This window comes from Dermochelys coriacea, chromosome 4 (assembly GCF_009764565.3).
Source record: "Dermochelys coriacea isolate rDerCor1 chromosome 4, rDerCor1.pri.v4, whole genome shotgun sequence".
Taxonomy (NCBI): domain Eukaryota; kingdom Metazoa; phylum Chordata; order Testudines; family Dermochelyidae; genus Dermochelys; species Dermochelys coriacea.
The window spans coordinates 13,810,583-13,936,002 of NC_050071.1; the positions used below are offsets into that span (position 1 = coordinate 13,810,583).

The following is a 125,420-nucleotide window of genomic DNA, read 5'->3' on the forward strand; positions in this document are numbered from 1 at the left end:
GAGTGGTATGCCCGTTCAGTCAGCGCTGGGGTGGTTGAGAACATCGGCGCATAGCTAGTGCACAGCTCCTGGATCTGCTGTCGCAGCATACGCCTGAGGGTCATGGAGAGAATCACCTCTTCCACGCCACCAGCACTTTTCCCTTCATAGTAGACACCTTCAGGCCACTCAGCGTCATCTCCTCCCTGAGCTGTAAACTGACAAACTTTTAATTCTCTGGAATAAAAGGGCTTTAGAGAATTAATATGGTACACCTTAGGCTTTCGGTTGGAGGCGGGGAATGCTATGAGGTAATTAACAGCTCCCAGGCGCTCCTGGACCATGAATGGCCGTTCCCACGACGCTTCCATTTTATGGGCCTGGAGTGCCTTTTAGGCCATAACCTGGTCTCCTACTTTGAAGGAACACTCTCTGGCATGTTTATCATACCAGGCTTTTTGCTCTTTTTGAGCATCCTGTAGGTTTTCTTTAGCAAGAGCTAGAGAGGTTCAGAATGTGTTTTGTAGGTTGGTTGCAAAGTCCAGAATGTTAGTTCCTGGAGAAGGTATAAATCCCTCCCATTGCTGCATCACCAACTGCAATGGCCCCTTACCTCACGGCCATATACAAGCTCAAATGGTGAAAACCCTAAACTGGGATGTGGTACAGCTCTGTAGGCAAAGAGCAATTGCTGCAACACTAGGTCCCAATCATTGGAGTGCTCATTTACGAATTTACGTATCATGGCCCCCAAAGTTCCATTAAACTTCTCCACCATGCCATTTGTTTGATGGTGGTGGTAAGGAGTCGCAACCAAGTGATTTACCCCATGAGCTTCCCAAAGATTTTCCATAGTTCCTGCCAGGAAATTAGTTCCTGCATCTGTGAGGATGTCAGAGGGCCAACCTACCCTGGCAAAAATGTCTGCTAGTGCCTGGCACACACTTTTAGCCCTGGTGTTGCTTAGAGCTACTGCTTCCGGCCATAGAGTGGCAAAATCCATGAAAGTCAGTATGTACTGCTTTCCTCTGGGTGTCTTTTTCGGAAAAGGACCCAGAATATCCCCAGCTACTCACTGAAATGGAACTTCAATGATGGGGAGTGGCTGGAGAGGGGCTTTGACCTGGTCTTGGGGTTTTCCCACTTTTTGGCATACCTCACAAGATCGGACACAGGTAGAAACATCCTTGCCCATTCCCTCCCAGTGGAATGACCTCCCCAACGGTCTTTGGTCCTGTTCACCCCAGTATGGCCACTAGGATGATCGAGGGCTAAGCTCAAGAGCTTGACCCGGTACTTAGTTGGAACTACCAACTGTCTCTGAGGATGCCAGTCTTCCTGGTGTCCACCAGAAACAGTTTCTTTGTATAAGAGTCCTCTTTCTACAACAAACCTGGATCGATTAGAAGAGCTGAGAGGCGGTGGATTGCTCCGTGCTGCCGTCCAAGCTCTCTGGAGGCTTTCATCTACTTCCCGTTCGGTCTGGAACTGTTCCCTTGATGCTGGAGACATCAGTTCCTCATTGGATTGTGGACCTATGCTTGGTCCCTCTGGAAGCGATGTAGGGGATGGGGCTGTTTCCGTTGACTGTGAACTGCTCTCTGCTGGTGCACTATGTTGGGGTTCAGGCTCCGGCTGAGCCTCTTGTGTACGGTTATCGGCTGCTGCCGGTTCAGGTTCGGTGGGGCCCTCTGGGGTTGGGGTTGCAAGTACTGGATTCAGTGCTGGCAATGGGTCTGGTGCTGGTTGCTCTGCCGGCTCCAGTTCTGGGACTGGCTCTGTCTGGGTCTCTGGGACTGGATCCACTACTGCTGTTGCAGACATTGGCTTGGGGTCCGGGTCCATCACCTCTGACCGGGTCCTGGTAGAAGTTTCCAGAACAGCCCTAGGCGTGACGGCTGGTTTAGTCTGGCTGCGGGTGACCATTCCCTCCCTCTTGGCTGACTTCACATGATTGGCCAAGTCTTCCCCCAACAGCATGGGGATGGGATAATCATCATAAACTGCAAAAGTCCATGTTCCTGACCAGCCCTTTTACTGGACAGGCAACTTGGCTGTAGGCAAATTGAAAGAGTTGGACTTGAAGGGTTGAATCATCACTTGGATCTCTGGGTTGATTAAATTGGGGTCCACTAAGGAAGCATGGATAGCCGACACCTGTGCTCCAGTGTCCCTCCACGTGGTGACCTTCTTCCCGCCCACACTCAGTTTCCCTCCGCTTCAAGGGTATCTGGGAGGTATCTGGGCCTGAGGACCTCTGATGTGATTCCGGTGCAATGAACTGTAATCTGTTGGGGTTCTTGGGGCAGTTTGCCTTCACATGCCCTGGCTCGTTGCATTTAAAACATCGTCCAGCTGTCGGGTCACTGGGGTGAGGTGGGGTGCTGGAGAATGGAGTGGCGGGATGATAAGGTGGCTGGAGGGTTCCTGGGTGGGTAGGTGGGGCCTTGGGCGGCCCCCGGTAGTAGGGGGTGGTCTGAGGTTGTCCCTTCTGGTATCCTCTCCAACTGCGACCAGTTTTTTTCCTCTCTGCCACCTCCACCCATTTGGCTCCAATCTCCCCCGCCTCGATTACAGTTTTGGGCTTCCCATCTAGGATGTATCTTTCTATTTCCTCAGGAACACCCTCTAAGAACTGCTCCATTTGCATTAGGAAGGGCAAATCTTCTGGAGATTTAACACTTGCTCCTGATATCCAGGCATCCCAATGTTTCACAATGTGGTAGGCATGTCGGGTAAATGACACGTCTGGTTTCCACCTTAGGGCTCTAAACCGCCGACGGGAATGCTCGGGGGTTAGCCCCATTCTGACTCTCGCCTTGGTTTTAAACAGTTCATATTGGTTCATGCGTTCCTTAGGCATGTCAGCCACCACCTCAGCTAAGGGTCTACTGAGCTGTAGCCTCAGCTCTACCATGTATTGGTCTGTAGAGATGCTGTACCCAAGGCAGGCCCTTTCGAAGTTTTCTAAGAAGGCCTCAGTATCATCGCCTGCCTTGTAGGTGGGGAACTTTCTGGAATGGGAAGTGGTCACTGGAGAAGGATTGCTAGGGTTTGTTGGTATATTCTGCTGAGCCTTTGCCTTCTCCATCTCCAGTGCATGCTTCCTCTCTTTTTCCTTCTCCTCCAGTTCTTTGGCCCTTGTCTCCATTTCTTTGTCCTTGGCCTCCATTGCTCTCCTGTGGGCAGCCGCTTGGTGTTGTTCTGCCTCTTTCGCTGCCTCCCTTTCTCTCCGCAGGAGTTCTACCTGTCTTTCATGTTCCTTTTGTTTTTCCTCAGCCTCAAATCTGGCTAATTCCAGCTTTTGTTGAACCATGGAGTCTGTCATCCTAACCTCTCTGTTTTTAACTAACTTTACACCCGAGAGTTAGACAAAAAAACCAAAACAAAAAAAACTTGGCTTGTAAAATTTTGCTGTGATGAATATAATACCTATATTCTCTGATAGTGACTGTCAACCTACAGAGAAATCCTAAAAAAAAAAAAACTAACACCTTTGGCTCCAGGCAAATAGGCAGAAAACCGCCCTAATTGCTCTTAGGGAAAAAAAAAAAACTTCAGGTCTGTGAAAACTTGTGAATTTCCCTGCAGGAGGTTAACTATCTTGCCGTTAGGTAGAGAAAACTCCAGCTCACAAAAGGCAATTCCCTTTCCTCTCTGCTCTGGCCCCAAAGCAGAGAAAAAAACCTCTAACTGTTTTCAGTTTAACCTGCTTTAAGGGTACAGATGTGGGGACCTGCATGAAAACCTCCTAAGCTTACTTTTACCAGCTTAGGTTAAAACTTCCCCAAGGTACAAACTATTTTACCCTTTGCCCTTGGACTTCTACTGCCACCACCAAACGTTCAACTGGGTTTACTGGGAAAATGTTGTCTGGAAAAGTCTTTCCCCCCCCAAAATCCTCACCAAAACCTTGCACCCCCCTGCCTGGGGAAGGCTTGATAAAAATCCTCACCAATTTGCATAGGTGACCACAGACCCAAACCCTTGGCTCTTAAGAACAATGAAAAAAGCATTCAGTTTCTTACAGGAAGAATTTTAATATAAGAAAAGGTAAAAAGAATCACCTCTGTAAAATCAGGATGGTAAATACCTTACAGGGTAAGTAGATTCAAAACATAGAGAATCCATCTAGGCAAAACCTTAAGTTACAAGAAAGACACCGAGACAGGAATATTCATTCTATTCAGCACAGTCTAATTTCTCAGCCATTTAAAGAAATCATAATCTAACGCATATCTAGCTAGATTATTACTAAATTCTAAGACTCCATTCCAGTTCTGTCCCTGGAAAAAGCATCAGACAGACCGACCCTTTGTTTCTCCCTCCCTCCAGCTTTGAAAGTATCTTGTCTCCTCATTGGTCATTGTGGTCAGATGCCAGCGAGGTTATCCTAGCTTCTTAACCCTTTACAGGTGAAAGGATTTTTCCTCTGGCCAGGAGGGATTTTAAAGGTGTTTACCCTTCCCTTTATATTTATGATGGAGGCCCTCAAGGCTCCTAGTAGTCATGCATTGGCAGAACAAGCTGATTCTAGAAATGGGAGAAAGTGTTTACAGTTTAAATCACCAAAATGTTTTGATTAGTTAATTTTAATGGGAGAGGTTGCCTCCCCTTCTTTGACATTGCTTTATCTGGGGTTGCACTTGAGAGGAGCAGTGGAGTGTGAGACTGAAAGGAGTGAGCTTCACCATCATGGCTGCCAATATCCCCACCATCTCCCGGAAGGCTGGGATCCACCATGACAGGGTGGGTTTTCACTGTTTCAGTTCTGAAAGAATCCTTACCGGAGCAGGTCAGAGAGATGGAAAACCAGAGAACATCACCAGCTTTGGCTAAATCCTGACAATCTTGCATGTGAGCCTTAGGCTCCTGCTGTCACATCCTCCCTCATGTGTCCTTTTCCTTTCCTACCTTTTTTCTTTTCAGCATTATTTCTTTTTGCCTCTGAATGATAAGAATTTGGCCAACATAACTCCACCTTTTTCAACACTGCTATGAGTCTATGACCAGAAAGGCCAGCTAACAGCAATGCCTTGAATAGCACAGTGCCAGGTCACAGAGTCAGAATCAGACAGCATGCCTGTATTACTCCAGCAGTGAGGATGTTAATGAAAGTCAGTACCAGAAACATTGTATGCTTGTCTTGTCTTAAAGGAACAGCAGCAGTTCTATGCCATCTAAAGTAACCCTCCTCCCCAGCACCCCAAAAAATCAGGACAGCTAGGACTGTCTTTAACGCCAATTAATACCCTGTAAAAGACTCTCAAGCATAGTGGTGGTGGTGGGTTTCCCTACGTATTCCTTTAAGGGAAAGGGCATAAGGAATAAATAAAATTAAAAAAAAACCTTAGTGCTTTACATTCCAAATACTTTAACTGTTTATCCTTCTTCTTCAGTGTCTTTTTTAATAAAAAGTTTAAAAGATTGTAATAGTGGTTATTACAATGGGAATAAGTCTACAATAACTCAACATGAAACCCTGAACCACACTTCACTGTTTAATGTTGTAACCAAACAAGCTTTTGTTTACATCTTAACCATAATGGGGCCTGAGATACCCATTTATCAACCCAACAGGACACGTGTCGTAGAGCTTGTTTACACTTTACTCCTAGGGGAATTCTGTGCCACTGCACATGCGCAAAATTTATGTCCCCTGCAGATTTCTTTGCTTCCTCACAGAAAACTTTTTAATGGGAAAGCAAAGGGAAGCCACAAGAGTGGTCATAAGACCCTCCCCAGCAGTATGTTTTGTGTACTCAGGGCAGCCAACAGAGAGGTAAATCACTGTGGGGCAGGGGGCAGGATTGGGGAAAACCCGGCTGGGCTGGGAAGGATCGGACTTCCTCTTCCCCTGCATGGCATCCGGGGCTGTGTCAGACCCACCCCCAGATTTCCTGCACCCATCGCTCCTCAGCTGCAAGGGATCACTATACAGGGAGCTGCTCCCCCATCTGCCCAACCCCCATGCATCCAGACCCTTCATAACCAGACCATCCCGCCAAGCCCCACTCCCTCTGCACCCAGAACCCCCCGGCAAGCCTTACTTCCCCTGCACCTGGACTACCCCAACAAGCCACCATACCTGGATCCCCACCCTACCAAGCCCCAAGCAGCTGCACCTGGATCCCCACCCCACTGAGCCCCACTCCCCCAGCATCTGGAACCCTCACTAAACTCCCCACACCCAGACCCCCCTGCCGAGCTCTATCCCCCCCACACCCAGACCTCCCCCACTGAACCGCAACCACCTTCATCTTGACCCCCCTGCAGAGTCCCATTACCATGGGACTCCCCAACAAGCCCCTATGCATCCAGATCCCCCCACACCCAGATCCCCTACTGAGCCACCCGCACCCAGATTGCCCCACACAGAACCCTCTGAAACCACACTTGGATTCCCCCATGCTAAGCTCCTCCACACTTGGATCCTGCATTACTGAGCCTGCCTGCCCACACCTGGTGCAGCTGGCATGAAGAGGCAAGGCGGTGGGTGTTTCTGGGGCAGGCCCAATCCTTGTGCTGCGTCAGGGTTGGGTGCAGCCTCACCATTGAGTCCATGTCCCACGGGGGAGCTGCACAATGATCTCGCACCTCTGAGCAGCCAGTGGCCTGTGCTCCCCAGTGCCATGTTGGAGCCTCCACATTTATATGACAAATAAAATGTGCAGAATTTTAAAATACTGTGGGCAGAATTTATAATTTTTTGGCACAGAATGCCCTAAGGAGTAACACTTATAATGCTACAGCACTGTAACTGCACCACTGTAACACTTGAGTGAAGACACTACCCGCACTGATGAAAGGGCTCTTCCCGCCAGCATAGCTATTCTACCTCCCTGAGAGGAGGAGAATTCTCCCGTCGACCTATTGCTGTCTACACCGGGGGTTCGGTCTGTTTAACCGCGTTGCCAGGAGTGTCGATTTTTCACACCCCTGACTGATGTAGTTATACTGACCTAATTTCCGCGTCAGGCCTTATTCATTTGAGACAATTCCTCTTTTTCCTGCTGCCTTCAGCCTGTTAGTTATACAATTTCTTTCTCCTTAGTGACCAAGCTTTTCAAAATGAGAAACACGTTTAGAAGGGAAAATGGGAGAGGCCAACATGGTGAAATGATGAAGGCAGGGACGTGGGAGTCCAGATTCATGGGTTCTTTTCCCACCTCCGCTAGACTCACTGTTTGAACCTAGGTTTCAGAGTAGCAGCCGTGTTAGTCTGTATTCGCAAAAAGAAAAGGAGCTGTAGCTCACGAAAGCTTATGCTCTAATAAATTTGTTAGTCTCTAAGGTGCCACCAGTACTCCTTTTCTTTTTGTTTGAACCTAGAAAAGCTACCCAAGCACACCATGCCTCAGTTTACTCACCCGCAAGATGGATATATTAGCTATTATACAACCACCTCGCTCTTACGTAGCACTTTTCATCACTAGACGTCAATGTGCTTTACAAAGGAGGGGACCCTTGTTACCCTGAGCCACGGGGAGGTGAAGCCCCTTGCGCAAGGTCACCCAGCAGGCCCGTGGATTATCCGGGGACAGCACCCAGGTGCCCTGAGTCTCGCCCGGTGCTCCAGCCACTAGGCAGCAGGGCCTCCCTCGATCAAAGCGCACGAAGCTAAAGGGCGACCAGGCTCCCTTATTCGGGGTGGAGCATCCACACAGTCACGGGGAGCCGCCGCTCCGGACGAGGTGCAGACAAGCCCCAACCCCTGCCTTGGTTCGGTCTAGCCGAGGTCTTTTCGCCAGGGGTTTCAGCGACCTGGCGGCGGGGGGGGGGGGGGGGCTCTCTTCTTCCAGGCTCGGAGCGTCCACACGGGGAGTCACGGGACACGACACTCCCGTAGCCCAGGCTCACGGCCCCCTAACCCCGGTACCACCGCAGGGGCTAAACCCAGCCCGCCCGCGGGAGGGCGCAGCCCGGGCCCCACTCGCCGTGGAAACCAGGCCGGGGCCTGCCCCACCGCGCCAGGGCCTCCTGGGAAGGGGAGGCGGAGCCGCCGCCGCCCGCCCCGGGCCACCTGGTGTCCCCGCCGCAGCGCATGTGCCGGGCCCGCTCCGCCCCCGCCGCCGCCTCGCCTCGCCTCGCCTCGCCGCCGCCCATGGCCGGGACGCGCTGGGTGCTGGGCGCGCTGCTCCGGGGCTGCGGCTGTAGCTGCAGCAGCTGCCAGCGCACCGGGGCCGCCTGCCTGACCCTGCCCCTGCGCCCCGCCGCCGCCGCCGCCCTGTCCGGCCGCCGCCGGCTCCTGCTGCTGCTGGGGGCGGCGGCCGCGCAGCGCCGGGGCCTGCAAGTGGCGGTGGCCGCCGGCAGCCTGCCCAGCCCGGCCGGGCCCGGGTTCGGGGCCTTGCGGGGCCCGCTGCTGCACCAGGCCCACCCGGGGCGGAGCTACGGCCAGGTACGACGCCCCCGCCGCCGCCGCCCTCGGCCCGCACCCCCTTCCCCGGGGAACCTCCCTCCACCTTAGGGGTCGCTGCTCCCCGTTTCTTGGGAGGGGGGTTCCCAAAGGGGCCGCTGCCCTCACCCCCCTTCAAGGTCCCCCCAGAAAGTTGAAGGCGGGACGTCAATCAGGGGGAAACTGACCCCTCGATCTCTGGGGGATCTTGTGGGTGTTGCTTCATCCTCCCCTGACTACTCACTGCCCCCAGATCTCTGCCCCAGTCCCCCGAAATCTGCTCCCATTCCTTCAGTCTGTGGGGGGGGGGGGCTCCCATCTCTAGCCTCTGGGTGGGGGTCCCTCCCTTTTCCATCAACTCCCCCTTCCCTAGGGTCACCAAGTGGGGTCACTCTCTCCTCCCTAGCACCCACTCTGAGTGATACAAGATTTTCCAGGGGGTGCGGGAGGCTGTGTTTTCCCCTCATGTGCCTGTTCCTGTGCGTAACACCCAAACTTTATTGGCCGCTACGTCTGTTTATACCTAGGAGGTCAGTGGAAAATCCATTTATTGGAGCCCTTATAGGGTTAAGAAGAAATTCTTGTCACCCTTGGGAGAACTCCCTTGCCCAGTGTTGAAGGTCACCTCTGTTGCCTTCTCTATCATGCCTAGGAGGGGAGGACAGGACATTATCTGAGATGTTAAATACCCAGTCTCTTGTCAAGATAGCAAATTAGAAGCCACAGACTTTTTTGTATAAGTAACCTCTCTAAGAAGTGAGCTGTAGCTCACCGAAGCTTATGCTCTAATAAATTTGTTAGTCTCTAAGGTGCCACAAGTCCTCCTTTTCTTTTTGCGAATACAGACTAACACGGCTGCTACTCTAAAACCTCTCTAAGAATGCTATCGTTCTGTAAAATGACTGAACTGTTGTGTATATAGGGTTTTTTTCCTGTATTGTGTCTAATTTCTTGAATACTGAGATTTGTGTCAGAAAGCTTTTTTTAAAATGATTAATTGCCCAAATCTGCTAGATTTGTAGCATAGCATAAAATGATTTTCAGAGGTCTTGTGTATCCTGTTGCCATTAGGCAACTGGCTCAGGATCACTAAAATTAAGTTTCTCATTACTTGCTCAGCTCATTTATTTCACTATTCCTTCCATGCTCTCAATGAGGAGTGCGTGGACTTTTCAATCCTAACAAAAAGTAAAACATGGTGAATTTTTCACAAAAACTGGGTCTGTGTTTGAGTTTATAACAAAATATGAATCATCTGAATAGCTTTCCCTTTTTTTCCAAAGATTTCAGGCACCTCTCAGTCATTAGGCATTATCTGTGGTGGAGACCCTGAAAAGCAGACTTTAAGAAATAGCTCTTTTTGTTTGTCATTTACTACTCTTGGGACTGAAAAAATCTGTATAAGAAGCAATCCTACAGTTTGATGGGGTAATCTAATAGACTGTTTTTATCTCTGTTTACTTTGAGCTGCTGGTGAGAGCCTGCACAATATTTATTTAATAGTTTTAACACTGAAGGAATGATCACTGAAACAAGTAGCTGAGCAGCTGTTGTTCTTAAAAATAATACTTTTTTTCCTTTTTCAAAGGATTCGAGTTCCTCATTTCAAGATGAGTATCCTCCACTCTCAGAGTATGAACCAATTCCATCCAAGACTGGAGAGGAAGATGATGTGTTTCTTATCCGAGCCCAAGGATTGCCATACTCTTGCACTGTTGAAGATGTGCTTAACTTTTTTGCTGGTATAATATCTGGTTTTATACAGAGATGTGATGTGGTTGAATGTTTTTAAATATTAATGATTGAACCTAAAACTTAAATACTGTGTTTACCGTTCCATTTTTATAAGTATTTGATATGGTGGAGCTATTTATTGTGTGTTCAGTCTCTCTCTGTCTCATAAGGGTACAAATTAGGGCTGTCAAGTGATTAAAATCATTAATTGTGATTAAAAAAATTAATCCTGATTAATCGTGCTGTTAATAGAATACCATTTATTTAAATATTTTTGATTTTTCAAATATTGATTTCAATTATAACAGAATAAAGTGTAGTGCTCACTTTTTTATTACAAATATTTGCACTGTAAAAAAACAAATAGTATTTTTCAATTCACCTAACAAGTACAGTAGTGCAATCTTTATCATGAAAGTTGAATTTACAAATGTAGAATTATGTACAAAAAAACCCTGCACTTATAAATAAAACAATGTAAAACTCTGCTTAATTGACAGCTCTTGTACAAATAAATCATTTAACTTTATTTTTGAAGTTATATTTTAAAATACACTCATTATTTGAATTACAAACTCAAAAAATAAAAATTTGCCAAGCAGGTAAGGCCTTGATGCTTAATCTGATCCAAGTAGGTAGATCCTTGCATCTGTGCAGACTCTCTCTGCTGATTTCCATGTGGGTATAAATGTCCACTTGTTTAGAACAGATTGTAGGATCAAGGCCTTAAATTTATAACCAGTCGAAATTAAGGCAATGTATGATCCAAGTTGTGTGTATGTGGAAATATCTCTATCTCTGTCTATAGATAGATAATGGCATCTGTATGGCATTTATTGTCCTGTATTTGATATACTGTAATGTGCTGCTTAGGTGAAATTTTTATACAAGATCAGAATGTTCAGTTTTGATTGGACAGCAGATTATGGTAAGGAAGAAACACAATAAATGAATACTGTGTTGTTTCCTTAACTGTGTCTTGTGTAACTTTCTAGACTGCAGGATTCGAAATGGAGAGAGTGGGATACATTTCCTTTTAAACAGGGATGGCAAACGCAGAGGAGATGCTTTGATTGAACTAGAGTCAGAACAGGATGTACAAAATGCCCTAGAAAAGCACCGGAAATATATGGGTCAGCGGTATGTGGAAGGTATGTGTAATCCATCTGTTTTGAAGATAACCTACATATATTAAAACAGGCACAGAATATTTCGGAACAAAACTAAAGTTATATATTGTGTGGGAAACAGAGGGAAAAGTGTTGTAGAAGTTAAAAGGACTGGAACGGTAAATACAAGAAATGTGATTGTGGTTGTGAAGATTGTTGTATATCACAGTGTCAACACACGCACCATTTTACTATTTAGTACCTATAAGCAAAAACCTTTAGACATTGTTCAGTGTTGTGTGGGGTTTTTTTTTTTTTTTTTAAATAACTTAATTCTAAAGAGAGCCTGGAGGGTAACTAGAGTTAAAGCTAGCTTCCTGTTTTGAACTTTATTTTCATATATGCTTTCCCTCTCTGCTCTCAAACTTCACCAAAACCAAATGAATCCCCTTAAAAGCTCAAATACCACATCTTATCCCATGATTCCATTTTATGAAGGTTAGGCAAATAATACCAAGAGTTCTGGAGAGAAGGGGATTGAAAAGTCATTGTTTACTCTCCAAGAATTCCCTTACCTTTTTTTGCTTGCCATTTCTCTGAAATGGATTTACATACTTCAACCTTTTCTCCTCCTGTCATTCTTCCAATAGAGCTGTTTAGAAAATGAATTCTTTTCCCATGGAAAACAATATTTTGTTTTTATCAAAATTGTCCACAAAAAATCAAAACCTGAGACACCTTGTCCAAAAATAAAAACATTTCATTTTTGAAATACCCAGGTTGTGGAGGCATCTCATGTTCCCATCTTCCTCTATAGGCTGGGATTCCTGGTTGGACTCCATCTTTCATGATGCATCACAGTCTCCCCTCTTGATGAGGGAGGCTGTGCATCGTAACATTCAGATGGCTGCAGGGCATTATATATTCCCAGGGAATTCTGCACCCAACAGTTCTGCGCACAATATTTTAAAATTCTGCAAAATTCTACATGTTTTATTTGTCAAAATAACACACTATAATCATGACAGTTTCAATTATTTTGAATTTCAAAATTTCAAATTTTTCAAATAATTTCAAAATACTTGTCAGCAAGCATGTCTGTAACAATAGACTACCAAAAAAAAAAACCGCAGGAAATGTTTTCTGACCAATAGATTTATTACTAGGCATATTAATACAGAACGCTGAGTAATTCATTTAAACTAGCATACAGAAACATATTTCCTGCACCCCTCAAACAATACAAAGGCTTGGGGGAGTCGGGAGCCAAAGGAGACGGAAGTAATTGCTGGGAAGAAGCTTGGGAGTGAACCTGGAGAGTTAAGTGTGGGTGGGAGAAGTATGGAACAGGGTTTTGGGTTTTTTGGAGCGGAGGAGGGATTGTTAGGGAGTTGGTGAACCTCCCCCATGCTGACCCTTAGCTTCTCCCATTCAGTCAGGCACATCTGCCCCCACCCCATGTGTCCCTGCACCACCACTCCCCATTCAACCAGGAATATCTGCCCCTTTCCCCTTGTGTTCCTGCACTGCCACTCCCCATTCAACCAGGCATATCTGCACCCGTTCTCATGTAGCCCTGCACCTTCACTCAGCCAAGCATAGCTGCTCCTGTCTTCATCTGTCCCTGTGCCCTGATTCAGCCACCCCCATTCCCACACTACCAGATCCGTCGGTTGCTGTGTGGCTTGCAGGTTTGAAGGTGATTCCTTTCCCTATCACATAAGTTGTAAATGTTTTTTAAACTTTTCGGGAAACCCATGTGAAAACTACAGTTAAAGTTGAAAGAATCCTATTGCTTCAGCCCAAAACCAAGAAGAGACTTTATTCAGGGTGACTTTGCAGGGGTTGGGGTGCAAAGGAAAATATACAGTCTAGTCTTGTCTTGTATTCTTTGCAGTTTTTGAAATACATAATGAAGATGTAGATGCCATATTGAAGAGTCTGCAGTCCAGTTCATCCCCTGCAGTTAATGATGGAGTTGTACGCCTCAGAGGCCTTCCTTACAGTTGTACTGAAGCAGACATTTCAGAGTTCTTTGCAGGTGACTTAAGACTCTTCTTTTCAGCTAATATCTTCTAAATAATATCTTCTGCTTAGCTGAGGTAAATTTGAGTTGTAGAAATTCTCAAGTGCAATATGGTGATGTCGTCTTCTCATGCTGTCTGCAAGACATGTTGATACTTATGGCTCTCACAATTACTGGGCTAACTGCACCTCTGACCCCTCCTGGTCTGACTGCACACCTTCTCAGGTGTGGTGGCATCACGCAGTTTTCCCACTCTCACACCAAGCCTTTGGCTGCAGTCCCCTTTTACTAACTGTGATTAACTGAGGTCTGATTTAAATTCAGAACCTGCTCCCTTTTCCCTCCAAGGGCTGTGACCAGTGGTATCCAGTGACTAGACAGCCTTCTTAAAGCAAACTGGTTCACAGAGTTTAAGGCCAGAGGAGACCATTAGATGATCTAATCTGATCTCCTGTATATCACAGGCCACCAGCATCCACATGCTAACCCAACCACCAAAATTAGACCAAAATGTTCTATCCCACAGGAGACTACACCACTGTGTGCCACAGGCAGAGAATAGGAAATCAGAAGCATTTCAGAGAAAGATCTTAACAATAAACAGACTATACACATGTCTTTCAGCCTTCTGCATGGGGACACTGGCAGGTCTAAGTTTCCTGCGGATACCCCTAAATGACACACTCTGCCCTTAACTCACAAACTAGTTCACCCCTTTACTTCAGGCAGTGTGTCATCCTGCTCAGTCTTTTGATCACTCTTCTTCACAGCCGCTAAGTCATTTAACAGTTTTTAACCCTTTGATCTTTGAGCACCCAGCTCTGGTAAAACAAGCCTTGCAGCTCTGTAGGAAACAAAATATAGCATTCTTGAAGCCAATCTCTTTGCTACTGTCTTTTCAGTGTCTGCTGGGATGTGCCCTCACTGAATTAAAGCAATATAGGTGTATAATAAACCTTTCACTAGCCCTACTATATTTACACAGTCTATCTTGGTCACTAGGTCACCTACAGTATTAACACACATGTACGCAGCAACTCCTCATCTGCTGCTTTGGCATCCTCATAAGGCAATAGTGCAGCAGTTACAAATTCTGCCGACGGCTTCTAGAAGAGGAAGGAGCAGCACCCATTAAGACTTAGGATGCATGCCCAGCATCAAAGCAGAACAGAATCCTGTTGCTAAAGGGTGGCCCACGCTGATTGGGGAGAGAGTTGGCTTCCCTTCTGGGCTCTGCAGGATTGGCTTCAACTTTGTAGAGCCAAGATTAGGATGAAAATAAAATACAAAAGTTAAGGCACCTAATAGATAAAATGGTGTCAAAATGAAATATCACTTACGGTATGTTGTGCACCTCTTCATAATATGATCACTCCTTTCCTATGTAGTTTGAGCATTGAAATAGTTAATGTTGATATTTAAATGATCCTCACTAGTTAACACATGATTGAGAGAAATGTGAACTGTCAAATTCATCAGAGCCACTGTTTCAGGTTGTCTGCAAACTCAGGCAGATGTTGCTGTGTCACCTTCAAAATGTGAACAGAATGTGTTTAAAGTCATAACAGCTAGATAGGTATTCATTAATGAATATAACGGAGAACAAGATGACAGCCCTCCAGAAAAAAAAAAAAACAGGTGAACAACTCAGCCCAACCTGGTCCATTTCAATCCTTGGTTTAGAGTTAGTATAGCGTTTTAGAAGCTCTACGCTATGACAAACATCATGATTATATATCTGGCTTCTCTAAAGTGTGGCAGAAAGGATTGCACAGTGGAAAAATAATCAATTTAAGTATGGTTGAATACTTCCCCTGACTTCTGCGTGGGCTGGTAGAAATTGAGAATGTCTGACAAAATGAGCACCTGCCAGCTGTAGAGTAGGGAGAACTTGTTCATGTGCTTTAGGTCCTATATCCTTAAAAAAACAACCCCCCCCCCCAACAGAAGAATGTAGAGAACTGAAATCTTGTAGTAATCCACTTTATTTTCCCTTTGAAAACTCAGGCAGACCAACATTTCAGAGAGTAAAGCTCATATAAAAGTAAACTTTATGTACAAATCAAGGAAAAGGTAGAAAAGGAGTAAGTTTTTAAAAAATCCAAAACGTTCAGTACTTGATCAGTTATATTCAGGGCAGCTTGTTAGTTCAGAAGTAGGTAAGTTTTCATCTATTTAAAACAAGAGAAGGAAAAATGCATATGCTACAGCTCACATAAAAAAAATGTTTTTCCCCCCCCAAAGGTTTGGATATAGTTGAGATGACTTTTGTAATGGATCAGAGAGGAAGAAGGAAAACAGGAGAAGCTTTTGTACAGTTTGCAGCACCAGAAATGGCAAATCAAGCCTTGTTAAAGCATAAGGAGGAAATTGGGAATCGGTATGTGTTTCAGTGTGGTTAACTAAGTGTTTGTTACATTAGGACTTTAATCTAAGGATACAGAATAATTTAACACTTGTGGATCTAAACAGTGAAAAAACATAACTGTGTTCACCTTTTTGTTCCAAATTGTTCATTGGACAGTATGCTCTTTCATTCCCCCTCCTTGCCTTGATCACCTTGCTTTTCACTGGGTGATGTGTAGATTACCCAGCCATACATGCTAGTATGAGTGTCGTTTGAAACATTTTGTGCAGAGTGGAGACTTGGTGAGATGTTTTGATGTAATATTTAGGATTCTTAAGGGAATTGGATGCCTTTCTTAGACAGTGAAGGTTAAAAAGTTTCTGGGAGATGTAGTCCATTACTGTGGCCTAATCCCAGGATTCTGGCTTTAACAGTGCCCATCTAATTTAAATGGGACCATTATGGAATAATTTGTAGGAGAAAGGGTAAAGCATCTGCTGGGCTGGGATAGTCTTTCCAAGGCAATTTTTTTTGATGCCTGCAATTGGATGGAATCTGGTGCATGCCAAATTTAAAAAAATTGTTCTTCTGAAACGTATTTTAAAGAGGTCTGAGTCATTCCTGTCAGAGGTATCCAGAGGGAGGAGTAACAAACTGGGTTGTGTCTGCTTTCCTTTTAATTAGAACATAGCTTGACAAGTATATTCCATCTATTAAAATTCTCTCAATGTTTAACATTTTTTTCCTTCTGTTTAGTATTTGTAGATGGTTGCCATAGCTACCTTTTTCTCTGGGTTTTATGTTAACCTATTTTGACCTGTAAATCATACTTGCTAAAACCTCTAGCATCTTTGGTCTCCTTTGCATTTCTTGCATTGTATTAGTGTTATCTGTAATGAAGAGATCTTAGGTTTCAGAGTAGCAGCCGTGTTAGAGCTCACAAAAGCTTATGCTCTAATAAATTTGTTAGTCTCTAAGGTGCCACAAGTACTCCTTTTCTTTTTGAAGAGATCTTAGTTATACACAATACTAAGCATGGCTTCACCAAAGTGAGATTGTTACCTCTGTCAATACATATAAAATCCTTATTAACACATCCCAGGAAAACTGCTTTTGCTTCTTGTAGTTTCAAGATACTGCGAGCCTCTAATCTGACATCCCTTCTTTCCCCTAGATTTTCTTTCACATTATTGCTTTCTATGTCCCCAGCTATAATTAGGAACAGACTGATTTAGCAATTGTGGTTTAAACACTATTGAGGCCAACTTTACTCTAACACTGTTTGCTCCAGCCTGTGTGAACAGGACCAAATCATGATGTCATTAGGTTCTTAATAAAAGGGTAACCTAGACGAAGGCCTAGGCTATTTTGTGATAACTTTCCCTCCTTTCATATGAATGGGGTCCTATTAGTATTCCTTGATATTGCAGTTCATCTTGTTCCGTTTTTCTGGAACCTTCTATATATCTAAATTGTGTGTTATCCCATTAATTTTCACTCCATTCTTTAAAGATTGGGCCCCTTGGCAATCATCTTCCATTCTGTTCTTGATTCCTGACTAATTTTGTATAATCTGTTTCAATAATTAACTGTGCTTCCTTATTAATATTTCCTTGTGTTACATCTAATAGCACCTTAAATTATTGAGAGAGAGGACATTCTAAGTGACTTTCCACTGTCCATGCAGCTTGCATCTCTCAGTTTAGCCACTGAAAATAGAATAGATGGTTTGTTTTCCAGCACTAGTACAGTGCTGATCCACCGGAATTCATACTGCTACAGGAGAAGTTCAAGTTTAAAATAGCTTTTTTTAAATGCAAATTATTCCTTATTTATGCAACAAAATGTAAATTTGGTTCTGAATTAAGTTGATAGCATCCTTTCAAACACTGAAGTAGACTCCATTTAAGAGGCCACATCTACACTACCTGCCGGATCGGCAGGTAGTGATCGATCCCCGATCGCTCTGCTGTCGACTCCGGAACTCCACCAGGGTGAGAGGCGGAAGCAGAGTCGACGGGGGAGCGGCGGCCATCAATCCCGCGCCGTGAGGACGCGAAGTAAGTGATTCTAAGTCGATCTAAGATAGGTCGACTTCAGCTACACTGTAGACTAAAATACCAAATTGATGTTCTATGTGGCTTTTTTATCATGACTGTTGCACAGAAATGTGGTTCGTCTCTTCTCTGGTGGCTCCTAATGTCCCTGGGCACCATCTCTGGGTTCCCCACCTTCCTGAATATTCTTTCCTGTCTTTTAGGAGCCCTTCTTGATAGCCGTTTTCATAATCTCAGCACTCCCAGTTAAGTGCTCTGGGATTTAGTACGGAGGATTGCATGATACCTAATAGCTTGTAAGATTTAAAGAACCAGAGTGGCTACAGGCTTGCTTCAGTCCTTTTGATGGTTTTATTCAGGTAGAAGTATGGAAGGAGGGACACAGAGGTGTTAGTGCATTTGTTCCTTGAAGGATGAGGGCTGTAATTTTACAGTGGATTTCAGTTAGGATAAGGCACTTGTCCCTCTTATGCTTGCATCTTTTACCCTGATTAACTTGATTCTTGATCCTTTGCAATTACACTGTTTATGGCCTAACCAGTTTTGTATCAAAACCTCAGTATTTCTAGCTAAACTTTAACTCTAGCCAGGACTGTACTGAAAGCTTTAATGAAATTTAACTGTATGAAGTCAGTGTATGCCATTAGAGCACCACACTTCCACTTTCTTCATCTGATACAATTGTTTCATCTCATGCTCTTTGGAACTCTGCTTATATATGGATCAGAACATTAATTTCTTCTACATGCTTTCCTAACTTATTCTGCTATTTTTAGTACTGAATTGGTCTGTAGGAGTGCTGAAAATGTAGCCACCATTCAAGAGGCTACATAGTCACATAAGTGGTGAAGAACAAACTGCAGGGTTTTAGAATCCCATTAACACTTGAAATCACTGTGACCATTTTGGATTTACTCTGGAGAAGCAGCAAGTAGTTTCTAAAGCTTTTAAAAGATTCATTTTAAATTGTAGAGGCAGGCTTACTTAGCTTTAAAACAACTGTCTGGAATTCTCTGCTTCTTAATGAATCTCATGCTAGCTGCAAGTTGTGATGCATGATTTCTAGCTTCCACAAAGCAGCATCCAGTAGGAACTCTGATAGCATGACACTTGAAAGTAATTGAACATTTTTGAAAATTCAGTATTCTTTCTCTGAGTGTGTAGGCATACCATGTAATCCTTTTTTCCTTTTAAATCTAGATATATAGAAATATTTCCAAGTAGGAGGAGTGAAGTTCGAACCCATAGCGGTTCATACAGGGGGAAGAAGATGATGAATACTTATCCAGCTGTTAAACTGATAAAAGAATCTGAATCAGTCTTTGAAGAAAATGAATTGAGTCAGACCCTACGACCAACAGCAGCTTGTGAAAGTGAAAAAGAAAACGGTGAGTTCTTGCTTGTTGTTTGTTCTTTGAAGCTCCTTTGCATATACTCTTGCTTTTGTCTGCACTGTGTACACATGCATACAAACCATTTTTATGGAAGAGTAATGTTGCAAGTACTAACGCTGCTTTTGTTCACCTGTGAAGAATCTTATAGAGAAGTGATTGAAAAGCCTCGGGATGCTTCAGAGTTCAGGAGTACCTCATCACCACTGCATTTTGTCCATCTGAGAGGTCTGCCTTTCCAAGCTAGTGCCCAAGACATTGTAAATGTACGTTACAGTATGATCACTTGAATATACAGCATTGGTGACAATTTAAACCCTGATTACACTTTGAAGAGTATCAATCTTTTGCACTATAAATATTTTAATGCTGCCTAATTTCCAGATGGATTGCAGGCGGAAACTCGGGATGTTTTAAAGAGTTGAAAGGACAAGATTCAGACACATTTGTGGGGGATGGTAGGTGGGAGCAGAAGTCAAGGGATGGGTGGGTAGAATAGGTTCAATAGCTAATTAAATCCTTATAGTTAAAATGGCCCACTTACTACTGTAAATTTAACTTTTGGTAGATGCACATACAATTTCTGCCCTGGAGTGTGAAATTCTCAGGCCTAAAAAATCCTCTAGCTCTGTTACAAATCACTTGGCTTGTAGTATCTGAGGTCATTATTCTATAGCTGAGTCCTCCCTCTTGGTTATTTTATTTAACATTTATGGTTTATAGAGCCTAGAGGCTTTAACTAGGTTGGTGCGCCATTGTGGTAGGCACTGTTCAAATGGTCTGTTCTAAAGTGCTGTCAGGCCTTGGTTTTGTGTTAAATTATTTGAGCTAGTACTGCTATTGGCAAAAGGCCAGAGCATGTGGAAAAGGTAAAACTAATTTGAATTCAAAGAGCACCAAGAACAGCAGAGCGTGAAGCTTCCTTAAGGGAATATTTTTGGTAAAGATGTTAAACAACATAGACTCATGCTTTCTTCTCCCCATTCTGTCTTGCATGTGTGTTTTGTTAAGAGAACTATAAGAACAGATTTTTACAATAGCTTAAGGCAAACCACTGTGGGTAACTGCTCTTGTGTACAAGTTCATGCCAGATCTTTTAAATAAACTTCTCCACAGATCAATCAAAAAAATGTTTGTTTTAAAACTGAATGGGTTTGATGAGATTTTTCCAATATAACCAGCATTTGTTGCCCCTGTTTAGCTGTAAGCATGGCTATGCAATCCATACAGCTGAGAGGGTTTTTTTTTTTTCTGGTGGGGGGAAAAAAAAGTTTATCTAAATAGAGGTAGGAGACATGGAGTTTATTCTGACAAGCAGGACACTTTTCCATGCAAGGTGGTGAATGTTGGGGCACATGAGCAAATTTAGTCAAAAGGGTTTTTCAAATAAAAAGGGTTCAGATAAATATGGTTGTACTTAGCTAAGCAGCAGCAAATTTAACTGACCATTTTACTTCAACTTGGGTATTCCCTTTATAGTGAGAAACCAAGTTGTAACAAAATGGTCAGCTAACTTTGATGCTGAAAGGAATCTTGTATACAAGTGGAAGAAAAAATGGTAACTGTAAAATATTTTAATTCCATCAAATAGGAGTTCAAGGTTTGTTGAAATATTAACAGTGCAATAAGCTTGTAGAATTAAACTGCATAGCTTACCTCCTCCCCATTGCTCCATCTTGCCTTTCAGTTTGACTCTTACCTGCTGGCCATATATACTTGATCTTCCACTTAGATTTTGTTTTCTTTAGTTTTTTGCTCCACTGAAACCTGCAAAAATCACCATGGAATATAATTCCAGTGGGAAAGCTACAGGAGAAGCAGATGTACATTTTGAGACTCATGAAGATGCAGTTGCTGCTATGGCTAAGGACAGGTCACATGTGCGTAAGTAGTGCTTACATGTTTTTCTGCTGTGCAGTCTTGCAGTTGAGCCCGGTAATGCCCGTCTTCTGGAACAGCTTGTCAGGCCTTGAGCTGTCTACTGATCATATAGTACAGAGTACCTTTCAATGTCTAGGCCTTGAATTGTTCAGGCCTGAAATGATAACTCTGCTCAGTGTGACTGTTACATGCACTATATAGGCGCTTTTTTTTTTTTGTTATTCAGAAACTTTAAACCATTTTGTAATTATTCCCCAGAGCATAGATATATTGAATTATTTCTGAATTCATCTCCAAAAAGAAAACAAGATTGCTAGTGACTGGCACAATCTCAAATTAGGTAAGTGTATTACTCCTTCCCCCACTTGAAATGCACGCTGTTTCCAAAGATGGACAATTTGACCCTTATTTCATAGGCACATTCATATAGCACACTGCCTGTATGGAGTACTTCAGCTATTTAAGACAAGTAGCTTAAAGTCAAAATCTAAGTCTAGACTGTTCAAACAACCATACCTAAAGTTAAGCATCTAAATTTATAATGAATTTCTCATAGATGTCTTATTTCAGGTACCCAACTTTGAACATTTTACCTAAGGACCCCATCCAACTCCTGTTTTAAAATATTCTTTTCATTAATGGAGTTGGATCAGGCCCTCATTTAGACAACACTCAGTAAAGCATGACAGAACTGAGCAGGATGCTGTGGTACATAAGACTCTTTATAGCTGGACAGAAATTGATAGGACTGAGTTAAGCAGTGAACTTGTGCTGGAATTCAGGTTTTGAAGTGTTGTCTCCCTCTCCTCCAACCCAAATCCACTGATTCTTTGATTACTGTGGAAGGTGAAATGAAAGCTTAGGCTCATGAGTTTCTCAGTTGTGGAACTAATTTTTGTGAGTTGCATGTACCTGAAAAATGTATTGACCATTTCTACAGCAGTGGAGTGCCATGAGAAGCAAAACTTGTAACCCTTGATTGCATTTGAAATAGCTGACTTGTTCAACATTCTTACTTGGTGACATGGGAGACACTTTGCCTACATCATGAGTGATGGAACTGGGCAAATGAGAGAATGTATATGAGGGAGCAATCTTGACTTTTTTTGATCCAGCCTCTGAATCAAGTGTGGTGTTGCCACTGGCCAGGATCAAAATTTGTTTACTTAAGCAAATGTCTTTTAAGGCTTTTCATGATAACAGCTGGCTTTGTCAGTCATCCTTAAAGCCCATGTTGTGGCTGTGCTTGGACTGTGAGCCTGCTACATAAAGTCCACCTGACAGAGAACCATCATGAGCTTTGTTCAAGCATTGAGGTGGAAGAAAGCAAGATGCTCCACAGAAGCATAATACTTGGATCAGCTGAGCCAAGAAAAAATGGTGGAGATTAAACACATGCAGTTGAAGTTGTTGCTGATTGAAGCCTATTTAACCTGATGAAATGTGGTTGCCTGTAGTGAACACCTGGAGTTGCTGTCCTACTGCAGGGAGATTGTCCTCAGGCTATAGGGTGCTGAGACACAATTGTTCATTCTTCCCTTAAGTGTCTTCTGCAAAATATAAATGGTGGCTTTATTTTTTTAAATTAACTTTGAGTAGAACTTTAGAATATATTCCTTGTGTAGAAGTGTGTTCCCATCTCTCTCCCTTCACTTTCCGAGTCTGATCTCTGTAGCAAATGCAGTGGAAGATGGAACCTGCTCAAGTGCTACATTGATTAGGTTAGAGGTAAGAGACTAGTTGAGTTTCAAGGCTTTGATCATCTTTGCCAGATGTAGCAGACACTTATCCATGCATAACTTGAAGACCATCTCCAGTACTGCTTCCTCAAGTAACAAAAAGCAGTAACTTTTCTACAGTCTGACAGGAGTATTTAGCACCATCTATGTATGACCTCTTTAATGGGCATGCTGGTGAGCAGTCTTATAGAAAATGGGTTAATTTGCAGAGCATGATTTGGTTTAGCTCTGGGCTTGGATCTCCTCCAGTTCAGCAGACTTGTCAGAGGACCTGCTTATACCATTTTAAAGAACTGCTCGTTTCAGTGGTGGCTTAATTTAGGTAAGCTTTGAGTGTTCCTGACAACTTAAAAGTTGTATTAATTCTTGTTGAGAGTAGAGAACTCTCAAACAACACTAGGGGAAGGGTGTTGGAGTGGAAGAAAAAGTTAGCAATTGCCAAATGAGAGCTTCTGATACCCAAATCTCTAACATTTTTTCCTTTCTTTTCAGAATGAAGAACTGTTTCGTTTGCTCATCCTTCTTGGAGCTAGAATACAGGTGCTCCTGTTCAGTAGCAAAGATAAACCATAAAGGACATCTTGTTTTTCTAAAGGCAATTCAATCTGTATCTCAAATTATTCAGTATGGGTTTGTGTAGTAAAGCGCACAATAAATGGTTTTCACGCTGCGGAATTTGTCTGTAAAAACAGAATAAGGTTGATTCCTTAAACTGTCCTTGTATTATAGTAGTTGTTACAGTACAGGCAGGGGTAAGTTCTGATCTAGGTTGTTGCTGTGACTGAAATATCACCTACTTGTTGCATTACTATTCAACAGCTTATTTTTGACATAAGCTGCTTAACAGTTCTTAGTAGGTAAGAACCCTATCTTTAGAGCACCCTCTGAACAATGCTGTCAACTTAACAAGGGCCCAACTACCTCATAGCTTTGTATAATTTAAATATCCTAGAAAATGCTTGGAAATGCAGAAGCATGCGGGGGGAAGGGGGGAAGAGTCTAAAACACAGTAAGAATGTGTTTAATATAGATTTTTGTAATGGTTCCACAACTCTTACCTATTGTTTAACAGGTGCTTTCCTTTGCCATTTAAAACACGCATCTCTCATCCCATTGTGCTTAAGGATGGAGTTAAACACTTTGAAATTGTCTGAGCTTATTAAACTTCTACAAATTTACATAGTCTGAGGTGAAAGGTAACTCTTCTCTGTACAGTGCTTAAAGATGTTTCATATTTGCTTTTACTGGATAGTTTCTAAACTGCATATTGTATAATAGCACTGCTTTTTTCCCCATGTACTTTGCTGAGAGACTGATGCAGTAGCTATATGAAGCTAGACTCAGTACACAGTTGGAAAAGGATTAAGGTATTTTACAATTACTCAAAACAACAAGTTTGTGATTGTGAAACTAATTTTTTTTCTTATGATGGTGGTGCAAGTTCCGTACTCTTCCCATATTCTGAGTAAGGTTTTCTCCACTTACCCTTGGTTAAGCTGTTACTGAATTTACAGTAGATAAGAGCATTAATGCCTCTTTAAAAAATTTTCAAAGCATCAATTTTTCCAAATGGACAAACTAAGGGTACTATATTCACTGTGTTTTAACATAGGGAAGCTCTATACTCGAAGGGCTGCATCAGCATAATTACTCCACCTCCATGACAGGTGGAAGCTATGTTGGTGGGAGAGTGTATCCTACTGACAGATGTGGACAGCACTTAAGTGGCTGTAATGCGTCTTGCTCAGTGGGGTGTCTTTGTCACACCCGAGGGATACAAGTTAGATGGACTTAAGCAGTAGTCTAGACCCCCATGCACTGGAAGTTACAGATGTAAATGGGCCTGGTCCTCAAATGTATTTTGGGGCAGAAGTATACTGGATTCTGACTTATCACTATATCTGTCTTTGAGGTAGGGTAACATGTTTTAAAATGGACATTGGCACTTGCAAATCAATGATCAGGGTACTGTAAAGCCGCATGAGATTTTAGTAATAGGGTTTAGGCCTGCTTATGGTACTAAATTTATCACCTACCAAGGCATACAGCATCACTTGAAGGTGCTGCTGCTTAGTTTAACAGGCTGCAAGGGTAAGGTTTGGCAGTTGTTCAGCCAGACCACAGCCTCTCTGAGTTCCATTTTATTGTCCCAGCTCCACATGCTCAGTGAGTGCATGCTGAAGTTCACAGGGAGGCATAGCCTGTGATATCAATAGGAAACACTATAGTTTAGATGTATCTAATGTGTACATCCTTATTTTGCCAGTCCCCCACAAGACAAAATCAAGCACAGCTTTTGACAGCTGGGAAAGAAAGGATTACATTATACCACCATAACCCACTCAGTCCCTAACCAAAGTGTTTGGGGAAATGGGAGGCTGTTTACATTTCAGTGTTTCCTGGCTCAACAGTGCTCTAATCTGACAAAGCTCTACCACCTCATCCTAGGTTTAAGAGCCAAGCTGAGTTCCCTCACCGATTACCTTTTGTAATAAGTGGTAGAGGCCAAAATAGCCTTACACTAACAGCTGTGTAATCCATATTGTCTTTAGTAACTTGGAGTTTAACACCTGTTTTTAGTGGTGCTGCAGCTGACTAAACTAAGGCCAGTGCACACAACCAGCAAAACTGATGACTAAATGGTAACATTCAGAGCTAGTAAACAGTGCTTTTTAACACAAGTGTCACCTTCCAGATAATAATGTATTTATAAGATTACAACTCAGCCTAGTGCATAAGAACAATACACAAGCAGAAATGAGAAGCAACTGAGGGAGAAAATTTTTTAAACCATTTTATTTTGCATAGAACAGTGCCAGAAAATACCTTCCCCTTCCCCCTCAGTTTTCAGTGCTATACCTGCAAACATGCTCGAAGAATTTCCCTTAAGAGTGGTATCCAACACTGCATTTACAAGTCTAATACTGAGGATGACATCAGAGGACATAGGTAGGAGCCATCTTGGAGCTCCCCTTGTAATTCTGACTTATTTAATTTTAGCTCTCTTCCTCAACCTAAGCTGTACAAAAATGATACTAACTCATCATGGCTGAAGTAAACTTGTTAAGTTGTTGAGCACAGTGGCTTTTATGCAACTTGGATAACATATAAAGAAGTGACTTTATGGTGCTTTTTAAAATGGAGACTTTAGAGTTGGAGCATTAATATCTAAGGGTAGTAGCAGCAGTCTTCCTTTTTGTGAAGATTTAAAGTAGGTATAAAGGCAACCAAGGAATTAGCTACTATCTCAGAACTTCTAATCACACTCACAAGGTAATTTACACAGCTTTTACACATTAAAATTAAGTATTGTTTCCAGTTTAATATCCAAATGCTATCAGAATTGCTTAAATTTGTTTCTATTCCATCTGACTAGCAGAAAAACAAAAACCAACTCAACTAGCAGATTTAAAATCATGGAGATTTGTACGGTATATGCATATGGAATATTTATCCTCCCTGCAAAAGCAATCAACCTCACGTTCAGGCAAAAGAGTAATAAATAAAGTATCTTTTCCAGTCACTCAAAGTGCTGTCCCTGACTTTGCACTGGTGACCCTAATTAAAAAAAAACAAACATCTCTTCCTGGAAAATAGAAAGTGAATGTATGAAAGCACGTTATATATTTCCACTTAGATTCCAAACACAAAGCTACTTCATTTTTTAATTCCTCCTGAAAAGTTGTTAGTCAATTGCAGGAAGATAACTACTATTCTAAAGGAGAAACAGAAGAAGAAACCATTTCAAGTTGATCTCCTAATGATTTCCTCTCTGTTCCCCCTACTTTCTTGAGTCCCATTCACTACCTCCTGTTGGCTCCTGTAAAAGAGACCCATCTAATTCCCATCACTGGCCTGAACTCTCCTCTACATGCATTCAATGTAGTTCAAACATTTAATTTGCAAATCACCTTTGGAGAAAAAACAGGTTTCCCTATAGATTTGTAGTAAAATTAATGCAACACCCCTGCATACACAAATATACATAAATCAGTTTTCTAAAGATTACAATACATTCTGTGGTCTTAATGGTTTAGTTCGATTTCCAGTACAAAGTAGGCCAAATAAACTAAACCCCTCTCTTTGGGGAGGGATGCATACCAGCATTTGTAATTTTGCAGTTTTGGCACAGGGGGAGGCTGGAGCCCTAAGAGGTACAAGTGGCTGTGTACTTCAGAAGGAAGGTGGTGCCTTTTGGTGGAGTACAGAAGCCTTAAAGACGACATTAAGTCAGGTTATCTTTGTATGAACCATAAAACCTATTTGAAAGTGAATTTCAGATTAGCACATTTGAGCCTCCTGCTAGCAGCCACCATTTCTTGTGGCTAAAAATTGATCAGTCTTACAACTATATTTAAATAAAGACCACCACATTTGCTGCTTGAACAGCTGATTAACGTGCACAACATTAGTAGGAGCAGTATGTTGGACAGAATGTACAAAAATGCCCCTAAATGGTCTGTTTAAAGGAAGACCAGGTTTTTTTCCCCCCCATTTACATATTCTGGAATCAAAATCCATCCTCTAATCATCCCATCAAAATAAAACAGATTTAGAGAGCCTAAAATTCACAGCTACTATAAGTCACAACGAGAACCTCCACTATGAAGTTCAAAGGTATCTGTTTTTACCAAAAAACAAACCTGTATTTAAATGTTTGAGGATTTTGCTACGAGAACTTTCAAGCGTACTGTGCTGAGCGAAATGGCTGCTATTCAGTTCTCATATCTCTCACACGCCTCAAAAAAATAACCCCAAAACCTTTTAAATCTTTCCTCTCCACTGTCGTTAACGCCACACAACCAAAGTGGAGCCCAGGAGAGGATTGAATTGAGTAACAATGTGCCACACACATGTTTAATTCCCTGTTCTTTTGTGGGATTTTTCCTCTTTGAACTGGAGCATCACAGTTCAATAGAACTGCCAAGGACAGAAGGGAAAGTGGTATTTCAAGCAGAGCCACACATGCTGGTGAACAATACCTCTTTGTTTCAGTTATCATCCATTTTGCCTTCAAACAAAGCACTTAAGTAAACCTTTGTATGTGTGTTTTTACCTCTTCTTGCAGTTGCCATGGTACATGTATTAAGGCTAATCTGATAAGTTCTTCACACAGCAGCTCATGCCTGAAGGGGGGGGGGTGTTTTCCTAAAGGAGGGCTCCGACCAGCATTTTAAATAGACAGTTGAGAGAGAATGTGAACACAAGAATGTACTTCCTCTCTCTGACCTTGCAAGAGGAGAGGGAAGAGAGATTCTTCTCTAGAAACTCGCCTGAACAGCTTCAGAGCCAAGCCTAAGCTACAAGATTTTATAGCTAGGCCAAGCCTTGATTGGTCATCACTGTCCCCCATGCAGAGTCCTACAATGGGCTTGTTGAATATTGCTGTATCAGCAGTTTGTGACATGTGTTGCAAACACGCTCTGGGTTAATGCTGGATGGAAGGGGCAGTTCATTAGCTGAACAGGCCTTGCAGAAGATTCCATTACAGTTCTTGCAAATGTTCTAAAAAAGGGAAAGAGGAACGAAAAGTGGAAACTACTGTTAATGAGATGAGAGAGACCGCGCCAGCCAATCACAAGGGGCTCAACACCACCACGTGAAGTAACCAGGTTTTCTCCCTAATGTTCAGTTGGCCAAAAGAATACTTTGTCCTTGCAAAGGGCACCTGAAGCTTCTGTCCCTCACCCATCACTAGAGACTACCTATTGGCCCCTCCTCCAACCTTTTAGGAACAGAAGGTTCTTTCCCAAAGGATGAGAACGTTACTTCGGCAGAGTTCCTAAACCCAGAGAGTAAAAATCAAAATCAGGACTTCAGATCACAAATCTCAAGAACAGGCTGGAGCAAATTTCCCAAACTGTACCCAGATGTGATTTGGCAAGAGTCAATTTAAGCAATCAATACTTTAAAATTCAAATGCTAGTTAATCAGAACACACAATTATATATGAAACCCTAGTAGTAAAAGTCTTATCCACCAGAGCTACATGTGTATTTTTAAGTTCATACACATTAGGGCTGTCAATCACAGTTAACTCAAGCGATTAACTCAATTTAAAAAATTAATCAGTTTTAATCACACTTAATAGCATTCAATTTAAATTACATTTTTAGATGTCTTCTACATTTTCAAATTAGGGTTGTCAATCGCAGTTAACTCACAATTAAAAATATGATTTAAAAAATCAATCACTATTAATTGCACTGTTAAAATACAATACCAATTGAAATTTATTAAATATTTTTGGATGTTTTTTACCTTTTCAAATATATTGATTTCAATTACAACACAGAATACAAAGTGTACAGTGCTCACTTTATATTTATTTTTATTACAAATATTTGCACTATAAAAAACAAAAGAAATAGTATTTTTCAAGTTTCAGAGTAGCAGCCGTGTTAGTCTGTATTCGCAAAAAGAAAAGGAGTACTTGTGGCACCTTAGAGACTAACATTTATTTGAGCATAAGCTTTCGTGAGCTACAGCTCACTTCATCGGATGCATTCCACCAAATGCATCCAATGAAGTGAGCTGTACCTCACGAAAGCTTATGCTCAAATAAATTTGTTAGTCTCTAAGGTGCCACAAGTATTTTTCAATTCACCCTAATACTAGTGCAATCTCTATCATGCAAGTTGAACTTGCAAATGTGAATTTTGTATAAAAAAAGAACTGTATGCAAAAATAAAACAATGTAAAACTTTAGAGCCTGCAAGTCCACTCAACCCTACTTCAGCCAATTGCTCAGACAAACAAGTTTGGTTACAATTTGCAGGAGATAATGCTGCTGCTTCTTGTTTACAATGTCACCTGAAAGTGACAACAGGTGTTCGGATGGCACTTTTATAGCCTGCGTTGCAAGGTATGGTATTATGTGTCAGATATGCTAAACATTTGTATGACCCTTTATTCTTGGGCCACCATTCCAGAGGACATGCTTCCATGCTGATGATACTCGTTAAAAAAATGCGTTAATTATATCCTTGGGGGGAGAATTGTAAGTCTCCTGTTCTGTTTTACCCGCATTCTGCCAGATATTTCACATCATAGCAGTCTCGGATGATGACCCAGCACATGTTTGTTTAAAAACACTTTCACTGCAGATTTGACAAAATGCAAAGAAGGTACCAATGTGAGATTTATAAAAATAGCTACAGCACTCGACCCAAGGTTTAAGAATCTGAAGTGCTCTCCAAAATCTGAGAGGGATGAGGTGTGAAGCATGCTTTCCGAAGTCTTAAAGAGCAACATTCAGATGCGGAAACTACAGAACCCGAACCACCAAAAAAGAAAATCAACCTTCTGCTGGTGGCTTCTGATTCAGATGATGAAAATGAACATGCGTCAGTCCACACTGCTTTGGATCGTTATCAAGCAGAACCCATCATCAGCATGGACGCATATCCTCTGGAATGGTGGTTGATGCATGAAGGGACATATGAATCCTTAACATATCTGGCACATAAATATCTTGACACACCCATTACAACAGTGCCATGTAAATGCCTGTTCTCACTTTCAGGTGACATTGTAAACAAGAAGTGGGCAGCATTATCTCCTGAAAATTGTAACCAAACTTGTTTGTCTGAATTGGCTGAAGTAGGACTGAGTGGACTCCAATTTTATATTGAATGCAGGTTTTTTTGTACATAATTCTACATTTGTAAGTTCAACTTTCATGATAAAGATATTGCACTACAGTACTTGTAATGGGGGAATTGAAAAATACTATTTTTTTTTACAGTGCAAATACTTGTAATAAAAATATAAAGTGAGCACTGTACACTTTGTATTCTGCGTTGTAATTGAAATCAATATATTTGAAAATGTAGAAAACATCAAAACTATTTAAATAAATGATATTCTATTGTTTAACAGTGCAATTAATCAGTAACTTTTTAAATCACTTGACAGCCCTATTTCAAATATATTTATTTCAGTTACAACACAGAATACAAAGTGTACAGTGGTCACTTTATATTTATTTTTATTACAAATATTTGCACTGTAAAAAAACAATTTTTCAGTTCACCCTATATAAGTACTGCAGTGCAATCTCTAACATGAAAGTGCAACTTACAAATGAAGAATTTTTTGTTACATAACTGCACTCAAACAAAATGTAAAACTTTAGAGCCTACAAGTCCATTCAATCCTATATCTTGTTTAGCCAATCGTTCAGACAAGTTTGTTTACATTTACGGGAGATACTGCTGCCTGTTTCTTATTTAGAATGTCTCCTGAAAGTGAGACCACGCATTCGCATGGCACTGTTGTAGTCTGTGTTGCAAAGTATTTACATGCTAAATATGCTAAACATTTGTATGCCCCTTCATGCTTCAACTTGTAAACTACACTCTTTTGTTTCGTCTTTGTTAAATTGCAAATATTTGTATTCAAAAATAATATAAAGTGAGCACTCTACACTTTATATTCGGTGTTGTAATTAAAATCAGTATATTTGAAAATGTAGAAAAAACATCCAAAATATTTATAATACATTTAATTTGGTATTCTATTACTAACAGTGCCATGAAAACTAATTAATGATAATTAATTTTTTTAATCGTTTGACAGCCCTAATATACATATATATGTAGGGTGTGTATAGATGCATGTGCATAAGTTATATTGATATATATCTACAACCAAACATGACTCTCATATTTGGAGATTTATAAAAAAGCTGATATAAGACATGCTGCAATTTGCAGTCCTTTCAACTGGTGTGCTTCCTAAAGGCAAGTTGAAAAGCTTCTATAGAAACCATATTTGAAACTCCACACTATCAGCAGCATGTATTCAAAAATAAAAAGGACATGGTTTACACCAAATGTTTAAGTCGCTGCTCTACCTACCTGCCAAGATGGGAGTTCAGGGATCTGTCTCTCTCTTGCCATAAGGGCTGGTGTCCTTGACACCTAACACTGTCAAGAAAGCAGCTCCTTGCTCAATTCCTTGCCTCAGTGACGCTGCCAATAGTTCCAGAGGGGAAAGAGAACCCCTCAGTTCAGGCCTTGGCAGATACACTAAAAAGGCTTTCAAGTTCTCCATGAAAGTATCCATAATGGAACGGTGACCCAGGCTGCTTTCTAATAGCAGTCATTTTTAGAGCCTTAAAGCTAGTGCCCTATATAACATGGGACAAATCTTTATGGAACACAAGCAAATCGCAGGAAAAAATGCCAATTATGCAGGAGGAATTAAGTGGGTCTCCCAGTGATGTTACCAGCTTGCCAGAGGAAGTGGGACACACCTCACATAGACAGGGGTTTTCCTGTGTAGCTCTCTCAATACTATTGGGAAGAGTTCAGTAGCTCCACATATGAGAGAGGACCTAGCAGCCTTAGCAGCAGGGAGGCTGGGGCACTGCGAAAAGGAAAGTTAATTTAATTAGGGCTTCATTTTCTCTGTCTGAGATGTGGCCTATTGTATGGCACCATTTCTGTGATTCTGGAAAAGAGGAAGGGCAAGGGAAGAAGAGTGACCTTTTGAAAAGGGAGCGAGAGGAGAGAAAAAAAGTTAAGATAAGGGGGAGGTGGCAGGAAAGAAAGTGGAAAAATAATGAAAACTGTGTGTTGACATGCTCACTACTGACTTTCTCGGGCAGACATTGGGGAGAGGGCTGATTGTGTTCCCAGGTGTGGATGGGGCATGAATTAAAGGCAGCTCTTCAGGAAAAGGTAGCATACCAGCATTTATCATTCACCAGTGTCAACAGCAGGTGGCATGGAGGATCCTGAAGCCCTCTCATTTAGCAGCTTTGTCCTAATGGGAGGGTGGACAAACATGTTTCCTGGTACACGAGGTAAAATTAAGCTGGTGCGCCATACTGGGGGTGGATCAGCTTCCCCAGCCACTATTTAAAGGGCCTGCGGCTCCCAGCAGCAGCTGAAACCCCCAGCCCTTTAAATTGCTGTCAGAGCCCCGCTGCCGGAGCCCTGGGGTAGCAGCAACAGGGCTGGGGCAGAGATTTAAAGGGCCTGGGGCGGTAGTGGTGGCCAGAGCCCCGTACCCGGAGCCCTGCTGCTGGAGCCCTGGGGAAGCGGTGGCAGAGCTCCGGGGACGATTTAAAGGGCCCAGGGCTCTGGCCACCGTTACCGCCCAGGGCCCTTTAAGCCACTGCCAGAGCCCTGGCTGCCGCAGTTACCCTGGGGAGGGGGAAGGAGGCACTTGCCAGTACAGGGTGGGCTGGGGCTGGCTCTGACACCCCCAGCCCCACCCCTTCCGCCTGAGGCCCCACCCCTTCTGGGGGCCAGAGCCAGCCTCAGTCCAGCCCTGTACTGGTAAATCCCTAGACTTACTTTCACTGCTGACTGGTACCCAGGTAATTAAAGGGAAATCTACTTGTATTTATCAGCTTTTAGAAAATGAACTTGGACAGAACATGTGCTACCAGGCTGGCCAAGGCACACAAGCCTCCCCTTAACTGAAGTTACCTTTGTTTCGGTGAGACTGCCTTCCTCTTGGCACAGCTGGCATAACTGTGATTTTCCAGGTCCAAGTGGCAGTTCCTAAATCATTAAGAAAAAACAAACAATTGCTCAGCATTACTCTTCCTGCACCCTCCATTTCAGCATTATTGCTAGTGTCTGCTACCCTCCACCCTCACAACGCAGCTTTCCCTTTTCCTAGTCAATTTGAGGCACAGTCAGATTGCTCAGAAAGCGGGCAGCCTGCAGGAAGCGTTGTTTGTGCACATACACAAACAGGACCTCAAACCATTCAGAAAATCACAGGACAAACTGCTCTTCTGGGAAGAAGTACTTAACTCTGGCCAATCAACTTCCAGAATCCACATCACTGAGTTTCAGAGTAGCAGCCGTGTTAGTCTGTATTCGCAAAAAGAAAAGGAGTACTTGTGGCACCTTAGAGACTAACAAATTTATTAGAGCATAAGCTTTCGTGAGCTACAGCTCACTTCAGCTCACGAAAGCTTATGCTCTAATAAATTTGTTAGTCTCTAAGGTGCCACAAGTACTCCTTTTCTTTTTACATCACTGAGTGTGACTGACTCCCTGAACATTGGCTTCATCCACTGAGTCCTGGAGTGCCCAAAGCCAAAGTAAAAGGGCTAAATTTATCAAGTCAACAAGGCTGCTTGGGGAAGACTGATCCTCCCTCATAACCTGAAGGCAGGTCCATTGAGCACCTGTGCAGATGGGTCAGGGAGACATACACACACACAGTCACACTCTCTGCACTTGCACCACACTCATTGCAAAGATGTCGGAGCGCTTTCCACAAATTAATGCAAAGTGTAAAGAAGCCATTCTTCTGTCTAGTCTAGTGTGCTGGTGTTCAGGGTGCAGCCTCTCTGCCCAACCTTTGCGCTGTTTCTCTGCACTCTGAGAATGCCAGGGTTGTGGGGTCGGCTCCCAACACAGAAATCCTTACCAGCTCAATTCAGTTGACAGTTACACATCCTAGTAGTAAAGCGTCCTGTGGCACCTATAGACTAACAGACCTATTGGAGCATAAGCTTTGCATCCTACTAAGTGGGTATGCACCCATGAAAGCTTATGCTCCAATATGTCTGTTAGTCTTAAGGTGCCACAGGACTCTCTGACGCTTTTACAGATCCAGACTAATACGGCTACCCCTCTGATACTTGACATCCTAGTTGTATTTGTTTTGCTTCACTTTCTCTTGCATTCCACTTATCCATATGCATATGACACACACACTTGTACTAGAACTCTATAACTGATGCTTATCCTACAACTGAGCTACCTTGTGGCATTTATTTCACATTTTTAATTAACTTTTTTTTCTGTCAATTCAAACGTTTTTAGAATTCCCTCTTCATAACACCTAAGGCTACCATTACAGGGCTGAAGTATTTGCAGTGACATTCTACTATTCTATTAGTTTTAAGGCACGTTTATGATCAGAAAAGTGACTATCTTATTCAATATTTCTGCTCCGAGTGTGTTAACAGATCATATTTTACTGTCCCAGCAGAAAATACTTTAACCCTGCAGAGTGGAAACTACATGGACGAGTGAGTTGGCTTCAGGCAACAATGCACAAACACCATTGCCAACTGAGTTCCAATTGTAGAATCTTTAGCCCTGACAACGATGCATGAACCAGGAAGAACACAGCTTGACATTCAGAGCCCAGAACGAACAAGTCTGCAAGCCTGGGAGCTGTCGGTGCGCGTGCATTTCAAACCAAACCATCTTTCTAATTGTAAACAGGACCTGACGGATGCTGAAGACACTGATGCAGACAGAATATGAAACTGTCATTTTTATAATCAATTTTCTGATCCTAACTGTGCTTTACCAGGCACACTATTTACATGAGTGTAGAAAAAGACTCAACTTTATACAGAATATCTTGACAAAGCCCTGGCTGGGATGATTTAGTTGGGGTTGGTCCTGCTTTGAGCAAGGGGTTGGCCTAGATGACCTCCTGAGGTTTCTTCCCACCCTAATCTATGATTCTATGATCTTAAGGATGCATGGATTAAAGAAGAAATTGTGACTACATAACACTTTTCAATCACATTTGTACTTTAATGTTTCAACATAAGCAGAAAAAATACTAACCTTCTCTTCTTGTATGACAGACTGTATCCTACAATAAAAAAAAAGAAAACGGTAAGTTAGCAGTATCATTTTATCCACATCTTCCAGAAGGAAATAGCTCGAGTCTCAGATCCATTCTCACTGAAGGCGTTTCTTGGGTTGTTTTTTTTTAAAATACACTACTACACATTTTTGTTATTTCTTGAGGTTTATAAAAAACACCTATTTTGAACTCCATATGCTTGTAAACTGTAAAACCATTCATAAACAAATACGTATTAGGGAATACATAATTACGTGCTGTGGTGTCAAAGCCTATCAGCATGAATATGGGATGTTCCCCTTACACATTAGTGGCAAAGTCATTAATTAATTACACTTTGCAACCTGAGCATCACGTGCTGTGATAAATGAAGGGGGGGGGGGGAATACCTCCCTTTTATGGACACCCAGTCAGACAGTTGGCTGAAAAATCCCTCTTGGTAGCTGTTCTCTGCTTGCTTTACCTGTAAAGGGATAAAAAGTCCCCCAGATAAAGAAAAGGAAGTGGGACCTGACCAAAAGAGCCAATGGGAAGGTAGAACTTTTTAAAATTGGGAAAGAAACTCTCCCTTTTTGTCTGTTGTGCTCTCTGGGCTGCAGGGACACAGAGCAGCAATGCTACAAGCAGGAATGGTGTAAGGTTTGAACCAGATATGAAAAATTATCTTCCATACCTAGAAAGAATTATTGGGACAGGGAACGTTTAGGTTCCCTGACGCGATCAGGTTTATTTCTTTATTTTGGCTTGTGGATCTCCTCTGTGCTAACCCCAGATGCTTTTGTTTACTTATAACCTTTAAGCTAAACCCCCAAGAAAGCTAGTTTGGGTGCTTACTTTTTGGAATTGCTCTTTTAGAATCTAGCAAAAGCCTAAGTTCCAGATGTATTTTCTTTCTTTTTGTTTTTAAATAAAATTTACCTTTTTTAAGAACAGGATTGGATTTTTGTGTTCCTAAGAGGTTTGTGCATATGTTGTTCAATTAGCTCAGAGATGGGCAAACTAGGGCTCACAGGCCACATCTGGCCCGCTGGACCATCCTGCCCAGCCCTTAAGCTCCTGGCCGGGGATGCTAGCCCCCGGCGCCTCCCCTGCTGTACCCCCTCCCCCGCAGCCATGCCACCATATGGGCAGCGTGGCTGGCTCCGGCAGGGCTACAAGCTCCTGCTGCTCCAAGTGGCATGGTAAGGGGGCAGGAAGCCAGGGGGAGGGGGAAAGGGGTGTGGATAAGGGGCAGGGGCTCCCGAGGGGCAGTCAGAGAACAGGGAACGGGGGGGCTGGGGTCCCGGGGGGCCGGTCAGGGGTGTGGATAGGGGTCAAGGCAGTCTGGGGACAGGGAGTGTTGGATAGGCTTGTTAGTCTATTCGCAAAAAGAAAACGAGTACTTGTGGCACCTTAGAGACTAACAAATTTATTAGAGCATAAGCTTTCGTGAGCTACAGCTCACTTCATCGGATGCATTTACATAGGCTTGGGAGTCCTGGGGGGCAGGGATGTGGATAAGGGTTGGGGGGGCAGTCACGGGACAGGGAGCGGGGGGGTTGGGTGGGGATGGGGCCCTGGGGGGGCGTCCCTGGAGGTGGCTGTCAGGGGACAAGGAGCAGGGGGTTGGATGGGTCAGGGGTTCTAAAGGGAGCAGCCAGGGGGCAGGAAGTGGAAGGGGGCGGGGGCCAGGCTGTTTGGGGAGGCACAGCCTTCCCTACCCAGCCCTCCATACAGTTTTGCAACCCTGATGTGGCCCTAAGGCCAAAAAGTTTGCCCACCACTGAATTAGCTGGTGGCAACAGCTGACTTCCTTTGTTTTTCTCTCTTTCTCTTTCTGGAGGGGGGCAGTGAAAGGGTTTGAGGGTACCCCACAGGAAGGAATTCCCAAGTGCGCATTTCTGGTTTCAAAGGGGTTTTGCATTTGGGTAGTGGCAGCATTTACCAAGCCAAGGTCAGAGAGAAGCTGTAACCTTAGGAGTTTAATACAAACCTGGAGTAGCACGTATTAATTTTTATAATCCTTGCGAGCCCCCACCTTCTGCACTCTAAGTGATAGAGTGGGGATTCAGCCTTGACAGATGCCCATCCCAAAATCATGCTAATATAACCTTTAACCACACCACCATTCATTTACTATACATTAATGATGATCTGCATAAGAAAAATACGCAATTAGGCTCATGCAGTTTCCCTCCTTTATGACATATGAAGACGACCCAAAAAGTTTTTTCCCCTCCCCAAAAATGTTTTCTTCTCTGCATTATTTTTACATAAGAAATGTAGATCATGTCTGTCTGGGAAGACTATGATAAGAACTAGTGAAATAACATCACAAGAGCCTAGAGCAAAAACAGAGAAATGAGAGGGGAAGAGATTTTTAGTTAGACTGTGTTAAATGGCTTTTGGTAATCTCTTTAGCTTCAAGAACTAATTAACATTTTGGAAAAAAGAAGCCTTTGTTAAAGGTTCAACATCCCCACAACTTCAACTAACATGAAAGCTTACAATATTCTTCCTCTTAGATTCTCCCCATAAATCCTCCTGCAAAGCCAGGGAACAGAGGAGTTCATATTTCTGATCTATTCCAAGTAAAAATAAGCAGGGGGAAAAAAAAAATCTTAAAACCTTCCAGGCCATTTTATATACTATAAAGCAGCTAAAAAGGGCACAAAAGCACAATTAATAAAAAAAAGATCCTTTTCAGGTCATTTGTAGTTTATAATAACCTGTCTCTCACACAGCATTTATTTTTATAATCCCTTCCCATTTGAAGGGATTATATAAAAGTGTCTTTTACTATGCTTTGAACAAAATCCAGATTATAGACCTGGTTCCCGACTACAGAAATACGAATTTAAAATGTCTACCCATTTGAACACAAGTCTTTACCTCATCTCCAGGTTTTTTTAAAAAATAATCTTCCCGATAAACAAAAACCCAGCCAAAACAACATAGGCTTATTTGCTGCTGTGATGTTCAATTCACTTTAGCATATTTAAAAAAAAAACTCAACTCTTACCTGAATGGGATTTTTACATTAGTATGTTTGTAAGTATTTTATTTTATTATAGAAGCCATTTCTCTCTAGAACCCGCACCCAGTCTCCCCCCTCTAAAAAACACAATATTTAGGCTCTAATACATCTTGTTCTTGGTCCTCAACATTATACTATATCAAAGTCAAATACAGGAACGGCTTTTTTCCTGAAGTACTAGTGCATGTCCTTGCAATTTCAGATTTGCAAATGGAGATCTCCTACCCTGCCAAGGCCTAAAAGTCAGCCTAAGGGATAATGTTCTCCAAATGAAGAAAAAGGAATTACAGCTTTAGATCAGGTGGCTCAGAGGTAGCTGGAAGAAGAACAGGAATCTCTTCATCACTTCCCCCATTCCAGAGCAAGAAAACCTGATGCCTGGCAATGGAATCTGTGTCCCGACTCAGCGCTGTGAAGTAGGCACAGTGGAAAACCTCAAACAGTGGGCACAAAGACAGTTGCAAACCTTTGTTTGGTAGAACTGCAGTACTTGACAAGTCCCTGAGTGTGTTACACACCCCTAACAAACCCCTGCACCCCACAAAAAGCACAGCGGGGAAGACAATGCTGGAGTCTTTTCCAACAGTTTGAGAAATAAACCATATCATGACCTCCTTGTATGAGGCAGACTACAATTGAAGAAGCCCAAAACAACCTCTAAAACAGGAAACTTCAAGTCCCTCCTGTGTGCACCAACCCCAGAACCACTCCTAAAATCTTGAAATGCCAACTTCTCACACTTATTACACTTAAAAGTGAATCCCTGTTTCTCTTCCAGGTTACTGTGTGATTGAGAAGAGCAGATCATACCATCCTGGAACTTGAAAAATCTCAAATTACAAGCGTCTTCACTTCAACCAGAAACGTTTAAACTTCACTTAGAAGATTTTAGCATATTGTTTTATTTAGGACAAGAGAAAATGACTAAGTTTCTCAGTGAGGGTTGAGATTTTTTTTGTTTTGTTTTTTTAAGTGAAAGAAAAGGGTAAGTCCACAACAAAACTAAATTCTCACCACACAGTAATTGATACCTTTAGCTGAGAGCATAACAAACTGCTTTTCACATTGCAGAGAAGAACAGACACAAGAGGAGGAACTGTAAAAGTGAGAAAAAGGGGATATCTTTCCATACTTGTTTGGAAGAACAGCATTTTCCCCTCTTCCAGGCTCTCTCAGTCTGGCATTTTCTTCCTGGATTTTCTGCTTCCCATCCTGTCAAAAGAAAACATATTTACGAGTCTGAGTATTTTACTAACTACACTCTATGCATTTAGACTGGGATTTCCAAGGCCGCTTAAATGACTTAGTGAACACAAGTCCCACTGACTCAATTGGATCTGTATCTAAACAACATGGGTGCTTTTGAAAATCTACCCTTTGACATCTCACACCAGTGTGGTATACAAGCACCAATCTAAGCACACTAGCTGTTTGCCTTCCTCTTGATGGACAGAAAAAAAAACCGAACGATGTCCAGGCTGGCTTCAGATTTTGAGAGAGGTAATCTAACCTCTTTTTTTTTTTTTTTTTTTTTAAACTGGGAAGGAGGAAGCATAACCCAGCCACCTGGACTGATATAGCAGAAGCAGGGAGGGTAAATATGACTTTATAGATTTATTTGACAAATATCAATGAGACAAAGGCAAATCCCCAAACAAACATAGCAATACTTTTCAACACAACTAAGAAAATAAATTGCTATCTGTATTAGTGAGGATAGGAGCGTGTTAGAACTTTCTCAGCACTATCCATGCCTATGATAGTTGCTAGAAATTTGAACTACAGCTTGGACAGGGCATTCAACTGCTGTTAAAATAATATACCTGTATAAAAGTAAACCGTCCATAGACCGTGAGACACAATTAAAGGAGCAGATCTGTTACATAAATAGATACTTCTGTAATTTAATCCCATTTATTCCTAAAACAAAGACATGAATGTCCCATCCTAGTGAGTGTTCCACAACAACACATAAATGGAGGAGGGTAATCCCATGAAGAAAAGGGCACATCAAAAAGCAAAATCAAACCCTGAAGCAATGAAACGTGTACAATGAGATAAAATAATTATTTTTGCCTTGCAGCTGAATAGCTTGCTTTTGTTTGGAAAGATCAAACAGCAGCAAGTTTTGAGAGCCAGCTGCCATAAATTTTTCATTCTGACACCTTTTGTTATTGTAATGTAAAGGCTGTTTATATACACCCTGCTTTTGACAATTAAGTTATGAAGACACATTGCTAGATTTTTTTTTAAAAAAGTGTTATCAATGCTACTGGTTAAAAAAAAAATTACTGAAGAACTAAAGAAGCCCTCCATGGAGAGGGCAGTACTACTGAAGTCTCCTGGGGAAACCCAGTGAAGATTAGCCACCTGAAAGAACAGGTGCTGCTATGTACATGCAGAGTACTGAAATACCCTGTACTATTTCACTGTCTTCATACTTGAGAGTTATGCTAGCGTCTCAGGAAGAGATGCTCTTTTCCTGACACTTCCCAGGAGACAGCCACGTCTAATGATGTACAACAAGACAGGGAGAGATCAGATTTTCAAAGTTGTTTTAAGACAAGTTTAGTTAACATGAAAACCAATTTTTTCTTCAAGAACCGAACTTACAACTTTGAAATACTGCTCTCTTATGCATTAAAAAGCCAGCTTCATTTCTTGAGTTGTACTCTATCTCAGACTGTCAGCATGGTAACTTCCTGCTTATGATAATTTTTTTTTAAATTATTTTAAAGTGATTTACTCTTAATGAGATGTAGTGATTAGAGTATCTTTTATACTGCACTTTTCTTTAGTAAACAGTGCTGATGAACACAATCAATTTCAAGATTCTGGGAGGGAGGGATACACTCTTATATTACAACTAAACTTGTTGCTTTTAAAAATACCTCTCTCAGGCTGAAAAATCAAGAAAAATTTCAATTTCATGGTGTGTGAATTAAATACAAATTTACATGAATTTTTCCTATCCTGACTTCTACCCTCATACCTTTACTACTGCAGTATAACAGCAACACATATGTGAAATCATACAAAGCTCAAGGTAAGACAGTAGCTAAAATTAAACCATATTTAAACGTGAACAGTGACATTACCATTTTTAATTGCATCTTCTGGCAGCCCTTGCCTTGGGCTACTGTGATTTTGTTTTCTTGGATGCCCTGGTGGATTGGTGACCATCTGTCTCTTTCCCGTTTCAGTTCTTGTTCAAGTTGGCCCCTACAGTATAACAAGAGGGAATTGTGGATAAATGATCTGATTTTACAGCACACAATATGCACAGCTATTAAAAAGGTGATTTATGTTTTTAGCAAAGAAATTGCCATTACCAGAATTTTCAGAACTGTATATCTCTGAACAAATCATCCCAATGCATGTTTAACAAGCCCACGATTCATAGAGTCTGAATCTAAATTCTGGATCTAATCCAGTCTAACTTAATTTTGTTTAGCTGTATGAAATATGCACCTGTTCACTAAGTCTGCAGGTCCTTAATTAAAATATAGTCATATTTTTAACATGCTACTGCCAACAACAATACACAAACTGCCACAGTAAAAATAGCATGAAATCAGAAGCAACATCTTCAACCAATTTCCAGGGACATCCTTAAAGAAGCTTCCCCTCCTGCCACTCACACAAAACCTGTGACTGGGGTGCTTTCCACCATGGCTGAAGATTAAAATTAGGTTGTGTTGGAGCAACTGAGTTCTCAAGCAGAGGGTTCTCTGCTGAGTACCCTGTCAGCAAATCCCGAGTGTCTGAGTCTAGGAACTGTTAAGCAAGAGCACGTCACCTGATCATAGTGCCATGGTACCAAATGGGGTGAGGTGTGAGCTCAGGTCGCTGAAGTAGAGATAATATACTGTTCCATAGATAGGTATCAGCACCTTGAAATCTAGCGTAATACACTCCTTCTAGCCCACTCAGCAGTCAGGCCACTGATTTGCACACCAGTTGCTGCAGAGGGTTTCAAGGTTAGCCCTCCAGCATTGCTGTAAAGCAAGGCAGAGCTGACAAAGACATGGGTGATAGCAGTGAGTTCATATTGGGGAGAAATAAATTGTAATCAGCAGCTGAAGCACAGGTGGAAAAGATCATTTTAGGTCACTGACACCAGCTGAGAAGTTAGACATGAACAACTGCAGACCCTCAAAAATGGGGATCCTCCCATATGCTCAAGTTGCCTCCTCGAGCAATCAGAATCAGGTTGGTCTTATCTCATCTTGCTCTCATTCCAATCTGTCTTGGCCCAGCACTAGAAAAGCCGTGACAGCATGGTGTCTAGGACCAATAAAAGGAGATGTAGAGCTGCATGTTGTCAGCATACTGATGGCAGCATAGCCCACCCACTTTCTTCCCCAGCAGCCTCACCACCTCATTGAGCAGGAGGAATGATAACTGAAGACTACAGAATGCTGCAAGAGAGCCCTCGGAATGGATTGGTAAGAACTCAATGCAAGTGACGGAAATCCCCGCTCTCAGGACTTTTAGAAATACACTGGGTAGAACAGGAGAATATACTGTAGCGAACAATCCTGGCTCCCAAAGTCAAGGTAAGTGAAGGGCAATAGGTAACGAAATTAATCAATGTCAAGGGATTATTTTTAGAGGAAGAGGCTAACAACCACTCTGAAGAGACACCAGCATCCTGCCCTCCTTAAAATAAAGCATGCCCTATTTCCACCAACAGTGTCCATACCTCTCCAATTGTTTTTACAAACATAAGCGTAGCTAGCACATAACAGCCCAAAGCTTCCAGACCACCCCCAGGACCTCAGGGAATAGAACTGAGTGAAAAAACACTGATGCACTCAATACCATACAAGTCAGAGCGGTCTTACTCGTAAAATTGTATGAAAACTCAGAGCAAAAAAGAGTTTCCTAATATGGCAATCCAATTCAAGGAAGCAGTTTACCACCAATATAGCCATCTCAAGGGCCTTGTCTACCAACAGAATTTGAACTTAATTAACTTAACTGACTTAGAAATCAAAACTAAATCAATATAAATACAGTGATAAAAGAGTGTCCACACAAGGTGCTTACACTGATTTAGCTGAATTAATTTCTAAACCAATTTAGTTAAAATCAGTGTGATGTGTGTGTAGACACGACCTAAAGCCCCTTTTACATCTGATAATATTGCTAGCAGCAAAGACATAAAGACTAGCATTTTCATCCTGTTGGATGCAAAATTATATATTATAATTATTATAATTATACTAATTATACTATTGGCAAAATTTTCAAATGTGGGCACATAAAATGATGTGCTTGTGGGAATAGCTATGTCCTTTGTGCGCACAAATGGGACCTTACATATTTCGTTAATAAAAGCCCTGTCAGTCACCACACCCTCCTCCACACTGTAAACATTTTGTTTTGTATCACTTCACTTTATTGAGGATCCTCACACTTTTTTGCCTTAAAGGTGTCTGCTAAAGGGAAAGAGGTCAAAGAAGGCAGTACGAGACAATATATTTTATCCAATGATGATTCATAGTGACCTTGTCATGGGACAGAGAATGCATCATGTATGCAAAATGAGAGGCCATCTTTTATTTCATGGTAAAAGGGTTTGTATTTTCCTGATGTTAGTAAATTGATAACTCTGGAAGAGGAATATGATAGTTTTTCATGCTGAGTTTTCTGTCCTGGACTTTCAGGTCTTTTGTTGGTTCCCAACAAAACTAAGGCTGTTGTGGATTTAAAAAAAAAATACAGCATTTATTTTTTAGGTTGGTGCCCAAGGATATTTATTGTCACAGTCTCCTAAAATAGTAGATTTACTTACTGGTGAAAAAGAGGAAACTGTAGGTGATATACTAGCTGTAGCATTCCTGATTATGAATAATCACATTGTTTGCTGTCTAGTCTCTCTCTAAAGTTTATATTCTATAATGCAAATGAATTATTAGAGCTGAACTGCATACTGCCAGCCTCTCTTTATGAGCTTTTAAACGCCTGGAGAACATATTTATATTTAATTTCCACCCATGGTGTTCCACAGACTGTTTTTGTAACAAGATTTTTCTTCTTTTAGTGTTCGATGGTGCACTGGACTTGTATTATTCATGTCATGTTTCCAGATTACATATTTTGTAATTTTCTTTAAAAAAAAGTGGTATGTTTAAAAAAAAATGCAGTTGCAATTCAGATATCCACATTTGAAAATTTGGTCCACAACATAATCAAAGCACTTCCCCATTCTAAGGTTACTCTGCTTGTGTCTAGAATAAACACACTCCCCCATTTACTATGGGTTTTCCCAGACATTTCTGACCTGGCAGAGAAAGCACACCCAATAAATACATTAGAAAACTGTCTCTTCACCGCTGCTTGGTGAGCTGTTCCACTTCCATCTGAAGACTGTTGATCTTGTCACCAAATTCCAGCTTGAAGAGCCGGTTGTCCTCCTTGGCAGACTGACGTTCTCTCTCTGCCTGTCGCAATCTGGATTTGAGCCACATGAACTTGTGATAAAAAACAAAAGCCATGGTGGGGAGGAAGACTGAATTTAAACAAACAAAAAAATAAACCCAAATAAAGGAAAACAAATTGTATGGTAAAACAATGGAAAGGATGAAAATATTCTAAAGAAAGACAAAATGTAGGTGAACCAGGCAGAAGAAACTCTGATTTTCAATGTTTTTTATTCTATTACTACAGTTTACAGCTATTAGATGATAAACATAAAACATTTTATCCATATTCAAAGCAAACCTCAAGTACACAGAATTTTAAGTCAAATTTTATTTTAATGTACGTTACATTTCAGCTTTACATATGTAACTGGAACTTGCAACATAGGTTATCTACTATATTAGAATTAGTGCATTTTCCTGGTCTCTTCCACAACTATCACATCAGATTAAGCACATAGGCATTTACATCACAGCAACCTATACTCTGGATCAAATATTAGACAAGTTGCCAGATATTTAAGTCTTCAATCCTACTATAGCATTACTGTGATAGGAGAAAGTTTATTGTCCACAAGAAGAATTTGGTGGAGGTGGGGATGGGGGGGGGGTGATTGTAACAATCCTAACTAGCCATTTGGACACCCTAATGAAAGCTTTTATTCTGCAGATGATTCAAATAAGTTCAGAATAAAAAGTCACAAGGTTAATTTTGTGTTTTCAGACGTGTGACTCAATAGCCACCCTCAAATACTTAGTTGTTATTTTCCAGGGAGTCTTATAAAGTCTGCCATTGTGCAGTCATCAATTTTACAAGCTAAGGGGGGATACCCACCTGTGTAGTGGAGGGGAAAATTGAGCCTCACAGATTTTTAAGTGTGTCCAGTGTGAATTAATAGTTTTTCCAGCTGCATGATAGTCATGTAAGTCTTCCACTATGTGTCAAGGAGTCCTATTCTACATGACAGAGTGGGAAATTTACATGAGACAGAATTTTTGCAGGCAATTCACAAGGACAAAAAATTATTAAACACAGAAAAAACCCAAACTTGATTTCTTGAAGTAAAGTATTTATAGAATTATTTACACCCTGAAGCCTGTATGGGACCAGCATGGTGACCTCTTGCAACCATAGGAAAGAGGATGCTAACTTACAATATTCCAATCTACAATTTTAAAAAATTTGAAGTGAGACGTTAAGCTTATGATTATTTTTCCTATTCAGAACCATTTCTAAGCTTTAGTTGGTCTTTCATTATTTTGCCAGAACTCTCAGCAAATTCCCTATTTGTATCAAGCAACAGAAACTTAGAAGTAAATGTAACAAGGGTAACAGTGAAAGGCAGCTATTTTGTTTTATTTGTTATAGGCTAGTTACTCTGAGACCAGGACTGGCCAGCAAAAAACTACTACTTGTTCCACTCCTTCCTCTCTCACATTTTTTTTAATTGTATGAAGAACAGAGTATTTTTGAAAAATGTGTAATTATTCCTTTTCTAGGAAGAGGCGAGACCAACAAAACAACGGTCTCTCCTCAGCTTCCCTCAGTTAGGAAGAACTGCAGTATATTTCTAGAGGGAATTATGGCAGAGGTAGAAGGCAATGAAAAGATAAGGAGGTTCTACTGTAACGTTACTCTAAGACATCTAGTTACTAATTTTGTCTTCATGAAGTTTAAAGGAATCTATGGTTGATTTACCTCCCCACCCCAAGTTACTAAGGCAAAATTGTTGCAAGCAGTATTGGTTAATGAGGACTGGATCTTCATAGAGATAAGATAGAAGATGTCTTTGAAAAATGTGTAATTATTCCTTTTCTAGGAAGACGAGAGACCAACAAAACAACGGTCTCTCCTCAGTTCTCAGTTAGGAAGAACTGCAGTATATTTCTAGAGGGAATTATGGCAGAGGTAGAAGGCAATGAAAAGATAAGAAGGTTCTACTGTAACGTTACTCTAAGACATCTAGTTACTAATTTTGTCTTCATGAAGTTTAAAGGAATCTATGGTTGATTTACCTCCCCACCCCAAGTTACTAAGGCAAAATTGTTGCAAGCAGTATTGGTTAATGAGGACTGGATCTTCATAGAGATAAGATATAAGATGTAATGCCCATTTGTTAAACCCAAAGAACAAAAGTGAAAGGGTAATGGTTGGGAATACACACGTAACTACTTTCGACTACTTCCAGGGACACATTTTCTTTGTCTACTTCATAACTAGAGAAAACTAGTTTGCCTTCCCCAGAACTGGCCAGTTGGATATTGGCACAGAACCACACATCTAGTACCCATTCACGTTGAAGACTTGTGTTGTATACAGTACGTATCAAAAAGTATGTACAGAACCACAAATCTCTCACTCCTGAAGCTTTCCTTGTGTATTTATTGGCCAACTCATCTGTAGTTTAACAAAATTTATGTGGCAAATTAGGGAGCTTCTACCAAATTTTCTATCTCTGAAAAAAAGCCCAAAGGTTTTAAAAATTCAGCAAATTCCAAATTAACTTTAAATGACAATTAACATTTTAACAGTTGCTTTTAACTATTCTTAAGGTTTTTCCCCTCATAACTAAGTTTCAATGTCAGAGTTGTGAGGTGACCATTTGCAAAAATGCCTAATGGTGCTTCTGGATCAGTTTGTTTGCTGCACTATTTAAGGTTTTTGCCTGTTTCACCAAATCCTTTTCACTATATGAAAAATGTCAGAATGATGTGTGGGAAATAGAAAAAAAATAAAAACAGTAAGAGAGAAGTTCAAATCAGTTAACTGAACAGATATTGTAGTATATTCAATATAATATGTCTGTATACATTATGAAAGGGCAAATGTTCCTCAGAGCCACTCAAAAGACTACAGAAACACAACACCTCAGAAGAGTTTGATGAAAGTTACACACACTACAATAATCATCCTTTAACTGAATAAGGTAATAATTATAAAAAAAACCCGTAACTATTCCCCTTACTTCTGACTTTATTTCCAAATGAAACAGCATTTATCTTTAGGAAATGCACCTCTTGTGCCCGCTCGTATCGTTTAGGATCATAACGAGGGAATGGATGCATAGGTGGAGACACTTTGGACTAAATAAGTACAGTTCCATTTGAAGTCAGTTCACACCAGCTGAACCCTCTGTGAAAGCAACTATAAGAAGCTCAGCTCCAAAGATGTTAAAGAAAAAGGATGCAACCCCCTGAGACCCTCCTCTGGGAGTGGTTTTATGTCTGACCTCAGAATCCATCCCAATTATGTGAGACTTGGCAGTAGGCTGTCAGCACTGTCTCACTAGGATAGGTGTTTGAGAATGTGTCCTCATGGAGCTAATGGATATGGTTCCCATCCGCCACCTCTGCCAGCTCCTACTGCCAGAAACAGTCCTCTCCACTCCCACCCACGAAGGTAGTTTCACTGTGCTTTCTTGCACTTCAGACCTCCCAGAAACAAACATGGGTCTCAGTTTTCATGGAGACAGAAGTTCCAATTTTAATATAGAATAGTTTTAAAAACAGAACTTGAGTCTTACGTAACCATAAGCATATTTCAGATTTGACTGTTGTAATCCTTGTCTTTCATGCCCCCACTAACGTATTGCCATCCCTACCATGTTGTGTGTAATATAGACCGTATGCTTCTGAGAGTCATCCATTTGTACAGCGTTAGTGGTGCTGTACAGGCCTATTTAAATTAGCAATAGGCAATTAATTACCCAGTGTTATATCTTCACAATCAACAATGCTGACAAGGACGTCCATAATTAGCTTTTATATATACACATTATATATGCTCGGTTTGTGTGTATAAAACAAGCATCTACAATAATTGATATTTTAGCAGGATGTTCTCATTTATGGAGGATTTTCCTGAGCACACAAAACATGTCCTTGCTACCAGTCTATCGCGGAATTACTGCTTTAGGGCCAAGTCCTGCTCTCCTTGTTCATCTGAATAGTTCCACTTACTTCTATGGGACTGTTCAGGTGAATAAGAGCAGTAGGATTTGACCCTTTGTTGTAATGCCCAGTTCTGCTCCCATGCTATTCAATGGGAATTTTGCCATGGACCTCACTAAAAGCAGGCCTAGGCCACTGAATGCAACTTGGGTAATATTAATGTTTCAAAAAAATATCTAAAAGGTCTCTTAGGAATAGCACTTAGCTTATCTGGCATATTTGTTTAGTTCTATGTAACAAGTTTATATAAAAAATATGCAATTTTAGCACCTGCAAAAGTATACCACACACCACAGGGACACATTTATATTTTGTAATAACAAAGTTTCATTTTTACCTTTGTTCAAGCTGTTTAATAGTAGCAGCCATCTGATTTGTCTTCTCCTCCAAACGGCTGTTTAATTCACTCTTCTGTTTCACTCCCAGGTCTGAACTCTGGAAAGGAAAGTTACTTAATGTCTTCAGTAAGCAGTGGTAAATATGAAAAATTACACTGGAAAATGAAATGGAATCGGTGATGCTAAAACAAGTAAGAAGGAGTGATCCAAAGGGCAAAGATTAATAGTGGGGACAAGCATTTCCCCATGTCCTGGTAAGTGAGTAAACAAACAAACACAACTTTATTTTATATATAAAGTATCATACCTGAACCACATGGTATGGATTGATGTAGTATCTATCAATATTACACCATCAATTGTGTGGCACAAGTTGCCTGAACTGTCTGGCACCTAATTCTGTTTATGGTTTTGAAATTAAGTTGAATACTTATTTCTCTGGACATTAGCTGTCTGGTTTTGTCTTAGTAGTCTATTCTAGTGGATTTCAGTGATAAGTGGAACTGTATACATTAAAATAATAGATTTTACTAGATAGACACTATCATGGTTTTGTTTTTATAAATAAATGGGTTTTACAGTGATACATTTACTTTTAGTTTTGGTCATTAAAGCTTTTCTTTAGAACTGACTTTGGTTATGCTGCAGGCGGTCTTCTAGAAGCAGAAGTTATAAGGCCTAGGATGTTGAAAGTCTCTGCCCATCGTAACCCATACAAATAATTTCATTTTATCATTATATACTATAGCAAGTGATACTCTGTGTGTTACAATAGAGAACACAAAAGGAAACCTCATATAGGATGTGACTGAGGGCAACCCAAGTCTAAATTGGCAAATGAAATTAGGAAGTAAAACCACAGGCTACAGATTCTGAAAATGTTGCTGTGACCTCCTTGTTTCTACAGTTACTTAAAACGTGCTCAAGTCTAGAGAAAGGAGATTACACACTGTTGTACACAGTTATTTGCACTAATAAAAGTGAAATGCAGCAGAAAAGGAGCTTGCCCACACACCATCTCCCATAAGTGTTGGAAAAGATCCATCTCCTCAGTTTCTAGCATGTTAAGAAGGGAACAGAAGTGGAACTACTGAACCCTGAGCAGCTATGCAAGCTGCTCCAAAAACAGTATCAGGTGATTGGTAGCATGCTGCTGAGACATCCTTACCCAACAACTCTCAAAACAGCCATGTATTAGGGGAAAATTTTGTCTTACTATTCAACAGATAAGTATTTAGATATCATGGGATGCTTTTTCCTCATAAAACCCTGCATCTGGTGAGCTTTTTTTTTTTTTTTTTTTTTTAAAAAAAGGTATGAGCCTTGTAGTGCTGGCAAACCACACAATGACATGAAGAATCCAAGAACAGACCGACTTTCTACAGACTCTACTGCTTCCAGACCAAGTCACGTTCAGCTTTCCTCAATTAGAAAGGTCAGTCTCAATGCAGGCTGAGCGTGGAAGGAATCAAACGGAATCCATAGTGAGATTAAGAGATGGGGAAGGATGAGGCAAGGACGAAAAGAAAAGGTATACAAGTGACCCTCTTCTTCCCTCATGAATGACTTTCTGATAAGAAAAAAAGTCTAGTTGGTTCCTACATGCCATATCTACAAAGGGACCATTTCATTTCATTAGCTTCCTTCCCTACCTGCAGCTTGAAGGAGAGTTCATGCTTTAGTGCCCTAAGATCATCTAGTTGCTGCCTGAGTGCCACTAGTGCATCCTGCTTCTCACAAACATCTTTTTCCAGCATCTTCATAGCCAGTTCCATCTCCTGTCTCATTCCAATCTGCACCTCTAGTTCTTTTTCCACATCCTGAAACACACACATCATGTTTTATAACCAGTCTTCTGACTAGAACGTGACTGAACTAATTTGTGATAATCCACCCTGCCCTTCACCCCATCAACACATACTATTAATCATGTTGCATTATGAATATCTTATTGCCATTATAAATAGAATTTAGAAATTAAATTAAGGAAAACAGATGCCATAACAGTTAAAGTATTACAGCTATGTATCTGACTTCACTGGCAACCAATCAGAAAGCTCAAGTTGGGCCAAATTTATATTTTTCATTAGGGAAATGTTTGCAGACCTCTTATTTCACAAGAATACCCCTTTCAACCATTTTCCCCACCCTTATCTCATGTGCTGAATAACAATAGCTGACAGGCGTCCATGTTGTAGGCCCAAGGATATAATTTACATTTCTTAAATACAAAAATAGAAGCTCAATGTACGTTTTGTGTGATGTTGACCCAAATCTGGTAAGTATTCTTCTGTGAAGCAGGAAAATTACTTCTGGTAGACTTTTGTTTTAAAACAAAATGAAGTTATTAGGCAAGGTTATTAATAGTTATTAAGCAAGGCATTTTGGAATACTATCACCTTTACTTGCATCTTGGACCATAACACATACCCTTTGCAAAAGGTAATTGTTAGACAACGAATGACTATATAAAATATTAATACTTTACCGAATTTTGAATTTAGACCAAGCTTACCAGCCGTAGCTGAGTCTCCTCCTTTAACTGTTTTCGTGCTTCATTTAGTGCAAGTCCATCTGCAGTTCTGTCTTGCTTAGTCACCTAGAGTTAACAAAGAGAACAAATCAGATGGAAATCAAACTATCAGAATCCTCATATCTGTCAATTTGCTTCTGCCGTTTTCAAACATTGATACTCTTCACTAAGTTAATGCAGCAAGTAACATCCTTGTGACATTACTATTTCCCTCCGGCAACACACGTTATTTAATGGAATCATGTATAATCAGTCTAGCCATTTGCAGGACGTAGATAATAAGATTTTAAGTAGGAACAATTTATAAAGTCAGATGAAATATCTTTATAATTTCCAAAAGGTAGAAATAGATTCCATAGTGGATACCAACATATTTTATCTGGTTAAGTAAAAACTTTGAAACAGTTCTATGGAGTGCCCCTTGATTTTAGAAAAAAAGATGGGATTGAGTAATGAGTGCGTCAATGGCATAAGTAAGTGAGATTCTCACTTAAAAAAAAAAGATTCATAACAGACACACACTGACCTTACGATTACTTTCCAAGAGGTAAGAACTTTCTTCTTTAACTCGTTCCATCTCTTCTTGCAGTGTTATAATCCTGTTGTTTGCAACTGCAAGCTGTAAACAAAACCAGAAAATTGTAACTTAGACACTGATGTTTCACTTGGCTGGATAGACAGCTATTTACATCACTTGGATACCAAGGTGCTCAGTTACTCAGATAAGACAGTGATGGGTGCGATATGAAAATTTTAACAGAAGAAAGATCTTCCCTGGCCTACTTGGGGCAGTGGTTCTTTGTCCTACTTCCTATTGGAATTCCTGGGAGAAAGACATCCATGACCAATAGATTACTTATTTTAATACAGAAACAAACCAAAGTAACTTGGAAAAGCTTTTCCACAGAGTGAATTACTTTGTAAATCATAACATATGTAACCTCCTCCACTCAACAAAAGCTCAATGACATTGCAAGATATTGGTTGAGTGGTTTCATTATATGACAAAACTGGATAAAGAGGATCCTGACAAGACCCATGATTCTTTTGTACAGTTCATGCAAAATGCATGAATTGATATGACATGCAACACAATTAATTAGCTATGTGCTGCAAATAGTTTTGGTGGGCAGAGCTGTTATAATGTCAGTTATTACTTTAATCAGTATGGAGACTCCACTGAGTGACCAGAAAATAAACTGTTTATCAACAAATACTTTGATAAGTATTAATTTGGTAGGAGATATAAATACGTTTGATTGGCAGAGCATGTGAATTTTGCAGGCTTTAAACAAAAGGCCATTTATTACTATAACCAAAAACAGCAGCATAATAATGCTGCCTTTTAAAGTACTCAGTTTTTAATTGTACAATATAACAACTTTTCTTCCTTCCCCACATGAGAAGATACAGTCATCTCCATTAGTGAAACTGGATGCCAGAGGAGAAGACTGCAAAACTTTTTACATTTGTAACAGGACCATCTGAATATGTATCTTTGGAACTGTTCACTAAATCAGATGTATAAAGCTATCTGGAGTAAGCAAAACATGAAAATGTAAGGCCATTATTGTCCTTTTCCAGAGATTATTTGTATTATCATACCACCTAGAGATCCTAACTGATATCAGACTCCCTTTGTGCTAAGAGAGGCTACATCCCAAAGAGCACACAATCTAAACAGACAAAAGACACGAGTCCAAACTCATTATTCCCCATTTTACATGGGAAATAGAGGGAAAGTGATTTACTGACTTGTCCAAAGTCATATAGGAGGCCTATAGAAGAATGGGGAAGATTAGAATGCATTTCTGGCTTTAAGGTGAACTACAAAGAAAAAATGGAAAAGGAAAGAAAAAAAAGTTATACCTAGATTTGTGTATTGACTGACCTAAGTGACCAGTCTGTGGGGGTTTTCTGCAGAGTGACACATTTTTATTTATATTCAGCAAATTTTGAGCAGATACAGGAAAAGTCATCCTTACATTTCAACATACACTATGACAACACCGAGTAAGAGCTGATTACAGAAGCAGATATTTACCAAAGAAATACATTTTTAAACAAACATCCTCTGAAAATTTCTTCATAAATTCCCACTTCACTGAAGATACTCATAGATTCACAGGTTCCAAAGCCAGAATGGACCACTGAGAGCATCTAGTCTGACTTCCTGTATAACACAGGCCATAGAACTTCCCCCAAATAATCCCTGTTCGAACGAGAGAGTATCTTTCAGAAAAAGATCGAATCTTGATTTATAAGTTGCTAGTGATGGAGAATCTACCACAATCTTTGATAAATTGATCCAGTGATTAAATTACCCTCACCTTAAAAAAATTATATCTTATTTCCAGTCTGAATGGGTCTAGTTTTGACTTCCAACCCTCGGATCTTGTCAAGCCTTTTTGTCTGTTAGACTGAATAGCCCATTATCCACAATTTGTACTTTACCAAGGTATTGAAAGACTGATCAAGTCACTCCTTAACCTTCTCTTCATTAAGCTAAATAAGGTGATAGTTTGAGCTCCTCAAGTCTAAGTCATGTTTTCTAATCCTTTAATCATTCTTGTGGCTCCTTTGAACTCTCACTCATTTAACAACATTCTTCTTTAATTGTGAACACCCGTACTGGACGTTTTATTCCAGTAGCGGTTACACCAGTACAAATACAGAGAAGTAAAATAGCTTCTCTACTCCTATTTGAGATTCCCCTGTTTACACATGCAAGGATCACATTAACCCTTTTGGCCACAGTGTCACACTGGCAGCTCATGTTTATCTGATTATCCACTATGACCCTCAACTTGTTCAGAGTCTCTGCTTCCAAAAATAGAGTCCTCTGACTTGTAAGCTTGGTCTACGTTCTTTGTTCCTAGATATATACTTTTGTATTTAAGACCACACTAAAACGCATTGTTTGCTTGTGCCCAGCTTACCAAGTGATTCAGATCACTCTTTATCAGTGACCTGTCCTCTTCATTATCTACTACTCCCCCATTTTGGGGACATCTACAAACGTTATCAGTGATGATTTTGTGATTTATTTTCCAGGTCATTTAAAAAAAAAGTAAATAGCTAAAGGCCTACAACTGAACCATGTGAGACCCCACTAGAAACATACCTGCTTGATGATTCTCCATTTAAAATTACATTTTGAGACCTACCAGTTAGCCAGTTTTAAATCCATTTAAACCATGATAACTTTGTATCATTCTGTTTTGTTTTTTAATCAAAATGTTATGTGGTAACAAGCCAAGATGTCTCATACAATGCATTCTGGGATGCCTTCCATAAGCACAAAGTATCAATCAGATTTCAGAGGAGAAAATGTTTGTTTTTTTAAATAGTTAATTTTAAAAAGCATTCTTTTGCTGAGGGTCCTTCATGCCTAGTTAGTGGCAACAAACACCACAATCGTATGCTTAACTCAGTATTAATTTCAGCTTTCCAGTTCACCTTTAACAGACATCAGTCATTACAACTTAATCCAGGAATCAGGTATCGCTTCCGCCTTAATTTGGAATTTCACAGGCAATAAAGATGCACCCTTTTTACACCTACCTCCTCAGTAAGTTTAGTGTTGGATTTTTCTAAAGCATCCACCTTTGCCTGCAGATTGTTTACAGTGGCACTGTCAAATTAAAAAGAAAAAGCTACTGGTTACTTTAAAAATAAATATAACCACCACTTTATGTCTCTTAGAGCATACCATAATAGAAAAGAACTTGTTACCTTAAGTGTCTATTGAGTTCTTCTACATAATTTTTCTGGTCCAGAATAGCAGTTATTTGACCATCTCTGAAAAACAGACACAGTGAATAGTCATGTTTCCCGATATACAGTTCTCTCCCAACCTACAAGCAACAATTGTCTCATGGGACTATGAGCTGTGCTTTAGCCATTCCTATGGCCAGCTCATCTTTAATCCTTCAGATACTGGTCAGTTCTGTGGTGTTTCCTGAGGCCTCTAGGGGACAATAGGCCTTACCTTCTGTAAAGAACAGTTACCACTGGGAAGAAAGGCCAGGACTACCAGGCAGAACTCATTCTACCCCATCCAACCTTCCCTACCAAGAAAGTCCCTTCATCTTGACCTGTTTAGGTTGTCATTGAAGGTGGGGGAATTCCTAGCATGGAGCCTAAAGTGGTTCCCTGATGAAGGGGCTGTCTGAGGCAGAAGTAACACAGGCATGCTGTCACTTCAAAATGCTTATATGGGGCCAAAGGAAGAATATAGAGTGGAATCATTCAGCAGATGAAGGGGAGAAGAGAGAGGAAAAAACAATTTCTCTTTGCTCCCATCTCTCAACTTCAGATTCTAAGGTCAAAGATATTCATCTTTAAAGTTCTCAGAGTACAGGTCAGTGCAGACAATACTGCTATCTAAGAACTATCTGTACCTGAGAAAACGGCTATTTGGATTGTGATGGAGTCTACAGGACTGAGTGTGAATTCCTCCATGTGAAACGTCCGTATATTGAAAGATGAAAGCAGTTGTGATCTGTGCCTATATATAAATTATTTACAGCCCTTGGACTTCGGACAAGTTATCAGTACAACCTTTAGCAGGACAAAGTTTGTATAATTTGCACAATTGAATGCCCAATCAATCAAGGAAGACATTTTAATTAGCAAGAGAAAATTCAAACAAACAAGTACCAGTATTGTTCTGCGTACTACCTTCAAGCTTAACAAAACAAAGTCATCCCCCTACGATCCACTCAACAAAAGCTGAAAACAGACTTTGTTTCATGCATTTCCAGCATGAAAAGTTAAATAAAAACAAACTATTTTTCAAAAATGACAAATACAAGAGGAAAGTGTAAACTATTTCACTCTGAAGAATCAAGGTAACACTAAATGAATAGAAAATGATAGAACTTCTGATCACTGAAGAAGAGGATTTAATGGATTTCAGAAGTACAGAAAGTCATATTTGTATGTATTGTATATTCCTGTATTTTTCCATCTCCTGTTCCTATACAGTGTTGTACATCTACTTGCATATATGCAGGTACAAGAACTCAAACTAATCCAATAAGCATAATCTGATCATTTACACAATAGGAGATTTATTTCTTATGCATCCCCCTTTGATGCTAAAGATTGAAGACTCTCTTACTGGTCATAGAATTGTTTGGAAAAAGAAAATTCCAAACCACGCAGCTCTTAAATTGAAAGAGCTCTAGAAAATGGCCTACCACAAGTTTGATCGCTGAGTCTTTTTGCTTTGTAAAATGCTCTCCGATTTAATTGCTGGTTAAGTCAATAAATGCAACCCCTTGCCCCGAGATTCTGGATACTTTCCTGTTCTTTCCTTTGTTAGCTTTCTGAATTCCATCCCAGAACTATAATTAGAACAAAAATGGAATTCAGCATGACTGCAGTGTTTTAATTAAAACTATAGGATTCTGGGTCAACTTGTAATACTACTCAAAAAAAAAAACAAACAAATAACCCCTCTGCAAAAAAGGACACAGGTTTCCCTTTGTACTTACCCTTCATTGCCCTTACTGCTGTTCCCGTCCTTCAAGTACATTGAAAAATCAATAACTCCAACCTACAAAGGAAGATTTTAGTATTTTACATATGGCTCTATAACTCTACCTAAATATTATTCTTTTTACCTACACAATTTCAATGTCATTGGTTTGTTTAAAAGATCAATGCATTGATTTATAATCTAGGATAAATCCACTATACCAACAATCTACCCAGACTGATAAAAACAAGGATGAGCTCAAGTAGAAGGTCAAGTTGCTACCCTTTGTAATGCAAGTGGAGTACTGGAAGGAGGGAAGGACAGCAGATCTTGATCAACACACTCCTATATACACCAGCTACATAAGCTGAATCAGACATGCATGTTAACTTACTTCCTTCTCGTTAACTGCTATAAACGATTTCCTGACACAGGCTTTTAGAAAAACTAATACTCCTGACCCTGGTCAGAGCAGCATTCCCCTTCTTTTCAGTTCTCTTCCCCAGCTTCATTTCTTAGTTTTCACTTCCTCCTCCTTTGCCTTGTACGAAGTTTCACTCTGCTGTTTGTGACCTGTATGCAGATCACAATGAGGAGCAGCAGCAAAGAGAAACAAAAGGGATGGTCTCTCAGGCTGGTCATTTTAAAAAAAAATGAACAAAGGGAACAGAGGCAGTGGCACTCTGCCAGAGCGTGAGACAGATCATCGCTGCACAGTAGGTAGCAGTGGAAAGTGTTTTGACAGGACTTCTATGTAAAAAAGATGTTACATCTAAATGACTAAACCAAGTACAAAAGGTTCACCTCCAATGGAAAATATTGAGGAGGAAGGTAGAATAAAAGACAGCAGCAAATAAGACACACACTTTTTATCCTGCAAAACCCAGTGTCACCGTTTGTAGCCAATACAGTTCCAGAAGCCACTGAATGCATCTGATGAAGTGAGCTGTAGCTCACAAAAGCTTATGCTCAAATAAATTTGTTAGTCTCTAAGGTGCCACAAGTCCTCCTTTTCTTTTTGCGAATACAGACTAACACGGCTGCTACTCTGAAACCTGTATTCCCTTTGTTTAACTAATTGGTATAATCTAAAACTATACAATCATAAACCAGCATAATTCTAGTGAGTGCAATTCATCCCAGAAATACTGACAACAGCTGGGATTATTCAGATTATTAATATCCAATACCTGTGAGTCCAAGTCTTCTCCTTTCATGCAGAAGTTTGCATCAATGACATTCAACCCTACTAGGAGGCCAGCAATTATGTGACCTTCTTCTTCCATTATGAGAGCATTAGGCTCATAAAATTCACTGCAAGATGAACCAAAAGAGACAGTAAGTGTTACATCACTCAAACCTTAAAAAACAAGTTGGAGTTTGAAGAGACACTTACAGATAAATTGGCATGAGCTTTTATTACCCACTACACGCCTGCCCTGTGACCTTCTAAGACAATTTGGATATGGATAAGACAAAGGGCAGTCACTCCCTGGGAAGAGGCAGGAGGGTTGGGAGGCTGCAGAGGTGTACAGCCAGCAGTTGCTCCCTGAGAGGAGGGAGTGTGAAACTGGCAGACCCTGGGAGAAGGAAGGGCAAGCCAGAAGAGCAGGAAGCAGCCCAGGGAGTACACAGCAACGTTGGGAACTGAGCCAACTTTGGCTACGTGTTGTAGGGTCCCCGGGCTGGAAGCTGGAATAGAGAGTGGGCCCGGGCTGTCCTACCCGCTGCTGGGGAAGTGGCATTAGAGAGGCAGTGAATGGGAAGACTGCCTGGGTCACTGTGGGACTGAGAGAATTGCAGGACTGTACCCCAGAAGGGGGGGGGGGGAAAACGCTGAGTGACCTAGCTGGAGGGCTGAGTCAAGAAGAGGACAACACTGAGGTTTCTGGAGCGAGAGAGGAGTTGCAGACCAGAGACAGACGGAGCGATGATGTCCAAACCACAGAAAGGGCATCGACCTCGAGAGCTAATCCCCAGAGGGACCAGGAAGTGGCGCCAGACTAGCAATGAGTGGCACACCCTGTGACAATTTCCATTTTATGGATGGGGAAACGGAGGTACAGAGAAGTGAAATGACTTGCCCAAAGCCCTGTGCCCTATCCACTGAACACTGCCTCCCCACTATACAGACCCCTTATTCCAATTACCTGTGTTACAGCACCTCTTTATAATAAATGAAATGTTTTGATCTTTTGCATACTGTTATTACAACAGTGGAAGATAATGGCTTTTGAATAGCAAGCAGAAAGCTGAACAGTTCCCCATCACTCAAAACAAGCTCTAGATTTCACCAGTGCCGCTGTCCCAAATCAAAACTACAAGTATAGTTGTTGCAGAGTAATAAAAATGCATTATAAAATGTCCTTTGAGTGAAATGGATCTACATCACTTGAGGACAGAGAATAAAACGAAACTCTCAGATTCAAGAGAGAAAGAATTGCTCACCTGAGAAGATCCTTTCTGTTAATCAAAGCTTTCATGTATTCTGAAAGCTTCTTCTGCATTAAGGCCAGGCGAAGCCAGGCTCTTCCTCTACCTGCAGGCGTCCTACCAAAGCCCAGAAACAAAACAAAGAAATTACTCATATGTTATAATACATATATTCACACAAACTTGAATGTCTTACTCTGCTTGAAATCTCTGCCATCTACACATTATCTCAAAGTTGCAGTTTTCAGCAATTACTGTAGGTGGAAATTTGGGTATGCAGCTGCAAGTGCCCACATACAGTGTTTATCCCTGCAATCATTTGTCTTTTTCCCATCTTCCCTTTTTAATCCTCTTGGGTGCTGTTTCTGCAAAGAGCTAGCAATACTTATCTAGACAAAGATTATCAGAAACATTAAGAGAAATCAAGTAACGGGGCATGGATAGAGAAATGGGTCAAATGCAATTGTCATACTAGGCAAGTTAATAGAACAATTCAGCCACACTCATTCTGGATTTTAACACAGTGTGGGTGCCCAAATATCTCTCCGGTAACCAACCCTCAGCCTGCTGAAGAACTGAACAGGGGATTTGGAGTATTGATTAAATATGGTTCTCTCAATGCTAGGTGAAGTTCTGAACATAACAAACAAGAATGTTTTAAGGTTTTGTTAGTTAATCTTTCACACTTTCTTCCTTCCCCCATTTTGGCCAGCAGGTGGAACGTACACGGTTTTAGAAATGTAGAAACTGACGTGCTGGATCAGAGTAATGGATCACCTAATCTGGTATGCCGTAGAGCAGCCAGTGTCCAATGCTTCAAAGGAAAGTGTAAATCCCCCATATAAACAGTAGCATGATTAGAGGCAAATTATTTTTCACCTCCCAGCACGTAGTCAACTGGCTTGTATCAGGAAGCATGTGGAGGACTTCATTTCCTTATTCCAGATAGTGTAACCTAAGACATTTTTGTTATCCTTGTATGTTTACTTTTTTAATGCTACAGTGCTCTGGACTTTTGTAACATTTTGTGGCAATGAAAGCCATCAGTTTACATGTGTACAAAGGTTGGGGTTTTTTGTTCATCTGTTTTAATTTTGTCGCCTTTTAATTTTATTGTTTATCCCCTCGGTCTTTTATAAAAGGAAACAGTAAATAATGCACCTTGATCCTACAAGCTGTACCATGCAGGCAGATTATGCATAGAGCTTCAGTGAAATCAGGGGGCATGAGACTCTATTCACATGGAACAACTTTCAGGATTACAGCCTCAGTTATGAATATAGGAGACACTTTCTCTATATTTGTTATTTTATGTACCTCTGTCATATTGCCTATTCATCTCCTCTATGAATTAAGAAGTCTTAATCCTTAGTCCCTCCTCAGGGGGAAGTTTTCCTTAGCCTCTATTCATTTTTGTTGCACTTCTGTAGATATTTTCTATTTCTGCTCTATTCTTTTTGAAAGGGGGAAGCAAAACTGAACACAGTATCTCAGGTGGCTATGTAATATAAAGGTACTATATTTCAAGAATGATTCTGTCTCCCGAATGCAATCCAACATCTTGTTTGCCTTTTTGGTCACTACCAAGTCTTCCATTTATTTAAATTAAAAGAAAAGGATTTTTTTTTAAAAAAAGTCAATCAACCTCTGTATCTCCAGTGTTCCAAGATATCACAGAAAATTCCTATCTAATGTTCTCTCTCTTTAATGCCACTTTTCTTGAGCTAGAGTGAAAGAGATTCAATAAGACCTGTTTCTGGTCCCTCCACATATCATTCATTTATTGCCAGTACTAAGTGTGCAGTTCTTCAGGAAGCCTCCTTGCTCTTTTATAATGAAAAAACATCCTCTCCACCACTAATTCCTTTGCTTGTTTTGGTTAGAAGCTACAGATAAAGCCCTATTAATTGCTTTCACTTTCAGCTCTTACTTACAATTAAACCCTACAGTACTGAGTCAACAATGTAATGCTGTTGTCCCCTCCTCCCCACCCCCCCAAAAAGGGCAAATGCAATTTTAGATTGCATTAACAGAAGCGTAGCACGCAAGTCACGGAGGTGATAGTACTGCTTTACTCAGCGCTGGTTAGGCCTCAGCTGAAGTACTATGTCCACTTCTGGTCACCAATGTATAGAAAAGATCCAGAGGCGAGTGACAAAGATGAAGATGATCAAAGGGACAGAATGCAAGCCATATGAGCAAAGGCTGAAAGAACTGGGCATGTTTCGTTTGGAGGTTTTCAAAAAGAGGATGTATAGCCATCTGTCTTGCATAGCTTAGACACAACAAATCCTGCATCTTGGCAGGGGGTTCTAACCCTATGACCTTCTAACCCTACGATTCTGCCTGGAAAGCAACAGATCAGGGGGACAGGTCTACATTGCAATAAAACACATGTAGCTGGCCTATGTCAGTTGATTCAGGCTCGCAGGGCTCAGGCTGTGGGGTGCTGATATTAGAGGGCCTGGGCTCCTGCCAGACCGGAGACCCTCGCCACTTGCAGGGGTCCCAGAACCCAGGCCTCAGCCTGAACATCTATACTGCAATTTTATTGCCCCTCAGCATGAGCCCTGTGAGCAAGAGTCAGCTGACCTGGGCCAACTGTGAGTGTTTTACTGAAGAAGTGTAGACCTACCCAGGATTTCACTTACTTAAGCCCCGGCAGATCTTTAACACTTGCTGTGATCTCTCCAGCTTCAGGAACAAGCTTCTCTACCAGCTCCAGAGGTCCCCAGAATGACTTATTTTGTCCAAGAAAAGTCTTCTTGGCTAGAACAAGAAGATATAAATAGATTATTAGTTTCTCTCACATCTGTACTGTCTTAAGTACATTCTCAAATTTGTTCAAAGTGGAACTAAAAGCAGAAGTGAGACTGACCCAGAGTGTCTAGCCCAGTAAATGAAGCAGGGCCAGCTCTCCTATTCTAGCGCAGGAGCTGCATTTGACAAATTAAGAGCGCAAGGTGACACCTGGGGGCTGTAAGGTCAGGGAAAGCCCTGGTGAAAGTCATTTGGGAGAGGGTCTCTCAGGAAAGTTGCAGAGAGCTCTTCCCTGGGAGGGCCTTCAGAGAGGCTGTAGGTTTGGGACCAGGAAGAAGGTTGAAGGTGGGAGAGCGGCAAGAGCGTTTGCTATCTGGTGTCCTCAAGCCAGAGAGCGAGCACTGGAAGAGGCTGAAGGCAGAAGCAAGCAGCAGAGGGAGTTGCCTACTGGCTCGAAGCTGGAGAGGGCTGATGGCAGGAGTGCACATCAGCTGCAAGGGCTGTGCAGCTTATCCACTGACACCTCCGGGGCCAGAGACCTGGACCCAGAGGAACCATGACAGGGATGGGGGAGTAAGATGCTCCCAGCACAGAGGCTGTGGGGGTTCCCCCTGGGAAGAGCAGGGTTGCACACCAGCTGGAGGGGCTAAGCTGGAGAGCCGAGGCTTGGGGAAGGACGCTGGAGCTGTATACTGAATGTACCGTTTGGACTATGCTGGGAAAATCTGGATATGGTTGTGGGACCTTCGTTATGGATTTATGTTCATGGAACTTTTGTAATAAAATAAACCCCACAAGGACTATCTTTATTCTTGGTAGGACTCCGTGGACTATTTCTGGGGACTCTAGTGGGGAATTGAGGCAGGTGTGCCAGTAATGCCACAATCTGCTACAGGAAGGTGCGCTAGTCCACATCTCCGGAAAGTTCTGGTTTCAGAATTATTACTGACAATGCTCTTCTGCAATTTATATTTAACTTCCTGTAAACAGCTGGGTTCAGGGATCAATTCAGAAGCAGAATATTATACTTACTACTTGCTCAGTGTGTGACCGATTGCTTTTTATGTTTTCAAGCATAGGAGATGTATGTATGTATAAGAACACTGCACTTGCTCAGGGCTTGAAACAGACACTTCCTAAGCAAAGGCAGATACCAAATATGGTACCTGGGGGCTCACCTGCGAGAGCCAGAACAACATACAGGTGAGCACCCTAGCCTCTTCACCAACAACAGCTGCTGGGGTAGAATTTCTACCAGGATGCTGTCACAGGCCTTTCTTCTGGGTGTGGGGTGGTGTCATCTGTCAGATCAGCATTTTGCTAGTAAGTAAGAACTCCATCCCCTCTAGTTAGTTACTGGATGAGAGAAGCTTGGCTTCTTTACTCTCCTGTGCAGCGTCCAACACTCCTTCACGAGGGTAAGGTCTTCGCTGCTCTACTCCTCCCATAGCCTCTCCCCAACGCCTGCCTCCACCTTTGCTCATAGTTTCTCAAGCAGCAACAGCATGCAATTAATTTGGTTGACAATTTCACAACTATTCATAGGATTCTGAACAGCAGCACTGAAACTGATCCAAAATTTGTTTATGCCAAAGGTATGGACAGCACTTGAAGCAAGAAAGCAGTCTTTCTGCAGAGTTGGGTAGACAACACTGTGTTGATTTATACACAGGTTTTGGATGGTTATTTTCAAAACCCTAACTAGTTTGTTTCCGTTTCTAACTTGAACGCAGAAGTTAATAGCTTAGACATCCACACTCATGATGGATGTTTTTTTCACTCACTACTGATTGGACAAGTTAATTTTTCTAAACCTGCACTGTAGCACCACTTTGCAATGCTGATGTTCTTCTACTGTTATAAAAAAGGAAAACTATTCCCCCCAAACATATTGCTACTATAGCCACCGTAAGAATTACTAATTCAATAACTACTACTGTAAACCACTAAAATAGCTTTGCAGGAAGTACTTATAGAAGCTGCAGGGAATTTATACAACCTCCTGCCCATTTTTCAAAAAATCTGCAATTTTCGTTGCAACAAAGTAATAACATTCATAAAGGCAGTAAAAAAAAAATATCAGTGAAGACTTTTAGCATTTTGATTAGGTACACAGATTATTAAAGTCAAATACACACTGCTTGCCCATTTTGAAAAGTGCACTTCAGGTTTAAACCACACACCCCTAAAGTTTACAAAAGTAACAAAACTAATGAGAAAGCTCATACTGCTACAATAGCAAGAGGAAAAATACTACATTTCTAATGCATGAGGAGGAACAGAAAGTTAGGGAATCATAAGTTTCCTGAGGAACTAATTTTCTCACCAATCATTCAGCAACAGTTCCTAGTCAACTGCACATTGAACAAAATTGGTTTAAAAATTACACGAATCTGTGAAAGACAACCCTACACACTCCTTACACATGATTATGCCCACGAGCAGATTTTTTTTCTTCAATTTATGACATCACAGATCAAATGAAATTAAATGGACTGACTCTGTTCATCGTTCCAAGATTATATTTAAACCAGACCAGAGGCTAGGCCTCCCAGTGTTGCAGTCTTTTCTGTGCAACTCCCTCCATGAAAGGGAAGGCAAAATCCCTCTCCTATCTATTTTCAGAATTCTTAAGTCTTTTCTGTTGGGGTCATTTTAGCTAAGTTTTTTTTTAATCAAATGATCATTCAACTCGTGTAATGTACTTAAAGTGCTCACTTAAAACAACAGTGTGCTGGTATTTCATAAAGTTGGCTTTTAAAGCCAAACTGCCAACTGGGCATATAATTTTGGATTTGTGCACATCTATACTTGTATGGACGCACAATGATGTTCCACTATGCAAGTCTGGCATACTCAAAATTACGTACACACCTTTGAAGATTTGGGATTTAGGTTTTGGAAAAAGTAAATTTAAACACTGGCTTGAAAAATACATCAACAGTCCAACTGTTTCCTTAACATTAAGAAAAAAAGACCTACATGAACCACATAATATAACACATCCGTGTTGGCTCCTTTGAGGAGCACAGTACAAATTCTTTGTCTTGGTGCATGAAAAAAATGTATTCTTTTATCAGGTGCTGGAATCTACTGTGTCAGATCCTCAGCACTTCAGCAGGGACAAGAGGCCTTTAAAGCTGCCTTGCAACAGCAGCTGAGGATTCTCCTAACTGTGGGCTGATGTAGCCAGTCCAGTATCAGCTGTTTCTGGCCCTACTGGCATGGTGGGTAGTCTGGAGCACAATGCACTTGAGCAATCCTGACTGGCAGAACAGTCCCTTGGGAATGGGCATTCACTGGCACCAGTTAGAGCAGTCTTGAATTACTCAAACTTGCAATGGGGATTGGCTCAGCCCTGGCAGTACCTAGGTTCAGAGGGGCAAAAAGGTAATGTAAAGGCACCTAAGAATCCTTGTACCCCTTGTGGCTGAGTATATCCCAGGTATGCTGAAGAAGCAGTCCATTTTATTTTATGTACTACAGGGACTTCATATACATGTCAAAACTCTAATACATGATATTCTGAAGTCACTTTCATTTACACCATGTCTTTGTAGGACATCAGTCCTTAGGCTTCTTCTTAAGGATCAATTTTTTCATTATTATTAATAGAATAAATAGCTGATGGGAATGAATGCCTTTGACATTCACCATAACATCATCAATCATGACTGATTAATTTATCATATAGGATGCAATGTATAATTCCAAAGGGATTGTACTGTTATTTACCTATAAAACTGGTACATCATTTTAAGAGCTTGCTGAAGAAAAATGTAGGAATATAGTATTGGTCTTTTATTTAGTCTGATTTGGTACCTATAATTAAAAAGTTAGATTTTGAAAATGACTATTCTTGGCATTCATATCCCCTATACATAATACAGGAGAAGTCAGGTAGGCATTTAGAGTAACATTCTTACCTTTCAAGCCATGTTTAAGGCAGTGTTCCATCACTACAAAGAACTGCTGAAGAGGTGCATAGTCAGAGTCCAGTGTTCTCCCCAGATTAAGTGCTGATTCAATCAACCCCTTTATACTCAGTTTAGCCATATTCATCAGGTTCATGCGTTCATTCGCCATGAGATAATTAGGATCTAGAAGAAATCAAAAGACAGTATTTGGTAACAAGAGTTATTTTAAGTACAGTGAATCATCTTTCTATTTCCTTGATCTTCAAAGCTAAGGAATTTAAGGGCTACATTTTTCAAGTGCCAGTGGCCCAGTTTAACCTGAGGCACACCATTCAGGCCTTTTAGCTGAGGAAAATTTTCTCTATCGGAATAGACTAAAGGCTTTTTAAAAAAAACTTTATTGGCAAAGTTGGAAAACTATATACAGACAGGAAGATAACCAGGCACATGCTGATGCTGCCCTGATATTTAATTAGTTAAATGAATCTTAAAAGGAACAGTGTTGGAAGACATTCATTAATAGTTTACTTAATGTCTTATAATGCATTACTAAATGTCACGACAGCCTCACTTGCTCTAAGGACTCACACAATCTGGTAGGAGGTTGTACCTTTGTTGCATCCAGAAAAGAATGAATAGAAGAAGGGCAGGCAATTAAATGCCAAGAGTACTTTGCTTGTAATTTGCTCTTCTCTCAAAGACAAGGAACTCTAAATTCAGTTCAGAAACTGTAAGTGACACATATATAGGAGAATGACTTTTTAAGAAAGCAAAATATTGTACATATGAAAACAAATATGAACAGCAAGGACTCTGGGTGGTACTGTGCTGATCCTTCAAGCTCTAGTTTAAACCCACATAGAATAATCAAAAGCATCACACAGTTGAGACTTAAGAGAATTGTTTAAAATTTAAAAAACCTGTTTGCTCTGAGCACTACTGATATTTGCAAACATGCTCCTCTTCCTCTTAAGGATTTATCCACCAATTTATCATCCTCTGTCTTGTCTCACATCTCCAACTTTGATGTCTTCTTGTTAATTCAACTGCAACATAACCCAAACTGAGTTGCTTCCCACTCAAAACTCTTTCCATCACACCAATGTTACTAACATGCATCCTTCTTGTGACCACCAACTAGCCAAATTGCTGTCAATCTCTGATGCCTCCTTTCCATCCCCACTGCATTCAGGCCTTTCATTCCATCTTATAACCAAAGACAGTTCCAGAACAGCCTTCCAAGGGGAGCAGAGGGGGTAAAAAACCTAACTGGCTTCAAGACTGAGCTTGATAAATTTATTGAGGAAATGGTATGATGGGACTGCCTACAATGGCATGTGGCCCATTGGTGACTGCCAGTAGCAAAAATCCCCAACTGCTGAAAATGGACACTAGAAGGAGAGTTACTACAGAAAATTCTTTCCCAGGTATCTGTTGGTGGGTCTTGCCCACATGCTCAGGGTCCAAGTAATCACCATATTTGAGGTCAGGAAAGAATTATCCCCTGGCTCAGATTGGCAGAGATCCCAAGGTGTGTTTTTTTTTTTTTCCTGCAGCATGGGTCACTTGCAAGTTTAAACTAGTGTAAATGGTGGATTGTCTGTAACTTACGTCTTTAACCCATGATTTGAGGACTTCAGTAACTCAGCCAGAAGCTAGGGGTCTATTACAGGAGTGAGTGAGGTGCTGTGGCCTGCGATGTGCGGAGGCCAGACTAGATGATCACGTGATCCCTTCTGACCGTAACATCTATCAGACAGACTCTCCTCCCACTGCTAGAACCAGAGTATGGACAAATTGTTTCCCACCTCAACTACTAAAACTTCCTGTTTTCAGGCCTTCCCTTACCTTCCTCTTCTCCTTCCAACCCATCCAAAATGCCAATCAAACAGTATTGTTTTTGGTCACTCTGCCCATCTCTTTATAGCACCATCCACACTATAGTCTTAAAAAAAAAAAAAAAAGCCAGGGAGCCTACGTATGACATGACTGTCCCTGCTGCCCTGACAAGGATGAAAAGTTGTCACATACCACTACGCAGGAAATCTGTATTGCTAAAGCGTTAGCCCACGTATGAGTTTCAGTCCTGTCTACGGTATTACTTTCACTATTGTAACTAGGTCCCTCAATTGTTGTATTTTAGCACAGATAGTGCCTTAATAGGGGAAAAAAGCAATCGCATGTTTTACAACTCCTTTCCTGCCAATATCACTTCCTTGATGAGCTCTTACACTCCCCCTTCCAGCTGCCTACTTTCCACCCATTAACTACTCCTTTGTCTCTTTGCCTTCTTACATGCTGTTCCTTTCACTTGGAACTGCATGCCAACTAACTTATGTCCCTAAGCACTCTTCTTTCCTGCTTCAACATGTTCCTGGAAATGCATCTTTTCTGCAAAGCTTTCTAGCTATAAAGATCAGCCACCACTGTGTTTGTTCTGATTTGAATTGTACACTCATAATTTTAAACTAAAAAGTTCCCCAGGGCAAGGGATTCCATTCTTTGTAACATTCTACCTGTTATAAAGCTCTACGTGCACTAGGGGTGGGTCTACACAGCAACTAGACATCCGTGGTTGGCCCTGCCAGTTGATTTGGGCTCATGGGGCATGGACTACAGGGCTGTTTCTTTGCTGTGTAGACTTCTGGTCTCGGGCTGGAGCTCAGGCTTGAGGACCCTATCAGGTGGGAGAGTCCTAAAGTCCAGGTTCCAGCCCAAGCCTGGAAGCCTATACTGCAATGAAATAACCCCACGAGCCTGAGTCGGCTGGCACGGGCCAGCCGTGTGTTCTTCATTGCAGTGTAGACATACCCTTTGCCACTTGGCATGCAGTCTACCCATTCACCACATTTGTTAGCAGTTTTAGTAGACCTAGTGGCAGAAATGACTGAGGATCACTAAGTGTCTATACAGAATGGTACTCTGCCCTACAGAAGCATGCACATATTCAGCAAGCAAGTGAAGAAAACAAATATTTGAAACTGAAGCAAGATTATATATTTCTATACTTAAATACCTGACAGCTGCTCAGCTATGTATGGTGATGGAAGCCATTTAAGTACCTGGATAGAAAAACTCTAAGCAGTAGTAACATAATCCAAAACATTATTTCCTCTCTGATAATGCATATCATTAATATTCCAAATTTCATGCTACTTCAAAAGGAAGAGGAAATCTGAGGGGAAAACCATATTTCACATTTACCCCTGAACCAGTAGATAATGATGGGAATTGGAATTGCCCATGAAGTAAACAGAACAAAAATTCAACATGAATTCACCATAGCACACCAAAGTAATCGATGCACTTCCAGGAATGTTGGTATGAAACAGATCTGTTAATGAAAGAGCAAATGTATTTTTCATGTTAACTAGTGTGAAAGGCTCTGCTCCCCCATAGGTGCTGCCTAATGATCAGGCACTACAGGCGCTCTTCTGTCTTGGTGTCCCACTCTTGATAGCTGCTCCAGCCCTGCCCCTCGGAGACTCAGACCTCTAGCTGGGCCATAAGCTGCGTCCATCTCTTCCGGGGTCTGAATCCAACAAACGCTAGTTCTGATGACCAACAAGGGGCTTCACATGGCCAAATTCCCAGAGGCAGGACTCTCTAGATTGGGGGGTATTCTGGTCCTTAGTCTCTAGTATCAGGGAGAGACTTTTTGTCTCCAGATCAATGGGAGTGGGTAGGGGAACCTGAACCTGCCCTCTCCTCCGGGTTCCAATGTAGTGTCCAAAGGTAGGTCACTGAGTCCTGCACTCTGGAGTTCCATGCAACAAGGAACAGGAAAGACATGTAAAACAAAATAAATCAAAGAAGTCAGATTTTTTAGATAAAGGAAATGCAGTGGATCTAATTTACCTAGATTTCAGTAAGGCATTTGATACCGTGCCACATGGGGAATTATTAGTGGAGAAGATGGGGATCAATATGAACATCAAAAGGTGGATAAGGAATTGGTTAAAGGGGAGACTGCAACGGGTCCTACTGAAAGGCGAACTGTAAGGTTGGAGGGAGGTTACCAGTAGAGTTCCTCAGGGATCGGTTTTGGGACCAATCTTAGTTAATCTTTTTATTACTGACCTTGGCACAAAAAGTGGGAGTGTGCTAATAAAGTTTGCAGATGATACAAAGCTGGGAGATATTGCCAATTCGGAGAAGGATCGGGATATTATACAAGAGGATCTGGATTACCTTATAAACTGGAGTAATAGTAATAGGATGAAATTTAATAGTGAGAAGTGTAAGGTTATGCGTTTAGGGATTAACAACAAGAATTTTAGTTATAAGTTGGGGACGCATCGATTAGAAGTAACGGAAGAGGAGAAGGACCTTGGAGTATTGGTTGATCATAGGATGACTATGAGCTGCCAATGTGATCTGGCTGTGAAAAAAGCTAATGCGGTTTTGGGATGCATCAGGAGAGGCATTTCCAGTAGGGATAAGGAGGTTTTAGTACCGTTATACAAGGCACTGGTGAGACCTCACCTAGAATACTGTGTGCAGTTCTGGTCTCCCATGTTTAAAAAGGATGAATTCAAACTGGAGCAGGTACAGAGAAGGGCTACTAGGATGATCCGAGGAATGGAAAACTTGTCTTATGAAAGGAGACTTAAGGAGCTTGGCTTGTTTAGCCTAACTAAAAGAAGGTTGAGGGGAGATATGATTGCTCTCTATAAATATATCAGAGGGATAAATACAGGAGAGGGAGAGGAATTATTTCAGCTCAGCACCAATGTGGACACAAGAACAAATGGGTATAAACTGGCCACCAGGAAGTTTAGACTTGAAATCAGACGAAGGTTTTTAACCATCAGAGGAGTGAAGTTTTGGAATAGCCTTCCAAGGGAAGCAGTGGGGGCAAAAGATCTATCTGGTTTTAAGATTCTTCTTGATAAGTTTATGGAGGAGATGGTATGATGGGATAATGGGATTTTGGTAAGTAATTGATCTTTAAATATTCAGGGTAAATAGGCCAAATCCCCTGAGATGGGATATTAGATGGATGGGATCTGAGTTACCCAGGAAAGAATTTTCTGTAGTATCTGGCTGGTGAATCTTGCCCATATGCTCAGGGTTTAGCTGATTGCCATATTTGGGGTCGGGAAGGAATTTTCCTCCAGGGCAGATTGGAGAGGCCCTGGAGGTTTTTCGCCTTCCTCTGTAGCATGGGGCATGGTTGACTTGAGGGAGGCTTCCCTGCTCCTTGAAGTCTTTGAACCATGATTTAAGGACTTCAATAGCTCAGACATGGGTGAGGTTTTTCATAGGAGTGGGAGGGTGAGATTCTGTGGCCTGCGCTGTGCAAGAGGTCGGACTAGATGATCAGAATGGTCCCTTCTGACCTTAGTATCTATGAATCTAAGTCTTCAACTTTGCAAATATCTAGTCCTTTTCCTTCAGCAAGTTGGGCAGACCATCAGTAAACAGGAGCTCTGGCAGCTGGGCCTCCTACAGTGCTCCCTTTGCAGAGTTCAGAACATAGATCACCTCCACTGGCTTCCTGCAAGTGAGCTACTCTGCTCACCTTTTAAGCTCCTCCACCAGCCAGTGCATGCCTTGCAGGTGTGATGTGGGCCCAGAGCAGCCTCCTTGTCCCTTTCCTCTCCAGGGTGGGGTTTGTACACCTCATTGCACCTAATACCTCCATTCATTCAGAATGTTTTTAAGTATTTTTTTTTGTTTTTTTCTTAACATTAAGGATTAACAGATCTCACTCCAATTCCCAGTGGACAGATGTCTACACTCCTATAGGTACTAACTGACCCTTACTGCAAAACAGTAATTGAATGGGCATAGGAACCAAATTACCTCTTTACCCTAAGATGTTTTCTTCACGTCAGGGCTGAACTACACCTATGAACTAGGGAGGATACATATGCACTGCCATTACTTGTACTGGACCCGTTTTGTGGGTAGAAGGCTTCATAGCTAACACTTTTCACAAGTACTAAATTCACACATACAAAAGGAAAAAGCAGCTATTATACAGTAATTTACTTCACACCACCACACATGCACTATTTTTCCTCACTATTGTTACTTCCACCAAAATTACTTTCAAAAGGGAGAAAAGCTTAGTAGAAACATGTAATAGCCTCCAATCCAGGCACCAGGACCACAAATCCAAATGCCAACTAAGAACATTAAGAGTCTATCACAACAACCCCAGCACTGACTGTCTACAAACATTTCGCAGACTCTCTGCAGAACATTAACGTGCCTAAAAACAAAGCCACATATCTAAAAATATTTTTCAGTCTGTGGCCTTCCTTATTTTGGATGGATCGATGCAGTCTTGCGCTTCCCAATCGAAGGGAAGTGTTAGTGATGTCAGAAATAAAGAACGGTTACTTACCCTACAGTAAGTGTGATTCTTCAAGATGTTGAGGTACAACTACTACTGCTAAAGATCTGGAACTGAATATAAAGCATACTCCTCTGTACTGCAAAGTGTTACGTAATCCCCATGAGGTGGTTTGATCAGATAAGCAGCTCAGGAGACCATGAACTTAGTAAGGCTGGCAGCTAGACACCAGAAGGAACAACAGGTGTTTTCAAAGAATGGAGCGAATTTTTATTTTGATCTGAAATTTGATAAGATAATGCAGAACTTAACTAATGAGGAAAGAGAAAGAAGCTCTGCTTTTCCTAGTTAAAACTGTGTGTGCACAATAAAAAAAATCCTCTCTCTTCTAAAACTCAAAGCTCAGAAAATCTACTACTACACATGGAAGAACTGAGAGAAGAATATTTAAGTTAAGATGAACCAGTCTGGTTTTATTTTAAAGGAGGAAATAATAGTCAACTCTCACTATTAAGAAAGCCTAAAGTTCAGGGTTCCATTGCTGAAAGTTCCTAGGAAACTTTTGGTTTTCCTTTCTGAATGGTAGGAAAGGAATAAAAGGGACCCTTGGTATGCATGTGAACAGTCTTATGACAATACCCATTCAAGGTTTATTTTATACTCTGGAAAACACATTTAAGGAAGTAATTGATTGTTGTAATAGGTTCTTTTATTTCTAGTCTCCAGAGTAAAAGTCAAATTCAGCTACGTCAGTTAGTTTTTCTTCTGGGTCTTGCCCAAGCAGTTTGATGGACTGATAAAATAACCCATCTTCCTTGTAGCGTTCTGTTATTCCACTAAGGGTAAAATCTCCAAGTATACCGTGGCTTTGATCCTGGAACATGGAAGGATTGACAACAAGGAATTTGCAACAAACAAAATCCATTTGTAATTTATTTTAATATATTTTAGTTAACTTCAAAGTAATAATTTAAGAATTCAACTCTCACAGAAGGCCAAACTTCAATAAAGGAGTTACTTTCGTGAATAAGGACAGGTTTCAGAGTAGCAGCCGTGTTAGTCTGTATTCGCAAAAAGAAAAGGAGTACTTGTGGCACCTTAGAGACTAACAAATTTATTAGAGCATAAGCTTTCGTGAGCTACAGCTCACTTCATCGGATGCATTTCGTGGAAAAAACAGAGGAGAGATTTATATACACACACAGAGAACATGAAACAATGGGTTTATCATACACACTGTAAGGAGAGTGATCACTTAAGATAAGCCATCACCAGCAGCAGGGGGGAGAAGGAGGAAAACCTTTCATGGTGACAAGCAAGGTAGGCTAATTCCAGCAGTTAAGAATATCAGAGGAACAGTGGGGGGTGGGTGGGTTGGTAGAAATACCATGGGGAAATAGAAAAGGAGTACTTGTGGCACCTTAGAGACTAACAAATTTATTAGTCTCTGGTCACAGACCTAAGAGTGGCTATACTTCAACAAAAAAGCTTCAAAAACAGACTCCAACGAGAGACTGCTGAATTGGAATTAATTTGCAAACTGGATACAATTAACTTAGGCTTGAATAGAGACTGGGAATGGATGAGTCATTACACAAAGTAAAACTATTCCCCATGGTATTTCTCCCTCCCACCCCACCCCCCACTGTTCCTCTGATATTCTTGGTAACTGCTGGAATTAGCCTACCTTGCTTGTCACCATGAAAGGTTTTCCTCCTTTCCCCCCCCCGCTGCTGGTGATGGCTTATCTTAAGTGATCACTCTCCTTACAGTGTGTATGATAAACCCATTGTTTCATGTTCTCCCCTGTGTGTGTATATAAATCTCTCCTCTGTTTTTTCCACCAAATGCATCCGATGAAGTGAGCTGTAGCTCACGAAAGCTTATGCTCTAATAAATTTGTTAGTCTCTAAGGTGTCACAAGTACTCCTTTTCTTTTAGTGAATAAGGTTTACAGATTGCCTTTACAAAACTGTTATTTTAATATAATAATTCACCTAGTTTGTATGTTGTGCAGATTGCTAATTCATAAAATTGACAGTGCAGGTAGAGGATAATCACCTATACTAAAATTGGAGTGTAGAAAAAAAAGTAAGAAATATAATAGTGTTGTTCATTATAAAGAGATACTGCATGTGACTGCAATTAAAACAAAGTTATATCTCTGAATATTTCCTTTTGTTAGCTTCTGGGAAATGATAATAAACAATACCTTACATAAATTTTCTGTATGAACCATAAAATAAGTACTTTTTAATTACAGGAAACAGACTTGTACTATTTAAATCCATTCTTAAAATCAAGAATGGACAGGATTCTTATAGTTTGCCTCCCCTGGGAATTTAACAGATGATGTACTGCTTTATACATAAATATTCATCATATACATACAAATACATTAGAAGCAAGAAGACGACTAAGGACAGAGTAGGCCCATTACTCAATGAGGGAGGAAAAGACAATAACAGAAAATGGGGAAATGGCAGAGGTGCTTAATGACTTCTTTGTTTCGGTTTTCACCAAGAAGGTTGGTGGTGATGGGATGTCTGAAATAGTGAATGCCAGTGAAAATGAGGTAGGATCAGAGTCTAAAATAGGGAAAGAACAAGTCAAAAATTACTTAGACAAGTTAGAGGTCTTCAAATCACCAGGGCTTGATGAAATGCATCCTAGAATACTCAAGGAGCTGACTGAGGAGATATATGAGCCATTAGCAATGATCTTTGAAAAATAATGGAAGATGGGAGACATTCCAGAAGACCGGAAAAGGGCAAATATAGTGTCCATCTATAAAAAGGGAAATAAGGACAACTCGAGAAATTACAGACCAATCAGCTTAACTTCTGTACCCGGAAAGATAATAGAGCAAATAATTACACAATCAATTTGCAAACACCTAGAAGATAAAAAGGTGATAAACAACAGTCAACATGGATTTGTCAAGAACAATTCAGGTCAAACCAACCTGATAGCTTTTTTTGACAGGGTAACAAACCTTGTGGATGGGGGAAGCAGTAGATGTGGTATACCTTGACTTTAGTAAGGCTTTTGATACTATCTCACATGACCTTCTCAAAAACAAAGTAGGGAAATACAACCTAGATGGAACTACTATGAGGTGGGTGCATAACTGGTTGGAAAATTGTTCCCAAAGAGTCGTTATCAGTGGTTCACAGTCATGCTAGAAGGGCATAACGAGTGGGGTCCCACAGGGATCAGTTCCGAGTCCGGTTCTGTTCAATACCTTCATCAATGATTTAGATAATGGCATAGGGAGTACACTTATAAAGTTTGCAGATGATACCAAGTATCATTAGAGGGGGTTGGAGGGGTTGCAAGTGCTTTGGAAGATAGGATTAAAATTCAAAATGATCTGGACAAACTGGAGAAATGGTCTGAAGTAAATAGGATGAAATTCAATAAGGACAAATGCACAGCACTCCGCTTACGAAGGAACATTCGGTTGCACACACACAAAATGGGAAATGACTGACTAGGAAGGAATACTGTGGAAAGGATCTAGGGGTCATAGTGGATCACAAGCTAAATATGAGTCAAGAGCGTAACGCTGTTGCAAAAAAAGCAAACGTTCTGGGATGTATTAACAGGAGTACCATAAGCAAGACACGAGAAGTAATTCTTCTGCTCTACTCCGCACTGATTAGGCCTCAACTGGAGTATTGTGTCCAGTTCCAGGTACCACATTTCAGGAAAGATGTGGAAAAATTGGCAGAAGTCCAGAGAAGAGCAACGAACACGATTAAATGTCTAGAAAACATGACCTATGAGGGAAGATTGAAAAAATTGGGTTTGTTTAGCCTGGAGAAGAGAAGACAGAGGGGACATGATAACAGTTTTCAAGTACATAAAAGGTTGTTACAAGGAGGAGTGAGAAAAATTGTTGTTCTTAACCTCTGAGTCTTGGACAAGAAGCAATGGGCTTAAATTGCAGAAGGGCAGTTTAGGTTGGACCTTAGGAAAAACTTCCTAACTGTCAGAGTGGTTAAGCACTGGAATAAATTGCTTAGGGAGATGGTGGAATCTCCATCATTGTGGATTTTTAAGACCAGGTTGGAAAAACACCTGTCAGGGATGATCTAGATAATACTTAGTCCTGCCTCAAATGCAGGGGACTGGACTAGATGACCTCTCCAGGTCCCTTTCCAGTTCTATGATTCTACAATTCACCACTAACACGTGAGGTTCCTTTAAAGAGCCACCCCCTATATGGAATGATTATATTACATTTTACTTAAATCTCATTAAATCATCACAATTTTTTAAATTCCTTTCCATCACTGGGAATGACTGATTATGAAGCTATTGTAGGTGAACTGAAGCTTATATCTTTGCAATCAGACAGTTGCTCTACAAGAGAAGTTCTTTCAGTGATATCCCTATGTAATACCAAAGCACTACTGCAACATTGAACTGTCATGTCATAGTACTTTGTTGAATCCATTGCTCAAATTAGGATGGAACAACAAGGCAATCACCCCAAATGGATTCTATTTACAGTAGACTCTCAGAGTTACGAACAGCTTGGGAATGGAGGTTGTTCGTAACTCTGAACAAGACGTTATGGTTTTCTCTCTTACAACTGAACACTGACTCAATACAGCTTTGAAACTTTACTTTGCAGAAGAAAAATGCTGCTTTTAACTATCTTAATTTAAATGAAACAAGCTGACAGTTTCCTTACCCTGTCAATTTTTTTTTAAACTTTCCTTTCTCTTTTTTTTTTTTAAATAAATTTACATTTAACACAGTACTGTGCCGCATTTGTGGGGTTTTTGGGTCTCTGCTGCTGCCTTATTGTGTACTTCCAGTTCCAATGAGGTGTGGGTTGACTGGTCAGTTCATAACTCTGGTTATCATAACTCTGAGGTTCTACTGTACAACAAATAAATTGCTAATGGAAAAATAAAAAAAACCATACAGAATAACTTCATAGGTAACATGTTGCTACTATTGCTGTATTATTTAAACCCCAGAATAGGTTCAATTCACATAACGTACTGTACATTGTTCCAGTGTTCAACACTTGAACCTACAGTCTTAGCATGCAGTTCAAGTGAAGAGAGTTTTCATATAACTAGAACACCCAGAGGGATTTATGGAACTGCCTACAGTTCATGCTGGAACACGAATAACTGCTTAAGCTACAAGCAGCATAATTTAGCTAAAATCACTACATATATAATTCAGGATCTTAGATCTAACCCATGTACTCTGCAACTTCTCTCATACTGCCACTATTACTGAAAGCAGCTGTTAGTTTGATTTTCACCATACATAAGAAGCAGCAAACAGTAAGGATGCAATTCTGGCCTCACTGAAGTTTTGCCTTTGACTTCAATGCAGCCAGGATTTCACCTTAAATTTTCTCAAATATACTTTGATTATTTTATAATCTAGAAGTGGAAACTTCCACAGAACAGACCTCTTTCTGGTACCACTATTTAAGTTTGAGTATTGGGTGCCAGTAGTAATGCTCAGAATACATGAACTGGAGTTGCGGACAGATTCTCCATAACACAGGGAGCCTCAAAAATAGCCTGTCTGGCCAATCACACTGCTTCCCTGAGACTGCAAACTCTGTATTTTTAGTCTTGTAAAATATATGTCCAGGGTAACCCATATGCACCACAGGCCTCTCGCCATCTTGTTCCATGGAGAAGCTAAGTGACACAGAGGATAAAAATTTTCAAAAGCACCAAAAGAGCTCATGAGCCTAAATACTTTTCCAAATGTGATTTAAGCACTCAGGAACCTAAGTCACACAGAAAGTCAATGTAATTTAGGCTCCCAAGGACTTAAGTCAATTTAGAAAAAGGGAATTAAGTGCTTTTGACCCAGACTGCATTTCTCTATAGCTAAATTCATTTTGAAAAATTAAGAACAAACAAACCTTAAACTAGAAGCTTTATCAAGTACAGAATGTCATGGGATGTTTCTGTCAATGTGATCTAATCTATTTAGGGTAACTCCCATTCATTAGAATACTTTTAAATGCTCCCTTAAATTTCATCTAGGCTCTAAATGTACAGGGTGAATCTTAACCAAAACACTAGAAAGACCATTTCCATGTATTCAAAAAGACAAGAAAGCTGCATCACGTAAATATTTTGAAATGTTATTGGTTTACCTCAATTACATATTTGCGAAGCACTATTTTTGCCAAGTGAACAAGCCCCACACCACAGACAATATCATTTTCTATCTTGGGCCTGGTCTACAGTAGAAAATCAAGTCAGCTTAACTATGTCACTAAGGAACGGCATAGTTAAGCCAACCTATCCCTCAGTATAGACAGTGCTAGATTGACAAAAGGCTCTCCTGTTGACAACACGATTCCCACTTGTAGAGGGTGGAAGTGCTGTATTTTGTCAGCAAAAGTGCCGACAAACAGCGTTTACACTGGCTGACTTTTTGCAACAAGGCCGTGTCGCTAAAAGCTGTATAGTGTAGACAAAACCTCAGTTAGCATCCAGATTCATTTGTATAAAACCAATTAATTTTAGCAGCTCAAACTATTGAGCTTCAAAGTCTGGTATAATTTCAAGTGCATCTAGAGAGACTACATCCATTGCTAGTTTATAAATAGAATTTCCAAAGGTGTGTAAAGCCCCCTGGAAACATTATAGGAGACAGTGAATCATCAAGATAAGGAAAATTTACGGAAAGTATAAATTTGCAGTCTCTCTTTTTGAAGAGCTCATTTATCCCGCCCTCAATGTGCTCAGCTTGTTGCAGTTCTACATCTTGTATCTGCCTCCAAATACAATTTCTGCCAGTTAACAATGTACATTCTACAGAAGTGATCAGTGGCTTGTTCAAAATGCACGAAAATTATTTAAAAGATGAGCTTGCATTAGAAAATTACAGTACAACCTCATTTTTACAGAAGTAATGAAGGGCATCAAATAAGTTTGGACAAATAAATTTTTCAATGTAATTAAGAGACACTCAGGGACATGACACTTCTAAGCTACAGGGAATCTCAACTAATTGAGGCTGTACTGAATCTCTCCGGAAGAATATTATGCAAAGTACTGGTAGCTGGAATGGAAAATAAAATCAGTAATAACTGTAACAGAGTTAAAATAAAGTTATAAAATCCAGCGTCTCTCAGGTCCCCACATAGACAAGCCAACTCAAAATTAAGAGGAATTAACTACAGGTGTGAAGTTAAAGCACATTATTTATGAATGAGAATGTCCACATGGGCGTAAAGTGGCCTTAAATTTACTGGAGGAGGATTAAACTGAACTGAACTACCACCACTTTACTTGGGAATGAGAGCATCCACTTCACAACTTCAGTTAATTCAGTTTAACTTTCCTGACAGTCCTCATAGACATGCTCTCAGTTTTAATCTTTCATCAAGTGCTACAGATCACTGGCTGCCATTTTAAGGAAAAGGAATACAAGTGGGAATAAATGCTCAGAGTACCACTCACGCAAAGCAGTTCTCTTAAAGGTGACCTGCAAAGGAAAAAAAAACCAAAAACAAAATAGGGTTGTAACTTGTTTCTTTACAATGTAGCAAAGCAGAGTATAAAGAACAGGAGGACTTGTGGCACCTTAGAGACTAACCAATTTATTTGAGCATAAGCTTTTGTGAGCTACAGCTCACTTCATCGGAGGCATCCGATGAAGTCACGAAAGCTTATGCTCAAATAAATTGGTTAGTCTCTAAGGTGCCACAAGTTGTCGTCCTCTTTTTGCGGATACAGACTAACACGGCTGCTACTCTGAAAGCAGAATATGTTTGTGCAAAAAGTTTTTTCTTCCTTCTTGCTTTTTTTACATTATAAATTCAAGTCTTGTCTACTCTGGACAACTAGGAGAATTGGAAAACTGGTAGGATAACAGCACAGATATTAAAGAAAGGAAACCTGATTTTTTTTAATTTTTTTTTTTTTAAGAGGGGAAGTAATTTTTATTCAGAATTTTTTTAAAAAAGGTTTTTCTAATTTTTTTTTTGTTAACATCTATTTTATTTGGACACTTGAGGAAAAAAAAACACATTATTTGTTAAGGATTTAGCAGTTTGTTAAGGATTTAGCAGCTCTTCTGTTAAGAACCGGAAAAGCTCTCTATACATGAGTCATCCAAGGAGTCTTACCTCCATAAAAACAGAAGAGGAGGGAAAGGGAGGAGAAGAGTCCATCTTGATATTTCTAATACAACTCAGGAGAAAAACAAGCAAAAGAAACTACAGGCTCTCTTTTTTACATCATGATGAAAAACAAGACAAAACCTTTTTCCTTTGCAGGCGACCTTGAATATCCTCTCCATGAAAATACATTCAAAATCTAAATAACTTTAAAGCTAAGGTGTGATAATAATAAGGAGAAGGCACAGCTGTATTTAGAATACAACCCAGTTAGAAGCAAAAGCATAAAACAAAATGCAACATTTTAAAGGAAAGCCTTATTATCATCATTAAAAGCAGTCTGTAAATGTTTGTGCACTTCAAACTGACTTTCCCAGACAGCTGAAAGGATTTACATGATCTGGAACTCCTTACATGAACGTTTTTTTAAAAAGGAGTTTAGTATACCTTACACAGGAAAACAATACAACAGAAATATTGAAATAACTGAGATACTTTGATATAGACACAGTAATCCTAGAGGATAGTCAAGGAAGACATACACAAAGGATAACTGAATTAACCCCCTTGTCCCCACTAGCTTTCTTTTCTCCTCCTCACCCCATCCCCTCCTCGGGAAATGTTCAACTCCCCCCGACCCCCAAAGCATACATCAATGGTATAATACAGTGGTTCTCAACCTTTCCAGACTACTGTACTCTTGCAGGACTCTGATTTGTCTTGAGTACCCCCAAAGTTTCACCTCACTTAAAAACTATTTGCTTACAAAATCAGACAAAAATACAAAAGTGTCACAGCATACTTTTACTGAAAAAATGCTTACATTCTCATTTTACCATACAATTATAAAATAAATCAATTGGAATATAAATACTGTACTTACATTTCAGTGTATGGTATACAGAGCAGTATAAACAAGTCATTGTCTGTATGAAATTTTAGTTTGTACTGACTTCGCTAGTGCTTTTTATATAGCCTGTTGTAAAACTAGGCAAATATCTAGATGAGTTAATGTACCCCCGGAACACCTCCAAGTACCCCCAGGGATACACATACCCCTGGTTGAGAACCACTGATATAATATATACACATATATGCACATGCACATTGAGTTTGTGTTTAAATAATCTTGTTTAAAAAGGGAAATGTTAATGATAGAACAATGATCAATATATGTTACTTAATATTGTAAATTCTGTATCAACATATGTACCTATACATATCAAGTCAATGTAATTGCAATGTCTATTGATATTTTGGGTCATTTATAATAAAATATTTTCCCAAAAACAAACAAAAAGAAATTAAAACCCCCCACTGTTACACACTTAAGAGTGAAGTGATGAAGTGAGCTGTAGCTCACGAAAGCTTATGCTCAAATAAATTTGTTAGTCTCTAAGGTGCCACAAGTACTCCTTTTCTTTTTGCAGACACTTAAGAGGCTCTTCTATATATCAAATATAAGTACAATATATATATCCATGTTCTCATCAAGCTTGCCTTGGTATCTTGCCTTCTCTACTATAAATTATCAGGGAAGATAAAAATCTCGGCAGTTTATAAAAATTTTTTCTTATTTAAATAAAATCTTATTTACATGTAAAGAATTCTTTACTTTCTTCCCATTTTATAATCTTAAATTGCTAAACTAGACATTTTATACGTTTCTTTAATTAGCTTCCTAATTGTTAGTAGAATTTCAGATTGTAGATTTCACACTTAAAATGCTCATCTATGCTGTAAAAGACTAATCCAGGACCTCATTAACATCCTTGCTATGAGAACACCACAAACTCAATCAAAACACAACATTGATAAGCAATCAGCCTCTGCTATATTTGCAACCAACGTTACCTTCCAATATACTGAGCCTCCACAAGTCAAGAAAGCTGAAATGCTTCAAGAAGGCTATACCTGTCTATAACGGTCTGCAGTTTGAAGATAATGGGACCTGAGCACCTACATCATTTAGGTACATTTAAAAATCCCATCTCAGGTGCCTAAATTTCGGCTTAGGAGCCTAACTTTAGGCTCCTAGTTCTGAAAACTTGGCCTGTATGTATAAAAGAGTTCACAATTATTGTGCTAAGGTATTTAAAGTCTAAAAAAAAAATTATTAACGCTGAAGCAATTTTGTTTTAAGTGACAAAGATTTTACCCACTAAGAAAATATTAATATTTTGGTTTTTGCCTATAGCTGTTTTATAACATTCAAAGAAGATACCCTATCACTATATTTTTAAAAAGAATTTGTAATTAATTTTGTTATATAATAGCACAAGTTTTCAAGTTAGTTTTACAAAAATTCAACACGACATAAATCCACAATTGATTAAAATTCAAGTGATTTTAATCAATTATTTAAAACTGCTTTGATTTATATTGCTCTACCCTGTAAATGTACATTATAACTGTTGTAACAGTGTTGCTGTAGCCATGTTGGTCCCCGGATACGAGAGAGAGAAAGTGGGTGAGGTAATATAACTGTTGGCTCATGAAGATGACAGCCAAAAACAGCATTCATCAAGATAAAGAAGTTAATCCCACATCTTTTACAGTTTCCATTATTGTCTCATCTTCATTTTAAGTCTTTACACACAGGAACTGTTGCTGTTTGAGAGGTATGGCAGATACTTATTTATTACTAAGCAATATCAATTGCTTTTTGTTTTTCCATTATTTTTAAAAAAATAAATTAACAAAGAATTTAGAAGGCAAGACTATCTAGATGGGACCATCCTCAAGTTAGAGCAAATTTGGAACCAAAAGTTTTCACAATATCCTTTCAAAATGTAAATAAGTAAAACTCAAAAAATACATGCACATATGCTTATAGTGACTGAAGATATTTTCTTTAGAACCCTAACAGTAGTAACTACACATCAATACCAGAAAGCAACTAGTCCAGTATATTTAGGCTTTGAAACCTGTTCAATCAGACAAGCATATTTGCAGAGCCACAGTTATTGTCATTGAAAAAGAATACTGTAGCCGGTGCTCAGGATCAAAGTAACACATTAAAAGCCAATTAAAAGAGGAAATAATAGCTGAAAGACGTTGGTGTGGCACGCACCTTCAGTATCACGCAATTGCTCCACCAAATCTGTCAAATCCTCCCAAGAGTCTTTGCAAACAGCAAAAAGAAAGGAAAAGAAAGATAAAATGTCATGCAAGCCATGATCTAAAGGAAAGAATCAAAATCAAGATATAAGAAAGGGAAAATGGAAAAGGAGATTTCTATAATACAACACTCAGTTTGCAGTAGTAAGATTTGCAATTCAAAAGGATTTATTAGTCTGCACAAAGCAATATAGCAAAGCTTTATCAGAGAAGAGAAAGCAATTATTGCATAGCTAGGTTTGGAGATTTGTTTGTTTAAGCCTTAAGGCTGATACTTCTGTAAAGCATTTATTAATAAAAAAATCCAACTGGAAAGACTTTTTTTTAGAACTATACAAATCTAAGTACTCAAGTTCTGATATTTAACTTTGTGCAACTTCAGCATCTGCCTGTGTCTTCTTTCCATATGACCACCTAAATATGCCTACAAATGAAAAACAAGCCCTGTAAGTCTTTTTTAGTAAAATCAATTAGGCTAGAACGGACCATAACTCAGATTTCCAATATGCTGCAGATATGTCCAAGATGACTTCAGTCATGTCACAGTTTAAATTGTGTCACACAAATGTGGGTGCACTGACATCTCCATAACTAAAATGTCTCTTATTCTGCGATGCACTTCTGCAGACTGCTGAAAGGCAAGGGGGCAGAGGTAGAGATCCTGGCAGAGAAGTGGGGGGTGGGGACCTGTCTTAACATGCCCAGTAATTCTGTTATCGACACCAGAAAACAAAGTTATCAAACGAAAGTGTATATACTCAACATGATTCTGGGCTTCATACTTACATTAAGCTTTTCCTAGAGCACAAATTTGCAGTTATATTGGGTGTCAGATGGGTAAGGAAGGTTAAATTCCCTCTTATACGCCAAACTCTGGCAAGGTACTGAGCAAAGTACACATTTCAGTAAGATCTCCTTCCTGCCCCACCGCTTCCCCCCGCCCCCCGGAAAGCTACAGCTAATCTCCTCCTCCAAAGAAACACTGTTGATTTGTGAATAGCAAAGACAATCATACCCTGAATATAAAATAAAGTGAAAATGTGACGGAGATCCTAAAATTATTGAGCAGAAGATAAAAATCTCCCATAGCATATTCTTACTGACCAATCTTCATATTCTAAAACTAAACAGCTCATTCTAATTATTTTTTGGGAATTAGTTTTACACCAGAATTCTTGTATTTTCCAGATGTTCAGTTTTTCTTATTCTAAAGCAAAGCTGTTGCATACATTGAGAGTAATGGAGTGAAACTGCATTTCTTTTTCACAGGACAGAATCTTTATAAGTATTGAAGCTAGTGTCATTCAGTAATTTAATATTTATGGGAAACATTTTCTATAATGAAATTTAAGATAAGAGGTGCCTAATATCTATTGGATACAGTTTTGTAGTTTAAATCATAAAAGGGTCTAATAATTCTTGTTAATTAATAGGATTTACAAGCATGGGTAAACAGCCCCAGCCCCTAATAATTCCCTAATCCTTATTTACATACATGTAAAGGAATTCCAGAAGTTTTGAGTCACAATCACATCACCATCAGAAGCAGATGATTAAACAAAGATTGATTCCTTCTTTGTGCAAATGTTCATGGTAATAAAGAATAAATGAGGAAAAAACCCACAATGTTAAAAATTTCCAAATACAACGGTTAAGAAAAATGTCCACTAGGCATCAGCAGATTGTTAATACACTTTTTCCTTTTCCTCTGCTTTGATTTTTGTCATCCCCCACATCTAACAAACGCATAGTACAAGACACTTGTGAATCTCCAATTCTATATTTGCTTTCTTTCCCTCAATCTCATCTCTTCCCATGGACCCCACATCTAAAACCCAAGACATCGTAAGATATTTTCCACCATACCCTAGGCTTTGCTATTATGATCGTCTGGTCTACATGCCTGCTGATGACTGCACAAACAGATTTAACTTATCACTTTTTAAAAAGTTAGATATTATAGTGTGCCTTCCTGCAGTGACCTTCTGACATTTCTGTTTTCTTTAGCTGTTAACGCACAAAAATATCCCTGAAGGCCAACAGTTTCTAACATATGAATCACGACATCAGGTCAAATCAGTGAAGTCCAACTAGTCTAGTACTCTGTCTGACGTTAACCAGTACCAGATACTTCAAATGAAGGTTCAAGAAACCTTTTGGTGGGCATCGCATGGGCCAAATCTGGCCCACAAGGCATATATTTGACATCCCAGAGCTAGGGTTTTAAATAAAAACACAGATATTTCCAGGGAATTTTTTCAACACCACCATAGGCATCGATTCTATTCAATTTCAGAGCAGGGAGCAGAACAGGAGCTGCATAAAGTTGAGCTGACAGCTGAGGCTAAAGGGACCATTAGCTGCATAAAACCAAATTCATGAGAAAGAGTTTATGAGCGAGTGAAAGAAAACTGGTACTAAGAGAAACTGAATCAAGTTAGAAGTTACACTTTTGTCTAAAATCTTATTACTACAAGTAACACCCAAAATTAGTTTAACAAATGTAGAGGAAAATGTTTTCGTTTCCTGTTTATTTCTTAGTTCAATTGACAGCACTTTGTGTATGGTCAGTTTCTATGTTAACTCTGTGTTATCAGTTCCCCCCCATTTGTGTGGGTCTCTCACACAGCAAAAAGGAACAGACTTTTTTTTTTTTTTTTTTTTTAAATAAATAGAGTCAGGAAACACTCAAAATTGTGAATGTTGGGACAGCTGTAGTAAGTGAAAATACTTAAAATTCATTTTTTAAATGACTATTTCATCTTCATGGCATCTCTAACAGCATTTACAACTTTGATTCTGCTTTTGCCAACATCATCACAGTGTTCCAAGTCTTAATTACTGTATATCAACCCAATTCAGGTTACAGAAAGATAAAGACTTCAGTCCAAGACTGCAAAAAAAATTTAAAAAAAGTTTTCACAGTTCAAATTAAAATCTTGAAAAGTCTAATGTTACGGATTTGTAATATGACAAAAATAAGCATACTGGGAAGCTTCTTTTCTTCGGAAAAGTGCAGGAAGAAAAAAGCTTTAAGGACACATTCATATTAAAACCATCTAATATACCTAAGTAGCAATGCTGCCTGTGTTTTAAGGAGAAAAATACGGTGACATTTTACATATGTTATCAATACAATAAATTATTTGTAACTAAGTCTATCTTCATCTATTTTCCAAATCAGGGAGGTGTTGCTACTTTAGAACACAGAAGAAGTGTGGAGTAAAAGTTACTGTGCCACAGAACACATGTGCATGTTGCTTAAAAAAAAATTAGATAACAGACTGTATGAGCTGAAGCAACCCCCAGACACAAACGATTATCTCTGACAATGTGTGTATGTTTAATATATCTACTTTTTCTACTAGTCAGTAAGTGGCTCCTCTGCAGCACCCAGTACTGCATTCATTAGAAATATTTCCCCCCTCCCAATATCTTCACACTAGTGTCAAAGAATCTTCGCCTTTTTAAAATTTTCCTTTAGTCACTTCACACAATTTGTAATGACAGTTTTGTCCAGTGTATATGGATGATTTTAAATACATCTACCCAACCTTTCTTAAAAAGTGTTCATAAACATTGACTGAATGAGTAAGGAAATATACAAGCAATGAGAGTGTGTGTGTATATGACAGGGCAGCTGTCCTCTGTGCCACCATTTTGTTTCTGCTATGAAGAACCTTATGAAATGGTGGCTACTTCTGAAGGGCCTGCATAGATTTCCATTAAAATAATCCTTTGTCCCACCTCTGCCTTTTTGGGGGTGATCATTCAAATTTGCAATTTTTTTCCTGTAAGATTCCAAAGCAGACACAATACTTAAAAGGTCACATATACCAAAACTCATAATAAGTAGTGCAGCTAATAATGGAACTTGATCATACATATGTTCTCCTGTATGAGAAGCAGCCTTAGGCAAAAATTCTTAAAAAGCAGAAAATACCATGGCATTAAAAAAGCTGCATTTTCATAAGCAAATAAGATTTAAAAAACCCAAAACGGACTCAGTGTCCAATAAATTTCTAACAGCTCTGTTGACTGCTAACATACCAATTTTTTAAAAGCAATTAGTGATGAGAAATGTTACATAACAGCTGTGTACAGTTTTCTAAAAATTGAAATGATGAAGACAGACTTGGGTTGAGAAAGAAACCCCTTAAAATATTTTTAGTCCAGGAAACTATAATGCCAGTGCCCATGCCAAAGACCATTGTGTCTATCCACTTTAGCATAATGCTTTCCCAAACCCAGGTCACTCATTCCCTTGGCCTGTGTGCTGTGAAGAAGCGACAACACAAGTTGTGACAAACTGGTCAAAAAGACCACACAAGGGGAAAAGTGATATTCCATAGCACTGCACAGCCTCAAAAACCCCCACTACACGAAGGACTTAACTACAAATTAAGGGGGGGGGATTGTGGTCTGTCACATAGTGGGAAGAACCAGAGTTAAATGAAATATCCGCTTTGATTTACACGTTTTTCTGATTGAGGATTGGTGGGAGGAAAAGGACAGCAATAGAGCCTACAGCCCAGGCAGGTATTCCTTTAAGTTTCTTCATTTAAATATCCCATATATACCCCTCTAAAAAGATGAGTAAAACCTTATAGCACTGCTTTGCACACAAATACCTATATATTTCAAATCAAGCAAACTTCAAAATTGTAGTTTTTAAAAGCTAACATAGGGCACAGGATAACCTCTCTCTGCTGGAGTTCCTACTCACAGATATCATGGGGGCTCAGCACACAGCGTGATAGTACCTTTAGCCGGGCTCCCACGTGTTAGAGCATTGGGCTCTGTGGCTTCCACAATGATTTACTATTGCTTTCTATTTTCCATGGCTCACCTGCACAGACCCACCGTATTTTCTAACATTGTGTTATGCAGCTGCAAGAGAATGCCTTGCCACAATTTAGTACAATGCTCTGGCATTTGTGTGGAATTGGATCCTCATGGAAATTCACCAAAAAAGTGTTACACAGCCTTAAAATATTATATCAGATTCACTTTCCTCTGAACATGGTTTAAATGGAAAAAAATATTTTGTACATATCTATTATGACCTTAATAAACACTTAAGGAGAACCAGAAAGGTATGCTATGTTTAAAAAGGACAAAAACAAAAAAAACACCATCATGTTAGAAAATGAAATTAACATGATGCGGGATTTAAGCAAAAGTGAATCTGAGGGCCTTTAAACCAACTTGTTGTTACCTACTATGAAAAGCCTGACTGGGAAACATTAACTTAAAATACCAATAATGAATGCATCCCTTAGAATATGTACTAACCACTGATGCTCAACTATCTGTTCAATCTCGTATTTAGCTGTGACACTCTTCATACCTTTCCCAGACCTGAAGAAGAGCTCTGTGTAGCTCGAAAGCTTGTCTCTCTCACCAATACCGCACCCACCTTTTCTTGAATATCCTGGGACCAACACAACATATTCCAAGGTAGAGTCAATGTCTTACATTTGCACTAACTTTTGTCGCTCTATTCACACCTCCCAATTAAATTCCAGGGTTTCTAGTGAAGACATACTGTCACAAACTGTTTTTTGTTTTTCTCACAATGTTGTCACCCCTTGTGTTAATATACTTGCTATTTAGCATGCATCTTTTCGTTTTTGTAGTGCCATGATCGTGGACCTGCACTTGATATGGAGCAAAGATTTGCATTCAGTTGTATAATTAATTCAGGGAAGTCATACATTGGTAATAAAGTGGAAGGGAATGAAAAAAGTTTATGAGGGAATGAGAGTCAGTACTTCTAGAGCCCCATCATCTCCTCAACTGCACACTTGCAACTTCCATTAAGGTCAATTGGAATTGTCCACTATGGGCAAGTGATGGTAGAACTGGGCTTCTGTTCTATTCCTATCAATGACTCACAGCATGATCTTAGGCAAGTCATTTAACCTCTATCCCACAATTCACCCATGTCTCCATTAGATATAAAAAGGTATCTCCCTACTTTACAGGGGTGTTGGAGGCTTGATTCATTAGTGTCTGTAAAGATCTTCACAGTCCTTGGATGTGAATTGCCATGTAAGTGTAAATATTATTTAAGAGATTCTTCAGAAGACATTTTTATCTTGCAAAAAGGCAACCCATTTTCTTTCAAGAACACAAAAGCCGCCTCCTATTGTTTCAACCAGGAGTTTAGACTGCACTCATCACCATAATATCAGAGTGCCTTATAAAGTCATAATCCATTACGCAATTTAATCCTCACTCTTCCTCTCCAGACAGGTTGTCCCGTCACTCCTTATTGCCCCATTCCTCATTACAAGAGGTAAGCTGAAGTCAAAGTGAGTTTTACAATTGTTTTTCTCTACAAGCATTTTAACATATGTAGCCCCCAAAGCATGCAACTCGGGTCTTAATGTATGTCACTTGCCAAAAGTAAGTAAATAAATAAACAAACAAACAAACAAACAAAATAGTTTATGCTGCTACTTGGGAAGGATTTGAAAATGCTGTAATGATAAAATAAGTAATAGATATGATTTTCTTTTGAATTTAGAAAGATGGAACAATGCCAATAAAGAAACTACAGAAAAACAATGTTCAGTTTAAAAAGGTGGCTCAATACATGGTGCACTATGTTGATGGAGCAATAATATACGGGTGACATTTAAATAAAGCATTTATTTTTGAAGTATCTATATAAATTCTTCATACAAAAATACATTAATAAATAAAACTTTAAAAAACTCCTGGCCAAAAGCAAGATTCAACCCAATTTGATGTTAAACTACCAAAAATTAGATTAACATGAAAGATGTACCCTTTTACATATGTAATACATACATATGTAACTGAGTCACTATAATTCATCTTTCTAAATATAGCGTTTTAAAGGTAAGTGAAGGAGAGTATTTGATACAATAAATTATTCTTCATATCAAATAAGTCTCTCATAATAAGATTGTGATGCATACTGCTCATGCTCTCAATTACAAAACTGATCTCATCAGTACTAAAATTATTAACCTGTGAAACTCTGGCTAAAGTGAAGCCATGTCTTTCAAGGGAGAGGGGAGAAATTAAACAAAACTTTCACTCCACTCAGATGCACTCATCGTTAGCTATCCTTATGAAAATTCATGACTATTTTGCACTTTACAATTGTCCACAAAAGCTCAACTCTCAATTCCATTTGAATACTATTTGTCCACATGGACATTTTTAAATTAGTCATTCAAAATAAAGTGTTTTCTACTTTTTAACCCATAAAAAGATTGACTGTATTGAAAACAAAACAGCAAAAAGCCTCTAGCAACATTTCTCATTATTTTGTGTTATTTGCTTAACAAAAAACAATGTTCCAATTTTTCAGTGACCTACCACTGTTCTTCCAAAATAAAAAACGACAATGGCTAAAGAAAATTTTATTTTTTGCATCTAGATAAAATTATGGCCTTTCGAGGTCACCCAAGTTAACCACCACCAATAACTCCAGGAGTTGAAAAAAAAAAGGAAATGAAAAGCTTTTATTTATAATTTTGTTCTTTTGAGGGTCTGTGAGCGGGTTTTGTTTTGTTTTAGTTATATACAATGTTTAAGACAAAAATTACTTCTCGAGGCTGAAGAGTTGTGCTAAATCTAACCTGGAGCATGATCTTACTCTCATACAAGTCAATGGGACAGATTCTGCTCTCAGTTACATCAGCAAAATCCAGAGTAATTCTACTGAAGCAAATGGAGTTACTCCAGATTTACACTGGTGTAACTGAGATCCGAATCTGGCCCCAAAACGGTTTTGCCTTTGTCTTAAGTGGGAGCAGAAATAGGCCCCGATTTTAAATAAACTAATATGACTGTATAAAAGGGTGGTTTTGTTTTGAGGTTTTCGTTGTTTTGTTTTTTAAATATTAACGCCTGAGCAATGGTTTGGCTGACGCTACTGAATTACCATGATGTTCTTATATTCCTGAAATATTACCTCCCTTCTTGCCCCTCCACCTCAAAACCACAAAATCAATTTGAAACTAGCTTTCTTAAGGGAATTCTAATGTAATTCAGCAGCTCCTGAACAGAGGAATGACAGAAGGCCTCCTCATAAACAGTGAGAGGCCACCGTGCTGAACCTCATTCTGTTTGAGAAATTAGTATTACATCCACAAAAGTTCCAGTTTTACACACATTTTCCATCTAGCCAAAAAAAGTCTTAACATCCTGTGTATTCACATGATATTTAGAGTTGCTTTTAAACTCCTCTTCTGATATTTGTCTGACTGAAATCATCAATATGCAATGTTTTGGTGGGACACACAAAATCAGAATAACTCATAACTTCCTTCAGTTGCCTGCTTTATGTTTAATATACATTTTCTAGTTAAATTTGCAGTAAGGAGTCGACAGAAAATGACAACAACAAAATGAACTTACACGGCTTCTCTGGACCATTGAAAAAAGATATTGACGTAATATTTTTGTAACTTGCTGGTTTACCAGAAATCCTGGTCTCTCAGCTTCAGAATAACAAAAAGAAAGCAGGAACTTTCTAAAAATAATTTAAATAATATTGTAGCGAGTCACACAGAGGCAAGTTTGAAAATTAAGATGCTCTAGGACCCACCTACTGAGAAAATTGGGAGCCCAAAAGAGGAGAATCTGGAAACCACTAAAGCCTCCAATGTGGTCCAGCAGCAGAGGCTCAAAGGAAGTTAGATAAGGGCAATAAAATATATGATATAGTCTACATAAATAAATCAATCAAAATTTACTAAATGAAAAGCTCTCTTCACTGAGTCTTCTCCGAGACTGCCATTCTCTCTACTTCTCCATTCTCCTTTCTTTTATTGTCTTTTTTTCACTCTTTCATTGAAAATTAATACTTTTCGTTCCCTAGCTTCCCTTTCTTTATAAGCAAGCACAACACTCCTTCCTAAAAAGGAAAGGAGTACTTGTGGCACCTTAGAGACTAACAAATTTGTTAGTCTCTAAGGTGCCACAAGTACTCCTTTTCTTTTTGCGAATACAGACTAACACGGCTGCTACTCTGAAACACTCCTTCCTGTTTTCAGTTCCACTCCCACTAGTTTGTTGTCATCCGTGATATGTGGACACCGTCAACGTGGGGGAGGAATTTACTTCTTAGGTACTCAGATAACATACGAGACCCAGTCACGGACTAGGACAGCATTCTGCTAGGCACAGTACAAACAGAACAAAAAGCCTGAAAGTTCTTTGGGGCAGTGACTAAGTAGAAGACAAGAGACAACAGATGGATCCAATGGGTCCAGGTACAGGAAACAGAAACACTATTGGGTCACTGTGATTTCAGAACACCAGCCACGTAGCCGTTGTCAAGTTTTTTGTTGCCATCACAGCAAAGGAAAGTTTAAAGGAGGGATTTGAAGGATGATGTGATAATGATGATATGAAGTGGGGGGTAGCTCCCTTTAATGGACACGCAGCCAGCCGGCTAGCTGTAAAATCCCTCTTGGTAGCTGTTCTTTGGTTGCTTTATCTGTAAAGGGTTAAAAAGTCCCCCAGGTAAAAAAAAATAAAATAAATAAAAAGTGGGCACCTGACCAAAGGAGCCAATGGGAAGGCTAGAACTTTTAAAAATGGGAAGAAACTTTCCCTTTGTCTGTTGTTCTCTGGGCTGCAGGGACACAGAGCAACAATGCTATGCTATAAGCAGGAATGCTGTGTAAGGTTTGAAACAGGTATGAAAAAGTACCTTCCACACCTAGAAGGAATTATTTGGATAGGGAATATTTAGACAGACACAATCAGCTTTATTTCTTATTTTGGCTTGTGGAACTCCTCCGTGCTAACCCCTGATGCTTTTGTTTGCTTGTAACCTTTAAGCTGAACCCCCAAGCTAGTTTGGGTGCTTACTTTTTGGAATTACTCTTTTAAAATATAGCAAAAGCTTAAGTTCTAGATGTATTTTTTCCTTTTTGTTTTTAAGAAAATTTACTTTTTTTTTAAGAACAGGATTGGATTTTGGTGTCCTAAGAGGTTTATGCATGTTTGATTAGCTGATAGCACAGCTAATTTCCTTTGTTTTCTTTCTCAGCTCTTCCCTGGAGGGGGTGGGGTGGGGTGAAGGGGCTTATGGGTACCCCACAGGGAGGAATTCCCAAGTGTACCTTCCTTGGTCCAAGGGTTTTTGTTTTTTTTGCATTTGGGTGATGGCAGTGTTTACCAAGCCAAGGTCAGAGAAAAGCTATAACCTTGGGAGTTTAATACAAGCCTGGAGTGGCAAGTATTAATTTTTAGAACCCTTGCGGGCCCCCACCTTCTGTACTCAAAGTGACAGAGGGGGATTAGCCTTGACAGAGGATAATGAGGTAGTTTGTGGATGTTTATGGGGAGCTCCTCCCAAGTGTGAGGGGCAGCATGGAAAAACCACAAAGGTGCTTGTTTGAATATTTAACAAGTGAGCAAGGCTGGCATCCTTGGGAGATGGAGGTCTACCTTTCAATAGTAAATGAGAGATGACGGTAGGGTCAGGATAGGATGTGAAGAGCCTTGTAAGTGAAGACAAGTAGCTTATGTTTGATGCAATAGATAAGAGGGAGCCAATGAAGGGATGTAAAGAGAAATAATATGACCATGAGAAGCAGTCTGGTGCCAGGATAGAACCCCATCCCTGGTTCTAGGGTGCCAAGCCTAAAGTATCTGGACCAGGGTGGGATTTACTACCTACCTTTATTTGAAGTAAGGCATGATAGCTCAGTGTCCATCCTCCAAGAAATAAACTAGCCTTTTTAAATTGTAAAGCTATAAACATATATAATGTCAGTTTTATGATACATTAATTCATATCTCAAAAAGGATTTTTAAAAACCAAATGTGTCTGTGGAATGTTCCATGATATTTTCTAATAGCTTCTGATATTTAAAAGATAGCTATCATAACAACTAGATCTAGAAACTAGATTAGTTATCGTGTATGCAAAGTAATTACTTTGGAAGATTTTTCTTTTAGTATTAATACTTAAAGTTACCTTTAGAGGTATTTACATGGTTTGAATTGGTACACAATCATATTAGGTAAGTAGGATATATTTTCAACATCTTCTGTGAATAGTACTTTTGATCAATATGAAATTTGTTAAGAAGAGGGCCAAAACTGAAATCATTCAAATTCTACTCCATCATTAACTTTGGGGATTTATATGCAGTGGGACCTGCATCTAAACAATCCATAGGTTACAGAATCAAGATCTGATTGAATAGGTTTTCCAAAGCCACAACAACCTCCTGTTTTCCCATCTCCACTATTAGAATTACACCAAGTTTCCCAAAACAGCATGAAGATGATGTACTGTAACAGCTCAAAAGGGTAGCTATATTTTATCACACCAACCCACACTACTCCAAAGAACGTTCTATGAAAAGCAAAGGAGTAATTGTGGCACCTTAGAGACTAACATTTATTTGAGCATAAGCTTTCGTGAGCTACATCAGATGCATGCGATGAAATGAGCTGTAGCTCACGAAAGCTTATGCTCAAATAAATCTGTTAGTCTCTAAGGTGCCACAAGTACTCCTTTTCTTTTTTGCGAATACAGACTAACACGGCTGCTACTCTGAAACCTATGAAAAGCAAATACCGTAAGAAAAATGAAATAAATTCAAACAATATTAGAGTAAGGATAAGGCTGACATACAAAGAAACGACAGTAAAGAAATTCTAAATCAAGTATGTCTGTTCATCCTTACATCTCCCATTATTTGTACAACTTCAGATAGTGTAGGAGTCTAAAACGTGTGCTGCAGCACCTAAGCACAATGGGACACACTTAAGGTGGAGTTTCAGCCTCTTATTTTGAATTGTCTTGCTACTGTCAGTCTGAATTACTTAGCCTCTCTGAGTAAATCTGAGCTAATGGATTTCTATCCCTGAAAATGTTTGACAGGTGAAGTTTAAATTATATTTTTTTAACCTGGGAGAATCTTATTTAATTTCAAGAGCAATTCCATACAAAAAGAAATCCCATCTAGCAAAATATCAAAATAAGATGATGTTACTATTTGACAATGGCAATGTCAAGTGGCTTGGCATGGATTGACATCATGATAGTTACTGAACAAGGGGCCTAATACCGAAAGGTTTCTGCTGATTGGTGTCAGTCATTTCAATGGGAGGTCAGCACTTTGCAGGATTCAGTACTAAGTGACTACTGGATCACAAGTAAACAGAGTAAAATGCTTCCATGCATTTATCGTTATTTTTGGAAGAGAATGTGTGGGGGTTTTGTTTTGTTTTTATTTTATTTTTTATTCTTGCAAAGCTTTACGTTGGTTCTTTCTATTTCCCAACTTCACTGTGCTTGTCCTGTATATTAAACTGCTTTCATCACAGCCAGATCACAAATAATCATTAGTTCCCTTAGAACATTAAAAAGACAGAAACGTGTTTTATGCCTCCATATTGCAGGCTTCAAAGCCATCTTAAATAATAGCACAAGATTCCTGATTATATCATCACATGATTCGAGATATAATTGCACAATTCCTTGGGGCTTGTCAAAGTTCTCCTCATATCACACATTAATCAGAATTTTGTTGATGTGCTCCATTTTTGAACACTGCCTGTTTACAAGACAGCTGCAAATTTCTTAATAACCAACGTTTAAATATGGACATCAAGATAAAATGCATCATGAACAAAAATACTCAGGTTATTTTCTTTCATGTGCTGATATGACAATACAGAACCTCATATCTTATGATGCAACTTTGGGCTTCTAAATAAAACAAAAACACCACAACAATGACCCTCTAGAAAGAAGTCTGATTTTAAAAGATACCCCAGAATCTTGTCAGAATTTATTTTACATATTATATAAAAATAAATACAATTTTGGCTAAGCCATATACAATTTTGGTCATGTTTTCCAGATTATGTAAGCCCTTGAATGGTGATGCCCCTCCTCTCTCCCCCCTTCGCCCTCCTCCCCCCCCCAGTCTGTAGTTGTAACAATGAGATGGCTGCAGGGCTCCCAAGGTAGAGAACTGGACCATACCTTCATGGGTAGGTTCTGGGTCGGGGGTAAGTGAGATGTCATCCAGCTCGCGCAGGCAGAGCCATTCTCCATCCATAGACACTCGGAATTTGCAAAGATAGATGGTCTCCATGGCAGCCTGTGTGATCTTGTCTGTAGTGGGGGTTGGCATATCGCTTTGAGGCGTCAAGGCAGACATGATGACTCAGCTGGCACAACAAAAAAGAACTAAAAGGAAAAGCCTTCTGAGGAAGATAATAAGAAATACCTTGCTGTGCAAGAACAAATATGCTCAAATTACACAAACTGCAGTAGCTTTTTCATATATACAGCAAGGTATAAGTGATGCTCCTCTTCAGTCTCCTCCTCTTTTCTCTTCCCCAATTATCTTTCTCTTCAGCTGTGCTAGATGCTATTAATCCTAAGCAACCACAGAAAACCTGGTCACTGCATAAAAGAAAAAGCTTCCTTGACTAGTTACCAAAATTAAGAAGAGAAAAACCAAAATAATACAAGTCTATAGGAAAAGATATCCAGAATTGCTAGAATCACTACTAGTCTCTTTCTCCCCCAGAGAAGCCTGGACACAGAATGCTAATAGGATTGGTTGTGCGCAGCAAGCAGGGTGTTGACCAAAATGGCTGACTAATGAACTGAACTGAAAATTCAGACTCATGTGACCAGCTGCTCAGATCGTAGGGCAAGCAATTCCCAGGACGCTCTATAGATGCTGCTGATGCAGGGAGAGCAATTAGGCTGATCTTGCTCTCATTGTCCACAACCTCTTTTCAGACTATGCTAGTCAATCTGCGATCAGGCATAACATAATACACATATTTCTCATCAGTCCCTCTCACAGTACAAAAGAGTGGAGTGTCTATTTGATGACTACAAAGAGAGATATGTATTCCTTCCACGTGCCTGAGTGATTCTATATAAATCAAATTGGGTGTGCAAATTACGATTGAGTGAGTTTAAATTTCTCAAAAACTACCTTTTAAACTGAACTTTCCCATCTAAACAAATATTACATGGATTTACTCTCAGATGGTAAAACAAATTTGAACAAACCTTCTAGTTTTAAGTGTTTGCAGTGCATCATTGACCCAGATTTTAGCCTCTACTTTTTTGTGTGGTAATATACATTATAAAGGCCAGATTGCTAACTAAAAATTAAAATTCTCCATTAAAAACTGGTGCAACTTTGGGTAAATGCAAATAAAAGCTGTTACCACTGAACAAGAAGTAAAAATTGAAAGATACTTTTAAAAGAACAAAATGGTAAACCTGTCTGGTACTTTTCAGGTAATTTGACTCCTCGTGCCCTCAACCTTAACATGCCTCCTATGAGGTATTAGAGTAGCAGCCGGGTTAGTCTGTATTCGCAAAAAGAAAAGGAGTACTTGTGGCACCTTAGAGACTAACAAATTTATTAGAGCATAAGCTTTCGTGAGCTACAGCTCAGGAATTGCAGTCTACTCTCTGCCTGAGATCTTCTACTCAAGCTGATACCTCAAGAAATCCATGATCTCGAGGTCACTGCCTAACCATGATAATCTACATGACAGGACATAGCCACCACTTAGGATATATAACACCAGACAATAACCTCATGTGGTTTTTAATAATTTTAAATAAGATATATATTAATTCCAGTCCTCAATGACTGCAGTATTACATATGAACTAACTGCCCCCACATCAACATAATATAGCAACCTAGAGGCATTTTACATTTAAAACTACATGAATAAAAAAGTATTAAATAGAAAACTGCCCTCCCTCCTGCAAAATCAAATTTAAACAGAAACACCTGAATGATGTATTTGGATGCACAGAAATTTTAGTACAGTAGTTTGAAATGCAGAAACAGGTGACATTTCACTACAAAATTCAGCTCCCCAATAAATGTGTCTCAAAAAAGGGAACAGAAAACAGTCACCAAGTTAATTTTCACTATATTTATGGAACTGGGAAAAAAAGTCAGCAATAGCGTATAACAACAGGCAAAGAAAAGAAGTTGCTTACCAATATTAACCAGAATACGTACGCAGCCCCCTTTAAGGTAAAATAAATAGTTCTCTTGTGCATTGTTATAGTGATATACTACATAGTGCACAGGGCAAAAATTATAGGTAGCTTTCTCAGAGAAAGCAACTCTTTTTAAAACACTAACAGTAGTTTACCATGTTGATGAAAGAGTATTAAAAACTCAGCAAATATCTCCAGTTTTAATGTTGGGATTTTACCACCACCACCACCCTGGACAATGAAACTAAACAGGTCAGTCTCTTTATTTAGTCAGTCTTGTTTTCAAGTTCAAACAATATCATAATACTTCAATGTTTATACTTTAAGTGCTAGAGAAGAATGTTTTAACAACAAAACCACTCAAAATTAATCAATATAAACCTAATTTTGCTTTGTTGGTACTTTTAATACAAAACCTGAATTTTGACCAACAGTGGTCCTTAAATGGTACTTGTAAAATGGATTCCCCCCCTTTGTAAAGCTGTCCTACCTTTTTAAACAATAATCTCAACTACATCTGGCCTAGAAACTAAATTATTTTATCCAGTCATCTCCAACAAAGAATGGAGCCTTTGAGTATTTTATCTGAAAGATTGGCCGAGTTATTTTTAAAGCTATTTGATACATGTTTTTGAATCCCTGAGAATTATTTTAGTGTTCACCAGAACTTTCATGTATACCAATTCCAGAGGAGTCCTGACCTTTTATTTAAAAAAAAAAAAAAAAGTTTAGACCTTTTCTTTGTAAATATATTTTCAGTGTAAATTGGTATCGACAACATTCAAGAGTTCTGAAAGAAGAGCACAGCAAAGCTGCTAATAAAAGTATATAATGTACTGTATGACAAATCAACTACTATACTGGAGAGCAAAAACTGTTATCTTTAAAAGAGCACTAAAGAGGTGGACATCCTGGAATTCACTACCCAGAGAACCTTAATTTAATAGCAGGAAAAATCGGTTGAAACAACTAAAAACAGAGCTATAAAACTACCATGTTCACACAATACAATAGGGGCAAACATGGCTTCTGTATACGAACATTGTGCCTCAAAAACTATTAGCATAGGGAAAAATGATAAATATTTTTTGTTTTTCCATAAACACTGAGATATTAAAACACAAATCAATCACAGGACAAGAAGTAAAACTTTATCATGGCTCAGAAACTGGACAAGGGACAGAAAAAGTGTCTAAATGGTGAAGGAAGCTAATAGTGGGTATCGCTTCGTTAAGCTGGAAGTAGCTAGAATATGTTAAAGGTATTGTAAAAATGCTGGCATTATCAAAATATTTGAAAGCTAGGAATTCCAGATCAAAGATTTAAGCAACTGACAAACACTACAGTTCTGTAAAAAAAAAATTTAAAAATTAAGTTTAATTTTACTAAATGAATGAAACATCTGAAAGCAAGCCAATCCATTCTACCATTACTATTTAAAATGTTAACTTTGGATAATAGGACTTACTTTAAACTTTGGTCCTATGCATTAAATATCAACTAGATTAGTCCAATAGGGCAGGCCAATATTTTTCTTTCCTCTCCTTTCCTTTTTATTACAATGTGACAAAAAGAAGAACTTTTTGAACTCCAGTAAGTACTTCTACTTTTAAAGTGACAAATCAGGAATCCATTGTCCACTTCAGATGTAGGGGAATAAATTCTAATTTACGCACAGACCTCACATTACTTTTCAAGGCAATATTCTACTTAGTGTGAAATTTTCTTTCAGAAGCCAAAAACCAGGCTTGCAATAAAAACTGAGTTACAGCCTTAACCATACAGAGCCTATCAACTCACCATAAAGATGTGGAGAAGGAGTATAGAATAAAACAGCAAAGTTCTGGGATGACAACATTATTTTGGTTATTCAAGACGGCAGAAGACTGAGGAATTACAAAACAACCTACCAATGCTAGGTAAACGTACAACACAGACAGATGAATTCAATGAAGATAAAGTACTCATATACATAATAACGGGTTCTAAATTAACTGTAACCACTCCAAAAGAAAATCCAGGCAACACTGCAAACAGGATAAAATTGTACAGGATATAAGTCTACAAGTTTCCTCGCAATAGAAAACCAACCACTAACTGCCAGGAATCAGGAAGCAGTTTCCTCTACAGACAAGTTACTCCATACTTTTCACCACACAGAGTTTCTTGCGTGTCCCTCTGATCAATTTATATGTCCACACACAGGCTATAAGACTAGACAGGACATCAGTCTGATACAATTTGGCAGCTCCTATGTTTCCAAATTAAATAAATCCTGATAAAAATCAGTTTTCCCCATTCCCCATCTATGCCACTTGCAGACAGAACTACAACCTTGATATTCTGTTCCTGGTGTCCAATATCTTTTCCTTCACCTTTTAACTTGGTGGGATATAGAAAGGCAGGTGGCAAAATAATCACCTTTTGCATGATTTCCCTCATATCTCTGCTCCCGCTTTCAATGCTGTACCTCAATGACAATAGCAGCATGCCCACGCCCCCCAGTTCAGGGGTTAATATATCTTCCACACACATACACTCCCCAAAACTATCTTTTCTGCATAAAATATTCACCAGCCAACTCTCTCTATAGGTGACATGCTATAGGATAATCAGCCCCCACGCTGACTGGGCCATATGCAGAATCCAACCCTTCATTTCTCTGCTTCAGTAAGACAGCCAGCCAGGATTTTCACCTTCCATGTACGAGGCACACGTGCAGTACGTCTCTTGCAATTTGAGTCCAGCAGGTTAAAAATACAAAGTGGCAGGAGTGAAGAATTTTCTACGCTCAAGAAAAAAGATGGAATCCATTACTTCCATGAATACAGCGACAGCCTTTTCTCTTTGTGCAGCAAAGGTGTTTCAGAATTTAGAATACCTGTTACTAAAAGTACAACTGAAAAAGGGGAAGAAAGAAGCTACCAGAGCCATCATGATCAGATGGCCTCCCACTGGAAGCCAACAGGAATTCTGCAGAGTAAAGGCAGCTCAATCAGGCTCTTAGTTTTTGTTTTAAAAACCTTCTATGGATTTACTGCAGCTCACCTCACCTAAATAAATTTTATTCTCCTACCTGTTCTCTCTCTTTGTCTAGCACTGGCTGCATCTTTGCCTCTTGGAGGAACAGTCTCACTAGCGTTCATCCAAGAGTAGCTCCTGTTGGCATGAACAGCTTTCATGATCTCTCAGTCTTAACTCATCTCAGTTCAAGTTTCAGCTGAAGACACAAGTATCTTGCCTTTCTTTGCCCTTACTGTTTCTCTCTCCCTCTGCTACTTTTTTTTTTTTTTTTAAATTCAGCATAATGTGGTCTGGGATGCAATGTGTATAAGTCGCTACCCTGGACTTGTACATATTGTATCCTAGACCACATTGCTGTTGAATTAAAAACAACAAAAAACAACCCACTACACGTATATGTGAGTACAGTGAAGCACAGACAACGGAGCACCTGCTCATTTGCTTACCCCTTGGGGAGGCCCATATGAAGGAGGACCTCGCAGCTGCAATGGAAAGAGCCATCGCTTGTACACGGTTCTAGAAAAACATCTAGTTTGTGACAAGGACATAAGTAGTAGTCACTACACAAAATAAAATTGTTATACTGTAGGATAAATACTTGGTGTCTGTTCTTCAGCATCTCTGAATATCTTCATGCTATTCTTAGCACACCTGTCACCATAGGCCCAATATGTTATCAGGTCATGGCAAGCATGGAGTTCAGACCTGCAGCCCTGGTATTACTAACATTATGTAACTAACAAGCCTAGATAGCCCATGCTTCAGTTTAGTTTATTTGTAAAACTAGCAGCATAGTGTATATTGTGTACAAGATTGACACTGTAGCTATCTAACAAACCTTAGCAAATAGCAACCAAGACTACAGTTATTTACAAATCATTAACATACTTTATATTTTCAGAATTTTCAACTCTAAACTTAAGTAACTTTACAGTTTACAAGCCTCCCTTTCCCCAGTCTCCTCAAGTTTTCCATTCGTACTCTTAGGGTCATCCACGTTTGAGCAGGGAGTTATGATTCCCAGTTTGTGTAGATGTACTCATGCTAGCTCTTCTCAGACTAGCACCTAAAAATAGCAGCGTGCCCACGGTGGCTCAGGCTATCCACCCGAGCATGTACCCAGGGGTCGGGCAGGATTGTACTCGGACCAGCTAGGCCAAGTGGTCATCTGTGCTTTCATGGACACGCAGCTATTTTAGGCTCTAGCCATGGGTGGCAGGTATAATAGGCCAAGGAAGACTAACATCTGGGCCATGGTGGCCCTGCCCCTTTCCTGAAGCCCCCACCATCTGCTGCTGCCAGCCTGCGGCAGCTCACAGTATCCCTCCTCCTTGGGAGTGGGAAAGTGAGGAGTGAACACAGCAAGCCAGCAGGGGGTGGAAGGGTCTGGTGGGGGGAGTGAGGAGGCTCGGCCATGTGCTGGGGCTGGCCAGGCAGGGAGGTGGGGGTCCGGTCAGGTGTGGGGGGTCCAGCGGCTCGCCTCAGTGGGGCCAGCGGCTTGGCTTGGGGCTCAGCGATGCCACCCGGCATGGTCGGCAACTCAGCCTGGCTTGGCTGGGGTGCATGGAGGTGGCTCAGCCCAGTGTGGCTAGGACCAGACTGGCGCTCGGGGATGGCCAGATGTGGCTGGGGTGGGTAGGCCGGGGCTCCTCCAGTCACAGGGGGGCCCTCAGGGCTCTTCCTGTTATGGGGTGTGTGTGTTCGGGGCTTGGTGGGCAGGGCCTCAGGCAGAAGGGTTGCAGCCAGTGAGCTAGCCTCCCCAAAGCGGGGGTTCACCCGCTTCCCATGGCGCTAGCTCAAGCAGAGCTAGCATAGGCTACTTGAGCTGGGACTCAATTCTCAGCACAAATGTAGAAGTATCCTTCGTCTCAATGTATATAATTCACTTTCTTCAGTTGCTAAAATACAGTATCTACAGTATCCTTCCCTCTTCTATTCAAACTTTTTTCATTTGCAGACCCCTAAAAAATTTCAAATGGAGGTGCAGACCCCTTTGGAAATTTGACATTGTTTGAAAAACACTGTTCTATTGTAATGACAACCTTTCGTGGACCCCTACGACATAGTCTGCACCCTCGGGAGTACGTGGACCACAGGTTGAAAACCACTGTATTACAGCATTCCCTCATGCAATTTACAAAGCTACTGGCCACCTCAATTTCCAGCTTGACTGTAGACCAATATAAAGTTCCCCCTTCATTAGTACACATTTCACTATAAAGTAAAAAACATTTTCTCCCACAAACTCCTATATGAAAGAACACAATTAAATATAATATGAACACCAAGAATTAAATGACAGGTTTCAGAGTAGCAGCGGTGTTAGTCTGTATCCGCAAAAAGAAAAGGAGTACTTGTGGCACCTTAGAGACTAACAAATTTATTTGAGCATGAGCTTTCGTGAGCTATAGCTCACTTCATCGGATGGGGCGGGGGAAGAACAAACAGAGAAATAGTTTTTCTTTGTGTAATGACACATCCACTCCCAGTCTTTATTCAAGCCTAATGTAATGGTGTCCAGTTTGCAAATTAATTGCAATTCAGCAAACTGGACACCATTACATTAGGCTTGAATAAAGACTGGGAGTGGATGTGTCATTACACAAAGTAAAACTATTTCCCCGTGTTTATTTCTACCCCATCTCTCCCCCGACCCCCGTTCCTCACACATTTTTGTCAACTGCTGGAAATGGCCCACCTTGATTATCACTACAAAAGAGTTGTTCTCTGTGTATATAAAATCTTCCCACTGTATTTTCCACTGCATGCATGCAATGAAGTGAGCTGTAGCTCACGAAAGCTTATGCTCAAATAAATTTGTTAGTCTCTAAGGTGCCACAAGTACTCCTTTTCTTTTTAAGAATTAAATGTGCCTTCAAAGCATTTTGGAGTACAGTTTTTCTGATGATTTGTGTACTGGTCATTTACTAGTAAGAGCCTTATAATGTACACAGAATGCCATATCTATGACAAACTACATTTCAGCAGAAAGTACTTATTTTCTTGTTTATAACAACCATAACCTCCATGCGAGACATAACCCAGTTGATCATTAATTGCTGGGAAAAGGGCCTTTTATACACCTTAATCCCTCAACTCCCATGTTCATTAATTGCCAGGAAATGCCCTTCCCATTGCATCCAACGAAGTGGGTATTCACCCATGAAAGCTTATGCTCCAATACGTCTGTTCATCTATAAGGTGCCACAGGACTCTTTGCCCCTTCCCATTAGTTGTCCTTAAAACTCTTCTCTCCCTTTATTGCTGTGCTGGCGTGATTAAGGTTTACAAAGTGCTTTTAGATTCTTGACTGAAAGGCACTGTAAATGCAAAACACAGAAGTAAGCTTACTACTCCTTAGGTTACCTTAATTTTTAAAATGATGGTGGTAGCAAAGATTAGGGAACCCAGGAGAACCACACACACAAGCAAAAATTTCAATTCTGGTTGTGTAGGGTCATAAGGAATAAAAATATTGTCTGATGCAGGGACAGCCTCAAGCCATGATAATACAAATAAGAGATATTTAAAAAGTCTCAGTGAAACAAGGCTAGAGTTCACCATCACATATGGACTCCCCTATTATCAACACCAAGATCTTCGGTGATAGAATGGCCTGCTGCTTTGTGGGGTAGATATGTTAGGGGAGATTTCTGTAGTCTATAAAACTCATATTTCATGTGGCACAATTTTGATATGAATAGTTTATGAAAGATCATCTTTTTCTTTTCTTTCCTCCCTCTGCTTTATTTATATATATATATATATATATATATATATATATGCTGAAGCCTCTCTCTGTTCAAGTTCCGTTCTCACTTTCTTTTGGGAAACACATGAGCACCAGAGGGTCCTGACACCTGGGAATCAACTGGGTGGTCTTAACAGCAAATGGTAGAAAGAGACAGGGATTAATTGCCCTGGTTTAATCCTGAAAGCGTAGGTGAGGCTTGATGAGGAAAGCAGAGTCTGGGCTAATCAGGACCAGATAAAAACAGCTCTCCTAAATTTGGGGAGGGTGTGAATCAAATACTGCAAATTACTGGTGGCCTCCTGAACCGGCTGGGGCAGTTAAGCTTCCTACGCCGACACAGCACACTGGGGGAAAAAACCTGGCTGGGGAACCTGAATGTTGGCTTTGGGATTTTTACCTTTGGAATGTTTTGGCACACATCCTTTTCCAGCTCAGGAGAGGACAAACAAAACTTTTATTTCACTCTAGAGACGCAAGAAAGCACTTGGGTCTGGCTTTCATAAAACAATTCACACCACTCAAGCCATTTCTGCAACATCTTTATAGACCACCCCATCTATAAACATACCCACCTCACAGAGCACTGTATTACTACTATAAAATAATTATAACCACTCGGGGATACCTTAAGAAGTTGCGAAGCCTCTCAGCCACAGAGCCTGCAGGTAAGTAGGGCTAGTCCCTGAACTGAAATGTAAAGCAAATCCCTCCAAAAAAAACTGTAAACACTGTTTTATTGTTCATACCAAAGAAGTGAGACTTGGCAGAAAAGTTTGCTGCTACTGCCCAGACAGTGAATGAGCAAGTGTTGCTACTGCCTGTGATGCAGAAAGTGACAATGAGAGCGAGGATGAAGAATGCTAACCTGCATGCAAGTTTGACCCAGGAGAATCTGACAAGCAGCACCATGGGAACAATTTACATTTCCTCTTCCCTTTACCTCCTGCTATGTCACTAGGCTTCTTCCAAAGACTTCTGTTTTACCAACAGCTGTTGCAAAACAACACCTAGGAAGAGAGGAGGGTAATGAACTAGGGACTCTTGAGTTCTTATACTGGCTTTGACTCCCTCAGGCTTGGGCAAACCCATTAAGCTCTCTGCCTCAGTTTCCCCATTTGCGCAATAGAGACCCACTCAAGAAGGGTGTCGTAAAAATTAATGACAGGTTTCAGAGTAGCAGCCATGTTAGTCTGTATTCACAAAAAGAAAAGGAGTACTTGTGGCACCTTAGAGACTAACCAATTTATTGAGCATAAGTTTTCGTGAGCTACAGCTCACTTCATCGGATGCATTCAATGGAAAAATGCATCCGATGAAGTGAGCTGTAGCTCACGAAAGCTTATGCTCAAATAAATTTGTTAGTCTCTAAGGTGCCACAAGTACTCCTTTTCTTTTTGTAAAAATTAATGTTCGCAAGACACTTTGAAGATTAAAAGCACTATATAAAACTCAACATATTAACCAGAAAATCTTGGAGTATGCTAAACTCCTCTTTGTAGAGGCTGTATGCTTGCAACAGGGCAGGTTAGACACTTCCACCCTATAACCAGCCTTTGCTAAAACACAACAAATAACCTATCCCCGGTCACAAACAGACTGCAAAATAACCCCACACAATTACATAGCCTTGTCAAGTGGAGAAAAACACCCAGTATAAAATCGATTTGCTTTAGGACACAGTGGCAGGAGGCGGGCAGTCAAAGCCAGCCTTTCCTTGAGAACCCATATCCATCCTCTCCTCCAAGCATGGCAATGTAGCTACCCAATTAAACTTCAAAGGACCGAGAGCTCCTTCCCCAAAACAAGCGGAGTGGAGAGGAGAGGAGAGGAGAGACGAGGCTCATGATTATTTTTAACATGGTAGCTGAGTTTGTGGATGAGCATTTCACACAGCCACGCATACTGAAACATCTCCTTTCAATGCATCTTCCACAACATTCAAGGCCCCAACATAGTCCTCCCGTCTTCCGCCTTCAGCTCCGATACATACACTTCATTCACTCTCCTGTTAGGGAGAGGACAGCGACAGGACGGAGGGAGCGCGATAGGCCCCTTTCTTTTGGAGATTCTGCCACCAAATTCAAAGGAGTTTTGGTGTGATTTCCCCATCCCCAATGGCGTCGTTACTCTCTAGATACTTTTAACTCTTTCCCGCCAGAAATGACTGCTCCCCAGGGTTCGTACATATTTTAATGGAATGAATCAAAGTGATAAATCAAAAGTAATTTACAGAAGCGCAGCTACCTGCAGCCTCTTTGCCCTCGTCTCATTACAAAGTAGTCAGCCCACCGTGCTATCTTAAATAGTCACAGGTTTCAGAGTAGCAGCCGCGTTAGTCTGTATTCGCAAAAAGAAAAGGAGTACTTGTGGCACCTTAGAGACTAACATATTTATTAGAGCATAAGCTTTCGTGAGCTACAGCTCCGAAATGCATCCGATGAAGTGAGCTGTAGCTCACGAAAGCTTATGCTCTAATAAATGTGTTAGTCTCTACGGTGCCACAAGTCCTCCTTTTCTTAAATAGTCAATATCTTTTTCAGAAACGAAGTACAAACGTTGCCACCAGAGCGCAGCTTAATGTAAGTTACCTTGGCCAGACGCGTTACCTCCTTCCTCGGCAACGAAGCTAAGTTTTCTTTTCAAGTGGGAAACCCAAACCCCCCCCCCCTTGCCTCTTATCCCTCTCGGACACGTGCATCCCCAGGCCCCGGGGGTTTATCACAGGCCAAGGGGCGTCTGCCTGCGAGCCCCCCTTGTTGAAAGAGGGCCAGTAAGCCGAAGGGAAGAAGGGGGAAGGAAGGCTCTGCAGATGCCACCACCGTCCAGACCCAAGTTCAAGGCCAGGGGAGTCTGAGACGGAGAGACTCTGGGCAGGTGAGCTGGGGGTGAGAAGGGGTCAGGGAATCGCTGGAGCTCCTGAACTGGGGGGGAGGAGACTCGGGCCCTGGAAGCCTGGGAAGCCGAGGGGAGCCATGCAGGGCACCAGGCATAGCGGGGGGCGGTCTGAGGACGGGGGTGCCGGCCCCCCGGGGGGGGGGGTCTGAGGGAAGGAGCCGCCCCGGCGGGGGCGGTGCTGAGGGAGGGGGGTTGCTACTCACGGGGTCCGGCTCTGTCCTGTCCCGAGGCGGGCCCCGGGGAGCTCAGCAGCAGCACGGGCAGGGCGCCGCCGCCGCCGGGGGGGCTCCACAGGCTCTGCGGCGGCAGCTGCCCGGGCGGCGCGGCGCCCCGATGGCCCGGATAGAGCAGGAAATAGGGGGGGGAGTCGGGGGGCGCCGCCGCCGCTTCCCCGTCCGCGGCCTCTAGCCCCCCGGCCGAGGGGCTGCGCCCACCCCGCTGCTCCATGGTCCGGGGCCCCGCCGCGCCGGCTCCGTCCGGGCAACTTTCCCCGCCGAGCTGGGGCCGCCGCCGCCGCCAGCCCGAGTCCGCCTCCGCCATGGCCACCGGCCCCGCCCCGGAACGGCCGGCCCCGCCCGGAGACCCCGCCCCCCCTTCTGAGGGGGCTGAACCCCCCCTTGCAGGGGTTCATTAAACCCCACCCCCCCCGCCTCCTCTAGGCACCCCACTGCCCCCCCCCCCCCAGCCGGGGTTGGATCCTCACCAACACCCACCGTGCCCACAACCACCCCAGCGCCTGCGGCTGTTAACTATTAACCCCCCCCCCGCACACACACAGTCCCCTCTGTGCACCCCACCCCCTGCGGGGTTCAACTCTAAGGGGGGGGGTTCGCCTTCCCATTGCCCCCCGCACATTCAGCCCCTGAAGGTGTCTGAACCCCACACACCGTGGTGGGAGGGTGTTGGAAAGTCTCTCCTGGGGGGGTTCCAGCCCCACCGATCCCTCTGCGCGCTCCCTCCGTGTCCAGTTTCTCTCCCTCACCCTTTGGTGCTGTGAAGATCCCGCTTCCTCACTTGCCTATATTTTCCCCTTTCTGTCCCTCAGTGTCTTCATTGTGTGTTTTAATACAATAAGTCGGGGGGGTTGGGGGGTTTTTTTGGGGGGGGGGAAGAGGGCAATTTGTCCCCCTTGCTCTATTAAACAGAGGTGTACTGCACATAGGAAGTAGGATTAATTAACAAGTATACCTCGATCTTATTTTATAGTTAGAAGCGCTCCATTCGTCTTTCAAATATGATTTCCAGCACAGATAGTTTAGTTTACTAGAGCAGAAGGTATCAGGTGCTGTTTTCCTCCTCAATATGTACATTTGTAAAATGACTCTAGAAGAGTTTGCTGCACCTCTCTCTCTATCAATACATTAATGTGCTTACATGGCCCTCATCACTGTAGTATACAACACCCTGTGTCCGATAGCTATTTTGTCTTTGCTTCTCCATTTTTCTTGGCAGATACATAATATTGAATAATACTTTATATATAATGCACTGATATAGTTTTTTGTTTTCCGAGCACATTATAAATACTAATTACCTTCCGAAAACAGTGTCAAACAATCAAATTAAAACAGTAGAATTATAAACATGGAAACTTTCGCACTGCCTGTGTTTTCAAACCAGGGGACTAAACTTCTATTTGTGCGGGTTGTCCTTAATCATATGAGGAGTTTTCCCCCGTTGTGAGGAATGTGCAGATTTAGGCCTCAGTTTATTTTCTTTCATACATTATTTACTAATACTGGTTTCTCTTAAGGACTAATATCCAGAGGTATTGTTGACCAAGTTTTTACCTATGTCAATATCATCTATAATACTACATAAATATTAAGAATTACTTTCAAAACTTCAGTGACATGGCAGGTTTAACTGCTGCCTAAGTTATTTGAATTTCCAATTTCTCTATTCCAGCTAAAAGCTAGTTGATTGTTTACATTTTTAATCAACTAGACAAACAGTGCCTAACATAAATAAATATAACAGTGCCTAATATAAATAAGGTGAGAACAGAAATAGAATAATACAAACATGCAATTCCAAAAGACAAAACAGTCTTCAGCTGTAGGTCACTATTATGGATTGTTTGGGAAGGAGAAGCTTCCAATATAATTTAACAAGATGTATTTTCTATTTTTCAAAACATCCAAACCAAACAAAACTATTTTATTCTACAGTGTTTCATAAGTTTGTTGCAGGCTACATAAATAGTATTTTGTTAAAGTAGATTTATGGAAGTTGGCGTGCAAAATTTTGCAGTGGCTTACATGCTGTGCCATCCAACTAAACTAATTGAACCTCACAGGTTTTACAGCCAATTCAGATGCTACATGTTTACAGAAGACACAGGTCGTACCTTACCACAAGAACAAATACAAAAGGTCTTACAGTTGAGAGGCAATCTAGGCTCTATTCTGTGCAACAGATTTTCTGTACAACTAGGGCAACCTCTGCTTCAGCTTCTCCATTTCTTCCCTACTTCAGAGGGGAAAACTGAAGATTTGCTAATATTTGTAAAGCCCTTTGAAATCAACAGGTGCAGGGGGTGAAGCGTCATGCAGAATTTGCCTGCACCTCAGGACATTTGCCTGTAAATAAAGATTAATGACCCAGATTCCTGTACGTTCTAGTAGCAGTGATGATTTTGAACATGAATCGCTACTGCTTCACTACATAAACATCTCAAGTATTATTGACCCCCAAACCAACTTACCCACCACGGTATGACCATTACTGTCTAACAGACAAAAATATATTCAATGAGGGGGAAAGGAAAGGTTTTTTTATATTTAAAACCCTTCACACACTTGCAAAGCAATAAAGAACAAGGAGCACACATCTTTTCAGAGGGGTTCACAGAATTTTTTTCCCTGCCTTGTTTTGTTAGTTTCTTTTTTCCCCACTAGATTTTCCTTTTTTCAAATCATATTCATTTTCCCATTCCCATACATTTTACCCTGATTCTTATTAACTTCTCCCTACTACTTGTTCCCCATCTCTCTCCGCAAGAAAGGATTTTCTGCAGTGCCTACTTTCTTCTCTCTCCAGTGCCCAAATTTTAATCAGTACCAACACATGTCAAAAAAACCTAATACCAACTTCCCTTTCCTTTTTCCTGTTAAAAGGACATCACCGAACACTCACTGCCTGCTGGCAGAACAGAAATTTAAAAGAAAACATTGTCATTTCATGTGTACCGTAGTGTGTCTTCCCAAAACAAAGGTTAACATATATAAGAAGGAAAGGATAATCTTGTGATTAAGTGCTCAGTCTTGCAAGGTGCTGGGTATTGTCCACTCCTAATGACTTCTGTGGGATTGGAAGACACTCAGCACCTTGTTGGATCAGACCTTATATGGGAAGATCTACATTCTATTTCTGTCATAGACATCCTTAGGCAACTATAGGAAAGTCAAAGTTGCTTTGTGCTTCAATTCCTAAGTGCAAAATGGGAATGTTTATATATTCTCCTCTATTACAGGAGAGTAGCAAGGCTTTCTTTATTTGGCATTTTCAGATCCTTGGATAGAAGTGCAAAGTTATGTTATTTTTATTATTTAAGACAAATAACTAGCTCACATATTAATCAGAGAATTCTAGCTGTAAAAGATGGGTATGAAAAGTTTGTATTAAGGTTTTCAGAGGTGGTATAAATTTTGGGCTGATTTTAGGATTCCCACTTTTCACCAACTTAATTCATTTTTCTTGAATCTTGCCAGACTAATTCACAGGTTCTGAAAAATATCCTGTCTACAATCTTTCTTTGCATCATGTTGCAACATCACGTCATACTGCAATGTAATATTTTCTCTCACAGGACAAAATTGCAGAAGTGGCAGTTCATTCCTGGAGACTCATTTTTTTCTAGTCCTGCCACTAATTATTTGCTACCCCAGTATGGTAGAGTTTTCAATGGGTTTTGTCAGTGATAGGAAGAGTAAAGCAGTGTAACTGATATTTTGTTTCTATTAGAAGTTCCATAGAAAGGAGAGAAGGTGCAATGTACTTATATGGTTTTAGGCACCTGCAGGTTTACTTTTACTTCCCTACACTTTTGATTTAGAATGGTTTCTTGGGTTTCTACCCTCCATTGTATTGTTTGTTCACACATCCCAATGTTGATGCTGTCTGGATGACTACAGAATGACTACCAGGCAAATAGACTGGATGTTGTGAGTGAGGGGTGTCGATGTTTACAAGAAGAGATTTAATTCTATCTAGGTAGACCTGTCTGTATATTTCTCTTGCTCGCTGTCTCAGCAATGGGGAATGTATGCTGAGTAGCCAAGGTCACATATACAAAAATAAAGCCAACCACAATAGGTGCTGATATCTTTTGTGTCTGAAGTTACCAGAATCTTTGGTGTCCTGTCCCTCTTGCTAGAAGGTGGTATCTACAGGTCTTCTTAGTGTTTTTCAAATACATATTTTTGTAAAAAAGTTAAAAAAAAATTCTGGTGAGTCATGCTACTTCAAGTGTGTAACTCCTGAACATAAAGGATGAATAGAACCTGCAAATGGACTGGTCCAGCTTACTCATACAAATTACAGCTGGATGGGAAGACATATTAAAGGCCCCCCCAAGAACCTCATCATCAAAAATTTTGTTTGCTGAACAGGAGGGGAGTAGACAGTAAGGCAAGGGCTTTGCAAAATTTGCCATTAGTTTACAAAAGTTCCATGCTGTGTTTCATAGCTCTAGAATGGCCATTTGATCAACCTTTTCTCTGCCTCTCCAACTCCTTCCTAAGTAGTGCATCCTGCCAATCACTAAGCGGAAGTGCTTTGTTACAGAGATATAATGTCATGTAACAATGATAATTTAGATGTGTCATTTTTTTCTGGGAACAAGGAACTTTGTTAAAATAAGGAAAACATTACCCATAAACTCACTTTGCCTCTCTTTGTTACTGTGTAGCATTTCCGTAATTTCTTCCCAAGCTTCTCTCCTGGCTCAGAGGTAATTTCAGCACATCCAGTGACAGTCCCATGGGGGTCCTGTGACCAAACCTGTCACACACACATCCTCTCTTATGAGGTCTTTAAAATCATTTACCATCAGTATTATCAGTAGCCTGTTAGAAGTGGTTTTTAATTCCACTTAGAGACAATTACATTACTTGCTTTGTAGTGTTCAGTAGCCCTTCCTTATTCAATATATTTAAAAGCCCCTATTAAAAAATGATTTCATCTTTCAAAAAAGGAAGATGGTCTAGGCTCTGAATTAGCAAACTGTAAATAAGATCCCAAGAGATTTCATTTTCAGGTTGAACGGGTTGGCACTACTTTCAAGTCTACAAGATTATGTGCACCATCTACTGTCTGGACTGTGGTATAATGTTTCCTAATAGACTAAAGGTACAAGCTAAAGTCAGTATGCTAAATTAATGTTGGCTTAAGTTATAAGTCTACAATTTCTAGAGGCAAGGAAATTTTTCAAAAAGAAAAGGAGTACTTGTGGCACCTTAGAGACTAACAAATTTATTAGAGCATAAGCTTTCGTGAGCTACAGCTCACTTCATCGAATGCATCCGATGAAGTGAGCTGTAGCTCACGAAAGCTTATGCTCTAATAAATTTGTTAGTCTCTAAGGTGCCACAAGTACTCCTTTTCTTTTTGCGAATACAGACTAACACGGTTGCTACTCTGAAACCAAGGAAATTTTTGATATTGAAAAAGGGAGAAATGCACGATCAGTTTCCATAAATCTGCTTGTTGTCAAAGGCCCATCAGTTTTATACATTAACACAAAGCATTCTGCATATCTTGATTGCCCTCCGGTTTTACACATTGTTAGCTCTGTATGTTCTACACCTTTAAGGATGTGAATGGTATTAGGGTGGATAAAAATCAATGATTTTTTTAATTTAAATCGGATTTTTTTGATAAAATGTTTTTTTTTTTTTAGGAAAAACCTATCTAAAAATAGTTTTAATTAAGATATATTATAGCTTAAAGATCTCATCATGGAATAGGGATTATACATTCTAATTCTATAGTAGGAGACAATATATTCATGTTATGTTTAAGAAAAGTTTTGTAAATGAGTTCCAATGGTTCATGCATTAGGGACCCAATTTTATGGGGTTCCATAGTCTTCTGTACAGTATAGATTATTTAGGTTAATCTTTCTATCTTCCCAATGGGACTCAGTGCTCAGTCTAGAAGATACCATCAGAGATGCTTAGTTTTGCAGTTCTCAAATTGTGGATTTGTGTCTCCAGAGGTAACATGCTTGCTAACAGCAAAAATGTTTTAAAATAAAGGAATAATAGAGAGGTGAGAAATAACAGACCTCAACTCTATTTTCTCTCTGCAAATTTGTGGACGCAGAGTCAATCCCTTACCTCTCTCTAAAAGTGCAAAGTTTCAAAAAAGTTCAATGAATAGAAGATTGTTGCGGGTGGAATAGATCTGGACAAGAAGTCTGGAGATAAATGTGAGAAGCGAGAGACATATGCCTGTTTTGTTAAAATAGTATATGTTTGCTGTTGAAGAAAAAATCCAGAATACTTAATGTTGTTGTTTTACTTAAATAAAACAATTTAAGTGTCTGTCTGGTGATGTTCTCCTCCTAATACAGGATGGCAAGAAAATCCTCCAAATATTAATGATTAATCTGTTCAATTGGAGATAGTACACCTCCCAATGACTTCATAAATATCTGCTTCAATTACCTTTGGTAAATGAAATAACCAATCATTCATTTTCTGATATAGCTGTAAAACTAACCTGAAAAGTTTTCAAAATAAATCACTGTTTAAAAATGTATAGTGTGTACCTTCTAAAAATGAAACCTATATCGTTGTGAAGAATATGTATTATTATAACAACTAACAAGAATGCACTTTTATGTAGAAAACCAAGTTTAAATTGAGTCTTCCTGACTAGTGATTTAAATCAAATCCACCCTGAATGGTAATATGAAAATCATCTTTACAGGAAATGAGCATTTCAGTTAGTGGCCATCTGAGTAATAAGATCAATTTGTGTTTTCAAAATTTTTACACACTGGCATAATCACCCAGTTGGGCTGAGGTTTTGATATTCCCTTCCCCATCCCCTCTCTTTCCCCCAAAAAGAACATAGGCCTATTTAAAAAAAAAAATCACGTATAACTGAGGTCTTTCCAGGAGTGCAGCTAACGTATTGAAAAAATACCAGCTGTGAAATGCACAATGATATTTTTTGGCTTTATCATGCTCTCAGCACACTTAGTAAATAAAGGTAATAGTTATTAAGGAGTACTACACTCCCTCCATGTTTAAGGCTAAACCCAGGTTATCATAAGCCTGATTTACATCTGTTTTTAAGATGAGCAACATTAAATAAGAAAGACACATTTTTGTGTCTGCTACAAGAGCAAAGGACTTCAAATTGCTACACTGTGGACACTAACCCTATTTTTATTCAATCCCACTGGCAGTGATGCTATAAGAACTGAGTGTACAACCCAAACATTTGCCATTCATATGCAGACAGGCTTTACAATGTACAACCACATTACAGAGGGCATAGCTCAGAGCCAGAATACCTTCAAGGGTGAGATCTTCATAAGTGCTGTTTGGCCCATTTCTTCTTCCACTGAAGTCAATGGCCAACAGTAAAATGTCCAGTGATTTCAACTGCAGCAGAGTTAGGCCACCACTGAGCACCTTTCAAAAAACCTACTCTATAAAACATGTAATAAATGCATCTTTCATAATAAAAACCAGAGTTGAAGAAACCTGTTGGCTCACCAATCCACTACTATTCGGGATTTTTACACAAGACTCTTTTGAATGGAAATCTGGTAAATTGTTTGTGTGTGGATTGTACCAGCAGAAAACATGCATAGGCTCACAAATAATCATTGCAGGACCTGAGGGATCCCTTGCTTCGTTCCTACACCAACCTGCAGTCCTCCCTCTTTCTCTGAGATGTTGCTGCAGCATGGACCCCAATCTCACGGAGACATGAAAATCGCCCCCACAGCTGCCAGCCACTATTGCTCCCTGGCCCTTTGGAGTAATCTGCATTGGCTCACCTCCCGCTTCTCAGGTGCCACTGCTCGAGCTCAAGTTCTGTCTGTCACACCCACTACTAAAACACAAAAATACTAGTTTGTTACCAAGGTCAAATTAATTACAGGCTCTATTCAGAATGGTGCTTTGTGGTATGAATGGTATTTGTATGATGTATTCGTATGTATTCCTGTGCTGCATTTAATCAGCCAAACCATTTGCAGATGCAAACAGGTGCAGCACCACTGAAGCCAATGAAGTTACATGGATTTACCCTGAGGATCTGTCCCTGTGTATCCACATATTGAGATAAATTCTGTCTTTAGAATCACACTGCATAGCTCCAATTTCGGCAGTAATTTACATGACTAGTACACAAGCTGAAATCAATCTCCTTTCATATGCTCCCATCTGACTATATTTCTGCTATGCTTGTTTTCCCACCCATTTTTTTTCCTTTCACAAAAGCTTATGTACATTACTCTGGGGGGAAACATGACTGGTCACTAGAAGTAAGTGGCACATAACTTCTGAACTTGTTCCTCTAGGAAAAAGCGATTAGACTGAGCTGAACTCAAACATACAAATTTAATAAAGAGGAAGTGTCATCTCTGCAATATTATTACATAATCAAAGACTATGCCAATGAGTGTGCAAAACAGAATTGCATCACTGACATGTTACCATTGTGCGGCATTGCTACAATTGCTGGTTGCCTCCCTACATTCCAGAGGGAACTACACATTTCAGTGATGCTGTATATACCGTTTATGGAATGCTCATACATTTAGTTTATCGTTACCTGTCACAGCCTAAAAGTCAGAATATTGATTTAGTTATGATGCACTTTCAAATCTTGGATTCCCCACGGAGATTGTCACAAGGCTACTAATTACAATAGCCATTTTGTAATGTGGACATACGTCCACTAATCCACTCATTTCACATAAGCCACTGGACAGATTATAATGACTTTCAGACACTGCTAACCTAGGACAAAAATCAAGCCAGACTTGCCATCCTGAGACATGAGCACCCAAAACTAGATTTGTATATATTCAGCATCTCTCAGGATATGGCTCACAGTGATGAAAGGTACACTGTCGTATTTTCAAGAGATGTTTATAAACACCTGTCACTATTTCAGCATAACCAGAACCATCAGTGGTCTCTCAAATGAAACAGTCATTTTATTGATACTTCCCAGCAGGACTTTCAGTCTGAGATTAAAACACAGGAAATACAGTTCTATGTTAGAATGCATGGGAAAAATAGGAGACTTTGAAAGTTGTTGTAAGATTAAAAAAAGGGTTGTTTTGGTTTTTTTTTAAATTAAAGGCATCTACATTGTAGAAACAGTACTGTTTCCTAATTGTTTTTGCTGCCTCAGCATTTAGCATGATTTAGCTATGAGTACAGACACGGACAAACCAGAGCAGGGGGTCATAGCAAAGGTTAATGATTTTAAATGAACTGGGGCTGGTCAGTTTGCCCTTGTCTCTGCTTATACCTCAACTGTGCTCAGCAGCAATGCAAATAAGAAAGATTGCTGACAACCAAATACTAAAATGGTAGTACAGACCAGTCCAAAGAAATAAGGTAACAATGGGTTAAACTGTTTAACCACTAAATAATTTTAAGAATAAATTGGCCCACTGAGTATAGAAAATACATAAACTTGTGAAGGTCGCAGCTTTTTATTGAATTGCTAATTATGTTTATTAGACCTAAGATTTTTTCTTTTTAGTGATCCATTCCTTTGTATAATTAGATTATCTAATTCTTATCTCATCTACAATTTTCCAAAGAACCAGAGGAAAGATGGGAGCAAAGTATAGCAGCCATTAGAGGAACTACCATAGCAAGCACCTAATTCTACAGCTCATCACAGTTACTGGACCAGAGAAACAGGCAACAAACTAGGTAAAGGCGATGGCAATGGTAGCTAAATGCATTTTACTCCCCAACTCCCTCTCCACATAGAATCTTTTTGCAGACGCTGCCAAGTCTATTCCCAATTGCCAAATCCTTTGGCACCTTCTGTAAAGTCCTACCCAACCTGATTCCCACCCCATCATCCATATTTCACTCCCTTCCTTCACAACTTTTTCTGCTTCTCAGCAAATAACACAATAATAACGTATAGGGGGTTACAGTAAGAGACAGTGATACAGGGAATAGCTCCTGTACACAGGAGTGAGTGTTCAGAGTTATTTTTAGAGAGGTGTACAATTAAAGGGGTGGTTGAACGGTCTGTTAAAAAAACAAAAAAACAGAATACTTTCTACATTAATAAGGATTTAAAAACCCACACTGTTCTATTTAGAAATGATTTATTGTGTTCACATCCACTATCTTCAGGTCCACAAATTGCAGAGGGAATCATTTTAGCTTTATGCTTTTCTTAACTCCAGCACGAATGCCAGACAGTTCACCACCATATCTTTGCTCTTCTTTTCGAACCTCACGAACCTGGCCCTTTCTACGAATCTTAGCACGCCTGAATTTCTCACGATGCTTGACTCTTGGGTTACGATCAATCTTCTTCCTTTTGGGTGTAAGGCCTTTATTCTTAGCAATCTGATATGTTATACCTCTCTTTTTATTTGGATCTTCTTCGAGAACCAGTTCCTCTTCCATAGGATTCTGATCTTCTCTTCTCTTCTTCTTGAGTTTCATCTTCTCCTCCATCTCCCTGTAAAATTTCAAGGCAGCCTCTTCATCTAAGTCTGAATCATCTTTCGGTTCTTTAGCAGCAGCTTCAACATTAGAAATCTTAAGAGCAGATTTTGGTTTATTTTTATTAACAGTTCTCTGAAAAAGCGTTGTGGGTTTCTTCTTTCCTCCTCCATCATTTCCCTCATTATTGTGGAGCTCATTAAGGAGCCACTGGACTTCTGATGATAACTTTTCATCCACAATCCCCAAGTCATTGATTAAATTTCTGTAAGCAACCAATCTTTCAATAATAGGGTGGCCCTGAACGGGAATCCTCTTTGATTTTAGAACCAAGTAGAAGCTGATATTGGTGCAATAATTCAAATAGAGATGATACTTGGTCTGCAGGTAACGGCTACCTTTTCCCTTCGGGATGATCCCATGCCTGACCATGTGCATGAGTGGATCCAATTCATCCTTGAGCTCAGTTAACTTGGCTTCAAAGTCGTGAATCAGCTGCAGAAGCTCGGGTGACTCTTGCTTCAGCAGCTTCAGCTGCTCCTTTCTGGAAAGCGTCTCCAAATCCTTGGCGATCTTCGGCCCCGTCTCCAGCCGCTGGGTGCTGCGCTGCTCATCCGCGTAGGCCTGCACCAGGTCCAGCCCGTAGTCGTCTTCGCCCAAAGCCTGCGCCAGACGCTTCTGGATGGCCTGAGCCTCCAGCTCCTCCTCCAGCTCCTCGGCCTCGGCCTCCTCGCGGCTCCGCTTGTTCTTCGAGCGGGCAGCGGCCCCATAGTCCGTGTCATAATAGAGCTGCTTGCGCTGCCCCCAGGAGAGCTCGTGGGGGAGGCCGGAGCCCTTGACTGGCTCCTCCAGGTCACTGTGCATAGACAGGTCCCCCTCCTCTTCATCTTCGTTCCCATCCTCCTCCTCCTCCTCCTCCTCGCTCTCCTCCGGCAGCTCCAGCCCCAGCACCTCCTCCTCGCTCTCCTCCTCCTCCGCCGCCTCCTCCTCCTCGCTCCCCAGCGCCCCCATCACCGCCTCGAACCGCGCCTCGTGGAAATCGTCCACCTCGTCCGTGAAGCTCTGCGAGGCCAGCGGCTCCGGCTCGGGCCCGGCGGGCTCCTCCCCGGCATCCTCCTCCGCCTTCGGCAGCCTCCGGCGCGGTGCGGCCCGGCGCGGCCTACCCATGCTGCGGACAGCGGGCGTGTCTGTGCGGCCCGGCCCGGCGCGTCTCCTGCCCACTTCCGGCACCGGGAGAGCGTGTGCCACCGCCATTCCCCTCCCCACTTCCGGCTCCGGCGCAGCTTGCGCGACCGCCATACTCCTCCCCACTTCCGGCACCGGAGAGCGCGTGCCTCCGCCATTCCCCTCCCCACTTCCGGCTCCGGCGCAGCGCGCGCGACCGCCCTTCCCCTCCCCACTTCCGACCGTCGTCCCCACTCGCGTTCTTCCGGCCACTTCCGGTAGCGCAGCGCGTGCCTAGTGATGCCCGTCCTCTCTTCCGGTCGCTAGTGTTGTGCCCCCGCGATCTCCTTCCCTACTTCCGGCTGCCCCGCGTTCTCCCAGGGGGTCCAAGCGCCCTTCTGCCGTGGGGCCGCGGCGCTGTGCCCAGGCGGGAGCCAGCCGCGGACAGTGTGGACCCTTTGCCCCGGGAGAGCGTCGCCTGGGAGACGGGCCTGGACACGACGGACACTCGGCGCCCCAGGGCGGCTCCTGCGGGCCCCCCTCCCCAAAACCCCTGGCCGGTGGGGTTCTCATCAGCCCCCGGTGTCACGGCCCCACGGGGGGCCCGCAGCCTGGCCCAGGCTGTAGCCAGCTCAGCGGAAATGGAAGTGTTACGTGGGCTGTTTCCAATCGAGATAAGCCAAAGGCATTGTGCTAACTCCCTGGGAAAACGCACCCTTGTTGCCTGTGCAGACAAGCCTTCGGAATGGGGAAGATTTGTCACCTTCCCACCCACTTCTCAGCCCGTGTAGAGCTTGCTAACAAAATGCAAATGAAGAGGAGACAGCCTGGTTCAGCGGATAGGGTACAGGAGTGGGAGCCAAGGGGCCTGGACTCTATTCTCAGTCCTGCCACAATGAGTGATGTTGGATAAATCACTCCATCGCTCTGTCTGAGCTAGCCACAGCTGTAAAATAAAAATCACAACACTCGCACACCTTAGCTCACGAAAGCTTATGCGCTAATAAATTTGTTAGTCTCTAAGGTGCCACAAGTACTGCTTTTCTTTTTACACCTTTGTGTAGTACTTTAGTAGGAGTCCTAAGTATGATTAATAACAAAGATCTCATACTAGAAACAAAAAGAAAAGGAGGACTTGTGGCACCTTAGAGACTAACAAATTTATTAGAGCATAAGCTTTCGTGAGCTACAGCTCACTTCATCGGATGCATTTCGGAGCTGTAGCTCACGAAAGCTTATGCTCTAATAAATTTGTTAGTCTCTAAGGTGCCACAAGTACTCCTTTTCTTTTTGCGAATACAGACTAACACGGCTGCTACTCTGATACTAGAAACAGTTTGTGTATTTCTAGATTTGGTCAGGGTGGCTCAATCAATGAGGAAAGCTGGAGAGAACACAGACTTCAATGAAATTACCCTGGGGATAAATTTGGCCGGGGTGGGATTTCTATCCTTATTAACACTGTGCTACTCCAATAAGGTGCATGGATGTGAGAGTGTAAATTCAGACCTCTTCAAGACTAAAAAATGCTAAGGAAAAGCAAAAAATGAGACGTAATTGTAACAGAAGCTGCTAAAAAAAAAAAGCAATGAAATGTAGAATCAATATGACATTGCAGAGCACTGTAGAAGAAATTGGCAGCTGCTTTGTCAGGCATCTCCATCCAAATTGCTTTCAACATGTCAAGTGATAGTCAATCAAGTGTACTTAGTGTTAGCTACCATCTGGTTTGCTAGTGAAACCAAGCTGATAAAGTAAAGCCACTTCCAGATGTGATATTTAAGACATCATTGTAACTTCTGCTTGTGTTTGCCAGCTTAAGTGAATAAGGAATAAATTCAAATTTCTCAGCCCAGCACCACTCACATGCTTTCTGTATTCCAGATACACAGCAGTCAGCCACATCTAATGTATGTTCAATTTGTAGCTGCATGAAGCTATTCATTGTGGTTGGATAGTTGAGGTTTTTTGCCACTATCTTATCCTCCTTTCTTCTGAAAAGTACTAGTATGCACTAATTACAGAGGGAAATATCACTAGGTGAACCTTATGGGTGAGAAAATGAATTAGCTGCAGTTATCATTCTATCGATCATACAGGAGGACAAGTTTGGGTTCAGCTCACATAGCATTGTGATACTGCAATACAACATCGTTGTGTCATGCTGCACGTTCAGAAAAGGCCTCTGGTCTAGGACCCAATCGTTAGAGCACAGGGGAAAGATTTTGATTAGTGTTTGGCTTCAATAAAAGTTGAAGACAGAAGCCAGAGTTCTCTGGGTTTGTCCTCCCTAGTTGTAAATGGTGAATTCAGAGTTCTAATCTGAGCTGAGTTTCCCTTTCCCCTCAGTCAGCTATGGACCACCCATTGACCTTGCAGCTCAGTTAATACAGGTGGAAAATTTCTTAGAAAATGACAGCTCATTTAAAAATCAGATACTGCTATAAGATAAGGAAAGCAGGACTTTGCATGATTTACCTCCTGACTTGGCCAGAGGAATGGTCCAGTTTGGCCCTATGGCATGTGATAAAAGATGTTTTCATGTTATGAAGACTCTGGTTTGAGTCTTGCCTGTGACAGTGTGCATGTTGCCCAGTCAGGGCTAACTCAAGGCCTTCTCACCTTACTCAAATGATGTTAATAAGATGCTTCGTGTTTAAGTAATACAAGCAGGATTTGGGCCTCAGTAAGACTAGACACCGTGCAGGGACTTCACTAACTAGTTAATCCTTTCTATTATATATGTTCTCCATTTGGCAGACAAAGGGGTAAAGGGTCAAATTTTCAGATGTCTTCAGCCCAGCTTTAAAATTTGAGTGTGCAAGTTTTGCATTCATGTGTCAAGTAGTTGAATGCAAGTGTAGTCACTGCAGCTACATATATGTGTGCATAAGTTACACACAATATTCAAGACCATATTTTAAACATATGGTCCTATAGTTCCTTTTAAAGAAGGTTCTGTAGATTGTAAGCTCTTTGGTCAGGGTCATTCTTTTTCTTCTTTGTTTGTACAGCACCTCACACAACAAGGTCCTGGGTCCTGACTGGGGCTCCCAAGCATTACCACAATACAAACAATAAGCTGCATTTCCTTAGGGCAGAATCAGTGACACAAACTGTAAGAAAGCATTATGAAATGCTGATTCTCCAGTTAAGGTTTTATAATGTCTTGAAATTAAACTTCAGCTCTGCTGGATGAGTAGTAAGTAGATCAGGTATAGAATCATTATCAGCTTGCTCTGGAGTGTAAATGATACCATTATTATAAAAGGAATCCTTTTTAATCAGAATGACTGACCTAAAAAGGCTCAATTGTGGTTACAGCTGGCAGCTCTGTGCTGTTATTAGGCTAGCATTTCTCAGACCCTGCAGGGATCCGTAATGAATGCTGCTACGTGGAGGGGGATTTTTGAAGAGGAAACGAGCTCCCCACCTTGTTGGTGTTAAAAGTACATGATGATTTTTTAGATGCCTTTTGGTAACAACCATTGCAATACCTCCCTGGGATTTAGCCTAACAGAAAGAGGAAGATCTGAAGTGCACCTGGCATTTGACTGCGTGTTAACTGAAACTGCTCACTACCAAGTTCCCTGTAACCAGACTGCCAAAGTGTCTCACGCTCTAGAAGACCACAGAGGAAGGACAAGACAATACTTGAAAAATTATTTGGACATATATGAGGGACAAAACAAGAACTGCCCTGACCTCTTGCCCTTTACAAAGATCCTCCATTTACATGTAAATGCCTCTTACAATAGACATGATGAATGCTCCTTGCAATTCAAGTTTTCTTTCTTATGTTTTTTTCTGTATGTATATGCAACTTCTTAGATCTCTCTCTTAGGTAGTAGGTTTTGTTCTTTGGGGCAGGGATTGTGCCTTCATTTATATTTGTACAGCACCTAACATGCTATAGGTACTACTGGAAAACAAGAAGCAACTATTACATAAAGTTGACCTCTTAGGAATTTTTATTTTCTCAAATTGTAACTCACCTAACATTTTGTTGCTTTTCTTTGCTAAATGCTGTAAACTATGGAGAAGTTAGGACTGGCCATTGTCAAAGGTGACTTAATGCATTATGGGCCCGCTTTGCATCTCACTGCACATGGATGTAAGTCAGGAGTACCTCCAGGGAAGTCAGTGGAGTGACATGGTAAAACTTGTGCGAGAGAAGTATCTTGCCTGTTGGATTTCCTGCAGCACTACACAAGGATACAGTGTATAGTCATATAAAGCTTTTATTTTTATGGTAGCATCCACTACATGCTAAGTGGTTTCCAAACATTCAAGAAGGGGCAGTCCTTCACCAAGGTGCTCACAATCTAAAAGGGGACAGAGATAAGGAGACAGAGGCTGGGGAAGGGGAATAACAAAGAGAGAATGTATATTCAAGTCCACTGCAAGCAGCATAGAGCCTTGAAGGTAGAGTCCTTGCAGATGAGCTGGGGGAGGGAGGAAGCTGCATGAAAGGAGGCCCAGAGAGGATCCTGGGAGTAGCTGATGTAGGGAGATAGGGCCAAGTGCAGGTCAGGAAGCAGTGTCCTGAAGGGAATCCCTCTGTAGCTCTCTCACTTCTTTTTTACAGCACCTTCACTGACTGACAACTTTCATTAGTGACTGTTTCCAGAAGCCTCCTTATTGTGGGGACCTAAGGGAGATGTAAGTGGTGCATAGGCCTTGTGCTAACTGTGAACAGTGGTGAGCCCTACGAAAATGCTCTGGGGGAGCAGCACAGCAATGTTACACAGCAGTGTAGGATAGGAGCTGGAGAAGCACACTGCGTCCAGTTGAGATGGCAGAGATTGGGGAAGAGGATGCCTATGAGCAACTGTGGGCTGGACTTTGGCCAAAAAAATCTCTACTTTTGTGAACGTGCCAGGGGACCTTTATTGTCATGATAGATCAGAATCCCCATTTTACCTCTCATCTGAAAGAAAGCACCTCCATCAGGAGAGCACCCCATCCCTATGAAGGACCAAGGTCTGCCAGTACCTGGTACTGTACCTCTGCAATGCTGATATTTCCTCTCTGGTGCTGGAGGTCTCATCCTAGTGCTGTCCAGACCCAGCAGTGCTCAGCTTATGAGAGCCGGTGAGATCATAGCCTGCCAGGGGATGCCTACAGGAACAAATTTGTACTGGAACAAATTGATACCTAGAATGAGGAGCATGGATCAACATTCATGTCGCACTCCCTCTCAGTACCCAGCCGATGCCGGGAAAGCTAATGAACCAACCAGTGGACCAAA

The 125,420-nt window shown here is 40.6% G+C and overlaps 3 protein-coding genes and 1 long non-coding RNA gene across 19 annotated transcripts; 2 read left to right on the plus strand and 2 right to left on the minus strand.

Moving 5' to 3' along the window:
* Positions 1-8,064: 8,064 nt before the first annotated feature.
* On the plus strand, positions 8,065-23,328 carry GRSF1 (G-rich RNA sequence binding factor 1). Of its 2 annotated transcripts, XM_038399922.2 has the most exons (10): positions 8,065-8,377; positions 9,963-10,116; positions 11,104-11,259; positions 13,115-13,258; positions 15,488-15,623; positions 18,848-19,035; positions 19,180-19,304; positions 20,787-20,922; positions 21,178-21,259; positions 23,151-23,328. In XM_038399922.2, the coding sequence occupies exons 1-9, from the start codon at positions 8,084-8,086 to the stop codon at positions 21,234-21,236; spliced, it is 1,392 nt and encodes a 463-aa protein (XP_038255850.1). In that variant the 5' UTR covers positions 8,065-8,083; the 3' UTR covers positions 21,237-21,259; positions 23,151-23,328. The 2 variants fall into 2 exon arrangements, with proteins under 2 accessions (XP_038255850.1, XP_043369619.1); XM_043513684.1 differs by lacking the exon at positions 21,178-21,259.
* Positions 13,130-108,890, minus strand: RUFY3 (RUN and FYVE domain containing 3). Of its 15 annotated transcripts, none has more exons than XR_006281018.1 (19): positions 108,533-108,890; positions 66,111-66,284; positions 62,076-62,193; positions 59,440-59,541; positions 58,182-58,305; positions 57,008-57,069; positions 55,242-55,307; positions 55,071-55,140; positions 52,033-52,125; positions 51,489-51,572; positions 50,626-50,793; positions 48,973-49,070; positions 44,596-44,715; positions 41,355-41,478; positions 39,389-39,468; positions 35,219-35,246; positions 33,101-33,175; positions 14,584-14,772; positions 13,130-13,379 (listed from the first exon to the last, which is right to left on the minus strand). XR_006281018.1 is itself a non-coding variant. In XM_038399916.2 (19 exons), the coding sequence occupies exons 1-19, from the start codon at positions 96,823-96,825 to the stop codon at positions 28,020-28,022; spliced, it is 1,959 nt and encodes a 652-aa protein (XP_038255844.1). In that variant the 5' UTR covers positions 96,826-97,754; the 3' UTR covers positions 25,586-28,019. The 15 variants fall into 15 exon arrangements, 12 of the variants coding, with proteins under 12 accessions (XP_043369612.1, XP_038255844.1, XP_043369617.1 ...); XM_038399916.2 differs by lacking the exons at positions 13,130-13,379; positions 14,584-14,772; positions 108,533-108,890 and adding exons at positions 25,586-28,163; positions 83,601-83,651; positions 96,648-97,754; XM_043513682.1 differs by lacking the exons at positions 13,130-13,379; positions 14,584-14,772; positions 108,533-108,890 and adding exons at positions 25,586-28,163; positions 67,950-67,953; positions 71,349-71,354.
* On the plus strand, positions 23,861-35,273 carry LOC122460009. The gene is made up of 2 exons (XR_006281023.1): positions 23,861-24,025; positions 34,623-35,273. It is a non-coding gene; the product is annotated as an uncharacterized LOC122460009 (long non-coding RNA).
* A 9,752-nt stretch (positions 108,891-118,642) lies between the features above and the next one.
* UTP3 (UTP3 small subunit processome component) lies at positions 118,643-120,316 on the minus strand. Its single transcript, XM_038399418.2, has one exon. It carries the CDS (start codon positions 120,302-120,304, stop codon positions 118,709-118,711), a length of 1,596 nt encoding a protein of 531 aa, XP_038255346.2. The 5' UTR covers positions 120,305-120,316; the 3' UTR covers positions 118,643-118,708.
* Positions 120,317-125,420: the final 5,104 nt, after the last annotated feature.

Bases quoted from the DNA above. Each gene is read 5' to 3' on its own strand.
- GRSF1 (XM_038399922.2), top strand. From the start codon at position 8,084: ATGGCCGGGACGCGCTGGGTGCTGGGCGCGCTGCTCCGGGGCTGCGGC. The intron at 8,378-9,962 runs GTACGACGCCCC...CCTTTTTCAAAG, and splicing joins CGGGGCGGAGCTACGGCCAG to GATTCGAGTTCCTCATTTCA. The intron at 13,259-15,487 runs GTGACTTAAGAC...CCCCCCCCAAAG, and splicing joins CATTTCAGAGTTCTTTGCAG to GTTTGGATATAGTTGAGATG.
- RUFY3 (XM_038399915.2), bottom strand. From the start codon at position 108,869: ATGGCGGAGGCGGACTCGGGCTGGCGGCGGCGGCGGCCCCAGCTCGGC. The intron at 58,306-59,439 runs GTGAGCAATTCT...TTCATCTTGCAG, and splicing joins AACAGAAAGGATCTTCTCAG to TGAATTTTATGAGCCTAATG. The intron at 44,716-48,972 runs GTAAAAATGAAA...GCTCAAATCCAG, and splicing joins ATTAAACAGCTTGAACAAAG to ATTGCGACAGGCAGAGAGAG.
- UTP3 (XM_038399418.2), bottom strand. From the start codon at position 120,304: ATGGCGGTCGCGCAAGCTGCGCCGGAGCCGGAAGTGGGGAGGGGAATG.